Here is a 115930-nt window from a genome sequence, read left to right as displayed (position 1 = left end):
TGCCCGTCTCTCTGGCCCTGTGGCCCACATGCTCCTAGGAAGCCTGCCTCCTTTCCCAGGCCTGCTTCCCTGCCTCCCGCTGCCCTACAGGCCAGCAGGATACCTAAGGTGCCATGCTGGGCCCTCACCCCCTCCTTGCAGTCCTCTCCTGTGGGCCCATGCTGTCCACCATGCCACCCCGTCTTCTTGCCTTGCCCTGCTACGTCTGCCTCTGCCCACACCCAGGATCCCTTTCCTCCCAGAACCCTGTCCCGGATGTGCTTGGAGCTCCTTCCTGGCATCTCCTCTCTTCCTGGTCATGAGCAATGCCCACCTGCTCAATCCTGAGCCACATCTGACTTGGTAGCTCAGAGGCGCCTGCTGGCACAGAAAGACCTGGCAGGATGGTCACCCCACACGTCATCTCAGCTCGTTATTCAGGGAGACGAAATGGCGCCGTGGACCTGCTCTCCAGTGGACTGTGAGCCACTGAACAAAAAGAAAGGGACCGGCTTTATACCGGTCATTTTGAGGGGTGGTCTAGTGAGCACACGTCAGTTTTGCTTAGTCAGGAATGTGAGCCTTTGGGTCAAGGTCTGTGGCAGTGCCAGGAAGGATTCTGCTTTGGAGGAGATGACACCTCCTGCGGTGTTTCTTTTGGGGATGATGAAACGTCCCCCTGCCTGCAGGCAGCACCTGAAAACGCTCGTCTCGGGGATGAAGGCTGCCAACGCTCGGCCTTCATTTTACTCCCTTTTCTGTTTCTCAGGCCTCATTATTTTGGGAATTTCTTGTTCTCCACATCCACTAGTGCTGGCAGAGGCTCCCTCCATCCCCTCCAGACCCCTCTTTGTCTGGTTCCCTGGACACTAGGCCACCTCCTTGGTCCTGCCTAAGGAACACGCTTGCAATGCAATCAGCCTAGGACATGGGTGCCCTTCATGTCCCTGTTCTCTGAAGCGCATGGGGGCCAACACTGAGGCACAGAGTGGTTAAACCGTGGACCTGAGGACATAGAGCCAGAGCTGGAGCCCCGGTGGCCTCCCGGCAGCCTCCCCCGCACCTGTACCAAGGCTCCAGTCTCTGGACGGGTCCTGACTGGGCCCTGGTGCTGCTCTGCTCCAGGGATTCATCCAGGCCTCACTTCTAATCTCAACCTAGTGCCCAGGACACCAGCACATCCGTCTCCGTGGGACCTTGGTCCTGCCTTGAACCCGACTCCTGCCTGCTACCTGGCGCCTCCCCTCAGGGTCCTATGGGAGCCCAACATCATCATGCCACAACCCCTTCCCATCTCCCTACACCTGCCCGCATGTCCTCGCACCTGTCAGGCAGCTCTGACCTTCCCATCTCTCTCCTCTCAAGTCCCTCTGCTCCATCCATCTGCAAACCCTGTGGGCTCTGCAGAACTCTTCCCTCGCTGACCCAAGTCAGAGTCAGCCAGGACACCTCCCCGGTCTCCGCTTCTGCCCTGGCTCCCACCAGTCCGTTCCAGCACAGTAGCTCCAAACAGTGCAACTGAAGAGAAAACCCAAGCTTTCCAGCCACCCTGCAGGGCTGGCTGCACTGCCCCTCCTGGGTGTGACCTTCTCCACCCCTCCTGTACAGGCCTCCAGGCCGCCACACAGGCAAGTCCACCCCGGGTTCCCTCTGCCTGGTGCTGGAATCTGCCCTCCAGTGTCCTCTGGCTGGTGCTTAGGCAGCCCCTTCCCCAGCTCCCTGAGCCTTCTCCACCTCCTCCCCACCCTGGGCCCCCAACACTCCTCAGCTTTCATCCAGCTTGCTTGTGGCTCTTTGCTGAGCTCTCCCAGGAACATGAGGGGCACAAGGCCCATTTTGTACCCTGTCCCTACTGTTGTTCAGCGAGGTAACTGAGAGGTCATTGTCGGCCTCAAGGTAGAGGGCACAGGGAGCATTGGGTGGGTAGCCTCCTTCACCAGCCGGGGTGGGTGCCTGGTTTGCAAAGGTGTGAACAAAACCAAGTGAAAACTTGAGTAAACCATCCAGCTCCACTTGCTGTGTTAGTTTCTATCACTATGACAAAACACCTGAGAAAAATGGCTTCAAGGAGGAGATTTATTTCAGCTTGTTCTCAGAGGCTTCCCTGCATGTTTGGCTGAATTCAAAGCAGAAATATCATGGGGGGAGGGCATGCCAGAGGAAAGCTGTTCATCTCATGGCAGCCAGGAAACAGAGACAGGGCCAGGGACAAGATATACTCTTCCAGCCTGGTGTGGTGGTGCATGCCTGTAAGCCCAGGGACTAGGGAGGCTGAGGCAGGAAGATTTAAAGTTTGAAGCCAGCCTCAGCAATTTAGCAAGAACTTAAGCAATTTAAGTTTGAAGACCCTGTCTCAAAAAGCAAAGAGGGCTGGGCATATGGCTCAATGTAAAGCACCCCTCAGTGAAATATCTAGTACCAAATATATATTTACGTATGTGTACATGTGCCCTTCCAGGACATATCCTGCTCAACTACTTCCTCTGATTAGGTCCGGCCACCAACAGTTTCCACCCGCCTCAACACCCCATTCGGCTATAAATCCCTCCACGGATTAATCGGTTGAGGCATGATCTGATCACTTCCCAAAATCCCGCCTCTGGACACTGCTCACTGGGGACCGGCCCTCAACACCTGAGCCTCTGGAAACGCCGCAGTGGCACCATCATCTACAGGCAGCTGAGCTATGTGGAACCCTCTCCCCACTGTTGGTGGCTCTCCTCTGGGGGCGTGTCACCATGGCAGTGCTTGTTAGGTTGTTTTCAGGAACTTGTTGGAACCATTGACCTTCCTGTGGGTCTGTGCAGGTATGTGACCTTCACCTTCTGAAATCAGAAGGCCCAAACTCCACCCCTGGAGCGTGCTGGTCCCGCCACGGTCTGAACAGGCAGCCTATGAAAAGCGATGGCTTGTGTCTATTTTCGTTTTGTTGTGGTGCTGGGGACGGAACTCGGGGCCTGCAGCTCACAGGCTAGGAAGGTGCTCTACCAGGGAGCTACATCCCCGTCCCAGCCGTGAACCGTGGTCAGAGCGGAGACCACCCTTTACTTCACCTTTCCTTCCTCCAGTCCATCTGGACACCCCAGACCACCCTGCGTCTTCATTCTGTTCACACCCCTACCCCATCTCTGGGGAGGCACCTTTGGGGCTTGAGACTCCCGCCTTATGTTTGGGTGCCCTCCGAATAAACCCTTTTGCAAAACCCCTCAGTGATTGACATGCAGCGCCACGGGGAAACATGCCTTCGGAGCATGAAGAACTGGGGTCGAGGGCTCCCCGGGCTGGGCTTGCTCCAGGACGGGCCGAGGCGAGAGTACTTCATAAGCCCTGGAGTGACATCGGCTCTTCCCGGGCTGCTCGGTTCACCCCCTAAAACAGGGGCACCCTATTATTAACATCGCACAAAAAGAGAAACGGGGTGCCGACATCACCCGCGGCCGAGCGAGGAAACCCCGTGCAGTTCGGTGCACAGATCCTCAGCGAGCGCCCGCTAGCGTCCGAGCTGACCCTGGACCCTGCTCGGGCCTCGGCTTCCCGCCTGCTCCCGGCACACTAAGCCTCCGCCCCGGGCAGAAGTCGAGCGGAAACTCGCACTCCCGAGAGGCCTTGCGGCCAAAGCCACGCGAGAACTGCCGAGGCGGGATCTCGCGCTGCCCAGAGCCCCTCCCGAGGACTCGGCTGCCCTGCGCGCCGCCGGGCGCGTTGCTGCGTTCAGGCGTTCGCCGGGGACAGCCCCGCGCGGGGGCGGTCCGAAGGGGGCCCGCCCGGCGCCCAGCGCAGGCGCCGTGCGCGCGGGTCCGGTGCGGCGCGTGCGAGGTAGGAGCGCGCGGCGGCGCCATGGACGACGAGGAGGAGACGTACCGGCTCTGGAAGATCCGCAAGACCATCATGCAGGCGAGTAGCGCGAGGCGCCCGTCCCTCGGGGGCGCGCCCGCTGTGCCCGCAGGGGAGGAGGGCGCGGGCACGCGGCGCGGCGCGCCTGCGGGCTTTGCGGTCCCGGGGGCCGCGGCCGCGCGCTCGGCAGGCGCTGTCCCCGCGCCGCCCTCCGCCCGGCATTCCTCCCTGCTCCGGGGCAGCGGCGGAGCCGCGGCCGGGCGCGGAGGGCGGGCGTCGCTGGGTTGGCCCGACGGCCCCGGTTTGGAGACCGCGGGAAGACCTCGCGCCTGCCTCAGAAATCGGGGCTCCTCGCGGGGTCGCGGCTCCGCGGCGCAGAGCTTGCGTGGCGTCGGAGTAGGAAAGGAAGCCGGCGCCTGTGAGCCTTGTCCCCAGCCGTCGGCCTGAGGCCGCAGCTGCCTCCTGCCTGCCTCCCGAGGTGCGCGTCAGGACTCGCCGCACCTGCTGGGTCTGTCCCAGGCAGGCTCCTGCCTGGGGTCCAGCCTCGGGACTGCTCCTCTCGGGGTCCAGCCTCGGGACTGCTCGTCTCGGGCTCCTGCCTGGGGTCCAGCCTCGGGACTGCTCGTCTCAGGCTCCTGCCTCGGGGTCCAGCCTCGGGACTGCTCGTCTCGGGCTCCTGCCTCGGGGTCCAGCCTCGGGACTGCTTGTCTCGGGCTCCTGCCTGGGGTCCAGCCTCGGGACTGCTTGTCTCGGGCTCCTGCCTGGGGTCCAGCCTCGGGACTGCTCCTCTCGGGGTCCAGCCTCGGGACTGCTCGTCTCGGGCTCCTGCCTCGGGGTCCAGCCTCGGGACTGCTTGTCTCGGGCTCCTGCCTGGGGTCCAGCCTCGGGACTGCTCCTCTCGGGGTCCAGCCTTGGGACTGCTCATCTCGGGCTCCTGCCTCGGGGTCCAGCCTCGGGACTGCTCGTCTCGGGCTCCTGCCTCGGGGTCCAGCCTCGGGACTGCTCGTCTCGGGCTCCTGCCTCGGGGTCCAGCCTCGGGACTGCTCCTCTCGGGCTCCTGCCTCGGGGTCCACCCTCGGGACTGCTCGTCTCAGGCTCCTGCCTGGGGTCCAGCCTCGGGACTGCTCCTCTCGGGGTCCAGCCTCGGGACTGCTTGTCTCGGGCTCCTGCCTCGGGGTCCAGCCTCGGGACTGCTCGTCTCAGGCGGGCCGCATGGCGCAGCCGTGTGCTCAGCCGGCCTGTGTTGCCACCGTCTCCTGAGCGCCTCAAGGCTGTGTCCTCCCGAGCCGCGGGCTGCAGGGGCTTGTCCGCTCAGGTCGTGAGGCCCTTCTGCAGGGTCATCACCTGGCTCTTTCTCCTAGCAGCTGTGCCATGACCGTGGCTACCTGGTGACCCAGGATGAACTGGACCAGACATTGGAAGAGTTCAAAGCCCAGTTTGGGGACAAGCCGAGTGAAGGGCGGCCTCGGCGCACCGACCTCACAGTGCTGGTGGCCCACAACGATGACCCCACTGACCAGATGTTTGTCTTTTTCCCAGGTGAGGGCTTTTGCTGGTCCATGGCAACGGTGTCCCCAAGGGGGCATGGTTCTGGTGTAGTCACCGAGATGCCAACTCAGGCACTGGCTCACACCCCGTTTCCTTGCCTGGTCCCCATCTCTTCCTGAACTGTGTTCTCAACCCCGCGAGGCCCCCTGACCTCGGATCTGCATGTTTTCCCCTCTCCCCCCACCTGGGGAGTGAGTGCAGGCCTGGCCCCGGAGCCATGTGCCGCTTCTCTCTGATCCCCACAGGTGCTGCAGGCTCCTGCCCTGCCCTCCTTCCTACCAGTTCCCCTGTTCCCCTAGGACCCTTCCGACATCGCTTTGTTTTTATTTTTGATGGCACTGGACCTGTAGTACATTTTCAGGTTTCGTTGTTTTTAATTTTGAGGCAGGATCTCACTAAGTTACCCAGGCTTCCCTGGAGTGTGTGATCCTCTGGCCTCGGTCTCCCGAGTAGCTGGAGGCTGGGTGTGCCTCTGCCTGGCAGGGCGCCTCACAGGGCCTTCCCGCGCGGGTCTTCCTCTCTTCCTACATGTGAATCAGTACCCTCCCTGATGACTTCGTTGTGTCCTAACCACCTTAAAAACTTCATCTCTAAGTACAGATAAACTTTGAGGTTCTGGGATTGGGGCTTCAACATATGAAGGGGGTGTTGTCTAGCCCTACTGCTGTCATCAGTGGGTCAGGTGACAGCAGAGGCTGCGGCTGGGCAAAGCCTGGACAGTCCTGCAGTGTCCGAGGCTGACCCCTAGGCTGCAGGGCCTCTTCCCTCTCGGGTGGCAGGGCCCGTGCCCCGGCAGGTCGGCCTGCCTCATCTCACTACACGAACACCCACCTTCTGTCTCTGGGGCTCCCGGACTGAATGAACCAGTGAGTCGCGAGTCTCCAAACCTTAGAACTGTTTGGGGCACCTGAGCTCAAACTGCAGGAAAGGATCAGTCAGGTCCAGGTGGGACTTGGCTCCCTGGGGGTGTTGAGGCAGTCAGCCCACCCTGGATCCTGCTACTCAGATCTTGCCTTGCAAGTGGGGACCTGGAGGCCCCTAGAGCAGCAGCCACTGGACTAAAGCAGGGGAGACCGGGTGCCCTGGGCTGCTGAGGGCGGGCCCCCGTAGTGTGTCCCGGTACCTCTGTTTCCAGAGGAGCCCAAGGTGGGGATCAAGACCATCAAGGTGTACTGCCAGCGCATGCAGGAGGAGAACATCACCCGGGCCCTCATTGTCGTGCAGCAGGGCATGACACCCTCCGCCAAGCAGGTAGGGGTCCCACCCTTGTCCCACCCAGGGGCTGGGTCCATCAGGTCCCATGGAGGAAGTGGCTGCGTTTATGATAGGTCCTGACCTGTTTGGCCTGTGCAGCACCTCACTGTCCCTTCCTGCCACCTCTCACCCCTGCCAGTGGCAGGCCTCATCTGGGCCCCCTAACTAGCTGGTCTCTGTCCTCACCTCTGCTTCCTGGACGGGAGCCAGAGCAGTGTGTACTGCGCCTTCCATTCCTGTGTCTGGGGTGTCAGCCCCGAGTCCTGATATGGCTTTGGGAACCAGGTTCTGTGTCCTGCCTGGACAGGGGTGGGCATCACCTAGGAGGGGCTTGGGCCATGTGGCCTGTCCATCATCGTCTGTTGTTTGGGTGGCACTGAGATGAGTGGGTTCGTGGGGATCAGGTGACCAGCACCCTGCTTCTGTCCAGCCTGGGCCATGGGGTTCTCAGTCACATGGCGTGGCACCTCTTTGCTGGGGAGGAGTTACCTCTGCTGCTGCTCTGAAGGCACCCATGAGGCCGCTGGATGGGGTGGAAGGGCAAGCCCTGTGGCAGCTGTCACGGCTCTGGATGCCACCTAAGGGCAGCGTGCAGGCATGGGTAGACCTGCAGGCTGAGGCGTAGGGTCAGGGCAGGGGCCGTGTGTCTGCAGCTGTGCTGACAGCCCCGTCTCTCACAGTCTCTGGTGGACATGGCCCCCAAGTACATCCTGGAGCAGTTCTTGCAGCAGGAGCTGCTCATCAACATCACGGAGCACGAGGTGGGTCCGTGGGAGTTGGGGGCCGAAGGGGGCCTGGTGGCGGGAGTGGGAGAGGCAGAGTGGGCATCCCTCAGTGAGGCCTGTCCACAGCAGCCTCCACATCCGGCACCTGCTCATCTGGGTCTGCGGGATCAGGGTTGGGAGCAGGAGTCTCTGTCATCCCTGGGGTCCCTGGACCCCATGCTGCCCGCATGGCAGAGAGAACTATAACACAGTGTCCATTTCCCATGACCCACAGCTTCAGTGTGGGTTCTGCACCCCTCCCTGTGTGGTCAGGGTGGTGGGTTTGTCTGGGACCTTGACCAGCAGCACCCCATGAGCACCCGAGGGGATGGTGCTTGCCTGGACCCTGCAGTCTGGCAGCCCTGGTGGTGACTGGTGGGCTCCTCTCTCTGCAGCTGGTCCCGGAGCATGTGGTCATGACCAAGGAGGAGGTGACTGAACTGCTGGCCCGGTAGTATCCTTGTAGGCACCCCCTGAGTCCCACCTGGCTCCTGGAGTCCCACCCTAGCCCCAGATGGCCCTGCCTGGCCTTTTCCTTGACCTACTTCCCAGCAAACTCCGAGAGAACCAGCTGCCCAGAATCCAGGCAGGAGACCCCGTGGCACGCTACTTTGGAATAAAGCGAGGGCAGGTGAGAGGCCCCAAAAGAGTAGGACGGCCTCTGCTGCTGCTCTGAACCTGCCTGCCAGGGACACGGCTTGTCCCTTCCACAGTCCTGGACCCTGTGGCCTGGAAGGGCCTCAGAACCGCCCCTCCCCCCCCCCCCCCCCCCCCCCCCCCCCCCAGATAATTTTTTAGTTGTTGATGGAACTTTTATTTATCTGTTTATTTATCTATTTACTTATCTATTTATTTATTTATATGTGGTGCTGAGGATCGAACCCAGGGCCTCACAGATGCCAGGCAAGCACTCACCACTGAGCCTGGTCCCCAGCTCCCCATACCCCCTTTAAAGCCATGGCAACGGGCCCAGGAAAAGTGGCTCCCAGGCTTTTTGGCAGGCATTGCCCACTGCCCTGCCCTCCACCCAGTGCCACCCTGTGCAGCCATGGTGAGGCACTGTTGGTCCCCAGCTCCTGCCTGTGTTTCTGCAGGTGGTGAAGATCATTCGGCCCAGTGAGACAGCGGGCAGGTACATCACCTACCGGCTGGTGCAGTAGCCACGCAGCAGGTGAGATGGGTGGGAGGGGGTCAGAGGCAGGATGTTCTGCCCATGGAAGCCTCCAGGAAGACTGTGGCTCTGTCCTGGGACAAGCCCTGTCTATGCCCCAGTGCAGCCCCTCCTGGGCCGCCCGGTGCTCCCCAGGAGATGCCAGACCCCACCTGGGCCTGTGCACTGCTGCTCCTGCTGCCCTATATGTCCAGAATTCAGGGATGATATATCCCTTTCCTTCTGACCTGTTCACTGTAGGAACTGTTCACCCACAGGGCAGGTGAGAGACAGAGCTTTCCAGAAGGGGTTAGAGATCCCACCAGGAGGGTACTTCAGACCCACCCCTGAGTGCACCCTGGAGCTGGGAAGGCAGCGCTGGGGCAGGCAGAGGCCTCACTCGGCTTCCCATGGCTTCCTGTCCACGTGCTCGAGGGTCAGGCCCCACTGAGGCCCCTGTGCCTGCCCAGCAGTCTCTCTGTGCTGCCCTGTGCTCCCTCTCTGTTCTAGGTGCCTGGTTCAGTGATGCCCTGCTTCTTCCTGCCCAGACTCCAGAGATGGCACAGGTGAACGTGACCACTGTCAGATGGACAGCCTGCCTGCCTGCCTGCAGGAATCCACCTTCATCCTCCACTTTTGAGGGCAGCAGCCTCTACTTTGGTTTACCTTCTACTTTGGTGACCTGGGGCGAGGTCACCTCTGGCCTGGCCTGGCTGGCCTGTGGCTCAGGAGGGGTGTGACCCAGGTCCTTGTGCATCCTGGCACTGGCTCCCCTGCAGGAGGGGCTCAGGTTTCATCTCCCAGGCTCTGCCCTGTTGTGCAGCCCTCACCCCTGCCTGGGCCACCCTGGACCTCAGGACTGAGCCCCCACCTGGACGTCTCCTGACTCCATCACTGACTGCCAGTGCAAGGCTATAGCTAGCTCCTTGGGAGGTTTTGGTTGTCAGAGAATTCTGTGTGGTTTAAAAATAAATAATATTTTGAGTAAGTAAATTTGCTCTTTTGAAAAACCAAGGTGAATCACAAGGTTTGCATGGGCAGCCTTGCTCTGGGGGCAGAAGTCACCTGCCCCAACCCCTGTGCCCACTCTACACCTGGCCTTGGCTCGTGAGCAGTGTGAGCCTGCCTGCAGTGCCTGCACCTTGCCACGCTGCTTCTCTCACCTCGAAATGTGGGTCAGTCTCTGCTTTCCCTCTGACTTCAGGAGGACTCTGCCTACACAGGTGAAAAGCAGGCATTTGGAGATCTTCCTGCTTGGTCCTGGTCACTGTGTTTCTCTCAGTGCTAGGGATCAGACCCAGGGCCTGAAGCATGTGAAGCACAGGCCATGCTGCTGAGGTGCCCCAGGCTGCAGGCGGTGGATTTAGTACATTGTGGTGTGCCAACATCACCTGTGTCTAGTTTTGAAACGGTTGTTACTCCAAAAAGGAACACGTTCCCTCCCAGCCCTGCATGCACAGGTCCACATCCCAACTCTGGACTCTCCTTTCACTGGGTCGCACGCTGTGGTCTTGTGCACCTGTTTCTGAGCATGAGGTCCTCGGGTCCACCCATGCTGCAGCTGTGTCACCTTGCTCCTGCTGGAGGCTGAGGGATGCTCCGGTGGATGGACTAGATGGTGTGTCCCTTTGCCTGGAGACACTGACCTTGGGCTGCTGCAGCATTTGGCTGCAGTGAACAGAGCTGCCAAGGCCTCTGTCTCACCCCAGCCTGCACCAGGCTCTGCTTCCCAAGATGTACCTCTTGACTGCAGCTGTCAGGTGGTGTGAAGTGATGTCTTGGGGCTTTGAGTTTTTGTCAGTTTTAGTTCCTTACCAGATATAAGATTTGCAAAACCTTTTTTTCATGACCCCTAAATACCCATGGATGGTTCCATTGTTTATAAGAGGGGCTTCCTGGAACTCATTCCGGATGGGAAGGGGGTCAGGACCTGTCAGAGGCACCCTGAAGTGCCATTCGTGTGAAAACTCAAGACATGCGGGTCTGATTTGAGGTGTCCTCTCTTCCAGGGATCGGTTTAGGCTTTTAGCCTTGTAGTATGTCTTAACAGGTAGAACAAGCCCCCTCCCCCCAAGGTGGACACCCTGCTTTTTTCAAAATCATCTTGGCCAAAATGAGCTGTCACCACAGGAGGTCCCTGGAGCTGCCAGGTCCAGAGGCTGGAAGCAGCAGGCAGGTGGAGGTGCTGAGTCTGGGAAGGTGGAACACTCCAGGGGTGGATGGCCGGACATCTCTGCACTTAGACCAGCCCAGACGGTGCCAGTCACTGCTGGACGTGCCTTGATGCCATCAAGACAGGAGGGCAGGGCAGCTTGGTAGATGCTTCAGGCTGCATGAGGCTGTGGGGTCCTTTACCAGCTCAGCAGACTCCGTGAGGGCTACAGGAAATGCTTCTGGCCTTGTGGGCGAGTTGGTCCCTGTCACCCTCCCTCAACATGACTTGCAGCCTGGACCCCAGGCCTGCCGCCTGCCAAGGTGTCTCCTGTGCCAAGGCAGCTGGGTGAGCACTGTGGGTCCTGGCAGCTGGTGCTGGATGGGAAGGGAAGGCGGCTTCCCCACTAGCCACTGTGGGATGTGAATTCTGCCCAACTCCCGGCCTGGAGTCAAAGCTCACCTCCTGCCCAGGATCTTGGCCTTAGGTGAGGTGAGGAACAGGATCAAGAACGGGGTAGACAGTGGCCACTGCCCCACTGGCTCTGGCAGAGAACAGGCTTAGTGTGCATGAGCTCTGGGTTCAGTCCCCAAAGACCACAAGTGTAAGCTGCAGGTGCCAGTCTGCAGCATGGCCACGGCCTGGCCCCTGGCAGCCGTGTGGGGCTGGCCAAGGAACGTCCTCCACATGGGCATCTCTGCAGGCCATCCCTAAGCTGTGGGCTGCCTCCAGGACCTCCTCGCTTACCATACCACCAGGGCCGGCAGAGGGGACTTCCTCCCCATGACCCTCCTCAGCAAGGAAGCCAAGGACCCACAACCATGGGCCTGTGGCCCCCCTCTCCCCTTCCCCAGGGGCACAGCAAATATACCAGGTAAAATTTTATTTTAAGCAAAACAGGTGTACATTTCGAAGAACTACATGGTGACTGCGAGAGACTACACTGAGCCTAGATCTAGGTGTCCACCGCTTTCTGGAAAAGTGATCAAATCAAAGCCACAGCCTGGCCTCCGGACCCCAGTTCCATAGTGCCCACGAGCAGAACTGGGTACAGGGCCTACATCTCGAGGGTGACCAAGAGCTCTGGGGCAATGAGGGGACTCAGAGGCAGGGCTGCTCTCTCTACAGAGTCAGGTCCAACCAAAGGCCAGGTGGCTTCGCCTGAGCAAAGACCTCCAGTCCAGCTGAGCTGGGACCTGCCTGGTTGTGGAGGAGGCTGCCCCTGTGCCAGCCGGCAGTTCAGCCACTCTCACCCATGACCCCGACCTGCGTGGCTGGCTGAGCCCCGAGACCCAGGTGGCCCCAAGAGGCAAAGGCCAGGGGGAGAGAAGCTGGCAACGGTTCCTGCCCACTGCCCCAGCTCAGACAAACTCTGGCCACGACTCCCAGGTGCCTGCTGCCTCCCTCCAGCCACGGAGTCTTGTAGTGGGCAGCTGGGCTGGTGCAACGTTGTTGGACTGGTTGGTGTTGTAGGCTGAGAGCCGCTGCACCTGGTCCTCCTCGTCCTCCTCCCCCAGCTGGCCCTCACTGCCACTGCGGCTTCGGGGACCCTCCTCCAGGCTGGCTTCGCCCTCCTTGTCCAGGAAGCTGAGGCGGTGCAGGGCGCTAGCGTCCGATGACGACAAGGGGTCCGAGGCCTCCTCCAGCTCTGAGTCAGAATCGTTGGATGCAACTCGGGATTCTGGGAGAGCCAGACAGAAAGGGAGAGAGACAATGGTGTAGAGGGGCCTGGCCTAGTGGACACTGGGACATCCCCAACCTGAGTCAGTCCCTGGGCCCCCACCCTCGCCTGCTTCCTCTCCTGGACGCTACACTCCCTCAGGGGAGGCACTTAGCCTGGCCTGATGCTGGTGCCTCAAAGACTCAGGGCCTGTGGGCCTGTGGGCATGGATCGCTGTGGCCATTCCTTGGTGCAGTCGGCCACCTTGGAAGGGCACTGTTGGCTTGCTCAGAACACTTTAAAGGAAAGTGGCTGCATGCTGGATGAAGGTGGTGTCTGTGGCAGAGGACACCCGCAGAACCTGCAGTCTCAGAGACCCACACGCCGACCTGCTCCTGCGCACACCACGCTCAATCGCGGCCCCACGTCCCCACTGGCCCTGGGTCCTGACCCCACTGCGGCCCCACTCACCTCGGCTGCCGTCCTCCACCTCCTCCCGCAGGGCACAGGCAGACTCCTCTCCAGCTTCAAGGTAGGGCATGGGGACCACCACCTCAGCCCGCTGACTGGGAGGTCCATCCTGGGGGTTGGAGGGGGTCAAGAAGGCTGCAGCTCCAGCGGTTCCAGACCCAGAAACTATGGACTGCTGCTACTGAGGCTGTGGCTCCCAGTGGCTCCCACAGCTTGTGCAGACAGGCCTGGTCCTTCTGAAACAGCCACTGCACTCCTGTCCCCCAGTCCACTAAGGGGGGACAGCTCTGCCAGACATGCTGGCATCAGAGCCACAGAGCCCTGGCCCCAGTCCTGAGGCTGCAGTGCAGGCTGTGAACCTCGGGGTCCCTGGCTCTCAGTGGTCACTGAGGCTGGTGGGGCAGGAGAAAACTCAGGAACACAAGAGATACCGGGAGACAGGTAAGAAATACAAGGAGAATCCAAGAGAAGAAGGAGTAAGATGCTGTCAGCAAAGGGAACAAATGCCTAGAGACTGACACCAGGCAGTTGGAGGCAGCGGCCCCAGCTGCCCACACGCAGGATGTGGAGGCCAGCCGTGCCTTCGCCCCGGCACTCTGCCCCAAGGCTCAGACACACCTTGCGCTGGTTCTGTTCAAAAGACCCTGACTTCTGAGTCCCCAGCAAGGGCTTCCCAGCGTTGTCTTCCTCCTGCTCACCCCTCACACCCTCCTGTGCGAGGCTGGGGCTCCGACCCAGGCCTCACCTGGCACCCTGGTGCCTGCTCCTCGGTCTCCTCCTCGAAGACCAGGCTATAGTGGACAATGAGGGTCTCGATGACACGGGCCTGGTGGGGATAGTCCACCAGAGAGGAGAGGGAGATGGTGGCCTCTGTGGGTCTCGGTCGCAGCAGTGTTGGCCCAAACACAATGCCCAGGTTCCCTGGAGTCATCTTGTTGTCCTGTTCCACCTCCACTATCCTAGGGCAGGGAGTGGGCAGGGTGTGTGAGTGGCTTCTGGAGCCCCCCGCCCCCTGGGTCCCAGCCCTGCGTGCTACCTGCGCAGGTGTCTCAGCAGGTACTGCAGCGTGGCCCGGTTCTCCGGCGGCAGGTCCCGCAGGAGCTCCCGCATGCGGCCCACCATAACCGCAGCTGCCACCTCGCTCTCACACCCATCCTGCCGGCCCCGGGACGCCGCCTTGGCCTCTGCCTCCGCCTTCAGGCTGTCTTTGGCCAGCCCCACAAGCTCGTGGTACAGGCGGAAGGAGATGAGAGGCTCAGGCAGCTGCAAGAAGATGCGCCGGGACCAGAGTCAGGGGGCTGGTCTCCTCCGGCACGCTCCTGCCAGAACCACGCCCAATCACGCCAAGGCCCCACCCACTGCAACTGACTCCGCCCCCAGCCCCCACCAGAGCGCAACTGCGGCCACGCCCCTCTACACTCTGACCACACCCACCCCACTAGGGCCCCACCCACCGTAGCACCTGTGGGGTCTTGCCCCGCCCAATGCTACACCTCTGCATCTGTCTTTGCCCACCTCCAGTTCCCCTCACCTGGCGCAGGTAGAGCTTGAGGACGTTGCTGATGTCGTGGGGTAAGGCCTGTGACAGCTCCACCAGTTCCTTGCCGGTCTCGAAGGCCTGGCACAGCTTCTCCACGCGCGTCTTCACCCCATTGACCCGGTAGATGCCCTGCAGGGCCACGGTCAGCCTCTGCCCGCCCTCCCAGGACCCCAGAATCCCGCCAGACACCAGAGACACACCTTGGTGCGCAGCGCGCGCCTTTCGATCTCGCAGACGCACTTCTTGACGATGAAAGGCACACCATCCGGGGTGTGGCGGGATGCCTGGCCGAAGTCCTGGCCAAAGAGCTGCAGGCGGCCCTGCAGCTTCTTGTGGCCGCACTGGATGGCCAGGGTCTCCAGGCACTTCTTGTGGCAGGCGAGACAGCACTGGGGGTCGGCAAGTAGTGAGCCTCAGCCCTGCTGCACACCCACCCAGGGCAGGCCAGACTCCACCTGCACCCTTCTCCCTGGGCCCTCACGACCCCCATGACACCCTCTAAGGCACGAGCCAGACCTGCTCCTGACAGGCTGACGCCCCTCCTGGGTAGAAGCTGGTGCTGCCTGGGGTTTGAGTTTGGGTTTCTTCCTTCCTTCCTTTTTATTTTTGCAGTACTAGGGATTGAACCCAGGGGTGCTCTAGCCCTGTTTATTTTTAATTTTGAGATAGGGTCTGGCTACACTGCTGAGGCTGGCCTTGAACTTACCATCCTCCAGGCTCAGCCTCCTGAGATGCTGGGGTCTCAGGTGTGCACCACACTTGGTGGGAAAGTGGTTTCTGTGCCCACCTTCTGCCTCCTTCCAACCCCTTGGTTTACTGCCACAGCCCAGAGCTTCAACACTGGCTCTCACGACTTGGGACACCCTGTCCACGTCGGGCCTGTCCAACCCCTCTGCATTTCCTCCCAAACACCTGCCCAACCCTGCTGTGGCCCGCACACCTCCTCACACTCGGCTCCTTGGAAGTACACATAGCTGTTGCACTCTCTGCACTTGGCAGGTGTGCGGAGCTTCCGCAGCCGGTGGGTCCGGGCTGCCTTGGACAGCCCCACATTGCGAAAAGGCCCACTGGGCACAGCCACGGGCAACTCAGGAGCCATGCCATTGAGGTCAGCTGGGGGCGAGAGAGGGAGCCAGCGTCACAGAGGCTGGTGGGGCCAACCACAGACGGGGTCCGAGCGCTCTCTTCCACCCTCCCCTGCCCAGGCCACAGCTCCTCACCCTGCTCAAAGGCAGACGCCTCTGTGCCAGCCTCCTGGCCCACCAACTCCTCACTGGGTGACACGGTGCCACTGGATGACATCCGTTCAAACTTCTTAAAGTCCTCTAGGTGGGACAGAGGGCTGTCAGGCTTCCCGAGCCAGGATGGATGGGCAGCTCCCCACCCCAGTGCGCCGGGCAGTCCCCAGGCCTCACCTGAGCCAGGGCCAGAGTCCAAACTCCTGTCGGCGTCAGAGATGGAGATGGGCCAGGACTTGTGCACCTGGTGTCCCCGTGCCCCTGTGGAGGAAGGACGGTGTCTCCAGGGTCGGTCTCAGGAGCCTCAGGAGCCAGAGACCCTGGCTCTTGCAGGCACTCACCCCTGGGCTCCTTGGCAGGTGCCCCCTCACTGGAACCACCTTCTTCTGGGGGGCTGCTGGTGGCCTCTGCCCCCACTGCATCCCCCACATTGAAGCTGCCCTTCCGGGCACGCAGGATCGGAGACCTGTGGGGAAGTGTGAGGAGGAAGGGTCGGAAGGGGTCCACACAGCAGGCCCGCCCGCTCCAGGAGGGAAGCCTGGCCCCGGGCCGGCGCACTGCACCAGGAGCTGGAGGAGACGTGGGGCTCGAAGTCGTATCGCACGTCGGGCTCCTCGCCGCGCTGCAGCTGGCGCACGTGGGAGGCGTACTGCTGGCCGGGGTCGTAGAGCTTGCTGCTCTCGCACAGCATCTGGAAGTGCACGGGCAGCGGGGCGGTCTGCATGTGCATCATCTGGTAGTAGGAGATGGTGGCCTGCGGGCGGCACACGCGGCGGGTCAGGGCCGGGCTGCGGCCCCCGACAGCGCGGAGCCCACGCACGCACGCACGCACGCACCGACTTGATGGTCTGGTCGCTCTGCCGGATGACCTCCTGGATCTGCCGCAGAGCAGTCACCTTGGTGTCTTCCAGCTCCTGCTTCTGAGTCTTGGCGTCCGCCACGCAGGTGCGATAGGTGGCCATGGCCTCCTCCGCCTGGGGTGGAGAGCGGGCAGGTGGAGGATCAGCCCAGCCTCAGCCCTCGGAGGCCCCAGTCACTCGGGCCGAGGGAGGAGCCAGGCCGGAGTGGGGGGGTGCTCAGCCCCCAGAGGCCTGGAGGTGGAACTTCCGGCGAGTGTGGGAGCTGCCGGGGGTCTTCTCCTACCAGACCCTGTGCTGCCCCCCGGCCCTCACCTTGTTCTTGGCTTCCTCCTCCAGCCGCCGCCGCTTGTCCAGGGCCTTGGAAGCTGCACTGCCCGCCCCAGGCCCTGCGCTGGCCTGCTCCTCCTCCGCCTTGGCCACCAGGAAGCGGGCCTTGTCGTGGTCCTCACAGCGCTGCACATAGCCCTGCTTGGCCTTGCGTAGGTTGGCCTCCGCCTCCTGCTGTGGTGGGAGGGCCAGACGGGCCAGATCCCACCTCTCCTCCAGCACTGGCTGCTGCCCACCCTCTTCCCCACCCCATCTCTGGGGAACCCACTTCCCATCTGGCACACACTGGCCCCCGCCCAACGGCGGCAGAATCTGAGGCAATACCTGCAACCAGATCCCTCAAGGAAGGGGCACCAGGGCATGGTAGTCACTGAGCAGAAGCTCAGGCAGGACCCCGTCCCTGGAGCAGCAGCCTGGCAGGAAGCCAGACACCCTTGGGCAGCCAGGAGGCCGCTCAGAAGCGCCCCAGCCCAAACCACCAGCGGCCAAACATCCAGAAAAGAACCAGGGGCTAGGTGCAGCTCACTGGTAGAGCTCCTGCTCCATCCCCAGCACACACACACTCACACACACACACACACACACTCACACACACAAAAGGAAGAAGAGCCAGTGCAAGCCTGCAAGTTCTAAGAGAATATCAAAATAACCCCCGTGTGGGGAAACCCCTTTGACGGGTGACACAAACTCCTGTAAAAAGCCAGAACTGTGGATGCACATCTGTCACCCCAGCTGCTAGGGAGGCTGAGGCAGGAGAATCATGAGTTCCAGGCCAGCCTGGGCAACTCAGTGAGTCCCTGTCTCAAAATAAAATGAAAACAGGGCTAGGGACATGACTCAGTGGCACAGCACTCCCGGGTCCCAGGAAACACACACACAGACTACTGCAGTCAACAACCACCAGGGATTCTTCCTGCACAACAGGCACGGTAGGTCCAGTAAAGGAATAATGAGGGCCTGAGGGCGTGGCTCAGTGGTTAATGCGCGCCTGGCCCGTGAGGTCCTGGATTCCACAGCAACCGACAAAGGGATTAAAAGAAGAGACAATGTCAAGCCAGTGTGACAGCCACACTCATAACCCCAGTGACTCAGGAGGCTGAGCAGGATGCAAGTTCAGAGCCAGCTTTAGCAACCCAGCAAGACCCTCAGAAACCCAGCAAGACCCTCAGAAACCCAGCAAGACCCTCAGAAACCCAGCAAGACCCTCAGAAACCCAGCAAGACCCTCAGAAACCCAGCAAGACCCTCAGAAACCCAGCAAGACCCTGTCTGAAAAATCAACAATTAAAAGACTGGAGAAAAGTACCCACAGAAAGGTTAACTCGTGAGAGAAGAAACTGCTCTATTTTGGAAAATAAAGCAACAGGTATCAGCTAGGAGAAGAAAATATGCTGTGTTTTAAAGCTTTGGAAAACTGATTCATCTTTCTAATTGGTGGTTTTGAATTTACATGACTAATGAGTTTGAATTTTAGGCACTCTTTCAGTTCTCGCTAGTCTCTTTCTTTGGCGGGGCGGGGGGGGGGGGTCTCTGTTTCTTGATCACCATGATGTGAGCTGCTTCCCTCCGCCTCACTCTTTCACCATGATGTTCAGCCTCACCTTGAGCCTTGAGGAATGGAGCCTCTGAAACCTGCTCTGGGCCGTTTTGAGATAACAACCAGGCCCCGTAGGCCCCTGGCCAGATTGACTGAGCCCCATCTCCAGGGTCCCTCAGCCCGACTGATCGCTCCCTGCCTCTGGGGCTCTCACATCGTCTGACTGCTCCCTGCCACCAGGACCCCCAGATCAACTGATTGCACCCCTCCGCCAGGATCCCTGACCACACCCCACCTCCAGGACCCCTGCCTGACCAACTGCACCCCGCCTCCAGGACCTCCTGCTGACCACGTCCACACCCCAAGCTGCAGCTCCCCATTTGCCAACACATTTGGAAGCCAGAGCGGCCATCTTGGTTAATCCTGGAAGCCGGAGCTCCCATCTTTAGGTGGGGCAAACCCCATCCTGAGACGCCTGCTGGAGACTGGGAGCTCATTGTCAGTACCTCTCATGCATCAGGCTACTGGAGACTGGGAGGTCTGAATACTGTGTGACTGTTACAGTGCAGGTTTTCTTTCTCCTCCTTATTGAACAATTTTAAGTTTTTATTTCTTTACTTTTCTCACTCTCTTTTCCTTTTGTTTACCTGTTCCCTCAGAGTCTCTTTCTCCCTCTCCTCATGCTAACAACCAACTTCTTTTGATTACACTCTCACTCTTTCTATGACCTAGAACTTCTATATATTCCTTTCTTATCCCATTAACAGCTGCATCCTACATCCCTTCCCATCCTCTTTGTCCTCCATTAGAAACTGCAGACCTTATTGCAAATGTATTTGTTATACTATAGATAATAATTGAAATCATTCTGTTTATTATGACAATATTGTTAACGTCCTCATAGGGAGATTTGGTTTAGGACTGCATACTGTCTGAACTGGGCACTGCTAATATTGGTCTCCCCCTTAAAGAAGAGGTTTTGGAAACCTATGGGGCCATTATAAGCCTGTAGGGGGAAACTGCAATACCACAGATCTGCAGCACTAGAGGGGAAGAAACATGAACAACGTGAAAAAACAAGGGAAGAAAATGATCCAAAGAAACGTAGAGTCTATACTAATAGAACCCAGTGACAGCATGGTAGAAGGAATGTCAGAAAAGGACTTCAGATTATACATGATTAAGATGATTCGTGAACCAAAGCATGAGTTAAGAGAGCACATGCCGGCAATGAATGATCACTCCAATAAGCAGTTGAAAGACCAACTGCAGGAAGCAAAAGATCATTTCAAAGAGAGTCTCAAAAAGAAAAAAAAAAAAAAAAGGAAATCCTTGAATTGAAGGAAACAATAAACCAAATAAAAAACTCAATGGAAAGCATCACCAACAGTGTAGACCTTTTCAAGACAGAACCTCAGACAATGAAGACAAAGTATTTAATCTTGAAAATAAAGTTGCCCAAACAGAGAAGATGGTAAGAAGTCATGAGCAGAATCTCCAAAAACTATGGGACATCATGAAAAAACCGACTTTAAGTATTACTGGGATTGAGGAAGGCACAGAGATACAAACCAAAGGAATGAACAACCTATTCAATGAAATCATATCAGAAAATTTCCCAAACCTGAAGAATGAAATGGAAAATCAAATACAAGAGGCTTACAGAACACCAAATGCACAGAATCACAACAGGTCCACACCAAGGCACATTATAATGAAAATGCCTAATGTACAAAATAAAGATAGGATTTTGAAGGCTGCAAGAGAAAAGCATCAGATTACATATAGGGGGAAACCAATACAGTTAGCAGCAGACTTCTGAACCCAGACTCTAAAAGCTAGAAGGGCCTGGAACAACATATTTCAAGCTCTGAAAGAACATTGTTGCCAACCAAGAATCCTATACCCAGCAAAACTAACCTTCAGATTTGAAAATGAAATAAAATCCTTCCATGATAAACAAAAGTTAAAAGAATTTACAAATAGAAAGCCTGTGCTACAGAATATTCTCAGTAAAATATTCCATGAGGAGGAAATGAAAAACAACAATGTAGGTCAGCAAAGGGAGGAGCTACCCTAAAGATAAAACCAATCAAAGGAGAAACCAAGTCAAGTTAAAAACCAAAAATAAGCCCAAATGACTGGGAATACAAATCATATCTCAATAATAACCCTGAACGTTAATGGCCTAAACTCATCTATCAAAAGACATAGACTGGCAGATTGGATTAAAAAGAAAGACCCAACAGTATGCTGCCTGCAAGAGACTCATCTCATAGAAAAAGACATCCACAGACCAAAGGTGAAAGGATGGGAAAAACCTACCACGCACATGGACCCAGTAAAAAAGCAGGGGTTTCCATCCTTATATCAGATAAAGTGGACTTCAAGCCAAAATTAGTCAGAAGGGATAAAGAAGGACATTTCATACTGCTTACGGGATCCATAAATCAGGAAGACATGATGATACTAAATATTTATGCCCCAAACAATGGTGCATCCCTGTACATCAAACAAATCCTTCTCAATTTCAGGAATCACATAGACCACAACACATTAATTCTGGGTGACTTTAATGCACCGCTGTCACCACTAGATAGATCTTCCAAACAAAATCCAACCAAAGAAAACATAGAACTCAATAACACAATCAATAACCTAGACTTAATAGACATATATAGAATATTCCATCCATCAATGAGCAGATTCACTTTCTTCTCAGCAGCACATGGAACCTTCTCAAAAATAGACCATATGTTAAGCCACAAAGCAGCCCTTAGGAAATGCAAAAAAAATAGAGATACTGCCTTATGTTCTATCAGATCACAATGGAATGAAATTAGAAATTTATGACAAAATAAAAAACAGAAATTACTCCAATACCTGGAGACTAAATAATATGCTATTGAATGAAGCATGGATAACAGAAAACATCAGGGAGGAGATAAAAAAATTCTTAGAGGTAAATGAGAACAATAATACAACATATCAAAATCTCTGGGACAATGTGAAAGCGGTACTAAGAGCAAAATTCATTGCATGGAGTGCATTCAAGAAAAGAATGAAAAGTCAACAACTAAATGACCTAACCTTACAGCTGAAAGCCCTAGAAAAAGAAGAATGGAATAATAGCAAAAGTGGTAGAAGACAGGAAATAATTAAAATCAGAGAAATTGAAACAAAAGAAACAATTCAAAAAATTGACAAAACAAAAAGTTGGTTCTTTGGGAGGTGGGGTACTAAGAATTGGAACTCAGGGGCGCTCAACCACTAAGCCACATTCCCAATTTATAACGAAGGTCTCACTGAGTTGCTTAGCCCCTCACTTTTGCTGAGGCTGGCTTTGAACTCAGTCCTTCTGCCTCAGTCTCCTGAGCTGCTGAGATTACAGGTGTGGCCACCGCACCCAGCTCCAGTTAATCTTAAATAAGTTGTATAAATACTTTAAAATAAATAAATAAATAAATAAATAGGCTGGGGATGTAGTTCAGTGGTGAAGTACCCCTGGGTTCTATCCCCAGCACCAAAAAGAGATAAATAATAAAAAAAGGTCAAATGATAAAGTCAGGTAAGAGGAGTCTCTAACTCACATGTTGGGGTCTGAGTTCTTCCATATGTAAAGAGCTCTGTCAAACCAGTAAGAAATAAGCCTCTGTCTGATCCAGACCAAGAAAAGGACCTAACCTGAGGGTCCACAAAAGCTGAAAAGGATGGCCACGATGTAGCAGCGAAGCTACCTCAGGTGCCTCCCTCAACACAACATTCATCTGGGGCACTGATCTGAACAACAGCCTCACAAGCTCTGGAGGCGGGACCACAGGCTTGTCTTCACTGTGATGTTTGTTACAGCAACTGCCCATCCACAGACTGAGCAATAGAAGTGCTGAGTGCTGAGCAGCTGAGGAGGAGACAAGAATGCATCTCATGGACCACGTGGTGTGAGCCTCCAGTACAGGAGTCAGTGAAGAGGTGCCAAACGGGTCCCCCAGGAGCTACAGAGCTGCCAGGGTTGGCTGGTATGTGCGGGAAGCGGCCAGCACGGGGCTTCTCACCCCACACCTGCTAACTCAGCTAAAAAGGCAAACAGTCCAGGTGCCGCTGGAGCAACCCAAAAGGGAAGTGTGGAGACCACCAGGATCCGGAGCTGCGCCAGACCTGAGTGCCTGGGCCTCACCTCCTTCCCTCCTGGGGCAGCTCCCTGCAGCCTGGGACACACATTTTCTCCCCATTTCTGAACCACTGCAGTGGGCACAGGGGAGCTGGCGGCCTGAGTCCTGGGTGCGCAGTGGGAGCCAGAGGGCCAGAGGGTCCTGGAGCCAGCTGCGTTGGGCGCATGCGCAATAGGGCAGGGAGAGGGCGCGTGCAGCCCCCACGTGCGCAGCGCCAGCACGAACGCGAGGTCGCTCGCCTGCTGCCCCTACCAGCTTCCGCTGTGCACGATGCCAGGACTCCTTGATCTCCTTCCTGCGCCGCTCATGCTCCAGCCGCCGCAGGGTCAGGGGCTGGGGAGAGATGGGCCGTCAGTGGGAGACCTGGCGACGCCCCCACCCAGCCCACCCTGAAGGCGCAGCCCACCTGCATGAAGGTCTGGGTCTGTAGCGTGCCCACTGCCTGCACCATGCCGTGGCCGAACTCCAGATCCTGCTCCAGGGCCAGCGAGTAGATGGACAGGAGGGGCATATGGGGCTGTGGCGGGGGGTGGGTTGGGGGCGGTCACTGGGGTGGGGATCGCCCCATTTCCCGCAGCCTGTCGCCTCCCGTGGTCCTGCAGCCCCTGAGCTGCTGTGGCGCAGAGGGAAGCCCCGCCCGCCCGGGGGCCCACCTCATGCATGACGCTCTGTCTGCAGTGGTGCACAATCTTCTGCAGGCCCTTGGAAAACTCCATCTCTGCAGGGGTGTGAGGCGCCCAGTGTGAGGCCGGCGCGGGTGCGCGGGCCACGGGACCCTCTGGCCAGACCCCACCTCGCCGGGCCTCACCCAGAGCCGTGCGCTTCTCCAGGTAGCCCGTGAGGTCCTTCATGTACTTGGCCATGCTCTTGGCGTAGTGCAGCGCGGCGTCCACCCCGCCCTCACAGCGCTGCAGCAGCACGTCCACGTCCTCGGGCGGCGGGCAGCCTGCGGGGCCCCTGCTCAGCCTGGGACGCCACCACCCAGCCATACGGCACCCTGCCCTCCCCCCACACCCAGCAGCGCCTGCCCCTGTGGCTCTGGGCACCCACCTTCCTCACAGTCCTCAGCGCTGGGCTGGGGGCCCTCACTGCCCTGTCCATACAGGTTCTCCATGGACTGCACAGAGGGAGGCACAGGTGAGGCCCACCCTGGGGCCCGCCCTGGGAGAGCAGCACCCAGCTGGCCGCCAGCCGCCCCACCCAGCTCACCTGGCTGGGGTCCCCAGGGGGCACTGCCAGGAGCGTGCTGCTGTCCACTTCGCCCATGAGGAACTCGGACACGCTGCAGGGCCAGAGGGTCAGCACCCAGAGCCCCTGGGCACCCTGCCCCTTCCCCGCCCCACAGTTCCCGAGCTCACGTGCTGCTGAAGGACACGGCCATGGTCTCCAGGGCCTTCTCGAACTCCCTCTTGTCCGACTCACCATTGCATTCGTAATGGAAGGCTGGGACGCAGAGAGGACACGATTCCTTTATTTATTCATTTGCTTACATGTGGTGCTGAGGATGGAGCCCAGTGCCTCACATGTGCCTGGCAAGTGCTCCACCACTGAGCCCCAGGCACAGCCCCTGGCTGACTGACAGGAGCCTGCTGCCCGAGCATCAGGGAGCAGTTGTTTCTGTCAAACTCTTACTCATCCTTCAAAACCCACTTCAGATAGCCCATCCTCCAGGAAGCTCTTGCTGCCCTGTCATCTGCTGACCTTTGACCTTGGCGATGAGGGTGCCGGCAGCGGTGAGTGTCTCCACGGTGTTCAGCAGTGGGTACTTGGAGATGACCTGGCGCATCACACGTAGGGCCTCACCCAGGCACTCGTGGGCCAGCGGCCGGCGGGCCTCAAGGAGGTCTGCTGGTCAGAGTGGGTGTGAGCAGGAAAGGAGGGGCCCAGTCCCAAGAAGTCTGCCACTTCCAAACAGCTCCTATCCCCTGGTGGGGACATTGAGGCCCAGGGCAGCTGTAAGACCCAAGGAAGGCAACTGTCCCTCTCTGGGCTCCTGATCAGGTCAGCAGAGGCTCAACCTTGGCCTAGACACTCCCTTCTGCTCAAAACTCTCTTTTTAAAAAAAAATATTTTTAGTTGTAGGTGGACACAAGACCTTTATTTTATTGATTTATTTTCATCTGGTGCTGAGGATCGAACCCAGTGCCCCACATGTGCCAGGCAAGTGCTCCACCACTGAGCCCAGCCCAGTTCCTCAGGACTCTTTCTGACACTCCAGAAAACAAACACCTGGTGTCCAAGTCCAAGTCCCGGCCCCTCCTCCTCAAGAACCCCTGGCTCCTTCCTGCCCGCCTGCCTGCCTGGACGCAGGCCCAGCAACCCCATCACCTCCCACCGCGCTCATCCTGGCAGCTACTGCAGGGGGCGCCATCCTCATGGGGAAACCGAGGCCAAGCTCCCTGCCTGGCTTTACTTCCTGGGCACTCCGGAGCCAAGGGTGTGGGGAGCTCTTGTGGTGCGGTGGGACGTGACTTAAATGGCCTTCTCAAATGCTCCAAGTAGGAAGGTTGTAAAAATGGGGAGCTGGGGAATGTGGGTCCGTGGTGGACCCTTGCCTAGCTTGCCAGGCTTCCCTAGTTGGGTCCCATCCCCAGCACCCGCTCCCTCTCCCACCAGGAAAAGAAACAAAAGAAGGGTGGGCGCAAGCTGGCAGAGGTGAGGACGAAGCATGCTCTCAGAAACCAGGTCACAGGGATTCGTGGAAGGTCAAGAAGGACTGGACACTGGGATCCGGAGAGATGGCCCAGGGAGGGTGCCCAAAAGCCAAGCGAAGTCTGAAGCTGCCTGTCCCTTCTCAGCGCGAAGACCCCGCGGACCCCTGGTGGACGTCCTTCCGGGGAGACTGCTTGGTCCCTGGACCTGGAACCAAGCAAGTAGCAGTGGCCTACTCTAGTAGGGGTGAAGGGGCCTCAGAATGCAGGGAAGCCGGTGGGAAGGGCACGCCCCTTTCCCACGCACCTAGGCCACCAGGGTTCCCGCGGCACCCCCACCTGGGAAGCCGGCCGCAGGCAGAGGTGCCATGTTGGCACACCCAAGGCAAGTGCCTGGCAGCCGTGGGTCCCCGCCACTAGCCGGCCCAATGTTGGGAGCGCCACGTGAGGGGGCATTTCCCCCTCACCTCAGGTCGGGCCTGGCAGCCCACAGGCGTCCACCTACGCTGGGTGCGGGTCCGCACAGGCGCATCATGTGGCGGTCAGGGAACTGGGAGTGTGAGTGTGCACCTGCCCACTGGGGAGCAGGTGCCTGACTGGTGGGGGTCTCTGGTGACCGGCCAGTGGCCAGACCAGCCTGGCCTGCCTAAGGCCCCCTACGACCAGGAGAACCCCGCCCCCCTTTGTCAGGGTCCTTGGCTCCCAGCGAAGCACCGTGCAGGAGTCTAGGACGTGAGACCGTGTGGCTCTAAGAAGGGTTGTCCACCGAGGCGGGGAAACCAGGCTCAGAAGAAGCCCGAGGCCCCTCCGGTCAGGGGCAGGGTCTCCTGGGCTGTGTTGTGGGCCACACTACAGTCTCAGTGTGCGGAACCTACTCTGGCGACTGTCGCTGCCTGTTTCACAGACCCGGCACCTGAGCCCCAGACAGGGCAGTGGCCCCAGGATGCCGACCCCCATCCTTTGGGCGTGGTGAGCCCCTGAGGTGCAAGGCGCTCACAGTGAGTGGAGTCTGCAAGGCGGCCCCAGGCTGTGCCTGGCCCAGGCCCGACCTCCAAGGAAGCGCCAGGATCGGAAAGGAACCAAGATTAGGGTTTCCCCAGGAAACCGGGTCTGGCCTCCGCCCCTGGGACTAGATAACCCGTCCACTCCCACCCTTCCCAACAGGCCTCGCCACAGAACACGTTAGCGCCCAGAAAGAGCCGGCTGGAACCTCGATCTTCCCATCTGTGGGATGGGCCACGTGGGGGGGCAGGTCAGGGCGCGCGCACGGCCCTGGCACTGAGGTTCCATGCGGAGGCCGAAGATGGTGCACAAGGCGCTGTGCCCGCCCCAGGCTGAGGTGCCCGCCTGAGCTGCCAGGGACAAACAGGAAGCAGATGAAAATAACTCGGCAGGAAGCAGGGCTGTCAGCAGCCGCGTGGAGAAAACGGAACTGCTATCGTGCAGGCCTCTCCCCAGCACCTCCTGTTACCTTCACGCACCCCACAGCCTCTCCTCCCAGACCACAGCCCACTTTCAGTCCACAACCTTACGAAACGCAGATGGAACCTGTCGCTCCTCTTCATGAACACCCTCCGGAGCTCCCTGTGGCCTCTGGGATAATGTCCAGGGTCCTTCAGACCCATGCCCACGCCTTCACTCAGACACTGGGTGCGCTGGGCACCCCACGCCTTTGAAGGCGTTCTCTGTTTCCATGTTCCTAATCCTGTGCTCAGGATGTCCCCTCCACTGGAGTGCCCTTCTCTCCTGTTCGTCACCAAACCCCTACTCGTCCCTCTGAACCCTCATTGCCATGGCCTCCTCCAGGCAGCCCCGCCTGCTGATCCATTTGGAACCCCACCATGTCCCTCCCTGCCTCCTTTCCTGGCAGTTCCACGTTCGGCTCTGCCTGCCACCAGGCTTCCCTGTCCCTGCTGGCTCTCACCATCATGCAGGACACACTGCTTGAGTTTTTCAAGGCCCTCGGCGAAGCGGGCCACATCGGCCAGTAGGTTTGAGATGTCCTCCACTGCGTCAGAGCCAGGCCCCTCTGCAGGCAGCTCAGCAGGGCTGGCAGCTGTCAGAGGGCTTCGGTAGCCCCTGCCCAGCGTCCAGGAGGCAGCACCGGAGAGCGGGAAGCCAGCAGCACTGGCGTGGCGGCTCAGGCTGGTGGGCCGCTTGAGCGTGCCTGTGGCCTTGGCACCTGAGGACACAGCTGGGGGCTCCAGGCTCTGCCCAGGCACCGCCATGTCGGCCCCGTCCTTCTTGGGAAGCTCCTAGGAGGGTGGGACAGAGGGCAGAGGGGATGCTTCAGGCTTAACACTGTCTCAGTATCCCCAAAAATAAAGTAGGGTGCTGGAGAATCTTTAGCCTCAGTTTCACAGGGGTCAAAGGGCAGAGGTCGGGGGGGTGCTGAGATTTGGGACCTTGCCCCCCCCACCTGTTACCCAACATCCTCTTCCCTGGAGCTTTTCACAAACAACGGTCCCTGCCCAAACCACAGCCAGGGGCGGGGCCTGCTGAGGCACTTGGGGGAGGGGAACCCGCTTCCTGGTGGGGGCTGGGAGTGCCAGAGGCAGCCCCCAGTCGAGTAGCCCCTGCAGGCCCCTGCAGGTGTGCCTGCTTTCCAGAAAAGAGACCCCTGACTCTTCCTGAACCACAGGGTTCCTGCACCTCAGTTCCATGGATCCCCAGGCCTGCAGGCAGATGCCCCCAAGCCCCCGAACGTAGAGATAACTGCAAGCCCCGGACCCGCCCCCCCAGACCCCTGTGTGCATGGCTCCCCTGGAAGGTCTGCTGTGAACTGCGACCCAACCTGGTGCCGGGCCCTCCCCTCCTTGAACAGTTCCTGAAGCCCCAGATTGCTGAGCCCCATCCCGCAGCGCTCCAGACCCCCGCACTCTGGCACCATCTCTGAGGACTCAGCGCGCCCCACACCTCGCCCTTGAGGGGATGAGGAAAGGTGGCCGCCACCCGCTGCCCCCTGCCCTGAGCCCGATACCCAGTTCCTGGCCTGTTCTGGGTGACCTCTGCCGTCCAGCCCCGTGGTGGCCGAAGCTGGCCCGCAGGGTGCTGCCGGCGCTGCACCATGAGCAGGGGCCGCGCCCCCATGCCTTTCGCAGGTGTCGCTCTAGGTCCCCACCAGCTCTGCCAGGACTCACCCCGGAGGGCTGCGGGCTGGGGCTTCCCGCCCGGTTCTTTTTGGAGATGGAAGGGGTTTTCATGAGCTCGCGTTTCTTCCTGGAGAACATGGTGGGCCCACCGGGCGGCCTCAGGGCGCTGGCGGGGTCGGGCAGGCTGGGGGTCTTGCAGACGCCGCTCCTAGCGCCGGCCGCCTCAAGACCACATTGCCGCGGGCCACCCCCTCCCCAGCTGTCAGGCCCACGTGACAGGCGCGGCCCTCATTGGCGCGCGGTCGCGGCACAGGAAAGGCCTCCGGAGGCGGCACCGCAGACCCGCCCACTCCGCCGAGCCTCAGCCTGCCGCTCGGCAGAGTGGGCGCGAGCAGAGGTCGCAGCCGCCCCGCCCCTGGCTTCCTCTTTCAGGAGCCCCGCATCTGCACCCGCGCGGGAGGTGAGGCGCCCTCAGTGGGCACGGCGCGGGCGCCCCGGGGCAACCACAGGGACGCTGACCCTCAACTCGGACACACCCACTCAGATGTCAGTAGGAGCACACAGACCCGTGTGCACAGGACACGCTGGGGACTTCCACACACACCCGGGTGACCAGGCAGATGAGGTAGCGGGCTGGAGCCTCAGGCCCAGAGGCAGACAGGCACCGGCCCAAACTCACCTGCTCCGTCAGCAGGTGTACCCCTGCCCCACTTTTCTGGTCCCTGGCCTCAGCTCAGCTCTCCACCATGTCCCCCATCCTGCTTTGCAGGTACCCAGCCCACAGCTGGTGCCTCAGAACACCCAGGCCACCACTGGATACGCAGGGCGAGGTGTGCACCCACGGAGAGCTGGTCCCAGCCTGAACCAGGCATCCACAGGGTGGAAGTCCCCATACACTCCCAGGCCGGCCCTCCCAGTCTGCTCCCTTCTCTGGATTCTCCTGGTGATCCAAAGCCCCAAACCCTTTACCCGCCCGACCCCTACTCCCACTCCTCGGTGACCTCGGGTGGGAGGGGTGGCTCTCAGCACAGGCCAGGAAGGCCACAAGCCCCAGACCAAGTCCAGCTCTCTGGGCCCTGGAGCTGCGGGCCCAGCCAAGCAGCCCTTTGAGGGCCTTCTGCCCACCACTCGTGGCTGGGGTCTGGAAGAGCTGGTCCACTGGTTACGTAGGCTTTTGGTAGCAAAGGCTGGTACTCCAGCCTCCTCAAAGCTGCTGGGACATTCCCAAGCCCTGGCCTCATCTGCACTTCATGGTCAGGCACTAAGTTACCACCGTTAAGTGCTAGACCCACATAGGCAGCCTGGTACCTGTGACCAGGCTTCTAGAAGCCCATATGCATGCCTCACGCCCAGGATCACCAGAGGCACTGAGTGGGCTCAAGCAGTGTAATGTGCTCACAGACCTCACGAAAGCCGTGTTCACACACACCCCCGGCGGGGTCCGATCCAGAGTGCCTGTGCAGCCCGCCACAGGACACAGCTTCGCCACTCCTTTTCTCCAGTCTTCTCTTTATTTGCTCCAGGGCAGCAGGTGCTCTGGGGGCTCCTGGGGCCACCCCCCCTCCCCCAGGGCAGGCAGGCTCAGAGCACAGTCTCCACCACACGGGGGTCCTCCAGGGCCTGGCTGGTGCCTTCGGGGTGTCCCGCACTTCGTGCAGGCTCCACCCCCACTCCCTTCTGCGGTTCATCCTCCTCCTGCCCTTGGTCCTTGGAGAAGTGCAGGAAGACCTGGCAGGTGGGTGGCCCAGAGGGGATAGGAAGGGCCAGGAGGGGCTGTCAGTCCAGGGTGCTGGCCCAGCCCCTCCTCCAGCCCCAGCCCAGTGCTGTTGTCACCTCCTCCAGTGTGGTCTGGCTTACGGAGAAGTCCTCCACGCCGTGGTCTGAACCACGGGCAGCCAGCTCTCCAAAAACGTGTGCCAGGGTGCAGCGCCCTCCCTGTGGCAGCTGGAAGCGAAGGCGGCCTCCGTGCGCTTCCCGCAGCTCAGCCCCCGGGAATGCCGCCACCACAAAGGCCACCGCCCTCTCTCGCTGGTCCTCAGGCACCCTCAGGGTCAGTGTATGGCCAGCACCGAATCTGGAACGGACGCGACCAAAGCTACCAGACAGGCCACGACGCTGCCACACCAGCTAGTTTCCAGTCCCCCTTCCACCGGCCCCACCTGACGCTGTCCCGCACCCGCGGCTCCGCGCCGCCGCACGTCACGCTCTCGGCCCCGCCCTCTCGCAGCCCCACTAACCCACCACCCTTCCCACCTCCGCCCCTGGCCCGCACCGCAAGCCCTAGCCGTTCTCGACGCTCCCGCCGCCCCTGCCGAGGACCCTGCTCCCCCTCCCACCCGCTCTAGCCTGCAGCCCGCTTCCCGCACAGGCAGCGCCTCCTTCGCGTCGAGGTCACGCCCACCACCCGCCCTCCTCGGGCTCCCAAGGACCCAGCGGCCTCTGCGGGCGCCACCTCCACCGGCCCTTGATTGGCCCTTGTACTCCCCCCGGCAGCCCCGCGCTGACCAGTCTCCGCTCCTGCCCTGCAGCCCTCTGTAAACTCCTCCCGGCCCCTCCTCCCGCTTTCGGTCTGTAATCCTGGCCGCTCCACAGCCAAGGCCCTGGGCCTCGCTTAGCTCCAGGTCTGGTCTCCCCTAGCCTGTTCCCAGGCGCACACTCATCCCACCTGCCTGTCCTCACACCTGCCCAGAGGCCTCTGCACTCACCTGCGCTTGAGGTGCTGCGTGCTGCCCAGGCAGCGGAACCGCCCGTTCACCATGATCGCCAGGCGCGTGCAGAGCGCGTCGCACTCCTCCATGCTGTGGAGTCCGTGAGCTCCAATCGCGCTGCGCTGCGCTGGCCGCGACCCTCCCCTCCACCCTTTTCTGGACATTGTGATGGACCCAAACTGCTCTATTCCTGGGGCTGGGGGCCGCCGAGTGTCCTTAACCCCAGGCCCGCCACTCTCCCAGCTGTCCCGCCAGGGTCAGGGCCTCCCATCCGCTGTGCCCGGTGCTCTGGACAGCCTCTCCCAAGGACCTGGACCAATCACCTGTGCGAGGTGAGCACCACGGAGCGGCCCTCCCGCACCACGGCCAGAAGGCTGTTCCAAAGGAAGCGCCGCGCGCTGGGGTCCATGCCTGTGGTGGGCTCATCCTGGGAAAGCGGGAGATGCTCCAAGCCTGGTCCTGCTCAGTCCCAGACCCGGCCCCGCCCCACACCCTACCCCACGCACCAGAAAGACCACGGCGGGATCCCCGACCAGCGCCACAGCTGCTGCCAGCTTGCGTTTGTTGCCTCCGCTGTAGGTGCCCGCGAGCCTGTCTGCATACTGCGCGAGCCCCAGGCGCGTCAGGCCCCAACTGGCAGTCTGCAGAGCCCGGCAAGAGGGACGTTGAGGGAGACCCGGAGAGTGGGGTGGGGCCACAGCGGGTTCGGCACAGCAGCAGGGAGCACGGGGCAGGCCCAGAGCAAGGCTGGGATGGGGGCCCAGCGGAGGCAGGGTAGGGCAGCGGTCAGGGCACGTAGAGTGGATGTGGGGTGGGGCCACAGTGGACGGGAGCTGGAGCCAGGAGAGAAGAGCCAGGGACAGTGAAGTGCAGGGGTGAGTGTAACCTGGGAGTGGTCAGACACAACAGGGCCAAAGGCAAGAAGACCTCAGCCAGGGTCCCAGCATGAAATGTCAAGGAGGGAGGACGCTGGGCCGCAGGAATGGGTGGGAAAGGGCGTGAGCCAGGTGAGCACAGCAGCTGGAAGCTCAGGTGGTGGGGTGGACTCGGGCATTTGCACCTGAGCACTAGGACCTGAGGGCGGGGAATGGGGCAGAAAGAAGGGCGAGAGAGCAAGGGGTGGACCAGCCATGGGCGGGACCAAGGTAGGGGACCAAGGAGACCCCGGCAGGGTGCACTCACCTGGGCAACCTGGGCCGCAGGGACACCTCGCAGGCGCGCAAACAGCTCCAGGTGTTCACGGCCAGTCAGCAGCTCGAAGATGGCGTCTGACTGTGGGCAGTAGCCCATGCAGCGGTGAGCGGCAGCCGTCTCCTGGGTCACACTGCGAGTGGGGACAGAGGGCTCAGAACTGGCAAGTTGCAGGTCACACTGGAGACACACCCAGAGGTCTCAGGGCCACCACCCCGGGTCACTTCGGTAATGAGCAGGGTGTCCCAGGGCCTTGTCCATGAGCAGGGTGTGGGAGGCACAGCTGGTCATGGGGGAGGTCCACCCTGCCCCTGCCTGGAGCCCCTCACCTGTGACCTGCCAGCACGGCCTCACCCCTGCTGGGCAGTGTGTCCCCAGTCAGCATGCGGAACGTGGTCGTTTTCCCCGCTCCATTCACTCCGAGCAGCCCAAAACACTGCAGGGACACATCAACGGTGCCCAGGGAGGCCCAGACCCTGGGTCTTGCAGCTCAGGTGCCCAGGCGGTAGCCCTGCACTCCTGCGCAGAGCGCTGTGGGCACGCCGAGCCCTGAAGGAGACACGGGGCATGTGGAGAGACAGCACGTTCCTCGGCAGGGGATGTGTTTGTTTCTGGGTTATGGGCTAGGGTAGGTGTCCCATGGGCAGACACGAGTGTGGGGTCAACAGACTTTCAGATGTCTGCTGGCACAGGGCAAAGACCTAATGAAGAAGAGACTCTGGTGGTCAGGCTGCGTGTGCTGTCAGCCAGAAGTAGGGTTGGCTCACACACCCATGTTTGGTTCAGAGGTGTTGCAACTCACACTAACACTCACCTGTTTACAGAGGTACTGAACCCCAGCAGGGGAGCAGTAAATGGCCCATAGCAAACAAGTTAGCACATAGGTACTCAACTGTAAGCTGGTACAAACCAAACCTAGTAAGTGCTGGCTGTGAACAAGTGCTTGGCCCAGTGTATACAGTAGAGGCTCATTAAATGCTCTTGGTGCTTGATAAAAGCTGATTAACATAAAAGTGGTATTCTGTACACCTTTGGTAAGCACAGTGATACTCCATAAAAGTAAGCATGCAGTAGGTGCTTAATGAGGATATGTTGGCTCAAAACAGGAGTCAAATCTTGGCACCTGGTAAGTGCTTGGTAAACAGGAGCAGTGGGTCCCTAGAAGTGTGGTACACATTCCATTGCCCCACAACTGGTCCTTCACCCGTGCTTACCTCACCCCGGGGGATCCCCAGGCACAGGCGGTGGACAGCTGGCATCCTCTGCCCACGGTACACCTGGGAGGAGGCAGGTCCCTGAGAAAGGAGGGTGGTCAGTGGGAGCCCCACCCGGCACTGTGACCACACCTACCTTGGTCAGGTCCCTGAGAACCAGCACATCCCCCTGGGTGGCCCCTTTGGCCACCCGCTCCCGCTCACGGGCCACATCCTCATCCTCCTCTCCCAGGGGTGGCAGTGTCTTCAGCTTGGGTCTGAAGACAAAGACATGAGTGGGCCCCAGGTAGGTCTTTGGCCCCTGCCACCCTACCCTGCTCTTCACTGACCGTGGCAGGAGCCGGCCGCGGTGCTGCAGCAGGAGCGTGAGGAGGAGGAAGATGGGCCCCTGTACAAACATGGCCAGGAGGTTCTTGCCAACCACCTCCCAGCGTAGGGGTGACTGGAACTGCCTGTCTCCTGTGGGGATAGGAAGGAGAGACTGGGTCTTGTGGGGACTTAAAGTTGCATCCTCCCCATCCAGATCACTTGGATTCTCAAGGTAAAGGGCAAAGGAGACCTGGGTAGGTTACTCAGGTGGAGTCTCATGGGCATAGAAAATAGAGGTTCACCACCTCCCTCCCTTATTTAGGGCATTAAATCTCCAGTGATCTGTCCCAAGATAAAATTAACTTTTATGACTTCTTTTCTACACCTCGGATTTGGTCCAACCTTGAGGGCACCTAAGGGTTTCTCCCTGGAGACAGTGTCTCTCCACTCTGTGTAACTAAGTCTAGGATGGTACTTCCAAGGATGCTGACCAGTCTCACATGACAGGAATTTCTCACCCAAGCGTTCAAAAGCATCAGCCATGGCCTGGTTCCGCACCATGTCGATGAGACCCCGGCCCAGGCAGAAGTGGGGGAAGATCAGGAAGACCCGTTTCAAGACCTTGCTCACCTCCTGCAACTTCTGCTTGGGGGCAGGAAGAGATGGGCGAGTCAGACTGAAGCTGACACTGCAACCCAGCCCCAGCCCCTCCTTGCTGTGCCTCACCTGATCTGAGAAGAGCTCCAGCACAAAGGTGGCCATGCTGCCATTGATGCCAACAAAGAGGTTGATGCAGGTGAGCACCACATAAGCCGTGCTGGGCACGGAGAAGAAGAAGGAGGCCGGGTACATGAGTGGTGTGATTGACCAGCTGCAGGGCAACAGGAGCCTTGCTCAGCATCCCTGGGAGGAGCACAGCCTCCCACATCTTGCATGTGTTGGGCCTCTTTTCATGCAAATCAGGCTGAGCTGAGCTTTTAAGGCCACCATGGTATGTAACTGAATTAGAAGGCTCCAAGGTTCCCTCCAAACTCCATGTTTTCTCCTCAGGAGTTGCTGCAGGGCTCCATCTCCCTCAGTGGCAGTGGGTGAGGGCAGCAAGAACAGACTGTGAGGGAGTGGGGACCTCACCCATACAGTAGCAGCAGGAGCAGGAGGGCAGGCAGGTTGGCAGGGGCCACATATGCCTTCTGCTGGAAGGCCAGGAAGATGAGCACCACGATGCACACTGCCACCAAGTAGTTACCCTGCAGAGACGGATGTCGCCTTCCTCAGCAGGAGGAGTAGGACAGCCACCCTCAGCCAAACCCCTCTGCCTCCTACTATTTCTGCACGAGAACATGATGGGTCCCACAGTCCCCAAGACCTCACCCATGCATGGTAAGCCCCTGCCCATAAGGGGCCAGAGGGACGACAGCTGGCCTCCCACTTCCAGGCAGCCTCCGTACCATGTCCCAGAGAAAGTTGCCCAGCCAGTAGAGGGTGGGGGGCAGGCCCCCAATGAGCTGCAGGTGTTTGGCTCGAGTGACACGCTCCTCAATGAGGACAAGGGTGAAGCTGGCTGGGACAAAGGACATGGCGAAGACCACGCAGATGGAGACCAGCACGTCCACGGAGGAGGCCATCCTGGGGGTGGGGGCAGGAGGCTGCTCAGGGCAGGGCCATGCATGCTGTGCAGGGACAGGGTTCCTGGGGGCCATTGGGGAGGGGTGGTTGAGCTGTGTGGCAGGGGAGGTTGTGCAGGACAGTGGTTGGTGGGACAGGGACTCGTGGGGTGTTGGGGGAGCTGGAGCGTGAAGCCTGATGGTGCCCGTTATGCTGCCCCCACCATGGGGAGTGGCTCTGGCTGTCCTCCCTTTACACAGCCATTGTGTGCAGGGTTCAAACCCAGCCCACTGCCTAAAACCACAGATGCTGAGGTAGGAGGTGGGCAGACTCACAGAGCAGCCTCAGACAACTGCTCCTTGGTCAGGTTCAGGGGGTGGTTGAGCGTGGTGATGCTGTGGGCATGGCGGGCGGGGCCCTGGGGCAGGTGGGCATGTAGGAGTGCATTGTTGGCTCGGTTGACAAAGGCCACCATGGCGTGCCAGCCCTTGTTGTTGAACCAAATCTGTGGAGTGGAGGCCACAGGGTCAGGCAGCCCAGGCTGCACCCAGCTCCCAAGGCCAACCCACCGCCTCCCGAGGTCTCACCTTGAGGCTGCTGTGAGCATCCTGGTTGTGTGCCCACACGGTGAGGTTGCTGAGGACTCGGTGGAGTGCCCCGCCTGGCTGGGGGCTCAGCAGAGCCCTCAGCTGCTCCACGGAGCGGATCAGCTCGGTCCCTGAGGGCAGGTCTGGGTCTCGGCCCCCCAACGAGAAGCCCCCGTACCTGGGGGCAGGGATGAAGAACTGAGGGCCAGGAAGGGTGGGCGATGGGGCCAAGACCTCAGGTCCCTCCTTACCTGACCTCATCCACCCACTTCTTGGTCTTCAGGCTGTGGAAGAGACAGGGCCGGGAATGGCAGACAGAGGTTCAGGGTCCGGCTGGGCACCTGGCCCTGCCCCACCTCCCTTGAGACCAGGCCCCACCGGCACATGGCTGACTGCAGGGGGTGGAGTCCCAGGGTGGCGGCTCACCCCTTGCGCACCAGGCCCGGGTAGGTCTTCACAAGGAAGTCAGTCAGATTCCGGCCCGTAAGGTTCTGGACCACCTCCCCGGAGCTGGCCACTGCCTGGGGCGGAGGGAGGCCACCCGCCGCAGCTGGACAGTCGGGCAGCAGGCGGCGGGCACCTGGCCGGCTGCACTGGCAGGCTGGGGATGGAGACTCCGGGGTCCAGTTGCCACGGGCCATGACCCCAGCCACATCCGCAGCAACCTCAGGGGTGGAGAACAGGCAGGAGACGGCCCCTGTGCACTCAGACACCCTGTGGGTCAGGGTGCAGGGCTGTGGACACCCGCTGCCGGGCCTGGGAGCACCAAGGCTCCCAGCTCCCACGTGCCACAGGGGGTGCTCCACACCACAGCCCAGAGGGGATGTGGAGGCCAGAGGGGGAGGTCCAGGCTGGGGCCTCACCCGTGGGAGTTGTTCTGCAGGTAGGGCTCCTCCAGTCCTGCCTCGCCCAGCAGCGCCTCGAGCAGGTGGGTGTACCTGGGGTCCCCTTGAGTATCCTCGCTGTGTGTGTGTGCAGGGTCAGAGCTGTGTCCCCAGGCGGCCAGCCCTCCCTCCACCAGCCTCTCTCCTTTGCACCCACCTGAAAAAGGACACCTGGGGGCTGTACATGGCAGGACTGAGTCGCAGAGCTGGGTAGTGCCCGAACGGAGGTACGGTAAGGCTGAACACCAGAGCCAGGCCCACAAAGAGGGCGGGCAGCACAATCTAGAGGAACAACCCATTAGCTGCCACCTCCACCACCCTTCCCTGCTCCTGCTCTAGAACCACCCGGGGCTCCCTAGCATCCCCAATAGACATGCCTAGGATTAAGCTGCTGAAGTAAACTACGGAGGGAATGGCCAGAGGAGAGTCACCAGGGACTCCCTTATGCCCTCACCTGTGCAAACAAGCTCCGGTGGCTGCGGCAGGCGAGCAAACAGCGCTTGAGAAGGAGGGCCCGGAGCTGCTGCCAGGTCAGTGCCCAGCCCTGTATCTGGCCTGCAGTGGCTGGCCCAGAGCCCTGCCAGGCTGTCGGGATGAGAGGGTCAGTGCTCTGGTGGTGAGGACCTTGGGGACGACGTGTGAGGCAGGACTCACCCACATTCTCCAGGACTGATTCCTCTGGCACCATTGTGGCCCCTGGGCTCCCATCTGGGACAGCAAGGTGCACATGGGCACCCTGTGCTTGATGCTGCCCACAGCTGCCATCTGCAGGGCAAACAGGGGATGGGACAGGTGTTAGTGTCATCTGGGGCCAGGGTTAAGGGTCACGGGTAGAAAGGTCAGGGCTTGGGCTAAGCATTGGGGTAGGCTCAGTCAGGCATCCACTTGGCCTGAGATCAGGTCCTGCTCTAGACCGGGGTCAGGGGTCAAGGTCAGGAAGCTGCGGCCTCACCCTCTGGGTCGGTGTCCGAGGCGTTGCACTGCTCTACCACCTTCAGGAAGATCTGGGAAGAAAGCAGGGGTTCAGAGTGGGGGCCCAGCCCGCCTCCAGGGGCTCTGGGCAGGGTCTCGGGGAACGCCCCTCCCTTACGCAGGGAGCTCCTGCACCCGCCAGGTAGCCCTCCCGGGTCACCCTGCCCACCACCTGTACCTCCTCCAGGCTGGTATCCGAGATCCCATAGCCAGCAAGGCTCAGCGCCCCCAGCTGCTTGTCCAGCTCCCGGAAGAGCCCGGCAAAACTGCCGTCCAGTGCCCCCACGTAGGGCAGAGCCAGCACCAGCTCCTGGGGCAGCTCCTCCACCAGCTGGGCTCCAGGCACCCAGTGCCGCACCAGTGCCAGGAGCTCGGGGGCACCTGTGCAGATGGGGTGCTTCAGGGCCCCTGCAGACCTGGGAGCCCTGCTCCAGCTCCTGCCTGTGCCTCCCCGCTCCTCCTTGGGGAAGGGCCGTCCCTAGGGGCAGAGGTCAGGGCCAAGAACTTGAGGGCAGGTCTGGACTCAGTGTCACCCGTGAGGTGGGCCCAAGTCTGGCTGAAGCAGGACAGGTTAAAAACTAAGGGCCAGAGTCTGGGCATCTACTACAGTCCAGGCGGACGGGTCAGGGGCCCAGCTCGGGGTCTGGAGTCTTGTTGCCCACTGCCCCGCCCTGCCTGGGGGCCTCCGGCCCAGCCCTCACCTGCCGTGCTGCCCTGGCTGCGCGGCGCCCTCTCGGGGCCCATGCCCCTGCTGTCTGTCAGGCAGGTGTCCTCCTCATCCTGCAGGCAAAGGAGCAGCTGCTGACAGGGCCCTCAGGCTGGACAGGACTGTGGGGGTCAGCAGGGCCCAGCTCTGGTCCTCACCTCAGCAGCAGCCAGGGGCAGGGGACTCTTCACCAGTGTCAGGTAGTAGCCAGAACCCAAGTGGCTGCGCAGGAAGAGTGGGGACCCACAGCAGCACAAGCGGCCACCTGCCACCACCGCCACTCGGTCTCCCAGCAGCTCCGCCTCGTCCAGGTGGTGGGTGGAGAGGATCAGCGTGCGACCTGAGCACAGAGACCCGCGGGCCCCGGCCACAGGTGTTGCCCAAGCTGTGGTCTCTGCTGGGAATCTCCTACCCGCTGCAGCGGGCTCCCAGTCACCTCTCCAAGCCCCCCCGGCACCCCGCGTCACAAGGTTGGCCTGAAGCAGAGTCCAGGGGAACCCCAAGCCCCCCTCCTCGCTCACCTTCCCGGTACTTGAGCAGCAGCTCCCAGATGCCACGGCGGGACGCAGGGTCCACACCAGCCGTGGGCTCATCCAGGATCACAACCCGGGAGCCACCCATAAAGGCGATGGCCACGGAGAGCTTCCGCTGCATCCCGCCTGGTGGGGTGGGGGATCCCAGCATGACCACGTGGACCTCGAAGCCTGGCTCCCCCAGCCCCCCAGATCTGTCCCCTGGCTTCTCAAGACCCTCTCCCTGTGGAGAGTCTCCCCGTCTGGGCTCACCGGAGAGGTGGCGTGTCTGGGCGCATCGCTTGGGGACGAGCCCCACGTCCTGCACCAGTCGCTGCTGCTCAGAGGCCACTGCTGCCGCACGCAGGCCCTTGAGCCGCCCGTAGAACCATAGGTGCTCATCCACAGTCAGCCTGTGGCAAGGACCGTCAGGGCCATCTGTGGTCCCGGAGCTCGCCCAGCCCTCCCCAGGCACTCCAGGACATACATGTCAAACAGCACATTGTGCTGCGGGCAGACACCCAGGCTGGGCCGGATGGCTGCCATGCTGGACTGGACGTCATGGCCAAGGACAAGAGCTGAGCCGCCACTGGGTGGGAAGAGGCCACTCAGGATGGACCTGGGGGTGCAGGGACCTCAGAGCAGCAGCCTTTCGCCAGGAGAGGGCCACAAGCACAGGGCACCTGCTAGATGCTTAACCAAAGGCTGGTATGTTTGCATTTCACGGAGGAGGGAAATGGGCTCAGAGAAAACACCGCCTGCCTACCATGTGCCCGAGTGACCGGAAGTCCCGTCCCCCCATGCAGGCAGGAATCTTCTGACCCCAGATGTCTTCCCCACTGAACAGATAGGGAAGCTGAGGCCAGAGGGAGGGAGGGGAGGGGCCGGGGGCTCACAGTGTAGTGGTCTTGCCGGCCCCATTGTGGCCCAGGAACGCCGTGATGTGGTCCTGGTAGAAGTCCAAGTTGAGCCCGCGCAGGGCAGGCTGCGGGCAGCCGGGAAAGTGCTTCTCCAGTCCTCGAACAGAGACCCCAGGGCTCAGGCCGGGCGGCGCCTTCTCCACCAGCACTGCGGAGGGAGGCAGTCAGCCACGGGGGCCCAAGAAATCAGGGACCTGTGAGGCTGGGGTCGGTAGGAGTCAGGGCGGCCCTAGGGGGCTGCAGCATGTGCAGGGCTGGGGAGTTGGGGTGTCTGGGAACCTGGCTTTTTGAGGGGCAGAGTAGGGAGCCCAAATCAGGAAGCAGCTGTTTAGGCTTGCAGGGCCTCACCCTTTGGGTCCTGCGGGGCAGGGGCTGGGGCAGGACCCTTGGGGGGTCCAGGCCCACACCAGTAGCTCCTCCGAAAGGGAAAATTCCACGGTTCAGGAATCCCGTACCGGCCTGGGGGAGAGGAGCTAAGTCGTGCTTGCTATTCCCTGGAGTGCGCCAACTTCTGGCCACACACCTGGAATCCGGACAGCCAGGTAGGAGGTGGCTCTGCCCTTTAGAGGCAGCTACCTGTGCACAAGTGCCAGGAAACACCACCTTCTCACCACCAAGATCCACACCTCCAGGTACCAAGAGGCCGGGAGGCACCACCCCCCATGCAGTCTTGTGCGCAGGCGCGCCGCCCGAGACACCGCCCTCCGTCCCTCTGGGAGACCTAATCTGGCGTCTCCAGGTAGACCGCTCGGAGGCCCCGCCCCTAAGCTCAACCTCCCGTAGCACAAGCGCCAAGCCCGAAGCCCCGCTCACGTAGGCCCACCTGGGCACACAGCCTCCAGGTACCAGATGGCCAGGCCGTAGAGCGCGGCGTCCAGCAGCAGGAGGCCTGAGACCTGCGCCAGGCTGAAGACATCTGCCGCCGGCCCACGGCCCAGGTTGTGCCACTGTGCGCCCTCCCCCTGCTCCTCCAGCAGCGCCAGGCTCTCACACCCGAAGCCGAAGGCCACCGGCGACAGCAAGCTCTGTGGGGCAGCGGGCGGGGGGCAGCGTGCAGGTGGGAGGGCGCCCCGCCCCAGGGCCTCCCCCGCCCGCCCGCCGGTCCGCCCGGCTCACCGCAGCCACGCGCCCACCCGCGGGCAGCCTGTCCCTCCAGGCCACGCACAGCACGTAGGGCAGGTAGAGGGAGAAGTAGGCGAGCCCTCCACAGGCGGCCGCCAGGTTGGCGCGGGAGAAGAAGGTGCTCAGCAGAAAACTCTGGACCACGGTGGCCACCGCGAAGGCTGCCAAGAACAGGAAGACCACGGCCGGGTGGCTGTAGGGAAGGATGTCCCCCAACTGTGGAAGGCAAAGGATTGGGCCTCCGGACACGTGCCAAACACCGAGTGCCTCCTGCTTATAACCCTTGCGCGCGCCCGCTCTGCAACCGCGAAGGCCGAGGCGCCCACCTTAAGCACCAGAACCAGCAGCGCGGCGCTGAGTAGGAAGGGCCCCAGGCAGCTGAGAAACCAGCCGAGCCAGAGCACCGCGCGGCCCAGCCCCATGGCGCGCATGGTGTCGCGCAGCCGCGTCTCCTTCTCGCGCACCACGGCCTTGACGGTCAGCGCCACCGAATAGATCCAGGCCAGCGTCAAGAACAGCGGCAGCGACCGGCTCAGCACACGTAGGAAGCTGAGGAACGCGACATCGTGGTGGATCTGGACAACCTGCGGAGCTCCCTCCTGCATCTGGCAGGACCCTTCACCCGGACACTTAAGGCTCCGTCAGCTGCGCAGATTCCCCACCCCCATGTCGGGACCCCCACCCAGCCTTGGGGTTCCGGATCTCAGCACAGGTCACGTTCTCCCTGCACCGGGAGACTCCAGACCCTGGGGGACCCCTGCTCTCCCCATAGGGACCATGGGGCGGTCTCTCTAAACAGCGAAGCTCGTTCCAAACGGAGCTCTGGCCCCACTAAGCCCCGGGACCGCGCCTGGGGGATTGAGTGCGGAGGGGCGTGGCGCTCACATGTCGTCCACGTAGCACGGGTAGGGCATCTGCTGCAGGTAGAGGCCGGCGAGGGGGTCCGTGCCGCTGAGCACGCGTACAACAGCACGCTCCAGCAGGTCCTGCAGGTACACGAAGCCGCCCCACACATAGCGCAGGTCAGTGAGGGGGTCCGCGGCCGGGCCAGGGTCCCAAAACCTGAGAGAGGGGAGTGACGTTCAGTGCAGAGAATTGCTGGAAGCTCTCAGGGCCTGCCTTTCACAGCTTCAGCCCCCCCCCCAGCCCCCCATAGCTTCGTCCTCACTTCGCGGGTTCAATTAAGCACCAGCCACGCCCACCATTGCCCTCAACCTGGACCTACTCTGGTCTCATCCTAGCAGGAGCTACCTGACCTAACAAGTTCTGGGCTCCGCCTACTATGCACCCAGTCGGGCTTATCAAGATCTCCATAGGAGGAATGTCCTTGGTTGGCCCCCACCACCAAACTCTTGCTTCTGCTCACCTGTCCCGGATCTTATTGGTCCTGGTAACGTCATCGATGTCCATGCGGATCTTGACTCGCACGTGGCCGGGGCCCAGGTCTGGGGCTGGCATCTCTGCAGGGTCCCCAGGGTCCTCAGGTTCCAGGAAGACGATGCCAGCCCAGAAGCGGTGCTCAGCCAGCAGCTGCAGGGCCCGAGACACCAGGGCCGCCTCCGAGGGCACGGCCTCCAGCTTGTCCAGGGACACACACTAGGTGGCATGAATCCCAGGCGTTGGGGGCCCACCCGGGTCAAGGCAGACCCGTTGGCTCCTCCAGACTAGGCTCCCCTCAGACGTCTGTGAAGCCCGGGCTGTCTCTCTGATCAGGCTCTGTGGGATACAGCCCACCTCTCCCCAGGGCAAGGTGTACCTCCCCTCAATGACCAGACCCCCAAGCAGATGGCTCACTTCCATGATGTGAGCCAGTGTGCCCATCAGACGCCCCACATCAGCATGGGCGTCGCGCCAGCTGTAGCCACCCATGCTGGGGTCCAGAAAGGATTGCAGGGCCCCCACTGGGTCTGGGCCTCCAGGTGCTGGTTGCCTCCCTGCTTGATCCTGAATTCGCAGGAGCCTCTGTGGGGTGTCAGGGGAGGAGGGGTCTGTATCAGGTACCCCTTCCTGTCCGTGGGGGCCCATCTGCCCTCCCACCATGGGTTTCCATTTCCACCTCCATGCCCTGACCCAGCATGGGAGCCCCCCACCACCCTGAGCCTTCTCCCCAGCCCCACCTGCAGCATGGCTACGTTAGCACTGTTGTTCATGAAGTCAAAGAGTTGGGGTCCCAGCACCCCCCAGACCTCCTGGATGTCCCTCAGCAGAGCCAGCTCCTCGAAGGTCCGATTGACCTGCAGGGAGGCAGGCAGCACAAGACCCACCCAGGCCCTGCCCATTCAATACCTCGCAACCTCTGGGGACCCCTGCCGACCTCTGGCCCCTGGGCCCTGCTTCCATCTGTGCCTCTGAGACTGTGCCTGCTGGTCTCTCTTGACGGCTGGCAAACTCATACTTCTTCAAAATGCAATTTCTGAGACCCCACGGCCTGGCCCTGACATACCTAGCCTGGGGGTACCGGGTGGTGTCTGGCCATTTCCCTCCCACCCAGCATCCAGCACCCTGGGGGTACCGGGTGGTGTCTGGCCATTTCCCTCCCACCCAGCATCCAGCACCCTCACCTGGGCCATGAGCTGCCGGGTGAAATTCGTGTCAGGTGCAAATAGTACTTTTCCTAGGGTCAGTGGCTTCAGGCGCCTCCAGAGCAGGCGGGACAGCGGGTGGCCTCCCAGGGCCCCCATCAGCTCAGAGCAGGCAGGGCCTGGGGTGGGGTGCCATGAGGCCCTGCCTCATGCCCACCACCCCACTTCCCAGATGGGGACACAAGTCAGTCGCTTACTCAGGCCTTTGTCCAGCACGGTTGGTCCTGGATCCTGCCCCACCAGCTCCCTCAGGTCGCTGGCCTCGTACCAGTTGAGGGAGAGACCCCCTGGGCTGCTAGGCCCTTTAGCACTGCAGAGGACTTCTGACACCAGCTCCAGGGGGCCACCTGTCCCTGGGGGTCTCTGCAGCAGACCCCGAAGCTCCACCAGGCTGGGCAGCACCAGGAGCTAAGACAAGGTCAGCAGAGGGCGCTGGTCATCCTCCCACAACACTGTCCATCTCCAAGCCTTACCCAGGGCAAGGACCCTGCCAGAAGCACCTGGACCCTCAAGGAAAATGCCCCAGGCCACCCATCAGCTCCCCAACCAGGTGGCCTGCCCTACTGCTCATGGCTGGGGTCAAGGTGGGGTGAAGCCTCACCTCTTGGACCAGGTCCTTGACTGCTTCCACAAAGCTGGCCGTGGACTCCTGGGCGCGGCCCAGGGTGCCCCACAGGGATTCCTGTGGAGGAGATGGCCTCACCTTCCCATCCACTAGGTCTGCAGTGTTCAGCTGCCCCAGACTACCACTTTACAAACGGGGAAACTGAGGCTCTGAGAGGTGCAAAGACTTGCTCAGTCACACCCTGGCGCCTTTACCACCATGGCAGACAGGACAAGGAACAACTGCTGCCCCAGACAGCAGAGACGGCCCCTGCGTGGGAGACCCCCGCACGGCCAAGCGCTGGGGCACCCTGACAGCAATGCCCGGGAGTCAGCTGCTCCCATCCAGCCCTGCCTCACCCCTGGCAGCAGCATCCCCAGAAGCTTGGTGGCCAGTGAAGGGCGCTCCTGCAGCTGGTCAGTCCGTGGAGGCCCGGCTGGGGGAGGGATGCACAGAAGCACAGAGTTGGCGAACCTAGCCTGAAACACCCACCCCACCTGTGCCCAGCTGAGCCAGCTGGGGCTCGGAGCTCAGCCCTGTCAGGGGCCCTCCCTACCTGTGCCACTGACTGCCCTCAGCAGGGGCACCAGCTTTCCCAGGGCAGTCAGTGTCCTGTGGGCTCTGGGACCCCCCAGCACGGTGCGTGCATCAGCTAGGAGCCGGGAGACTCTGGGGACACAGAAGGGAAGGAGGTGGGGCTGCAGGGTCACTCGGCGCCCTAAGCCCACTGGGCAGCCATCCCCCACACTGCCTCTGACTCACAGGGAGTCCTTGAAGTTGCTCAGGAGCCCGGGCTTTTCACCAGGCGTTGGCTGCGGGAAGCAGGAGTTGTTCACGTTGCAGATGAGACCCTGGAGCCAGGGCACGGTGCCCGCTGACGGCAGTGGCTTGTTGGGGAAGTGGCCTGCAGGGAGGTGCCAGCCTGCCACCTCTGCATCACCCCCACCGACTGCACACCTCTAGCAACAGAGGCTCGGCGGCAGCGCCATGCAGTGGCTGCCACTCATGGGGATCCCTGCGGACGGGGTGGCCCGCCCTCCTCCCACAGCATCTGGCGGCTCCGGGGCTCACATTCCTGGTGCTCCAGTGGAGGGTGGGAATGGCGGACGGCCACCAGGATGAAGAAAAGGAAGAGAGGCCACAGCAACTCGACCAGGAGCTGGATCTGAGCGGAGAATGCGGGGGAGATGGTGGGGCCCTGGGAGACACCTGCCCACCCTGTCCTGCTCCGCACCTCAGGAGTTGCATACCGGCTGTCTCTTGCGATACACGAAATTCTTCCAAAGCAGCAGCATCAGCTGTGTCCAGAAAGCCATGGTGAAACTGGACAGGGCACGGGACCGAGGGGTCAGGACAAGGGTCAGAAGGGTCACCGTGAGGATGTGCTGTGTGGCTGCCGGCAACTGCCTGCCCGCCTCCGAACCCTGTCTCCCATCCTACCATGAAGGGCTCCCAGAAGCTCTGTTGGAGCAAGGCAAACAGCAGGTACTCTCCTCTACCAGATGGAGTAAACCAATGGGAACCCTGCCCGAAGCCGTCCTCGCAGCCGATTGGTTGCCAGGGCTGTCGCTCTTTGCGGGCTAAAGGATCTGGGCACACCCTCCTGAATCCTTAGGGGCCGGAGCCTCAGCTTAACGCTTTCACCGCCCCCCCCCCGGCCCCACCCCCAGGCCTCTTGCAAGGTCCTGGCTCGGCCTCATCCCGGACCTGGGCAAGGGTTTCCTTTGCCCCTGTCGTCGGGTGATAGCAGCAACGAATATTTTCTGTTGAGCATGTCACACGCCTGGCTGGCAGTACTAGATTCTCGATTCATTTTACAGAAGTGGACACTGAGGTCAAGTGGATACAGCAGGAGACCGGCCCAGCTCTCCACACTATCATGGATTACTGATCTCTCAGAAATACAGGATCCAGAGAAGGGACAGGGACAGACTCCTGGAACCAGCAGTTCCTGATCCTGTATTTTTCTAGGGACCGTACAGCTCTGGGCTACTTTCTTGTACAAATGGGGAAACTAAGGCTTCCAGAGAGGCAGGAAGTTGCCAAAAGGCAACCATCCACGGGGGACTAGACCCTAGGACCTCAACCTCCTCGCCAGTATTCTTTTGGCAAGTGGGTTTTAGGATCTCTGGGGACCAACTCATTTATAAAGGAGTGGTGTTGGGGATCTCTAAGTGAGAAAGGCACTGCAGGTGTATGTTGGTAACGACCTTCTCCAGTGACCCCCATGACCACCTCCTCCCATTGAGAATTAATGGTCAATTCAGTGTCCCCAACACTCAGGAAGGGCGGCGAGGGAATTTGCCTTCCCCCCACCCCACCCCCACCCCTGCGTTCTCAAGTGTCGCGCCCCTCCTCCCTCTCCGGGTCCCCCTCACCGTTTCGGGGCCCCGGGCTCTGGTCCGCCTTCCCTCCGCTGCCGGGGTACGAGGCCCCTTTAAGAGAAGCCCCCGGCGGGCGCTAAGCCCCCGAAGTTGACGGGCTTTTGCATCCCTGCGCTGACCACCGCGCCCTTAACGCCCCGCCCCCTTCCGCTACCATTGGCCGTTGTGCCCGCCAGTCACAGGCCGGCCCCACCGGAGCCCGGCGCGCGCCGAGGATTAGGGCGGGATTATAGCGGGGCGCGCCGAGCCGGCTTTCTTAAAGGGGCCGCGCGCCTCTTGCTGAATCACTTGGAGGCGGCAACGCGCCCAGCTCTTCCCACAGGGGCCAGGCTGGGGACATGCGGGCCAGACCGTCTCTGGGAAGCCTGGCTGTCTCCTCACGTCGCATAGTCCTCTGTAATACCAAAGCCCCCCCACTGCAGGAGACCCTTTTCCCCTCTCCTGGGGACCTAGGTCCTAGCTAGACTGGCTCAAGACCGGAACTCCATTTGCCCATCCGAAAAATGGGGAGATGGACCCGAGTCCCCATTTGTTCGTTCATTCATTCCCCAGACATTCCTGGATCCCTACGTTGGGCCAGACGATGGCAGAATGGGGAAGGGACGCCCAACATTCTAAGATTAGAGTCTTGGATCATAATGGTCATCCTGATTTTGAGGAAAACCTCCGAGTATTTCCCAAGATCCTGCTGGCTGAATGGAGGATGTGGATCCACAGCCCCGAAGGCACTGGGATGCCTGGTGCAGACAGGAGGTGGCCTTGGGCCAGCAGAGAGGCGGGTAGTTGCCAACCCGCTCCCTGCTCAGGCCCCTAGGGGGAAGCAGGAAATGACCCCTGCCACCAGGTGGTCCCAACTCCCTACACCCTCTTTTCTTCTAAACAGAGGTTTTTTATTGCTTTGGGTCCACACTGGCAATTCACATTGTCATAGGCCAGGGCCCTTGGGTGGGGGTCCAGTGAGCGCAGTACCTGGCGGGGGGGATACTAGCTGGTGGGGTCAGAAGGGCAAGAGCTGGGGGACCGGGGTCTTGAACACCTGCTGGGCCTCAGGGGTGAGGGGGACCTGGGGAGAGGGTCTGGCTTTACCCCAACCACTGAGCTCCAATGTCCTGTTGGGCCTCGGTTTCTCCGCTGGTCCCCTGGCAAGGACCCAGGGCTGTTGCTCTGGGGGGTTTTAAGAGAAATGTGGCCCCTCAATGTGCCTAAAAGATCTTAGGGCTGTGGCCAGGGTCTCTCCCAGGAGGCCCATTTCAGAGCACTCCCCTCTACCATCCCCACCCTCTTCTCCTGAAAAAAAGAAAAAACGTTGTTTTCTTTGTTAAAGTGCCTGAAAGTCCCGCCGGTACAAAACCACAAGCTGTTGGGAAGAGTGAGGAAACCGGACGCCATTTGGGGCCGGCTTCCCCACTGCCCTGGTCTCTGCCCCACAAAGCTAGGCCACCGCCAACCAGGAAATCTGCTTCCTGGTGTCCTGAGGACCCCCACCCACAATGCCCACACGTGCCTTCCTCCAGCTGGTAACTCAGTCCTGTGACAGATCGGGCAGGGTGCGAAGAGGCCTGGCCACGATCTGGCCCGCCAGCTGCTGGACCCCGACTGGCAACACTCAGAAAAAGAAAGCAGAGGAGCCCAAAGCCCAGGTGGGGGGCTGCTGTGGGCAGGGCCCAGCACACTGGCGCCTCAGCAGCCAGCCTCCTCCAGGCCGTAGGGGGGACGCTCCGGGGCCGCCTCAGGGTGGCTGCTGGCTCCCACTGCGGCGCCCTTGGCCGCAGGGCCTGGTGGGCAGTACTTGGGGTCGTATATCTGGTGGCCCAGGCCGCAGACTTGGCCACTCTGGCTGGCGCCCTGGGTGTGGCCCATCTGCAGAGACACAGAGGAGCTGTCCCACTTGTCGGTCCCCAGCTTGGTCCCCAGCTTGGCGTTGCAGATGTCCCTGGAGCAGTCATGCCCACCTGCAGAGGGAGGAGTGGGGCTCAGCGGGGAGGAGGGAGGGAGCCCCCACTCATTTCCCCTGCTCCCTGTCCAGGCCCAGGACCCCACAGGTCTGCCCAGCATCTGCTGACCCTTCTGACTACGAGAAGTGGGTCTCTGCCACCAGGGACCCTGTCCCCCTGCTCAGTCCTGGCCACTGAAACCAGGAAGGTCCGGCTTTTCCCCTGACCACCTCTGGCTGAGGCTCAGGCCTGCAGGGACCAGAGGGCTCCCCGCCTATTAGGCTGACATGTGCATCGGCGTGGCAGAGAACGAGCCCAACCTCCAAGTGTCAGAACTGGGGGGCCCTGGGGCACTCTGAGGAAGACAAGGAGCAGAGTGGGGCTGTTGCTTCCCCAGGCACACACAGCAAGGCGGAAACCAGGAGCTAAACAAGCCGAGATGGGGCAGGAGGGAGGCCAGGTGTGGCTGGCCGGCAGGACCCGGCTGATGCTGTGGGGCGGGCACCTGGCTGGCACGCTTGTTGGTGCCCCTCTGCAGGCTGATGGTGGTGTGGTCCATGGGTGGCAGGATGTGGGTCACAGAGATGCCTCCTGGTGCCGTACGCGGTCACTCCTGACTGGCTGGCGCATTTGTTGGTGACCATCTGCAGAAGTGGACGGAGAGGTCAGGTGGTCCCTGCCAGCCTCCAGACCCTTGGGAGGTCTCGGCTGAGCCAGGAGGCCTGGGGATGTGAGGCCCACCTGCCGCCCGATGACGCACTGGCCAGCCTTCATGGTGGCGGCGTGAAGCTCCGCAGCCGCCGCTCCATGTACCTCACTCCGATGTCCATGCTGTTCTGCAGCCCCTTTGTCTTGGCCTGGGGTGAGGGGCGCCGGGATCAAGGGAGCAGCGGCACAGGGACACGGGCACCCTCCCATGCCACCTCCCTCTGGCCTCCTCCCGGAGACTCCACGCCCCTTCCCATGCCAGACCCTGGCCCCAGGCTCAGGCTGAGGATGGCGGATTGTTCCTCCTCTGCCGCCAGCCTCGGCTGTGACTCCCGTCAAGGTGGACTCTGCCACGCGCAAACCCAGAAAGTAAAGGGCCTCCACACACAGACACCGTGCAGCGGTCCCCTGGACCTCACCTTCCCTGCCAGCGCCAGCAGAGACACCTGGACCAGGGTCATGTTCCCGCTCTCAAACAGTTGCTGGCCTGGAACAGGGTCCACGGGGCTCATGCCATAGCTGACCATGGCCTTGATGGAGCTGGAGAGGTTTTCTAGGGGAAAGGAGCCAGGGCAAGGGCAGTGAGTGGACCTGACCCTAGTGGTGTGGCACCCGCCAGGCCTCCTCCGCCAGCCAGCCCCTCACCTGGTGCCAGTTTTGCATGGACAGGTTGATCTTAGGGACAGAGCCTGGCTGCAGCTTGTTCATGAGTCTGGGAGGACAGACCGGGTGGGGCCGGAGAGGAGCCAGGTGAGTGGTGGGAAGCTCACTGGCCTCCGTCTCTGCTGACCCAACAGTGCCCACCCGCCCCGCAAGCACAGCAGCCAAGCGAGGGGTCCTAGGGACGCAGCCTATGACCGCGGAGTTTGGGGAGGGAGTCTGGGAACTGCTGGTACAATTTTTTATGTGCAAAGCTAGAAGATCTGAATGAGGGGAACAGGGTGCGGCAAGCAAAGCAGCCGCCCACCAGGGACGCGGGACGCACAGCCCACACGCCCAGACACAGAAGAGCGCGAAGGCCTGAGACAAAGCAGCGGGTGCAGGGGCCACGCCCAGCTGCCCGGGAGGCTGAGGCAGGGCACGCACGTCCTGCTCAGTGGTGGAGCGCCTGCCTGGGAGCCGAGGGCTGGGTTAAGACCGAGAGACTGAGAGACGTGGCTCCAAAATGAGAAAGAGAAGCAAGCCAGACTCGACCCTTAGGAGGGCAAGCCCGAGGCACAGCGGGGGCCACGGGCAGGCACCCACTCATGTGCATAAGATGACCCATCCTTCAGACCCTTCTGGAAGTCGGGGCCAACGGAGAGGCCCGTGAGACCCTCAATCCAGCTGCAAAGCTCAGCCTCCTTCTGAGGGTCGTACTTAGACAGGAGCTGGAGGAGCAGAGGATACCGGGCTCAGCCAGGCGAGGGCGCCCTAGAGAAGCCTCCAGATGGGGCGAGGCCAGAGGCTGCAGAGGCCCCACGCAGGCAGAGATGCTCCGCCTCCCGGGCTGCAGACTGGCCGGTCCAACCCCCACGCCCGGCTACCTCACACTTTCCAGTCACTAGGGATGCAGGTCAGCCCACTCGGGACGTGCACAGCCATCCCCACAGCTGACTCCCAAACACTCCGTCACCCAACGATAACCCTGTCCCCCCAGCCTGGCACCCACAAGTCTACTTCCTGTCTCTGGACTTTCCTGTCCTGGGAGGTCTCCTGTCACTGGGTCACACCCTGAGTGGCCTTGTGTCTGGCTCTCACTGAGCATGAAGACCTCAGGTCCATCTACACTTCAGTGTGCCACCTGGCTCTCGCTTATGACTGAGGACACTCCATGATGAATGGACCATCGTGTTTATCTGTCCAACTGCTGGTGGACATTTGGGCTGTGTGGATACAGCTGCTGGGGACCTTGTGTGATTCCTCTGGTCACCTGTCTTCATACGCTTGGGTGGACACCCAGGAGAGGAGCTGCATGCCTGTGTCTCACTTACTGAGGAACCGTCAGATTTTTGTTTCTGGAACCAGCTGTGCCAGCTCCTGCCCCAGGGCCTTTGCACAGACCGCCCGCTGACTCAGGTGCTTCCCTGGCCACCCCAGCTGACGTGCCCATGACCCTGCCTCCCCACCTGGCTTTGTGCCCTACCAGCCTTCATCTCCACCCTCAGGCCACACACCTCCTGGCTCTCTGTCCACCTCCAGCATGCTTGCTGCCAGCTCAGGGCTGGGTGGCTGCACAGTAATGCTACAGGTCCCCCATCACGCATACCACTCCCCATGGGCCCCCAGGCCCCACGGCAGTATCTCAGACCAGGAGAGAAGCTGCAGCATGAGGCCAGCAAGTCCTGGGCGGGTGTGTGGCAGGTGCTGGCCCTTGGTCAGGATAGGATTGTCCAGCTGGGTGGTTTGTGCTGCAGATGCCCGCCCTCCTTTCTCAAAAGAGAAAAGGGCCCCTTTCCTTCCTCTGCTCTTACATGCCCAGGGGCTAGGAGTACGGCAGAGCCAACTTCCAGGTGACCATGGACAGCTGTCCCCCCTCCAGCCTCAGCTCCCCTTCTTAGCTTGGGACAACCTGCATAGGGGTCTTCTGACCTGAGCCCCACCTCCTGGCTCCTGCCTTCAGCCCTGTGACTGGATCAGGATGCACAGGGCAGTTCAGAAGGGAGGCCCGTGAGCCCACCTGCACCCCCAGGTTCCCACACCCCGAGCAGCCTGTGGAAGCGGGTGGGGCACCAGGCACAGCCTGCCCAGCTGGGCCCTGTCCCTGACAGCTCCAGGGACCAGGGCTCCAGGCCCGGTCCCACCCACGTGGCCTCCTTACCCTGGCCATGGGCCTCCTACAGCACACATTCCTCCTCATCACAAATTGCAGGGAATGTGGCTGAGCCGCCCCTGCTAAATCGGGAGCAGCTGTTCCCAGTAGTCCAGGCCCCCTGGCCAGCTGGGAGCACATGGCACGGCTGCTGAGAGACACTGGATGTCTGCCTGCCCCAGCGCTGTCCAACCAGGGTAAACTGAGGCATGGAGACCGTCCCCTGGGAGGATGGTGTGTGCTGAAGCCCATGCTGAAGCCCCTGCCGCGCCCATCCTCCAGCCCAGCAAACTGAGGGCTGGTCACCTCGGGCCTGCGACCCCGCCCCTCCAGGGCAGCACTGACCCGCCCCCAGCCCCACCATCTCAGAGGTCTGTGGCTCCCCGCTTCCCGGCCTCTTGAGGCTGGGCCACTCTTAAGCTGTCTGGGCAGCGCAGGCAGCCTTTCTCAGCCCTGGCGCCAGCGGGCACCTTACCCTGCCTCTGGGCCCACAGGCTGCAAGGTGGGGACCCGAGTCGCACCGGGTGTGCGCGGAAGTCCGCGGGTTTCAGACTCCCTGCTGTAAAGGGCAGAGGAGGACCGGAGGTCCTGGATGCGGCTGGGGCAGGGTCCTGACTGCGGCCAGGTTCCCAGGTGCCGGGGGCGGGTGTGCGGGGATGGGCAGGGAGGACGGCACCCGGTGGGTGCGTGATCACCGCGCACCTCCTTCTCCGTCCCCAGGACGCCCTGCTGTGCGACCCTCTAGCCGCGTCTGCCCCCTCTGAGCCCAAGCCAGAGGGGTTCTTGACCGTGCCTCTCCCGGGCCACTCGCGATTCCGGGTGAGGACGCTCTCGCTCGGGCCGCGCGGCCAGGAGGCGCCCTCGGGCGCAGAGGCGCGCGGGCGGCCTGGGAATTCCTGGGGTCCCCGCCCTCCCCTCCCGAACCTGGGCGGCCCGAGGCGGAAGCGCAGCCCGGGCCAGGGGGCTGCCGGTGCCCCGCCGCCGGGCACCTCCCGCGCGGAGCCGGCGCGGGCCGGGCCGGGCCCCCGGTGGCTGGGACGCGGCCCGCCACTCACCCGGCTGCGGGCCGGCGGCGAACCGCGCGGAGCTCACGGCTGCGCCGCCGACCCTCGCGCGGGGCTGAGCGGGCCCGGCGCCGCCCCCGCCGCCCATGGGCCGCCGCGCTGGCCTTATAAGGCCGGGAGACGGCGGCCGCGCCCCGCCCCGCGCCCCCCAGCTGGACGGAGGTCGGAGGAGGCCCTCGGCGGCGTCTCGGAGGAAGCCGGCCCGGGGGCAGCGGGGGGCGTGCCGGACCTCGTGCTGTCCGCGGGGAGAGGACGCCCGACGGCGCGGGCGGGAAGCTCGTGGAGGCCAGCCGGGCGGGCGCCCTGGAGGGGCGGGGCCTCGACGGAGGGCCGAGGGCTGCAAGGGGCAGGGCAGGCGGCCAGTCACGGGGAAGCCGTGAGATCCCTTGCCCAGCGCGCAGGCCGGCAGGCCGATAACAGGATACACGGGCTGGTCCGTGACTCCTGACCACTTCCTCACTCACCCGTATGTTCACAGGAAGCCCCCTGTCCTCAGGGACAGTCCCTCAATAGCCCAGGACCAACCGGGCACAGAACCCACCGGCCCACCCTCTGCCTGGAGGAGAAGCCAGAGGGAAGGAAGGACCTAGGTCTGTCTGGAAGGAGAGTCGGGGCTGCCAGGCAAGGCCAGTGTGTGGCACAGTAGGCCTACCTCCCAGGTGTCCATGGGAACACGGATGCACTGAGTGTCCTCCTGCACTGTCCACCCTGTGGCTGCCCTGCACTGAGGGCAGGTGGGTCTGGCTGTGTCCCCCAGCAGTGTCCCCACAGGAGCCTCCCAGTGCCGGGGCCACAGGTGCCCCACCCAGCTGGATTTCCTCCCTTGATTCTCGTGTCAGTGAGGAGGACACTGTGTCCAGCTTCTGGAGAGGAGGACACTGCTTCCGGCTTCTGGAGAGGAGGACACTGCTTCCGGCTTCTGGAGAGGAGGACACTGCGTCCGGCTTCTGGAGAGGAGGACACTGCGTCCGGCTTCTGGAGAGGAGGACACTGCGTCAGGCTTCTGGAGAGGAGGACACTGTGTCCGGCTTCTGGAGAACTTCTGGGGCCAGTGGAACAAGCTGGCCCTCTGCGGCTTCCTCATCTGCGCGTCTTGCCAACCCTGGGTAGGCGTGAGACGGAGGAGGCTGGCCGATGCCCTGGGCTGTGCTGTGTGGGACTCGGAAGGCTGCGTTCGAAAGCTGCCTTGGACCCGCAGGAACAGTCTTCGTGCTGTTCCACGTGGACACCACCGGAGTTTGACGGTGAGGAGACACGTTCTTTTTGTGGTGCTGGGTCGGGACCCAGGGCCTGTCCGGTGCTGGGCGACACTGCCCCTGAGCCACGTGCAGTCCTGAAGTGGATCACTGGGGCCTCGCGCCTCCAGCCAGTCCTTCGAGTACGTCTCCCGAAGGCGCCGGGCCAGGTGCTGGCCTGCAGGTGGCCGGAAGGCCAGAGCCAGCCCCTGCTTGTCTTCCCAGGGCCTGTGAGCTAAGCACGGCTTTCCCATTTTTAAGTGGTTGGAAAAAAAATCGAAGGATGAGAACCTTCCAGGGGTGGAGTCTGGTCAGCACCCAGAGTCTGGCCAGCACCCGGCTGAACCGAGGCTACGCCACTCACGAGGCCGAAGACACCGCCTGGTGGGCGTTTTAGGGAAATAGCTCACCTGCTGCCCTGACCCCAGGCCTCAGCGTCCTCGACCCCCCCAGTCCAGACCCCGAGGTCCCAGAACTTGAAATTCTGGGACTCTGGCACTTCGGAATACTATGGTCCTAGAACCTGAGGCCTCAGATTTACAGGGTGACCTGATTCTGTGTGACATTCGGACTCCGAAGCTCCCTAGTCGCCCTGCAAAGCCTGGGTTCTGCTCCCTGCTCCCACCCTGACTGTGTGACTTTACGAAACCACTCCACCTCTCTGTGCCTCGTCTGCTGTAGAATGGGTGTGATGAAGCGGGGCTCCTGGGCTGCTCTCAACGAGTGAAGTGCTCAGGGGGCGCCTCGCATGGAGCGCAGGGCTTGTTGAGTCAATAGCCGTCCAGACCTCAGGACCTTGGGCCAGAGGAGCCTGACAGGGTCCAGGGGCTTCTCGGCTCTCTCTCTGGGGACTCTGCAGCCGCTCTGTCCTTAAACCCCAGTGTGTGCTGACACCGTGGGGCCAGCACTAATGCCTCCAGCAGGGCAGCAGTGTGGTGGCCCAGGGGCGGGGCAGCTGGGCCCGGTACCTCTGCCTCTGGTGGAGGGCCTCCGTCCTGATGGATGCTGAGGCCCTGAGAACACAGGCAGGAGAGCCCAATGCAGCCGGGGTAGCAGAGTTACAGGAAACGAGTCCCCGCCCAAGGCAGAGGTGGAGGCAGGACGGCCAGTTCAAGGCCAGCCTAGGCAAGTTAGAGAGCCCCTATCTCAAAGTAAGTAAAATCGGAAGGGCTGGGGGGCTGGGGGCGCAGGGTGCGGCTCAGTGGTGAGCGCTTGCCTGGTATGTGTGAGGCACTGGGTTTGATTGTCAGCACCGCATATACATAAAGGGTAATCAACAACTAATAAAAGTGCTTTAAAAAATAAATACAGAGTGCTGGGGAGGCACTCAGTGCTGTGAAGTGCCCTGGGTTCACCAAAAGAAACCCAGCTCTTTACCGGTTACTTTGTTACTATCTAGTAAGGAATCTCCTCGGGGAGCCTGCGCCAGGAGGGAGATTGCTTCCTCCCACACTGCCCTGGCTCTGCTTTGCCAGCCCCACCAACCTTTCCAAGCTTTCTGACGCTGTGCCTCAAGTTCTCAGACCCCGCCCTGCCTCAGGGCCTTTGCCCTGGTCGTGCCTTTGTCTGGAAGGCTGTTTCCCCCTGGCCCCTGCTCCAGAGCCACCACCTCAGTGGCCCGCCCCAGCACCATGTGCAGCCCAAACCAGGGTAAAGGACACCAGAGCCTCCTTAGCCAGTCCACCTTCATGTTCCCAGTCATTCCTTGGCTCTCTTGGGCGGTGGGATGCCCTTCACAGGTGGAGACACTTGCAGACTGTCCTGGTGTCCCTGCCAGTCCCTGCGGGGGCTCGAAAGGCCTGCAGTGGCCACAGTGTGTCCCCAGTACTAGTACAGGCTACAGGGCACGAAAATGCGTTCCCCCAGTCCTACAAGTGTTTCTGTTTGCCGCAGGCCTGGCTGGCTAGTTGTCCTACTGGAGACGAGTTCAAGAGGGCTTTTCCTCCTCCTGTGGTGACCAGTTCTGCCTGGCTTAGGAGTGTGGGGCGGAATAGCAGGCATACAGTAGGTACTCAATGAATGCTAGGTCCAAGGTGTTTCCAGGATGCCTGAGTCCTGGGATGCTGGGACGCTGGTCCTGGGGGCGCGGGAAGAACAGGTGTGCCCCAGAGGGCGCAGCAAAATGCCAGGCTCTGCAGCATGTCTAGGTCCTGGTTGGCGTTTGCAGCCTGGCCTTGGCCTGCTGAGCCCTGCCCGCCCGTGGCCCCCTGGGGCTGAGGTAGGATGTAAACCCTGCAAATGCACGCTGGGCACGCCTGACAGGAGGGAAAGGGCAAGGGATCTGCAAGTATCCACCACCTGCAAGTGGCCCAGTCACGAATCGGGAAAACGCAATACCTTTAGAACACCACTTTCCTCTCTGGCATGCAGCAGGCGCTAGATAAATGCCTCTGCCAAGCATTGTTGCGCCAAAGGAGAGGGCCCAAGAGGCTCATCCTAGTCACTGATGAAGACGGGTAGGCGGGGCAGAGCGAGGCCCTGTGACGCCCATACCCGGGCCCTATGACGTCACGTGGTCCTCGCGCTATTCTGAGCTCAAAAATATGGAACGCTTCACGAATTTGCGTGTCATCCTTGCGCAGGGGCCATGCTAATCTTCTCTGTATCGTTCCAATTTTAGTATATGTGCTGCCGAAGCGAGCACGAGCCGGGGGGCGGTACCTTAGTTATTTAAAGCCCCCAGGTCAAATCACTTTGCAGTTAGGTGACTTTCCCTATGGGTCACGCCTGCCACCACTTCTCAGAACGGCCCTTAGAAGGATGTTGCCCATGGTCGTGTTTCCTTTGCTATGTCTCTGATCACGTCCAAAAGTCCTCACCGGTGAACTAACCCTACCGCCGAGGGCGGCCTCAGGGCCGCGGAAGCTTCTGGGAAGGTCCATGCAAAAGAACCTGGCCTCCGCGGGCGGCCGCGGGTATCCCAGGGTGCCCCGCGACGCGGCGGCGCTCTGGCCGGCGCGCTCGTTAAGCGTCGCAGGCCCGGCGGACGCGCGGGCGAAGGCGAAGGCGGCGGCGGCCGTGGGCGGCGCGGCGAGGGCGGCGGCGGCCGGGACGCGCCTCGGGCACCCGCCGGCCGCTAGGGCGACGCGGGCGGCATGTCGGAGCACGCGGCGCCCGCGGCCCCGGGGCCCGGGCCCAACGGCGGCGGCGGCCCGGCCCCCGCGCGCGGTCCGCGCACCCCCAACCTGAACCCCAACCCCCTCATCAACGTGCGCGACCGGCTCTTCCACGCGCTCTTCTTCAAGATGGCTGTCACCTACTCGCGGCTCTTCCCGCCCGCCTTCCGCCGCCTCTTCGAGTTCTTCGTGCTGCTCAAGGTGATCGGCCCGACCCCGACCCCGACCCTTGACCCCGGCGGCCCGCGGGCGGCCTCCCGTACCCGAGGCCGAACGCCGCTGCCTGCGACCCCTGACCCCTGGCGCCTGCCGGGGCCTCCTGGGGCCTCGGTAGTACGCCGAGTGTCACCTCCTGGCGCCCCCAGGCCGGGAGCCCGCCCTGACCGCCGCGGCCCTCCTTCCGCCCTTTGACCCCTGATTCTGCATCTGGGGTCTTCAGCCCCAGGACCCCTGGCGTGTCCCGTGTCTCTCGTGGGCAGCCTGCTGGACGTCCGGTGCTCTCCCTCCTGGTGAGGGTCTCCCTCTCCTGGGACCTTCTAGGGTTAGCACCTGTCACAGCCACCACTCCTGGGGCCTGCTTAGGGAGCTTTGGGCTGGCCGATGGGACATGACCGCTCGTGTTCCTCAGGTGGCTGGAGACATGAGGGCCGTTGGGGAAGGATTGGCTGCAGCCCAGGCCCCTCTAGGAGGGAGCCTTGCCTGCGTGGCAGCACTTTGGTAGAGGATCCGGCCTGGCCACCCAGGTTCCAGGTTTCTGACTTGTCCTGGGAAATGGAGAAGTGGCTGGGCACACCGACGTAGCTCGGCCAGCAAGCTCTCCTTCCTGTCTGTTGAAATGGGCTGATGCTGTTGTCCTGATACTGTTGGACGGGGCAGGTGAGGTTGTGGGCTGGTTCCTGCCCAGCAGCAGACCTGCGGCAGCCCTCGGGAGTGCGGGAGCCTGCAGTCCCTGGTCTGCAGAGGGGCCGATGTGCCCAGGTGTCAAAAGCTGGCTTCCCCAGACTGGCACTCAACCCGACGTCCTTCGTACCTTTGTCCGAGCAGCACTCAGAAGGGCTTGGTCATGTGGGCATTGCTCCTTGAGCAGTCTCTGGAGGGCTACTGAATTTATCAGGCCTCCTGGAGTCCTTGGATGGCCTGAAACCGTGGAAAAACTCATCTTTAGGTGTGTGTTTTCCTTGGGACATGATAAAGTGACCAGTTCCTGGGAAGAACCACTGGCCCATAGGCAGTCTTGACACTGCAGATGTGTGTCCAATGCTTAGTCGTCTGTCAGCATGGGCCTGGTGGTGGCTCTGGTCCTTCCCTTTCTGGGTCTGTGTTTGGCCATCCTTGAAGACCCAGCACCCTTTCCAGGCAGTTGCTGCTCAGGTAGGCAATGGGACTGGGTCACAGCTGAGTCACCCTTCCCTGCCTAGTTAGAACACTAGAAGGTAAGAGCTCCTGGGGGAGGTCTCCTTGGCTAGGGATGCTGGGTCACATGACTTCTGGCAGAGCCACGTCTCAACCTGAATCCCAATCCCTGGTGGAGAAAAACCAGACCCGGCACCTTCTAATTTGCACAGCCAACCTGGGTCCAGCTGGTTTCTGAGGCTGCACTAGCTTCCGGGAACCTCCACTCCTTTGCTTCCTGTGCACCCTGCCTACCCTGCTTCGCCAGAGGTGCTTGCTTCAGAGGTGGGAGCCCTGCCTGGCTGCCTTCCTGTGCAACCTGTGCCTCTGAACATCCTGTCCCCGGTGCCTGAATCTGGGGTTGTTGTTGAAATGGCCCTGTAATGCCAGATTCTAGGGAGAGGTGGCAGTTGGACCATTGTTCAAGGGGGCTCCCTGGAAGATCACTCTGCTGGCCTTAGCATCCACCTCTGCTGGTTTCATGGCCCCAAAGGTAGAAGGGCAGAGACTGGGGAGCGGCAGGCACCAGGTTGCCCTTGCCTGTCCAGTTGGCTTCTAGCCCCAGCAACCTGACCCTGACAGGCAGTGAGTGGATACCTACAGGGTCAAGGTGCTCTGACATGTCCCTGTGGTCAGTAGGGGTCACTGAGGGTCCGGAGAACTGTGGAAGTTCAGGTCTCTGCTCTGACCTGGGGACCTGTCACATTGGCTGTCAGTGTAGAAGCAATACCCCTGGGATGGTGAGCAGGCCCTGTCTGAGTGGAAGGGAGACCTAGGGAGGGCTGGGACCCCCTTGAAGGTTTTCCTAACTCTGGCCGAGGTACTCTATGCACCCTCCCTGGTGAGGAAGTTATGACTTGTCTGGCATTTGGTCAACAGAGACATGGACTGGCAGCAGCCTGCCTGCTAGCAGTGTGTTGGGATTCCCTGAGAGCCCGGGTGGGGCATTGGGAAGGCTTCTTGGAGGAGATAACAGCATAGCCTTGGCAAGCCAAATGTCTCTGACCCTCATGCAGGGCTCCCGGGGCAGCACTGAGTGGACAAACCCAGGAGAGGGCAGGGCCAGGGGTGTGGGAAGAGGCAGTGGGCAGGATCTGCAGGTGAAGTGCAGGAGCACCTCCCCAAGGTGAGGAGCAGGGTGTCCAGGAAGCAGGGCTGAAGGGCACTGGGTGTGCTGGCTGGGAGCCTGGATAGTGTGGAGTGGCGGGGGCAGCTGTGGAGCAGAGGGTGACCTGGACCAGACAGGACTGCCTGGTGGGCAGCGCTGGAGTGAGGTGGCTGGGGATAGGTCCAGGGGGGTGGAATGAGTCCAGCTGGCTCTTACCTGTTCTTTACTCTGTAGTGGAGAAACTGAGGCCTGGATGGGAGGTGGGCACCATCAGGTGTAGCTGTGGAGAACACTGCTGGGGCCCAAGCTGGGAGCTCTCTAGGCATGGCCAGTGTGGAGCACCAGGGGTGTGGCCACTGCGAGGGTTGCTGGAAAGGGCACCAGGGTGACGTCTGAGTCATAGCATTTGGGACTTGGGGGCCACTCAGCTGAGTTCATGCACATTTGTGGGTAAATGCCCGCCTCATTCCCAGGTCATGCTCCCAGAGAGCTCATCACTAGAACCTGTGTTGGGTGAGGCAGGGCTCTTGTCCAGCAACCCTTGGCCACCCACATACACACTGATTGAGGTCCTCCCAAGGTCACTCATTTGCTCATGGTCAGAGGCCATATAAGGCCTCAGGAGTATGGCTCATGACTGCTCCCAGCTGCTCTTGCTGGCTGTGTGACATCAGCAGGTCTGTGACTTTTGTGCCTCAGTTTCCTCACTTGTAAGCAGTGAGGGAGGTCAAGAAGCGTGTCACATGGGAATTGCTGGGGAGCCCCTGGCTCTGGGCATGTGTCAGCGCTTTGTCTTTGTCATGTGCCAACCTAGCATCCGGTGCGTCCTGTGCCTAGAAGGGTATCCCAGGCAGAGCTTCTGAAGGTGTTTGAGCCTGGAGAGCAGAGTTGGCTACTAGGTGCCTCTCAAGGGCCAAGAAGACTCCCAAGGTCCAGCTCTGGCCAACCCTTCCTGTGCAGGAGACTAAGCAAAGAACGGGTCAGCTCCTCTGGCCACACCTGCTACCCGATCTTCCCAGCTCCCAGATGCCACGTGGGGGCAGAGGACTCCTCAGCAGAGGTCCCCGCCCTCTCCAGGCCTGCCCCAGGTTCAGTTCCAGAGACTAGGGCTGCTCCTGTTTGAGCCACAGTGTGCCAGCCTGTGTCCGTGGTGCCTGTGGCTGCAGGTGATGGCAGCTCTGTTCCCAGTTGGCCCAGAAGGAGATGATTATGCAGCTTGCTTGCACCCAGAGCCTCACTATCCAACTGTGTCCCTTTCAGGTCCCAGCCGCCGTGGCCAGCAGGAGGCTTTGCTGAGCCGGCCCTATGCCTGATCTGCAGAGGGCTGCAGATATCCTGCCTTTGGCAGTGTGGCAGCATGAGGCCCTCCACAGCCCTGGACCTCAGCGTTGTGGTGCCCGGGTGTCCCGTGCCCCAGGCCTCTTTGGGCTATGGTTTTGTCCAGTCAGCTCTTCCCTGAAGAATCTGGGGCTCTCTGGAGGAGTACCTAGGCATGAAAGGCATTGGAGCCTGTGTGGGCCCTGCTGGCAGGACACTGCAGGTGGACCCTGGCCACCTGGAGTAGAGCAGTGCTGAGTGGTTCTCACCAGGCCCTGCAGGGGTGCCAGGGTTGATGCCATGGCATAGCGACCAGGCTGGCAGTGTGCTGTGAGCAGAACTGTCAGGTATCGGGGGATCTCCCTGGAAGAGGGCCGCCCTAGACAGTCCTAAGGAGGACTTTGACATGCTTCCTGTGTGTCAGGGCTCTTTCCCCTCAGTGCCATGGATACTGAGGCCAGATTATCCTCTGGGGTGAAGTCCGGGTTCTGGGATATGTAGCAGTGTCCCTGGCCTCCACCCACTCTGTGCCAGTCATGACAACCACAAATGTCCCCAGACTTTGCCCAGCATCCCCTGGAATCCCCAAAAGGCTCTGCACCCTCAAATTGGCCCTGTGATGCTGCCCACGCAGAAATCCGCTCAGTGGGGAGGGGGAGATGGGACTAGTCCCAGACCCTCCACCCTCCCTGCTTGACATCAGGAGTGCATTCTGGTGTCTACCGTGAGCAGGAAGTGAACCTTTTTTTTTTTTTTTTTTTTTTTTTTGAGATGGGGGTTTCATTAAGTTGCTGAGGCTGTCCTCAAACCTGTAATTCTCCTGCCTCAGCCTCCTGCTTCCCTAGAATTAACCGGGGTGCATCACAGCACCAGGCCTTCCTCAAGTTTTCCACAGATATTGATGCACAGTTTCTTAGTGTCAGTACTTTGGACACTCAGGGTCAGATCATGCTCTAGACAGTCCTGGGCACTGCAGGATGCTGAGCAGCACTCCTGGCAGCCACCAGTGTCCCCTGGGGGCAGTCACTTGTGAGAGTGGCTGCTCCTGTTTTACAGAAGAGGAAGCTGTGTGTCCCAGGCAGAGCAGCCTGGCCCTGCCCACTCGCAGCTGTGTCCTCGGCAGCTGCCGCTGGCCCTGCCTGACCTGGGAGAGGTGCAGAGGGTGCTTAGCAGGGTGAAAGAGGCTATTTTTAGCTGGTGAGATCAAGGGGCTCTGAGGACATAGCAAAATGTGAGGCTGCTTGAGGCAAGAAGCAGCCTCAACCTGGGGGAGCCAAGTTGCTGGCTTCCTGGATGGTGGGCCCAACAGGTGGCCTGGGGGCTGAAGCACCTGGGCTGGGCCTTGAGTGTTGAGAACAGCTGGTCAGTGGTGCTGGTTGCTCTGTGTGGTGGCCTCAGCCCAGCCCAGCCTCTCCCAGTGGGGCCCTATAGACAGCCAAGAGGGCCCTTCCTTCTCACCCCCACCCCCCAGGGGCCCAGGCCGCCCAGCCTTTCCTGGGCTGCAGGGCGGGCGGGGCGGTCATGGCGTGGACAGTGATGTCTCCAACAGTTCTCGGTCACTCCAGTGCCTGGGGCTTGGCCAGGAGTGACAGCAAGGGCAGGGCCCAGGGTGGAGCCTGACCCAGCTGCTGGGCCCCGCCCCCAGGCCCTGCTGGTGCTCTTCGTGCTGGCCTACATCCACATCGTCTTCTCCCGCTCACCCATCAACTGCCTGGAGCACGTGCGGGACAAGTGGCCACGGGAGGGCATCCTGCGCGTGGAGGTGCGCCACAACTCCAGCAGGGCGCCCGTCTTCCTGCAGTTCTGTGAGGGCAGCCGGGGAAGCTTCCCAGGCCTGGCTGTGGAGCCAGGTGGCCTGGAGCTGGAGGAGGAGGAGGAGGAGCTGACCATGGAGATGTTCAGGAACAGCTCTGTCAAGGTGCGCTGCCCACACAGGGCTCAGCAGGCCCTGGGACTGCAGAGGTGGGGACGGTGGCTGCCTGGGAAGTCCTTGGGCCTCAAGGGCCTGGCACAGGCAACCTCTGCCTGCTTCAGCTGGAGTATCTCCTGGTGACCTTGCCTGTGTCCCTGGTGGAGGCAGGGCCAGGGCACTGGGTCCGAGGGTTTCCCGATGGTCATGTGGGGATAGCAGCCTAGTTCGGGGTGCTGAGGACAGGCAGAAGCTGAGCCAGGGCTCTGGCCTCACTGGAGGGCACAGCTGCTGTGGCGGTCCCTGTTCCCACACTTCAGCAGTTGGCTTAGGGCTTGGTGATCCTGTGCCCTGAGTCCTGCAATGCCCAGCTCTGCCTCTGCCCTACCCTGTCCCTAGCTTGAGTTCAGACCCCTCTTGGAGGTGACCACAGGGCAGGCTTGGTGTCAGGTGGGGGTCATCGGCACCCCCAAGCCCTGGAGGTGGTAGATGCCCCAGCAGGACCTGCTAACGCCTGGTCCCTGCTTGCCTGCAGTTTGAGCTGGACATTGAGCCCAAGGTTTTCAAGCCTCCAAGTGGCTCTGAGGCCTTGAACGACAGCCAGGAGTTCCCCTTCCCTGAGACGCCCACCAAAGGTACGCCCTGGCGGGCTGTGTGCAGGGTGGGTGCCGAGGCCCTCCCAACCCATCAGAGTGGGCCACCTGACCAGCTTCCCCACAGTGTGGCCCCAGGACGAGTACATCGTGGAGTACTCGCTGGAGTACGGCTTCCTGCGCCTGTCACAGGCCACCAGGCAGCGGCTGAGCATCCCGGTCATGGTGGTCACCCTGGGTAAGTTACTTCCCAGGGCGGGCCTTCATCCCCGTGGCCCCTCACAGGCCTGTGTGCCCTGACCCTGACCCTGACCCACCCACAGACCCTACTCGGGACCAGTGCTTCGGAGACCGCTTCAGCCGCCTCCTTCTGGATGAGTTCTTGGGCTATGACGACATCCTCATGTCCAGCGTGAAGGGCCTTGCAGAGAATGAGGAGAACAAGGGTGGGCCCTGTGGGGTATGGGGATGGCTGGAGGTGGGTTGGGCAGGACCTGCGCTCACTGCTGACCTCCCCAGGCTTCCTGCGGAACGTGGTGTCGGGGGAACACTACCGCTTCGTCAGTATGTGGATGGCTCGCACGTCCTACCTGGCAGCATTTGTCATCATGGTCATCTTCGTGAGTGCTGTGGGGCCTTGGGGGCGGGCGGGAGCCTGTGGACAGAACCGCAGGGACGCCCCCTGACGTGCGCGGGCCTCACTTGCAGACCCTCAGCGTCTCCATGCTGCTCCGCTACTCCCACCACCAGATCTTCGTCTTCATCGGTGAGTCTCAGCCGGCCGTGGGGGGCGGGGCGGGCTCGCCCCCAGGCCCTCACGGGTGGCCCCCGCGCCCTGTGCCCGCAGTGGACCTGCTGCAGATGCTGGAGATGAACATGGCCATCGCCTTCCCTGCAGCGCCCCTGCTGACTGTCATCCTGGCCCTCGTCGGTGAGGACCCCGCCCGGCCTCCCCCGCCCCACGCCCTGCCCCGCCCACTCCAACCCAGCGCCGCCTGTCCCCGCAGGGATGGAGGCTATCATGTCCGAGTTCTTCAACGACACCACCACGGCCTTCTACATCATCCTTATCGTGTGGCTGGCTGACCAGTACGATGCCATCTGTTGCCACACCAACACTAGCAAGCGTCACTGGCTGCGGTGAGCGGGGCCCTGGGCAGGCAGGGTCCTGGGGTCAGCACGGGCATTCACCGTGGCTCACGGCTTTCCCCGGCCTGCTTCCGCAACAGGTTCTTCTACCTGTACCACTTCGCCTTCTACGCCTACCACTACCGCTTCAACGGGCAGTACAGCAGCCTGGCCCTGGTCACGTCCTGGCTCTTCATCCAGGTGAGGCCTAGGTGCCAAGCTGTCCTCCTTTAAGGAGCGCTAAGCCTGGGCAGAGGGCAGTGCAGGTCCCCGTGCCACCTGGCCTCCCCCGCCTCGCCATCTTTTGGGTGGGCTCTTCCCAGAAGTTCATTTCTCCTCCCAGTGAGTTGGGTTGGCCAGTGGCAGTGTGGGCAGTGGTGGGGCCTTCCTGGCCCCGGAGGCAGTGCCGGACATGCACAGGTGATATGCACAGGGCCTCCCTTCTTCCGGTGTGGGCGGGCTCTTCGAGGCTTCGGTCTTGTGTGGGCGGTAGGTGGGGCCTCCCTGATTCTTCTGGACTCTAGATGGTGGGTAGCTGCCTGACCCCGCCCCTCCACCCCCAGCATTCCATGATCTACTTCTTCCACCACTACGAGTTGCCTGCCATCCTGCAGCAGATTCGAATCCAAGAGATGCTGCTGCAGGCGCCACCTCTGGGCCCAGGGACCCCCACCGCGCTGCCAGATGACCTGAACAACAACTCGGGCACCCAGGCTGCTGCCCCCGACCCTACAGGCCAGCCTCTCGCCCTGGGCCCTGGCTCTACTGGAGCTGGTGGGGGGCCTGGGCCGGGGGCTGCAGCGCCCAGCTCTCTGGGGGCTGTAGCTGCCTCCGTAGCTGCCGCGGCCGGGGGTGACCTGGGCTGGATGGCAGAGACGGCAGCCATCATCACGGACGCCTCTTTCCTGTCTGGCCTGAGTGCCTCGCTCTTGGAGCGAAGGCCCGCTGGACCCTTGAGCCCCAGTGGGGGACCCTCCCGTGTACCCCAGGACAGTGCTCTCCAGAGCAACCCCGTGGCACCTGACACGGCCTCGCCAGCAGACATGGGGCGGGAGCCCAGCCCTGCAACCACCGTCCCAGCAGAGGCGCCCTCTGAGGTCGGATCTTGAGCCCCCACCAACTGCTGAGCCGCCTGTCAGGGCTTCCCCAGGCCGGGAGCTATTGGGCATCTTGCGGCAGCCCCAGGGGGTGGGGCAGGCTGTCCCCATGGGGCACCAGGGCCCTCCCCCCTGATTGCCCTCCGCTAGAGTTGGTGTCGGGGTTTCATCAGGTTTGTGGAAGGTGGGTCCCTGTCCCCCAAGTGTGGGGCCTGGCCAAGGCTTGTCCTGGTAGTGAGCTTGTTTGTGGTGGTTTGCGATGAGAGGGGGGCAGGGGCTCTCGGGAAGCTCTGGAAGGGGCTTGGTGAGCGGTCTGGAGCGCACTGTTCGGGGCAGCGCAAGGCACCAATAGGGCAGGTCTGAACAAGGTAACTGGCAGGGAAGCGGGCAGGGCGCTTCACCCTCGGGCTTCCAGCAGAGGGGCTCGGCACAGCCCGGCCCTGCCTGGTGCTCCCTGTGCAGTGCCTTCTCCACGGCCGTCCCTCCCCCGTGTGCGCCAGGCCTGGGGTTTCCAGGAGGGCAGAGCTGCGTCTGCGGCACAGGTGCCAACATCAGTGCCTGGGGTGCCAGGGTCCGGCCGTGCTCAGGGCGGGAGTGGGCCAGATGGCCAAACCAATCACTCGGTGAGGAATGCAGAGCAGCGCTCATTCCATTCTATTTAATTGCAGTGTACAAAATTGTGTTTGTATATAGAATAAACTGTCCGTGGACAGGGCCGGGTCTGCACTTGCATGTGCGCATGGGGAGGGGTCTCCCGCCGGACCTTTATCCCAGGGTATCAGCTTCTCGGGTGTCAGGTGCATTCTGGATCACCGGGCATCCTCAGGTGCCGCTTGGACCTGCAGCAGGCGCAGTGGCCGGTGGCGAGCGCCATCCCCAAGTTGAGCTAGGAGCTCCCCGCGCCGCACCAGAGCTTGACGGAGCCTCTCGCGGACGCCCTCGATGTGCCGCTCCAGCTCCTCCAGCTCGCCGGCGCGCGGAGAGGCCACCGGCATCGCAGTGGGCGGGGGCCCGTTGGAACACATCCAGACTGGACCTTCAGGGGTTTCAGGCTCTGCCTCCGCCGCTTCTTGGGCGGCAGCCACCCCTGGCTCCAGGAGAAAGCGCACTCTGCGCTCCTTGCCCACAGCCCTGCGCACTCGTTTCCAACGCCCTGGGCCCTCATGGACCGCGGAAGTGTCCTGCTGCTGCTTCCCGGCACCACTGGGGATGGGACACGACTAGGTAATAACCCCGGGCAGCCGCGGCCCTCTGCCATCCCGGGGTCTGAGGACTTGTGGAGGGGGCCAGATGTCAAGCGAGCTGGGCTCACGTACAGGAAGGAGAGCCTGGGCGAAGCCTGAAGTGTGTGGGGAGCCCCTCCCACGTCAGGCCCCGCCCCCTCGCGTGCACAGCTGCTCTTTACCTGGGCTCTGGATCCAGCCTCTCTCTCTGCCCTTCCGGCCGTTCCGTATTGAGGGCCCGGTGAATTTTCTAAGATCCCAGACAAGCTGGGTTGGTGGTGGGGTCAGAGGCAGGCGCTGTCCCCGCCGTGCCCGCGCACCGACGGCCCTCACCTGGCTGGTGTGCAGCCAGTACTGCAGCCTACTGCCCCTGCGGATGCGCGGCAGCACCAGGCGGAAGAAGACGTGCTCGCACAGCGAGCTGAGCAGGGCGCTGCCCAGTCCCAGGCAGAGCAGCACAAAGAGACCCGAGAAGTGGTAGATTCCCATCTGGAGGGTCTGGAGCAGGACACAGGATTCCCTCACCTCCACAAAGCAAAGCCCTGGGGCGCCCCGGCCAAGAGAGACCGTTGGGCCACACAGGGGCGCCTGGGCCGTGTGGAGCCAGAGCCGGGTTGGATGCAAGTGTGGAGGAGGGAGGCTGAGGCTGGGGTTTTGCAGGAGGGGCAGAGGGGGGCGAGCAGAGGTCAGGCACTTCACACAAGACCCGGCGCGCTAAGCTGCCACGCGCGCTGGGGCCCTGCCTCACCTCTGTAACCGCGAACACCCGCTTCCCGCAAGGTACCATCTTGTACCACTTGGCATGGAGCAGGTCGATGAAGCCCGAGGACTTGTAGCGGCTGATGAACTCGGACAGGTTGGAGGTGAGCGGCGAGTTCTGGGGCAGTCCGATGCCGTAGCCTGGGGGAGCGGCCGGGACGCGGCCCAGGGACACTGCCCACGCACGTCGGACCGCCCCGACCCGCCCCGGTCCCTAGAGCCCCGGTGGCTCTCCACTGGTGCCCGGCCTCCCACCCGTCCTCACCCTCGATGGCAAAGGGTTTGCCCACGGTCAGCAGTTTGCAGTCCGCGTCGATGGAGACCTCGTAATCCAGGAGTGACTTGTCCATGATGAAGGCGTTGAGCTTGGGAGGCTCGCTCCTGCGGGGGCCGGTGGGGTCAGCTGGTCTGGGGCCGCCCCGCCCGCCCCGCCGCGCCCCGCCGCGCCCCGCCGCGCCCCGGCCTCACGTGAGCATGGCCACGCCGTCGGGCGTGGTGGGCGCGCCGTGGTGCCGCATGTGCGCGTGCATCTCGGGGAAGCTGGCCTTGATGTAGGCCTCGGCGCTGCTCTCCCACACCGTGCCGAAGCGGAAGCCCTGCGGCGGGTGGTGCAGCTGCGGGGAGGAGTTCGGCGCCGTCAGCCACCCGCCGCCCGGGGCTCCTGCCTCCCCGGAGTGCTGAGCGGCACCTGCCCTGCCCACTCCTCTCCGCGCTCCCGCAGCCTGACAGCCACAAATGCCCCCGGCCCCGCCCAGGTTGGGGGGCGGCATCCCACCCGTTGAGACCGTTTTGGACGCTTACACGTTTGTCTTCACACGCTTACACGCTTGTCTTCACTCTATCCCACGTGAAATTCCATGGGACCCCAAACACCCTCTCCGGATCAGCCCCCTGCACCTGCCCCTGGGCTTCCAGCCCAGGCTGCCTTTCCCCTCTCACACTGCCCTGTCCATCTGCAAACGCTGCCTGCTCGTCTTCAGAACACCTGCACCCGCCCCCACCCCCGGGGGCTCCAGCTCCATCTTCTGTGCCTCATCCCGCCCCTCACCCCTTCCGCCGTCCTCTCCATCCTCAGCCACCCTGTCATGCATGCCCATCATCCTCCCACCGACCCAGGGTCAGAGCCCCAGTCTTCCCTGCAGCCCACAGGACCCCACATGAGCTTCTGTGCCTCAGCCTCCCCTCCTCCCTTCCCCTGGTCTCCCTCCCTCCTGCCTCTGCTCCAGCCACTCTGGCTTCCGGCTCAGCTGAAGGCCGAGTGCTGCCCTAGGGCCTTTGCGTGGCTGTGCCCTCCAAGGGGAGCACAGACGTCCAGGAGGCCATTTTCTGGAGCAGGAGGGGTCAGGCAGACCTCCATGAGAGGGTGTCGTGTGAGGAACTCTGACCTGTCAGGACTCTGTTGTCCACAGAGCCTGGTACTCACTAGACACTGGACAGAGACGTCCCTTGGGCGTGGTCTGGCTCTGTGGCAGAGTGCTTACCCAGGTTCCACTCCCAGCCTCTGCCCTGAGACACACCCTGCCATGCCAGGACCCCCAGGGCAGCCCATCCCAGTGGAGCCCCGGGCCGCCGGCTGCCCACCTTGGGGTCGTGGATCCCTGACACCTCCTCAAAGGTCTTGTCCCCGACCATGACCGCAGCCAGGTTGGCCGTGTAGCTGGACAGCACGAGCAGGCAGAAGATGGCCCAGAGGTTCATGAGGAAGCGCCCCGTGGGGCACTTGGGGGTCTTGCTGGAGACAGTGCGTCCAAAAAGAATGGCGTAGCAGAGGTTGAGGGCAGAGGAGTAGGAGAACACCGTGCCCCGGTTGCGGCCGCGGGGTGTGAGTCCATAGGGGCTGCGCCACTCGTACAGGGTGAGAAAGAGTGCGGTGAGGTGCAGGGCCGCGAAGACCCCCAGCCACATGGACCAGTGCAGCGGCCACATGAAGGCCCCGATGGGCGAGGCTGTGTCCCGTGCCCGCACCATGATGCCCAGGCTGGTGGAGAAGAAGGGGCTGGTGAAGTCCATGACCTGTGAGCGGGCTGAGTTGATGCTGAAGCTGGTGACCGCCATGTGGGCCCTGCCGGCCCGCAGGTCGCCCACCAGGCCCGTCCAGCGGCCGTCCCGCAGGGCGCCGTATTTGCCGTCGCCCACGATGTACAGCTGGAAGTCGAAGGGCACGTCCTCGGCCAGCCGCTCCAGCAGGTCGACGCAGTAGCCATAGCAGCACTTGCGCAGGGCGCGGGGCACTGAGCCATTGGCCAGCGCGGCAAAAAGAGCGTCCAGGACAGCCGAGTCGTTGGTGCCAGGATCCAGGCACAGCTGCCCTGCTGGGCACTGCCCGTCTTCGTCGGGCTCCCGGGCAAACACAAAGGGGTGCTCCACCAGCGTCACCACGCGCAACTTGGGTCGGGCCTGGGAGCCTGTTGGGAGGAGGGGCCGAGGCACAGCGCCCCCTGGCTCCAAGTCCAGTTGCCCATCCTGCCAGCTGCCCACCGTGGCCCAGGCAGGGGCGCCCAGTGGGTCCCGGCGAAGGCTCCACACCTTGAAGGTCCGAGACAGGTGCACCTGCGATGTGCTGCTCACCCACACGGGCCCCGTGCGGCCCTGGAAAGACGTGTTGGCCAGGAACCTGGGGGAGGTGCCGAGAAGGTCGGCTTCTGCCCAGGAGGAGCCCACTCAGCAGAGCTCGACCTCTACCGCCGCGGGTTGGAGGGTGGTGTTCCGCCTTTCCTGGGCCTGAGGCCTGAACCCGGGCATGCTCTCCCGCTGAGCCACATCTACAGCCCTTTGTATTTTGCTTTGAGACAGGGTCTCTCTAAGTTGCTGAGCCTGGCTTTGAACTTGTGATCCTCCCTCCTCAGCCTCTGGAGCTGCTGGAAGTGTGTGTGCCACCATGCAGGGCCAAATCTCCATCAGTCTGGATGGAGGAGGAGCTGGGGCCATGGCGACAGGAAGCTGGCAGGTCTGAAGCCGGGTGCAGGGCTGCCCAGTGCCCCCGGCTGCCTGCACCTCCGGGCTGCTCCTGGGCTTTCTTGGGGTGACAGGCCTCCCAGACCTCCCGCAGCACCGCCCTCACAGCCGCCTGTCCCTAGTGAGTCCTTTCACCCCACCCGCTTCTCCGCCTCTTGCTCCCACCTAAGAGGAAACCTGCTCTCTTGTCGGTACTCACAGCAAACACACAATAATGGTGCTTCTTGTGATGGGCAGAGGAGGCTGGGCAGGGACAACGCTGTGGGGTGGACAGAACAGCCTTCCCAAAGCAGGGTCCCCACTCACCGAGCCAAGAAGCGCCCGGGGGACTCTGGTCCAGCCGGCTGCTGGTCCTTGCAGTTCACCTCGGCTGGGAGGAGTGCCCGCTCTGGCTGCTCAAGAGCTGCGCTGCCCAGCGCTCGGGCCACCAGCTCCACAGCATCATGGATGGTGGCCTCTAGTGAAGGCCGGGCCACCTCACCCAGTGCCAGCAGCCCAGGCGGCAGGCCAGCCGTGGGCAGTGCCTCGGCGGGCAGTGGAGTGCCCAGCAGCCAATGGGGCCCAGGCGGTGCGGCCTGCAGCACCTGAGGGGCATGGGTGGTATCACAGCCGAGGAGGACAGCCACCGGGACCGGGGACCCACCTCCCACAGGCACCCCCAACGGGGCCAGGCGTGTGCGCAGCCCCACATCCCCCACGTCTGGTCGGCTCAGGTCCAGCAGGAGCCTTGGTGCCCGGCCAGCCCGGCTTGTCCAGAGGGCCACCAGGCCAGTGGGGTCTCGGACACGGCAGAGCACCAGGCCAACATCCTCCCAGCTGTGCGCCTGCAGCAGGGACACCAGCACGTCCAGCAGTGTCTCCAGGGGGCTGGCCCAGTCCAGCTGCAGATGGAACGGGGTCTGGAAAGGGTGCTGCGGTCAGGCAGTGGCCGCCTGTCCCCACCTCTCCTTCCCTCACGACAGGCAGCTGCGCCTCCCCTACCCGTAACACCCCTGCCCCAGGCCCTCGGGTGCCCCTTCCGGGCTCTCCCTGGCCACCCCGAGGCAGGAGTCCCTGTCTCCCTTTAGGGATCGCTCACCCTCGCACATCCTTCAAGCCCAGGTTCCTCCCCCCCCCTCGGTGGCTCCCGCCCTCCAGGCAGAGGCCCCGCTCCCCCACGAACGCCCAGCCTTGGGCCCTCCTCTCTGCTCCTGGCTTGCCCTGCCCACCCCTGCCCAGGAGCTCCACAGGACAACCGCAGGCTGCCCCCCTGCTAGGAGCCAAGCTTCTGCTTAGGACCCCTCCTCACACATCATGGCTGGTGCCAGGAAAGCGGAGGGCTGAACACTGCCTGGTGCCAGCCAGAGAGTTCTCAGCACACCGAGGGCAGGACTGCTTACCAGACACCTAGGATGGGCAGGGCCCTGCCCGCGTGGGGCAAGGTGCTAATTGGCCAGGGTCCTACTAGGAGACCTGACTCAGCCCAAGCCCAGGGTCCCAGTGGCCACGACCGGGTGCAGTTTCTGGAAATGGCAGCAGAGGGCGCCACAGGCCTGAGTTTGGGACCTGTATCTCCTACCAGACCTGGGTTGGGGGTCGGGGCAAGAGGCCCATCCCCTGCATGCAGAGAGATGGGTAGTGACCTGCCTCTATCAGGGTCTCTCCTCCCACAGGAGAGGGAAGGCCTGCAAGTGGGTTTGGAAGGAGGGAGGAGGCCAGCTGGGAGCCAGTCCTGAGGTTGGCCCTTCCTGCTGGCCCCAAGAGGGGCTCTTCCTCTGGGTATAGTGGGCCCTTGTGGGGGCCTGGGGCCCTAACAGTCACCCTTCTCTCCTCCTAGAATCTCTGCTGGGATCAAGAAGAGAGTAAATCCAAGGAGGCGTGTGAAGGTTCAAAATGACCCCAGGGCAGCAGGAGCCTGTGGGGTAGGGGCTGCCTGGCCTCCATGGTCGCTGGAGGGAAGGATGAAGGACGGAGGGAGATCCCTGCCCTCCCAGCCTAGGGACAACAGGAGCCCTTGATCCAGGGTGCTGGGCCCAGCTGGCAGGAAAGGGGTAGGGGTCTGCTCCATCACCACCGCCCGGGAAGGATCTTCTCAGGAGCTCTGCACCCCACAGACAGGCGGTCCCATGGGGTCAGACGTCCAGGTCGGGTGCCCCAGAACTCCAGTCGCCTACCCAGTTCCTGCACTCTGGGGCACCCCGGGTCTTCCGTGTCTAAGTCCCCATCCCTGTGCCCTGGGGGATGCAGCGTCCAGGGCCTGGGTCCCCCGCGCCTTGGGCAGCCCTGGAGTCACCGCCCCCCGCCCCCCAGCTGGCAGTCTTCCGCGAGTACCGGGGCGCCAAGGGGCGCGCGCGCCTCCCGCCGCAGCACGCTGAGCACCGGGGTCTCGGTGGCAGCCGCCAGGAAGTGCAGCTGCAGCAGCTCGGGTCGCGCCTCGGGGAAAGCCAGCAAGGCCGACACGCCCGGCGAGGCCAGCGCCTGGCACAGGCCACGGGCCAGCGAGGCGGGGTCGCGGGCAGGGGGCGCGGCGGCCACCAGCTCCAGGCTGAGGTTGTGCGGCAGCGGCGGCGCCAGGGCAGCCCGGGCCAGCGCGGCGCGGACGCGGGCGCGGGCAACGGGCGCGCGGGGCAGGAGGGCGCCCAGGCGCGCGGAGCCCCCGAGGCGCGCCAGGACGCCACAGGGCTGTGGGTGGCCGCGGGCGGACCCGGTAGCCAGCCCCAGCGCCAGGACGAACCACAGCGCCTGCACAAACTCCATCGCAAAGTTGGTACCAGCAGCGGGTGGAGTCGGTGCCACCGCCGGGAGGGGACTGCCTGGCCGCCCGGCCCCAGGCTCCCACTCCTTACGGCGGGTAGGCACGCCCTTCCTGCCTCCACCGCCTGCGCCTGCCAGTGCCCAGCCCAGCCGTCCGCCAGTGAGCAGCGGCGCCGTGGCCAGGCTTGCAGATGACCGGTAGCCCGCTAGGGAGCGTGGACTGTGCTTGGCAGGGGCTGGGTACATTGAGCTCAGCCAGCCAGAAATTTCCAATTCTGTAGATGAGGACACACCGGGGAGGAAGTTTGGGTCTCAAAACTGACTCCCACACCCACCCGTTCTTCTCCAGGATCCCAGATCTCCCTGGTCTCCCAGCCTGGGATGTTTCACATTGCTTAGACGAAAACTGAGTCCCAAGAGGGGCCAGGTCTACCCTCTTCCCGAGAGCGTCTCTATCCAGACAAGCACCATTACCACTGTGTATCCTGGGGAGTGAGGCAGACATATGTGATGGAAATCTACAGGGTAGGTTTGCTCTCCAGCCCTGGGCAGGCAACTTGGACCAGAAAACTCCTCTTCATCCTTCAAAAGCCAGCACCAGATGTCCCACTGTGAAAGACATGCCCTCCTCCCACCCAGGAACCTGCAGCAGCGCCACCTGCACCCACGTCTCCTCTACCCCAGGCTGTCGTCCTGGTGCTCGCTGGACATTTGCTGCTGTATTTAGCGGCTTTCTCTTCCACTCAGCTCCGGGAGGGCATGGTGGGTCTGAGGGGTTGCTCCCGTCTCCAGCAGGCACTCCATAATTGCTTGCTAGGCTCACCCTCCTGCGCTGTTCCAGAAACGTCCTCAGCTCCCTGTTGTCTGCCAGCCCTCCCATTTCCCGTTTCCTCTGGCCTCCCCCCCGTCACTGGACCTGGGGTCCTTTGTTGGCAGTGCATCCAACAGGTGCTCGTGGGCAGAGGTGGAGACCCGGGCAAGGGACTCAGCCTGCCTGCAAGGTGCCCGCCCTTCCTCCGGTGGGGCAGGCAGAGGGGCAGGCTGGGGAGGAGTGGCACTCTCCAGGCCCCTCAGGCAGCGGGGCCCTGCAGCCCGGGTGGTCAGCCTCACCGAGCAGAGCTGCACTGGCCAGCCACACGCACCTCCCTTTGGAGCAGAAATTAAGGGAAAAGCTCCATTAAATGAATAAAAATGTCAGCCGTTTCCAGCCAGCAAACGAACTGAATTTTGAGATGACTCTAATGAGGGATGGTGGCTCTGTCTGAGTGTCCAGGGGTCACCTTGTCCAGCTGCCTGGGCAGGCATCCCAAGAGAGAAGTGGGGTCCTTGGACCCCTGGATCCACAGTCATGCCAGGGAGCCCCTCTGGCCCTCAGTGGGACCCCAGGCCACCTGTCTGCAGGCGCGGTGTGAGTGCCCAGGCGCGGCATCCCAGGGCCTCACCCCTCGAGCAGGAGTCCTCAGAGAGGGGGACACCAGCTGGTCTCAGGCTGGTGGACATTTCCGTGAGCTGCTTCTAGGAGGCAGGAGAACACAGGCCACGTCCAGCCTGCTTCCCTCCATTGCCGGAGCCCCAGGAGCGAACACTGGGTGTTTTGTGTAGAACACACGCGACAAGCTGCCGTTTCCAGGTTCTTAAGCACACAGCTCAGTAGTGGCAGGGCTGGCGCCGTCCCCACATCGACCTCCAGAACTCTCCATCTTCCACCCTGGGCTCCCGCCCGGCCCCTCCCGGCCCTGCGCCCACCATGCTGCCCGTCTCTGCAGCTGGGACTCCAGGGACCTCCTGGGTCTAGTGTGTCACAAGCCCTTGTCTTCAGGCCACGCAGGAGCCGCAGGGCCAGGGGCCCTTCCTCTCGGTGACCGAGTGTGCTCTGGGGGGCTCTGGGCCACCGCGTGCTGGTGCTCCACCTCAGGCGTCTGGCTGCCCTCGCTGTCCAGGACCCCACTTCAGCCATGGGGTGTGTGCCCAGGAGCCAGGCTGCTGGCCTGACGTCAGCTTCACCTAAGTCCATTCTGTAAGCGGCTGCATGGCCGCGTTGGGCTTTGGATGACAGCGTTCTGTCGGCTGCTGGGGGAGTGGTAGCTCCCTGGGTCTGCACGGGGAGCCTTACACCAGCCAGGCCCCAGGCCAGGGCCATCATCCCAGCCCCTGGGAGGCTGAGGTAGGAGGACTGCAAGTTCAAGGTTGGCCTCAGCAACTTAGGGAGACCCAGTCTCAAAATACAAAATAAAAAGGGCTGGGGCGTGGCTCAGTGCTCCTCCGCCACTCCGGATTATCCCTGGCCAGAGTCCTCCCAGGGACAGTGGCCTCGCCTTCCCCGGCCCAGCCACCTCTGCCCGTGCTGAGGAGCTGTACGTGCCCTGTGGTTCCCGAACCTGCAGGCAGCCTCCCAGGGCACCCAGGACAGGACTCCACCACTTGGCTCTCACCCAGCCTGAGGACCTTGACCTGAAGAAGGTACAGGAGAGCTGTCACTGCCCAGCGCTCTGGGCCAAGGGGCCTCTGGTCTGACTAGGCCTGGGCAGGGAGTGGGTACAGCAGAGCAGGGCATGCCCAAGGACCCTGTGGAGAGGGCCCTGCCCCACGCCTCCAGCTTCACACACCAGCCTGGCCCTGGACGGCTCCCTGAGGCCTACCAGGGGTGTTCCTCCTCAGAGGAACAGAGCCAGTGTGGTTTGTGAGGTCAGCTGCCATTCCATGGGGTCAGCTGGGTCCCACCTCGTGTGCCTGGACTCTCATCCCCACTGTGACTTGCAGAAGACAGCGTCCTTCCGGTCCAGTGTCTGCAGGCAGGAAGCCAAGGACAGCGTGGGCGTGAAAGCCACTGTCAATGCCAGGATCTTCAAAGGCCCTTGCTGCCAGAGGCAGCAGTGTCTGCCTGGGGTGGCCATCTGTCCACAGCTGCCCTCCACAGACCTGCCTCCACTGGTCCACCCTCAGCCCCAGTGAGCGGTAGGATGACCCCTTGGGGTGGGGGAGAATTCAGGCCCTGGGAGCCAGTCCTGGCCTCCAAGGAGCCTCAGCCGCTCAGCCCCACCCTGCGGCTCCAGGCCACCAGGGAGCCCTCGCCGGGGATCTTGGGGCTGGGCTCCACGGGTCCTCCGGGCCTCTCAGAGAAGCAGCCTGGGTGCTCTGGGGGGCAGGTGCTGGAGCCCCAGCTTGGTGTGGCTGGCTGTGGCACAGGCCTGCCTCTGGGGGGGTCACTAAAGGGGCAAATGGCTTGAGGGTCCCCCACCTCACCCTGCAGGATGGGGTGGGGGGATGGCAGGGGAGTGACCAGGCCAGTCTGCCAGCAGTGAGGACAGAGTCTCAGAGGGGTAGATGGCCCTAGTGCTGGCTCTTGGCTGCGGGTATGACAGCATCAGCTAAGTCACATGGATTTTCTGGACCATTAGGCAGAGATGTCAGTTGGGGTAGCCTCTGGAAGGTTCTTGAGGCATCTGGGCTGGGCTCCAGGTACTGGCCAGCAGCCAGTGGGGTGGGGAAGGCGGCCTCCCTCAGCCCTGATGCTGACCAGCATGTTGCTGTCAGTTGGCCAGAACAGGCCCGCGCCACTGCCTACTGCCTGGGGGCAAGGTCTGCCCCCTTCTGAGGCCTGCCCACAGCAGGCCTTCACCAGGCAGGGGACTGCAGCGTGCCCACGCCCTCTCCCAGGAGGAAGCAGTGCTGAGGGGCTCAGCCTGGTGCTGGGCGGCAGTGGGACACAGGGCAGGGTGTCAGCCTGAGCCTTGCCCCCGTGGCCCTCTCCCAGAAGGGGTCAAGCAACCGGCTGGGCCCCTGGGCCTGGCCCTGCTCCCCAAGGGTGTCTCAGGCCCCTGCAACCCTCCGGGGCCGAGCACGGCTCCCTGCACCCTGGGGTACCTCACCACTGGCAGCTGGCACTGGCTCTGCCCCAGTGTCACTGCAGCCAGCAGTGACCTCCTGACTGAGCTGCCAGCCCCTCCTGCAACTCCTGGGTCTCCAGACCTGCCGGACTGTCTGCACTGGGGCTGGGGCCCGCTGACTGTAGCCCCTCGGCTGCTGCACTGAGGGTCTCAAGGTCCCAGCTTGGTCACTGAGTCAGGCAGGGACACATGGCAGCAAAAAGTGGCTTTCAGATCATCTTTTGTTAAAAACAGAAGAGCACCATGGGACACAACCAATGCCAGTGGACAACACAGACAAAACGGCCCCAAAACAAGGGGTAAAACACCCAAACAGAACATAAAACTGGCCCAAGCGTGAGGGCCGCCTCCGGTTCGGCGGTCGCCGCAGCCCTCACTTGGCGGGTCGCGTGATGATGCGCGTGGAGAAGTCAAAGAGGTCACGGTTGACCTTGCGCAGATTGCGCACCTCGTCCTCCAGCTCCGTCACGCGCACGCGCAGCTGGTCCTGGCCGCCCAGCACGTTCTAGGGAGGGGCGGGGTCAGAGAGGAGGGAAGGAGGGCCCCTCCCACCCGGGCCCCGCCCCGCCCCGCCCCGCCCCGCCCACCTTCTCCAGGGTGCTGCACATGACTTTGTGCAGCTGCTCCATGCGGTCCAGGTAGCTGGGCTCCATACCCTGCAACACAGGGCGCAGTGATCCCGGGCCTGTGCCACCCCGCGTGGGGCCGGTCACCTGGAATACTGCCCGGGGCTCAGAGGATGGGTGGCCAGAGGCAAGGTGCTCTTGGTCACTGGGTCAGGCAGGGACACATGGCAGCAAAAAGTGGCTTTCAGATCATCTTTTGTTAAAAGCAGAAGAGCACCATGGGACACAAAGGCAAGGTGCTCTTTCCAGTCTGCACTGTCCAGGACTGCTGGGAGAGTGCTGGGGACAGCGTCAGGGATGGGGCCGGTCACACTGCAGAAGCAGCACCTGAGCAGGCAGGAAGGCTCTGGAAGGGGGCCCTGGAGTGGGATCAAGTTGCTGCCCAGGAAGGGGGCCAGTCAGCCTTGGGATCAGCTCCACCTGCAGAGCTCTGCAGCCCACAGCTGTCAGGCCTGCCCATGGGCAGGACAGCAGAGCCCTGCAGCGTGGACGGAGCAGGCCAAGTGCCGGGACACTGCCTGGGTCCTGGAAGGACACTCCCAGAACCATCTGGACCCACCACTGCCCCAGTAGAGGAGGCAGGAGGGTCAGCACCGTGCACTGTTGAGAGGTTCTGGTATTTACTGGCCACCAGGCCAGTCAGCTGGTGTCTTTCTGAGAAGCTGCTGAGGGGCACTTGGCCTTCTGGCAGGAGGGGGTGCTGATGGGCCTGGGCCTGTGCGAGTGGCCGTCTGCAGCTCAGGCGGACTTGCCAGGCACCCTGGAGGCACTGCGGAGCGGGCGGCACAGGCCTACCTGCTGGTGGCGGCCCAGGCGCAGGGGGAGGCCCCCTCCACGAGGCTCGTCCCCATGCTCGGCGCCCAGCAGGTGCTTATTGAAGCGGGGCAGCGGCAGGCTGGGCCTGAAGTCGGAGCTCAGCATGCCAACTGGCGCCAGCAGGATGGACGCGTTGGTCACCGGGCCTGTGGGACACCAGCGGTCAGCCTGCCCTCACTCAGAGCTCCTTAAACCCAGGGCCTGAATCGTGGGCTGGCCAGGCCCACAGGCCCAGGAGGCTACGCGTCCTCGCGTGTGCCCGTTCCTTCTGTGGATTCCCACTGCCCACCCCCTGGTGCACAGGCAGGGGACCCGCTGCCGCCCACCTCTGAGGGCCACGGTACGGATGCACTGCTTGCTCTGAACGTCCCAGAGACGCACCGTCTCGTCATGGGAGCCCGAGAGCAGCACACTGCCATCAGTGGACACCGACAGGCAGGTCACCTGGTTCCTGGGAGGTGGACACAGACAGGCGTAAGGAAGGACAGTGCACGCCCCTGCTCCAGGCTGTGCCTTGGTCCCCCTTCCCCATCCCTACCTGTGCCCTTTGAAGACCTTCCCAGGGTCCTGCTCTGGCTGGAAGCTCCTCTCCCTCTGTGTGGGCTGTGGAGGCCAAGACAGGCTGTGAGCACCAGGGAGCAGCTGCCTGCAGCCCTTGGGACCCACTGGAACCGTCGTCCACTCTCCTGTCAGCCACTCACCCGAGCACAGAGGTCCACTTGGAATATGGAGCCATCACTGCCACCACAGAACATGTGGTGTTCTGCCAGGTCCATGGTCACGGCCATGATGCCCACATCAAACAGGATGGACAGCAGCAGCTCACCAGAGGAGATCTCCCACAGCTGGGTGGGGCAGTGGGGGTGGGAGGCATGGGCACCCAATAGGCACAGGGCTCTGGGGTGGGGGCACCGTGAAGGGCAGGGGTTGCTGGCCCTCGGGACTAGGATCCTCAACCTGGACATGTTGGCCCCAGGGTCCTACTCGGTGGGAGCTGTCAGGTCCAAGAGACGCGGCCATTCCCGGCATGGAGCTCGGTTCTCCTGCCGGACAATCCCTGCCCCCACCAGCAGAGTCTCAAGGGCAGCGATGCCCTCAAACCTCCATAGGCTTGGCCCAGGGCCTTGGACAGGCACGGCTGGCTGAGCGGGAATTTCCAGGAGACAGAGGCTGGGACTGTCCAGCCTCTCTGGACGCCCTTGGGGCTTGGAGCATCAGGGGTCACGAGCTGCCTGGAGGCTGACAGCTGGGGCCGGTGGGGGTTGGCTTGCTCCTGCCACCAACACCCAGCCGCTCTGCTCGCGGGCCCGGCAGGGGCAGGGCTCTACCTTCACTGTCTGGTCCAGCGAGGCGGTGGCTACCCGGGCCAGCGGGCCCCCAAAGCCGCAGTGCAGGTCTGTGATGGGGAGTGTGTGCTGAGACCAGACATGCCGGGGGGCTGGGATTCTGGAGGGGTCCACCTGCAGCACGCTGTGTGGGGTGCAGGCCCCTGGAGTTGTGCTCACCACCCAGAACACCTGCCCGCCCACCCAGCCCCACCGCCAGCCCTTCCCGCCGGGGGCCCTGGGCACGTGGGTGGGCATACTACCTGCAGAGGCTCCAGGTTAGCACCAGGCAGTCCCTGCCCCCTGAGAGGAAGTGACTGCTGTCCCCCGTGAACTTCAGGCATGAGACGTCCTGGTAGTGGCGGTTCAGGATGACCAAGAGGTTCCCCGTGGAGACCTGGAGCGGACGGGAGCACCCAAGTCAGGAGGAAGCTGGGCTACTGCTCCCACTCCGAGCTGCCAAGATGCCAGCAGCACATGCAAGGAGTCCTATCCACCCTGCCTGGGACGAGGCCGGCCGTGCAGGGCCAGGTGGGTGGCTCTATGGCCCTGGGCATGGTGAGGCCCACCACGCTCCACGGGCAGCACTGCCGGTGCTCCCCTCACTCCCAGCTGCACGGCAGACACGGCGGGGTCACGTGCTGCCGGAGGGCATCTGCTTTACTGTCACCCTGGACTGGTGGTCAACCCTAGGGAAGGCATGGAGCTCCTGCCTGGGTTCCTTGAGGAAGGCTGGGCTTGGGACTTGACCAGCTTGAGACTTGGTCACAGCAGAAATCTCTCTGGAAATCTGCGGATGGGCACACAGGAGACCAGTCTCAAGGAGAGGAAGCAGAGGCAGCTGGCGACAGACATGCCCACTCGCTCACATGGCACGCGGGAAGGGCTGAGCTAAAATGTACCCTGCTGAAGTGTGTTCAAGCCCCGACCCGGCCGCAACCTGCAACTATGACCTTCTACAGAAACAGGGTCAAGCTGGGCAGCCCAGGGGCAGAGTGCTGGCCTGACACACACAGGGCCCCGACTCAATTGCCAGCACTGCAGGAAGGAGCAAAAAGAAGAAAAACAGGGCCTTTGCAGACGTGCGTGGTCGGCTGAGGCAGGGCACGGTGCAGCAGGACGGGCCCTCAGTCCAACAACTGGTATCCTCGGAACAACAGGAGCCGGGGAGGGTCGCCACCGGTGCTGGGCAGACAGGAGAACGTGGCCACACCAGGGGCACCTGCAGCCCGGGCAAGGGAAGCAGCAGGAAGGACCCTACCCACACCTGCACACCCGGAGCTTGCTCTGGGCTTCAGGGCTGAGAGGGGCCATTTCCTGCTGTTCTAAGCCGACTATGGTGCCTTTTTGGCAGCCTCAGGAGACTCGCCCAGCCTGGCAGGCCACGTCCCTTCTCTGGGCCTCCTCTCCCAACTCTCCCCCCACAAGCATTGCTGCCCAGGGCAGTGCAGGACTAAATGATGCCCTCTGCATCATCCAGCTCAGACCTGGAAGAGGGCAGCTCACACCAGGCTGGGCAGATGGGGCCACACTGCACTCCTGTCCCTGGGAGCCCGCACACAGGCAGACCCAGGCACCCTGAGCTGTCCCATTCTGCTCTACGGCTTCCGGTTCCCTCCTCACACCCTCAACCCCACCCCTCGGGCAGTCAGGCCACTGCTCAGAGAGGCTCCAAGAAGCTGCTGCAGCCCACCCTCAGCAAGAAGGGAGCCCTGATGCCTCCCCAGGGGAAGAGCCACAGACTTCCTGCCCTCATGCAGCCCACCCTGGGTTCCGGGCAAACAGGGCAAGGACTGCCACCCGGCGGGCAGCTGCAAGCCCATCCCTGTTGTCCTCTCTGTGCCCGAGCCGCTTTCCAGCACTGTGGGCTGAGGGCGACGTCCAGCACCTCTGGCCCTTTGAAGGCTCAGAGAACTCTCACACTCTGACCAGTGCTCTGGCCACTCTGAGAGGAGGGACAAGATCAGAGTGGGGGAGAGAGGCAAGTGTTTGGCCTCGAACCCTGTATCGCCTGCACCCCCTGCTCAAACTGGGTGCAGACCACCCTACACAACTGACAGCTCGTAACAGACCCAGGGCCAAATCCACCTGAGGCCTGACTCCACGTAGGCCTCCAGTGGACATCAGGAAACCACGCCCACGGTTACAGGTTACCTAGGACTGTTTCCCCGCCAGGCCAGAGCTGAGCACTTGGCCTAAACAAGTCCAAAACACTGACCCCCTGGCCCTCTGCAGAAGTGGACGAGTGGGTAGGGGCTAGATGGTGTGTGAAGGGGTGGGTGGGGCCATCACCTGGTTTTCCCAATGATAAGAAAAGAGAGGCTGAACATCACCTGACCCCTTTATGATTCAAAGCCAGGCGATGTCCACTGCTTGGAAGAGACACTGCCAATGCTGGGACAGCCCTGCAAGATGGCAGTGTGTCCAGGGCCTAGGCTACACTGTGCTCTACCCAGGAGGACTCAGGCTCTTTGGGGACTCGAGATTCTCCAGGGTACTGAGGAAGGAGGAAGCAGGACAAAGTGTGGGTGAGATCTGCACAACTGCCAGGCCCCAGGGTCACTCCGAAGCACCTTCTTACCTCCCATAGATATATACTTTCTGCAATTCCCGCCACAACGTAGAGGCCATTGGGTGATGTGGTCAGACAGGTGACAGGTCCGGGGCACATGATCTTTTGCTGGAGCTGATCCTGGGGACACACGACAGAACCCTGAGCTTCTGCTGAGAGGCAGGGGAGGGTGAGCAGAGGCAACTGGTAAGTTCAGAGTGCTAGAAACTGGCGCTGGGGAGGGCGGGGGGCGGGGAGTGAACCAACAGTTCAGCAAGGCGAAGGCCCTGGACCTGGAGCCCAGCGGCCACTCCAATCCTGCTCACCCTACTGTGACCCTGAGACAGGTAACACGGAGCAGCGTTTGCCCAGAGTGATCTCAGCAGGTCTGCGGGGCGGCAAGAAGCTTTGGGGGCTGCATTCTGGGGCTACTAATAGAGAAGACGTGGTGGGAAAGGCTCAGATAACGAAGGTGTCTTTTTGTGGGATAAATAAGCCTCTGGGGTTATCCTCCCAGGGGGCTCCCAGAGATTTCGGACCCTCTCCCTTTTCCTGCAAAATCACAAGATACAAAGGACCCTACTCTCCCCTTTAACCAAATTTAACCGCACTCGCGCTTGCACAATCCTCGCAAGAGAACTCTCCCCCCAGCTAAGCATGAGCAACGCCGGGCGCCCAGGACTCGACCCTCAGCCCCAGGCATGCGCAGAGAGCCCCGCCGGGCCCACCGTCCCGCGCATGCTTCCCTAACTCGACACCCCCCATCCATTCCCCACTAGGACTCCAGGCGCGCAACGCCCTCTGGCCTCCCCGCTCCTCTCCAGGCCCCACGCGTCGCCCTGGCCCCAAGCCCCGGTCCCGCGCGCCGCCCTGGCCCCAAGCCCCTGTCCCGCGCTTCGCACCTTCCGCTGCAGCTCCCAGGCGCTGATGTAGTTCTTGCCCAGCTGAGCCGCCAGGAGGTACTCGCCATTGAGCAACGCCAGGCCGCGAGGCCCAGCTTGGCCGCCGCGGTAGGTGAGCAGGTTGGCGCCCGAGTGCAGCTCCCACACCACGCAGCTCCACAGCTGCGCCGCCGAATCCGTACACACGGCCACCTCCATGGGCGCCGCCATCTTGCCACACCGCCACTGCCCCGGAAGCGTGTCACCCCCAGCGAGACGCGGACCTTGGCGCATCGCGGGCTAGAGCGGCACCTGCACTGTTCCGGGGCGGGGTGGGGGCGGTTTGGAGGACTCGCGCATGCGTACTTGCCTTAGGTGGCGCAGCCAAGGCGAGCGCTCCACCGAGAGTCGAGGGTCTCGGCTGGAGTTGTTGAATGGTCACCTCTTCCGAGGCCTTCTTGCAAGTTGTTAGTCTGATCTGGTCATTTCCTTCTGGCCAAATGACCAGTCTTCCACTTATTATTATTTTGGTACCAGAGGTTGAATCCAGGGCCCCTTAACCACTGAGCCACATCCCCAGCCCCCACCCCTCTTTTTTTGAGACAGAGGTTTAAGTTCCCGAGGTTGCTTTTGAGCTTGCGGTCCTTCTGCCTCAGCCTCCCGGGCCGCTGGGATTAGAGGCGTGGCCACCACGCCTGGCTTCGGATCAATTTTTTTTTTTTTTAATGTTCAAATATTTAAGTACTCACCTCCCAGGCCTCCACGAAGACAATGCAGGTAGAACAGACTACACAGCCAGCAACAGCGTGTCTAGGGCTGGGGCTCAGTGGTGGCGAGCTTGCCTAGCATGCAGGAGCTCCTTGGGTTCCATCCCAGCACCATCCAACCAACAAAACGACCCTCTCATAATAGACCTAGTTGGCACGTAGTCCACTGAGATTTAATGCTTACTTTATTGATCAGTGTTTACCTCCCCTTTGACCTTACCTCTGGGGCCTTAAAATTAAGTTTTCTACCTGGGCCAGTTGGTGCAAGCTCAACAAGTCACAGCTCCATCCGAGTAGCCACTAGCCTCAGGTCACAGCTGCCAACCTCAGGCCACGTCTATGAACGGAGGTTTTTACATTTGACTTTTTTTTTTTCTTTTGGTGCTGGGGATACAACCCAGCCTTCTGCATGCTGGGCAAGCGCTGGGCCACTAAGCCGCATCCAGACCCCCACCCGTAACAGTGTATAGCGTGGGATAGCGGCTCCGCGCGGAGAAGGGAGAATTCACGCGAAAACGAGTCTCCCGGCCGGGCCCCTGCGGCTAGGGGCCTGCGGTGCGGGCGGTGCGGGCGGCGACGCGCGGCGACGCGCGACCCAGCCGGGCGGGGAGAATTCTGTGCGCGCGGCGCGGGCGCCCCGGGGCGCGCTCGGCGCGGACGCCGGTCGCAGTGCGGTCGGCAGGGGGCAGGCGCGAGCCGCGGCGGGAGCGGGGCGGCGCACCTGGCCGGGCCTGCGGGCGGCCTTCGGGGAGGAGGCGTCCGTGGCGAGCCCGGCCCGAGCGCGGCGTGCCGGGGGAGGCGCGCGCGGAGGCCCTGCGGCAGCACCGAGGCGGGGCGCTGGGCGTACCGGACCGGGTGGCCAGTTTGGACTTTGTTTTCTACTGAGCGAGTCCGGCCCCAGGAGCGGCTCCTGTCTCCTTCCCCAGAATGTTGAGGGTTGGCGGGGGGTTGTTTGTTCTCCGGTGCTGGGGCGCTGTTCCACTGCGCTGCGGCCGCGGACCTCGTTGTTTTTTATTTCCCTCCTCTTAGAAGGTGCTGGATGCAGGCAGGGGTGGCCGACGTGGCCACCGTGTTTGGTTTTGGGTTCTGGGATGGTACTCAGGCCCTGTACCTGCTTTCTTAGTCACTGTAAGAAATAAGAAATAAGAAAAAGAAGGAGAAATCAGGGGCCCGGATGTGGCTCCATCTACACGCGCATCACACCCGAGACCCTGGGTTCCATGCAGAGCAGGCAATGGCAGGCTCACCTCCACTGTTAACTTTGTTCCAAGCACAGCTGGGGACCCTGGGCCGATTTTGCCTCCTCTGCACCTGAGCAGGTCACTGTCCAGCTCTGGGTCCCGGTTTCCCCACCTGTCTGGGAAGATGCTGCTGCTCTTCATGGGGTACTGCCTAGGGGATTCTGTAAGTGCTAATATTTGCCATGGGGGGAGTCTGGACTGGAAGCTTCCAAGTTCCTGGGTTCCAGAATCTTAGGCAGGCCCTGCGGGTGTCTAGCAGAGGTGTATGGACTCCAAGCCCAACAGAGGTGCTAGTGGTTGATGCTCCTGTAGGGTGGGCTGGGCAGCTGGACTGCGGTCATCCCCCACACAGGCCAGGCAAGTGTGGCCCTCCCTCCTCCCCTCGGGGAACTGCTGGCTGGGCCGCCTTGTGGGGGTCAGAGGTCACCCCACCCCCAGCCTGACTCCTGGAATGAGGACTGACCAGTTGTCAGAGCTGCTGGACAAAAGCCACACTTGGGGGCGTCCCCAGACCACCCACTTACTAGACCTCAGTGCCAGCTGGGCGCCTGTCCCACATCTGAGGCAGGGAGTGTGTGGGGGTGGGGCAGCAGCCAGGGACACTGGAGCACAGACCACCCCAGCAACCCCAGCCTCACTCAGGGCAGCCCCTGGTCCACACGGGGACTGGGGTGGGGGCGGAGGGAGGACAGGTGACTCTCAGCCACCAGCCCCGCCTTGCAACCAGCCCAGCCCCTGGGCTCTGCTGACCCATGTGGGCTGGACCCTGGCTGTATTCCCAGGGCTGTGTGGCCTCAGGGCCCCCCAGCCCCCTCCCTGAGGCACCTGGCTGAGGAATGAAGCTCCAGGACTGGACTGTCTACTTTGCTGGAAAAGGGCCTTTTTTCTTTTTTTGATCCCTGTCCTTATCTCCCTGGGGGTCTGGGGGCTGGTGGGAGTGGGAAATGCCATTTTTCCCTTTTGCAGGCTTTGGATAAAGGGCCACAGGTGAGCACTCGGGAGCCAGCCGGCTGTGGTGGGTGGAGAGGGAGTTGTTTTTCTCTCCATCACGGCAGCAGCCTTGGGGCAGCACCAGCCCAGGCCAGCCCTGGCCAGAACTTGTGGGCAGGGGAGCCAGGTGGCCACAGTTGGGGCCTGCCCACCTGGCCACGCTGCCCTTGAGTGTGAATAGTGAGGTCAGACAGGGAGGAAAGCCTCTTTCAGCTGGCTCCCAGGACACTGCTCCCGGTTTGGGAGCCCTGTTTCCTGGAGGCCATGCCATGTTGCTCCTGGACCCTGGGGTCAGGCAGGCGATGAGCCCTGGAGGGAAAGCAGACCCCAGGGGAGGCCCTGGGAGCAGGGAGCCCCAGGTGTGTCAGCAGGCTGCTGCTGGGCTGTCCCCAGGGGCAGAGGCAGGGAGTCACATGCTCGCACCCAGGGGACAGTGACGTCCTGGTGGCTGAGTAGGAGGAGACTCTGTGTTCGGGTCACACAGGATGAAGAGGAGATTTTCAGACCTGAGAAGAGCAGGACGGTTGCCTCAGTCGGCAGGAAGGGCACCTGCCAGGGCATAGAGGCAGGGGCAGGCCACCTGCCACAGAGCGCCGGTCACACAACCTGGAAGCTGCCCAGCACCCACAGCTGTGCAGCAGGGAGTCACCTCCGAGCCAGGGCTTAGACTGGGGCGCTGCAGCAGTGTGGACGCGTGGAGCCCAGTGGGCCCAGCAGGGGGCTGAGCATCCCCCTGGCCTGCACCCACCCAGCAGGGACGCCATGCACACTCCTGTCATGCCAGGGTCATTCCAGGTGGATGCCGCTGGACTGCCCAACCCACGTGGCACAGGCCAAGGGTGCTGAGCCCCAAAACAGCACAGGAGACATTTTTCTGTTAAAGTCAGAAGAGTTTGTCTTGTTTTAATATCTCATCAGCTTTACATGGTTACAATTGTCTTAAATATTTCTGAAGTTTAAATACAATCTGCATAATAATGTTATTATAAAATGTAAACTTTCAGTGTTCTTTTAAATTTCAAAATCACACTTTATTTTTTTGGTCTTTTTATCTTTTTTTTTTTTTTTTTTTTTTTCCTTTTAATACCTGAATATTCTGCAAAAACTGAGATGGATGCAGGCCACCCTGCCCTGGCCTCGGTGTGACAGGGGCCCAGCCAGAGGTAGACAGCAGTTTATACCTTTTTTTTTTTTTTTTTTTTTTTTTTTAAGTTTTTCCCCTTTACCTGAGTTCGGGCGTGATCTGCACGCCCTCTGACAAGCCCCAGAGAAGCTGAAATTTTGAACATGAAGAATGAAAGACTGAGTTCATGTTTGCCAAGGAAAAATGCAAAAGTCTAAAACTCAAGGGAAAGACATGAGGGAAGGCGGGCGAAACGGTGGGAGAGAGCCGACTGCACAGCGCAGCTCCAGCAGCAACCCAGCGTCCCCCACCCCACAGTGCTGAGGACAGCCCTGCCCAGCACTGCGCCTGCCCAAGACCCACAATGCCAGTGGGCAGTGCACACACCCAGGTCCCTCAGGCCTTGGATGGGTCGCTCTTTCCATCTGTTAGCACAGGGGGGGTGCTGAGCTGTGCCCCAGAAAGACACTCCTTGGAACTCCCACCAGCAGACTGGCCAGGAGACAGGCAGGCTGCTCTGGGCCCACAGCCTCTGCCTGTTGGGACATGGGGTCCCACAGACTACCATTTCCATGGCCAGCCAGGTCCCCGTGTCCTACAATCACTGAGCAGCCAAGGGCCAAGTCCCCTGAGTCAGGATCCAGCCCTGGTGCAAGGCTGGACCTCCACACACCACCGCAGTGGGTCCCCACATGCACACAATACGTGCACCATCAAGAGAGACCCCCATCTGAGGGGCTGGTGGAAGTGTCCCTGGCCCCTTCCTGAGCTGCCAGAGGCCAGAGCCAGGGCCAGGCTGGCATGCTGAGTACCTGGGAGATAGCCGGGCCAGTTTTTGGCATCAAAAGTCAGACCTGAGGTAGAAAGAAATGTGCAGTGGACACTCCCCGTACAGGACCCTAGTATAGGACAAGGGGTTGGAGCCCCCAAGGCAGCTGGCTGCACAGCCATGGCCAGGAGCCTGAGGGAGGCAGATTTTGGACAGAGTCCAGATGGTTCTTGGAGGGGGGCAAGATTGAGTCCTGGGACAAAAAGACCCCCACTCCCAGGAATGATTGTGCGGCAAAGACGCCTGCCTACCAGGCGCAGCAGGCAGAACCTTCCAGAAGAAAAGCGGAGAAAAGCTCTGGAGGCCCCACCCCTCCTGGAAGGGTGGGGGGTGTGTTGGAGGCCCTGAGACCTGGGAAGAAAGGGGTTCCCTCCCCAAAGACAGGAGAGGACTTGGGTGGGGCCAGGAGCCCCGTGGGCCAGCCTGGGAGGCCTCAGCTCCTCCCTGCCAATTAGGTCGGGTTGCCCCAGGCCCCAATTAACGATCCCAAGCTCACCTGGGCACAGCCTGGTTGCCCTGCTACGCTGGCCTCCAGGGATGATAGTGAGCTGAGCTCTGCTCAAGGGTGTTCCCCAAACCCAGGCTGGATGAGTTTCTGCCCCAGTGGCTATGGCGGAAATGAAGCCCAGCTCTGCCAACACCCACTGACCTGGGTAGGGGGCAGGGTCCTTCAGGGCCTCTGTTTAGTTACTGTGGCAGCAGAACCGCGGGGAACCCCAGCCCCTTGCAAAAGGGGGTGAAGAGAAGACAAAGGAAAGATGAGAATGTGGGGGTGGGGTGCTGGGGATCCGTGGCCCCAAATTCCTGACCCTGAGCTGGGCCCGGCTTTACCCCGTTCCCCCACATCGATAGTCCCCAAAAGTAGCCCTTCTAGGCAAGAGTCCAGCGTATTAGTCCCTGAGACAGGAGCCTGGGGGCTGCCACCGTGAAGCCCCCTCCCACGCTCCGGGCCCTTTCTACATCCTGGTTAAGATTCCCAGGTCCCTGAATTGAGGCCCGGCAGCTGAAGCCAGCACCAGAGAGGGTGTTGGGGGAACCCCAAGTGGGCCTCGAACAGCAGTGCGCCACAGGATGGGCGCAGCAGGAGGGTCCCTGGGAGATACAACGTCAGACGCGGTTGCTGTGTTTGCTTTCAAGTCCGTTTCCCTGAATGAACACAAATATATAGATATATAGATATATAGATATTCCTTTTCCTAAAGTTTGGCCCCCCCCAAGAATAAAACAGGATATTTACAAATCCGGAAACCTTTTAAAACCCTATAGTTTGAATGTTGCTATTTCTTAAAAAAAAAAAAAAAAAAAAAAAAAGTTTCCAAAGCAACAGGAAAAAAAAATCAGTGGCTATGGCTCGGGGGTCTCACAACGCAGGCGGGCGCGCAGGGCGCACAGGTCAGCGGGCTGCGGCGCGGCGGTCTCCTCCGTGGTCCTCGCGAGCCGTCTCGGTGTCTGAAACCTGAGACAGTCAGTGTTCCTTGGTTCTCCCTGTTTTATTAAATTCGCTTTATATATATATTTATATATGTATATATTTTCTTTCCTTTTTGGCGTCGCTGGCTTCCTGGGGGCCTCGCCCTCCCGCGCCGCTGCGCGCCCTCCTGGCGCTCGGCGGCGGTGGCGGCGGCTAAGGCGGCGAGGTGTCTGAGGTAGAGGTGGGGGGCGCGGGCAGTCCTGCAGGCCCCGCCTGGCCGCCCGCGCCAGCGCTGGTCCCGCCGCTTCCTCCCCGGCTGCCCGCGGTGCTGCCGCCGCCGCCCTTGCTGGGAGCGGAGGGCGGCGTGGGGGCCGGCGGCTGGGCAAACAGCACTCCTGACGCGGGGCAGAGGGAGAGACGTCACGCAGGTCCCCGCCACTCGGCCGGGCGCGCCTCCCACCCTCCCGGGCTGCGCTGCACCCGCCGCTCCCCACACCGCACTGCGGCCTCTGCGTGCGGCCAGCGTTGGCCAGAGGGGACTGGGGCTGAGGTGCAGCCCAGCAGCTGGCGGCCTCCATGGCAGGCCCTGGGTTCCCATCTCAAACACCAAAAGGGAAAAAAAGGAGGTTGGGAGCCAGCACAGTGGTAAGCACCTACTGTCCAGTTGCCCAGGAGGCTGAGGCAGGAAGATCACCCTGGCCCAGGAGTTTCAGACTCTCCCGGGCAACAAAGTGAGACGCCTGTCTCCAAAAGGGGCGAGAAATTTGAAGTGTCTCCCTCAGGGACCCAGTAACGCACGCTGTGCCTAGCACAGCACTAGGGACACCACCTTCAGGCCTCCCTTGGGGACCCTCCCTCTGGGGCAGCCTTTGGGGCAGCCACTGGGCCCACCTGGAGCTCCCGTGGCCCAGATAGGCAGTGGCCAGGTGGTGCAGGCTGGGACTCACCTGTGTACATGATGCCGTTGATCTCCACGGACATGCTAATACTGTTGCTGCCATTGGTGCCCGGCAGGTTCACCAGCCGATTCCTGGCGGCTCTCAGAGGCTGTGGGGAGAAGAAACCTGTCACGGGGACTGTAAGTACCTGGGCAGTGGTGTCCCCCGACCCCGTGAGCTTTCCAGAGCTGTGTGTGCATGCTTGAGCTCCCAATAAGACTGCATTTGTCAAGCAGAAACAAACAGGCAAGAACTGTCCACAGGCGGCCTTTCCCATGATTCCAAGTCTTAGAAGACTCCAAAAGACCCAACCAGCTCATTCTTTTACAAACAACTTGATGGATTAATCCATGCATGGACATAAAGTGGCTTCAGGGCCTCTTTAGGATGACCACAACCACAATGCACACCCCTAATATGCCACCGGCCCTCCGTGTCCATGGGTTCTGCACCTGCAGATTCAACAACTGTGGGTGGAAAACAATGGGAAGAAAAGCACATCTGAGCCAGGCACTTGGGAAGCAGGAAGACGGTGAATTTGAGGCCAACTTCTGCAATTTAGTGAGACCCTGTCTTAATTAATTTTGTTTTTTAAAGGCTGGGTATAGCTCAGTGGTCCCTGGATTCCATCTCCAGCGCTAAAAAAATTTTTTTGCCTGTACTGAACATAGACTTCTACACTCTGAGCAACACAGTGTAACAACTATGTACCCAGCATTTACATTGTATCCGGTGTTATAAGTCATCCAGAAACGTTCAGTCTCGGGTAGGAGGTGTGCAGGCTCTCTGCACACACTGTGCCTTTCGGACGTGGGGCCTGTGCAGTTCTGAATCTGGAGCCTGCAGTCTGGGAGCCAGCCCCGTGGGTGCTGTGCATTATTAGTGTGTGCACTTGCACAAGTCCTTGCTGTCAATGCCAGTGGGTGGCACTGGGTCACAGGGCAAGGACAGGGTCTGTTTTAACAGGGATTGCCAAATAGTCGTCTACGCACACTCCCACCAGCAGGACCAAGGGGGCCACGTCCCCTCATGCAAGTCCACATCGCTGTGTTAACCTGCAGATCCCCAGCAAGATGGACCGAACAGCTTTCCACGTGAGTTTACTGAATTTACTGAATCTATCTAGCGGCCCCTTTCTGCCACTGGTTTGCCTTTTTTTCTTTTTTCTTTGGTGCTGGGGATTGACCCCAGGGCCTTGTGCACGCGCGGCCAGCGCTCTACCAGCTGAGCTGTCTCCCCAGCCCTGCCTTTCTTATCATTAAACCGTAGACGCTCTACAGACACAGGCTCAGGGGCCCTGGCGGCACCGAGGTCTGGGTGCTGGGTTGGTACCTTGGCTGCTGATCCGGATGTTCATGGGCAGCTGTGCCGTCATGGCCAGGAAGTTCTGCTGCAGGGCTCGCTGCATGAGCCGCTGCTGCTCATCAGTTACCAGGGCCATCTTCTTCTCAGGAGGCTCCCCAGATTCCAGCTTCTCTCGAAGCTGCTCCAGGGCGGCTGCCTGGGCTTGCCACGGCTGCCTGGGCTGCTGCGGCTTGCACTGCTGCGGCTTGGGCGGCCACCACAGGATGACCTGCCAGGGACACGGGCAGGCGGCCAGGGACCGTGATGGGGATGGCCAAGTCTTCCTCTAGACAGACAGAAGAGGAGCGGGTGGTCAGAAGGGACCTGGCCTTGTGCTGCGCCCAAAGCAGGATGTGGACAGACCTCTACTGATGAGGCCCTCACTCCCTCTCCCAGGAAGACAGACTCGAAGGCAGATTGTCTGCAGGACACCCAGTTGGTGGCGCTGCCAGCAGGAACCACAGCAGCTGCTCTGTAGTTGCATTTGGCAACTTGGCATTCCCACCACACAGGCGGTGACAGTGACAACGAACAGCAAGAGCTTGCCGAGTGCCCTGAGCACCTCCCAACAACCCGAGGAGGAGGCCCAGCTCAGCGAGGACAGGGCTCTCCCACGGCCACGGGCCGGGAGGGACCCGCTTCAGAACCATCTGGTGGACGCCCCCTCTCCGTGGCTGAACCGGGGTCCCTGGAGTTCCACACAGGTTGCCACTCTGACCCTTGGCACCTCCTCTCTCAGTGGGTCTTCCCAGGCTCCACCTGGGGCTGCCTTTATCTGCTGGGTTCTCCACTCCAGACCTTTGTGGTCACTGTGTCTTCTGCCTCAGAAAGCTCTTCTGGTCTCATGAGATGCTGCCCGTCTCCACCCGACATCTGCAGGCCTCCTGCTGCACAGCTGCTGGCTCTGCCCTGGCTTCGCCAGGCCAGAACCTCCTATCTCGCTCACCTCAGTCTCCCCCATCCCAGGCACGGGGCCTGCACACAGATGCTCAGTAGCCACTGTGTGTCCCACTGGGACTGTGAGAGGCTGGGAGGCAGCCACAGCCTGCAGGAGGCTGAGTGAGCTAGGGTCAGCCAGTCCCTCACTCTCGGGTACTGTGAGGACCACGCTGATCCTCAGGGTGACCCAGGGCAGGAGGGGTCCCCAGCCTGTATGGCAGGTGGGAAGTGGGAAAGGTGCCCCAGGGCCCCTTGGCAGATGTGCTGTTGGCGCCTGTGAGGAAGGACTCAGGCTCGGCAGAAGAGACACCTGCGTACTAGGGGCACCTGCGTGCATGGGACCCGCCCTGGTATGAGCACTGCTCTGCGCCCAGCCCGACGACCCACAAAGACCAGCAATCTCCCTGTCTTTCCACGTGAGGAAAGCCAGTTCAGAAAGGCACAGTGACCTGCCCGGGGGCATCCAGCAGTAGCTTCGGGATGGCTGAAGGGTCAGACGACAGAGGTCGTGTCCCTTTGCATATGTCTGCAGGGACGGTGTTGAGGATGCCAAAGCTCAGGGAAGGACTACAGCCATCAGCTGGCAATATCTGTGATGGGCAAGGGACTGAGGCTACCGCTGATCGGCTGTGCCTGGATTAGGAGCGCGTGGTGCTCCTTGTCTGCCTCAGCGTGGGCGAGGAAGGCTACGCGCAGCTGGTAATGTCTGCCCTGGCAGATGTGAGAAACTTGTGCTTGATGAATAATGTCTGCTTTGGAGAGAACTGGGACGTAAGCATTGACTAGTGATGTCTGCGGGCTGGGGTGGGTTCTGGACAGTGGGACTGCGGCAGTGACTGTCCTGGGCACAGCATGGGGGGACGGGCAGCCATCATGGTTACCCAGAGACCAGAGACACCCCCACGTGGAGCTGGCAGAGCCCCAGGCCCCCTCGGCCCCTACCTTTCTTGATCTTGGGGGCTGGGGTGACAGAGCCGCCATTGGTGCTGGCTGCCAGACCCAGGGCGGGCACGGGTAGCTTGGGCGAGGACAGCGAGCCGTGGGCTCCGCCGGGTGAGTAGGTGAAGAGCGAGCCCCCGAAGGCCTGGCGCCGGCCCTCCCTGCGGTTGCTGTCGATGGCGGCCTGGAGCTCGCTGGGGCTGCTGAGGCCCCGCCTCTCGCACTCGTAGGGGTACAGGTACTTCATGTACCTGCGGGCAGAGCACAGGTGGCACTGCTGTGCGGGCACCCAGGACAGCCCGCCCGCGGCCTCCGCAGTGGCCCACTCACTGGGTCCGCAGGTGAATGGCGGCGCTGGTGATGGAGGTGGGCAGGTTGAGGCCCTTGGTGATTTCCCGCCAGAGCTCTTGTTGAGGACCTCGACCAGGCCGCCCTTCTCGGTCACCAGCACGTAGAGGCACGTGTGAACAGGTCCAGCACCTGCTTGGCCATGATGGGGATCCGGTTCACGGGCGTGCCTGTGGGCCGGGCGCGTGTGAGGCGTCAGGCCTGGCAGCTCAGCCTCTCCAGGCCAGCCCACCTCCCCGCCCTGCCGCCTCATCTCCAGCACGATGGCTTGCCCGGACAACGGGCCTGGGTCCCCAGGACCCGCCCCTTGATGGACAGCAGAGCTGCAGTCTGGGGCGGGCGGAGGAGGGCTGGGCCCGCTGGGTGGCCGTGGAGAGAGAGGAGAGGGCTGGCCCAGGGAGGGTCCGCCTGCAACCCAGCTCCTGCCCCCAACCTCCTCTGCCCCCGGCCGGCTGCAGACAGGCCACACGCCCTGCTGGAAGCCCTGGCCTCACGCTCGGCTTGGCCAGCTCCAGGGCAGGAAAGCCCCTTACACCTCCGGCCCGCTGTGGAACGGGCTGGGAGACTGTCGTCCCCTGCCGGGGCCTGTTGGCGGTCCTGCCTCACAGTCACTCAGCATGGCACCCAGCAGGCTCTCAGTGGACCAGCCAGCCCGCTGCAGGGCATGACCCCCTCTGAGTGAGGGGCCAGCCCACCCACCCCGGGCACACAGCAGGACTCCATCTTCTGGGCCCCCAGGCCTGGCAATCAGAGACCACCTCCCGCCACCCAGCCATTTCCAGGACTTTCTGAGTCGCAAGACCCCATGTGAGATGCTGCGCAGTGGTGCCTGGCTGCCAGCACAGCGACTCGCCAGGCGGAGGCAGGAGGACCCCAGGTGGAGGCCAGCCCGCGCAACTCAGCAAGACCCTGTATCAAGATAAAGAAAATCGTAAAAAGGGTCAGGGACTAGGCTGAGAGGTGGGTGCTCACCTGGCACCGGTGAGGCCCAGGTCCATTCCCAGCACCAAAAATACACCAGAAGCAGGGAACGGAGAGCCCCTGGGTGGAGGGGCGAACCCAGAGGCACCAGGCCACCCAAACTCCATCGTTCAGCCCAAGAGGGAAGCAGGAAGGCAGCCTGAGCCTCAGGACTGCGGGAAGGCCCTGGTAAAGATCGGGGCCTGCAAGGCTGCACCCGAGGCCCCCTGGCCTGGAGGTTCACGGAAACCCAGGAGCACGACGGGCCGGGGGAGGAGGGGCGGGGGAGGTCGCTGAGAGGCGGGGGTGCAGGCAGGACCCCCTTCAGTCCAGTCCCTACAGAATTCTGAGGGAAATCTGGTGCAGGAAAGACTCCTGGTCCTCGTGCAGTCAAGAGGAGGCTTGTGAGACACAGGGTGGGCGTCCAGGGCTTGACAGACCCCAGCCCCAGATCACAAGAGGGAGCGTCTAGGACCAGGACAGGGAGGGGACTTGAGGCAGGATCTGAGGGACGCACAGCAGGCTGCTGGGTTTTTGCCTCCAGAGTGCCCGCTTGGTGAGAGAGGGCACACAGCTGGATAAGACCCTCGTGTGGCCCCATGTGGCCAGGGCCCAACCAAAGCCTCTGGGGCCCCTCTCTCGGCCGGCTCACCTCCATTTCTACAAACCTTCAGGGACACCAGCACCACCCCGCACTGGGGACGGAGTGGTGACTCGGATCTGGAGACGGGAGCCCCTGCAGTTTGGGGGACACGGGCAGGTGTGAATGAGGTGATAAAGACAGTGGGGACATCTCTCCGGCACATGGGCAACAGGCCTGGCCTCAGAGGATAAGGCCAGGGCCCACCCAGGGACCACCCTGAGTTCCCCTGCTGGCACAGGAGGGGTTAACTCGAGGCCACTGGAGCGAGGTCTGAGGCTGAGCCCCCTTCTCCTGCCCTTCCGCAGCAGGGCCTGTCGGCCTGTGTTTACAGAGGCCGCGGTGGGCAGAGGCCCTGAGCTGGGGGCTGCTGGAACGCTGTGGGCCTGCCTCTTTCCCTGAAAAGCGGGGCAGTCTGGGGGCTTGGAGACAGTCCCACTCTGTCCAGCTGACCAGGGCTGAGGGCTGTGACAGGTCCTGCTGACCCGCTGGCCTCTCAGGCATGACGGTCAGGCTCTGGAGGCGGCTGCTGGAGACACCTGGCCTCCCCCCGTCCTGAGCTGGAGCGTGGGGAGCTGGGCCTGACTCTGGTAGGGTCTCGGCCCTCCCACTGGACGCCCTGCCCAGACCTGCCTTTGGCGGTCCCCTCCCAGGCCTGTCACCCTCTGTCCTCAGGGCATAGCTCATGAGGCATTCCCAGCGGTGTCCAGCCCCGGAGGAATCAGGCCGTGGCTACAGACATGCTCGGCTGGTACTCGGGAGTGAGCGAGGTCAGGGCTGCTGGTCATCGTGGGTCAGACCCCAGGCAGGACCTCTACCCCTCAGACCCTCCCGGTCTCTGCTCGCGCCCAGCCTCGCGCCCGGCCTCCCTGAGGGCATGCCTGCCTCCCACGGCCCAGGCAGGGACTCACCTCGCTTCTGCATGAACGTGAACAGGTCGTCCAGAAAACTCCTTCCTCTTGGGGTCCCCGTCAAGCTCATAGAGCTACGAGGGCAGAGGGGTCAGGTTAGTGGGCGCCCGACCGCGGGGAGCGGGACCACATCCCCCCGCAGCGTCTGTCCTGGAAGCCCAGGGTCCCTGGTTCTGGGGAGGGGATGGAGGCACAGGAGCCCATGGCCCCAGCTGCCTGGTGAAGCCCCCCAACCTGGGGCCTGGAACAAGAGGACTCCCAGTCCCCAGTCCTGCAGGCCGGCTCTGAGGCTCAGTCTCGTCCCCGTTGTCCCCGATTCCCCTCCTCTGGGGACCCCCACCCACTGGACCCAGGCCAGCTCACTTGTCTCTCCCCTAATTACTTCTGCAAAGACCCCATTCCCAACTGGGTCCCTTCCAGGCACCTCCGAGCTCATGGGGAGTCACCACAATGCCACACGGTGAGGGGCCCTTCTGGGGGTTGCCCGAGCGCCACGCACACCATTCCCCAGAGGCAGCTCTTGTTAGCAGATGGGAGAAACTGAGGCATGCACAACAGGTGAGGGCAGAGTCTGGGAACACCGGGCCTCCTGGCCTGGAGCCCTGCCCTGGGTCCTGCAGCTTCGGCAACCCAGACTGGGTCTGGTCCTGTGAAGTGAGCACCCCTGGCTCTACCTGCCACGGTCACGGTCAGGGAGGAAACCCACGCTGGGCATCCTCTGGGACATGTGGCCCCCAGCCCCACTGGCCACCAGCTGGGGTTTGTGGGTGAGCAGGGGTGTGTGCTGTGCAGGGGGAGCAGGTGGAGACGGCTAGAAAGGGGGAGTCTGGGGGGCCCGGTTTATGAGGGGCAGAAGCAAACACCAGGCTTCAAATGACGCTCAGGAACATGCCTGGGACTGTGGGGGGGGCCTTGAAACCACCAATTAGGCCAAGGCAGGAGAAGCTGTCATTAGGTCCCAAGAGCATGGCCAAAGCGCGGTGTTTGTCCCCAGGACACCCCTGGCCACCATTCTGCCAAGCTATACTCTCTGGGCCTCAGTTTCCCTATCTGTACCAGAGACGAGGGGGCCTCCTGGACAGGGGTGGGGGTGCCATGAGCGCAGACCTCTGCCCTGGGTGACCAAGGCCAAGCAGAGGGCCAGCTGCCGGGCCTTTGTCTGCGCCCCACCCCGGCCAGCGCCAGACTGGCCGGCCCACATTCCTGTGCTGATTTATGGTGGCCAGGGAGGCCCGTTTCCCTCCAACTGCCCGAGGGGTGCGGGGCCTGCAGGTAGGTCTGGCTGGCCACAGCTGGACGGTCCTGTGGACGTGCACAGGCCCACGTGTGGAAGCCTGGCTTCCTCCAGGCTGGCCCTGTGTCTGGGGTCCTGTCTGCCCTGGTCCCAGTCGAGGATGGGGCCCAGAACCCAGAAGTCGCCTAACAAACACTCCAGCCAACCTTGTTTCTTTCTGGCTGCAACGTTGCGGGCTGATCAGAGACTGCTTGAGAGGGCTGTACTGCGTCCCCCGAGAGTTCACAGGCCCCCGCAACCTCAAGGGCCTGATCCCGAAAAGGAGCGTCTACCGAAGCCACTGCATAAGATGGGGTCACGCTGGCTACCGTGCACTGACCCAGGCCACAGGCTGGGGCCCTGGGGCGCTGGGGGTTGGGAGAGGCAGGAAGGGGCCTCCCTGGAGCCTAGGAGGCAGCACACCCCACAGGGCCCTGGACCCCCAGACTGCAGCCTCCCAAAACTGAGAAGGAAGAAACCCCCGTCGCTTTAAGCCCCCGGTGTGTGGTCATTTGCCACAACAGCCCCAGCACACGAGAGGCCCAGCAGACCTCAGGCCCCTTCCTAGTCGGTGGGGGTCTGCCCAGCCCCCGTTGAGAGGCAAGGCCCCCTTCCTCAGTCTCCCCACTTTCCTTGGAAAGCAGTAAGAATCCATCAGCTGAGGTGAGCGGCCAAGAGGGCCGGCACACCCCCAGGACGGCAAAGGCCGGCGGACAAGTCCCCCTCCCGGGCTCCTGCACCCCAGAGACTGCCCGCCCCAGGTGTGGAGCGGAGGCTCAGGCCCGCCACACGGCTCTGGTTGGGCCCAGCAGTGGTGGGGGGCAGGGCCATCAGCCTCTGGGCCTCGTGTTGGGCAGGTGGTCAGTGGCAGGGCAGGCAGACCCCCAAGGAGCTGCGCATTGACTCAAGGCCCTAACGGGACCATGCAGGTCCCCAGCTGGCCCATGAGGGAGGCCTCTTCTAAAGGCCGTCGACACGCAGTGAGGCCGACCGGCCGTTAAGGGCTCTGGCCCCAGTTCCGCCAACCCTGGTGGGTGTGTCCTGCCCTGGCCAGCTGGCGGGGCCCCAGGGCCACACTGCTCAGGCACCTCTGGCTGAGGCAGGCCCTGCCCGCTCCAGAGCCCGAAGCCGGGAGGGGCCTGGGCAGAAAGCTGGAGCCCCTGGGGCTGAGGCCGGAGATAAGCAGCACCCGAGGCTGCAGCTGGACCCGGCGGGCCACACCCCAGGCTGCCGGCCATAGACAAGCCCAAGCTGTCCACGGAGACCCCTCAAGCCTGCCCTCTGCTGTCCCCCAGGCCACGGCAGGAGGGTGCGCGGGGCGAGGGTCCCTCCTCTGGCAGCCCCTTCCCGGTCCCTGACAAGCTCCCCGAACACCAGGAGCTTTGGTCTGTTTTCCCCCATCTAAAATCAGGTCACGTACACAGTGGTTGCCTTAATAAATGCTCACTAAATGAACTGGACTGCTCAGCAGTTGGAGTGCTTGCAGGTTCTAGGAGCTGGCAGGTAACCCTGGGCCTTCCTGCTCTGCCCCAGGAGGTCCAAAGCTGGAGGGCTAGGCAGAGGCATCCAGCAGGTGCTCCCTAACCACAGGGCGCCCTGCTCTACTGCCGCCTGGGGAGAGGGGGTGGCCCGCCCTCCTGTCTGGGGTGGCTCTTACTCCCTCCCCATGACATGGTGGGTCGCAATCATCAACAGTGTCCCCAGTGCCACCCACTTCACAGAAGGAGAAACTGAGGCACAGAGGGTAAGGCCTGAGCGATCACCCCCACTGTCAGACCCCTTCTCGACTCGGCACCTGGGGGCCCTTCCCTGCTCTACGGCCTTCCATGGCTCCCACCGGCCTCCCTTCTTGCTCCAGCCACATGGGCCTCTCCACTGCTTTTGAGCAAAAAATGCATGCTCTCAACCGCAGGATCTTGGCACTGGCTATCGCTACGGGCTGGAAATGAGGTCTCAGATCTCCAGGGTCCCTGCTCCTGCTCCTCAGAGGCAGGCCGCCCATCTCCTGGCCCCTCTGTGGTCTGACCCCTCCTTCTGGCACCTGCACAAGCTACTCAGACACAGAGTGAGTGGCTGTGAAGAGTGACCAGGTCTGCTCCATCCTGGGTCCCTCGCCCCTGGGTTGCAAGGGAAGGGGTCCAGGGTGGGTGCTGGAAGCTGGAAAGCAGCCCTGGGCCAGGTGTGGCCTGGGAGGGGCGGGAGAGGAACAGCCCTGCCTCGGCAACGCAGGAAGGGTGCTCAAGTTGTTGACCTGGCTGACCCTGGCCACCCCGAAGTGGGCAGGGGCAGGGGTTCAGCTGTCGCAGGAGGGAACCTCTAGGGAATCTCGATGTTCAGACCTGGCTTGGGGTCCCTAGGCCCCCAGGTCTGGGAGGCAGGAGGAAAGGCCAGGGAAGGCTCCTGAGACCTACAGAAAATCCACCAAGCAACCAGGGCCAGCAAGGGGCCAGCAGCCCAAGTGCCAGTTCAGTCCCCAGTGGGGCCCCACCTGGGTAGCGGTGCCAGTTCCCAGCCTCCAAGGGGCCCCAGTGGCTCCAAAGCCAGGGGGCCCACCTGTAAAGAAACTGCCCCACCCAGGGCCCCCAGGAGAACCTTTGCCCCCAGGCGGTGTCTGCTCAGCCCCCTTGCCGGCTCCCCAGAGGCTCAAAGTCCTTGGGGCCCCATCTTGGGGGCAAGGCCCTGGCTGGGTGGGGAGGACCCCAGGAAGGAGGACATTCAGGTGGGGCCGGTCTGGCTCCAAAGACCAATCCCTTCAGCCACCAGACTCAGAAGAACCAAGGAGCAGCCCAAACCACCGACCCGGGCTCAGCAGCTGACTGAGCCCCACCCCTGGTCTCTCAGAAAGAGGGCTATCTGCAAAGAGGCTAGTTCCGGGCCGGAGGCCCGGAGCGGAGGCCGGAGAGGGAAGATCTTTACACGTGGCTTGCGGGACAGCAAAGCTCGTTGCCCACTCAGGCCAGAGCCTGCTTGCGAAGGCTCAGGAAAAACGTGGACAAAAGTCAAATCAGATTTGACTCAGCAGCTGCGCCGGGCCGCGCCCAGGTGCCCCAGACACCCTCGGGCCAGGCCCTGGAGCCAGGCAGGAAGCTCGGCCGGCCCAGGGGCACCCGAACGAAGCAGAAAGTCTCTCTGCGGAGAGCCGCTTCACTTCTCAGGGAAAATGTACTGAAACCCACTAAATGAGACCTGCTGGCCTGGGCAGGCCCCTCGGTGGCCTCCATTCAGGGCAGCCCAGACCACAGTGAGAGGCGGCAGGCACTGCAGACAGCCCCCATGCCCTGGCACCCACTCCACTCAGGGAAACCGAGGCAAGGACTGTGCTGTCTGGCAGTTCCCGCACCCGTGGAGGATGTGGCCAGGGGACACTTCTTCACAGACCCTGAGGCCCACAAAAGGCAAAGCCAGAGGCCCAAGCCCAGCCAGGCAGATGCCCAGAGCAGCGGGGGCTTAGGTGGGCGCAGGGCCAGGGCCCCGGCTCCTCCCTGTCTGCTCTCTGGACCCCCGGAAGCGGCGCTGCAGCTCCCCCCAGCTCCGCAGAGCAAGAGGCCGCGGGTCCAGCTCCAGGCCTGGCCAGGACCCTGGGGATTTCGAGTCTGAGGGCTCCTTCCCGTTTCGGAAACTCCCAGGAGGAAGAGGGGGACCGTGGGAGCTGCAGCCGAGGGGCCGCTGGCCACCGGCTGTGCCAGGACCGTGAAGGGCCTGTCTGCAGTCACGTGGGAGCAGCTGTGTCGAGGCCAGTCTGACGCCGGGGACACAGCACGTCCGAGACAGACGCAGGGCCCTGTGGGGAGCCCGGGCCGCAGGGGAGCCCAGAGTCAAACCAGGGCCGCAGGGAACGCGGCTGGGGCCGGGGGCCTGCAGACAAACAGGACACCGAGGAACGGGGACAGCAGGGTCTCCCGCTGCCTGGCAAGCAGGGCCCCAACTGACGTCTGCGGGGTGGGCTCTGGGTCTGCCTGGCCACAGGTCTGCCTCTGGATGCACCTGCCCAGCAGGGGCGTCCCCGCCCCGGCCTGGGCCAAGCGCCCTCTGGCTTCCCGTCAGCTCTGCGTGCACCGGGGCCCTCCTCAGGCTTGCAGGAAATTGGGGGAACTGATTCTGGGCAGGGCAGAAACATCTGGCTGCCCACCACCCCCACCGGCCCTGCAGCCCCTGTAAATACACACGACGCCCCACCCACGAGCAGATATTAATAGAGCTCCTGAAATGACCAAGCTGCCCGACACGTGGAGACTGGATCTTGGGTCACACGGTCCTGGGGCAGTGTAACTGACCCCAGGCACCTCTCTCTCCTCTGGTCATCTTGCCTGTCTGTGATCAGAGGCCACCTTGGACCCTCAGTCTCCTCATCTGTGAAGGGGCAGAGTGTGCACCTGGGACACCCAAGTGGGAGATGAGGGATGGAGGAGGGAGCGGGACACTCTGGAAGAGTTGGGCAGGGACAGGGCGCACGGCCAGCTCACTCCACAGCGGGGGAGACAGGCCCACGGGCGGGTGGTGGCGGGGGCATCACTGAGGATGCAGCTGGAAGGCGGGGCTCCAGACGCTTCCAGGAAGACCTGCAGAGGAGGACGGCCGTTGTCCCCTGGCTGGTGCAGAATGACACGGAGCTGGGGGCCAGGGAAGCCCCGCGGCAGGCCCTGAGCAGCCCCGCGGCCCCAGGGCTCCCTTCTGCAGGTGCAGACGAGGCACAAGAACCTGAGACCCCTGCTCCCGGGGGGCTGCCACCCTGCCCGGCCACAGGGGGCCAGGTGGCTCAGGACAGGACACCCCACGCCTGCGGCGGCGCTGCGATGGGGTCGGAAAGACAAACCCCAGAACCTCCCTCTTGCCAGCTGCTTCTGGGACATCTGCACAGGGGTCCCGGCCCCAAGGCCTGCCACCCGACCCACACACCTCGGGCTGTCCCCAGCCTGCTTCCCCTGGGGAGTGGGCCCTGGGCCTTATGCGGGGTCCAAGCCGTTGCCTCCACATGCGTGAGGCCCAGGCCCCCACCAGCACCCCCAGAAGCCTGTCCAGAGGGACGCAGGTTTCCCTCAGACGAAACCTGGACAATCCCAGGAGACACCAGAAGGGACCGCCTTGTGGCTAGAGCTGTTCCCAAATGTGGCTCCTGGCCACTGCCAGGCCCCCACGCAGGCATGAGGCCGACAAGTGCTGACCCCAGGGCGGGAAGGAAGGGGCCTGAGGGCCTGGCCGGGGTCCCACGGGCACTGGACAGCTCTCCGCCAGATCCCAGGGGAAGGGAGCCACCCAGGGTGTTGCCCACCCACCCCCGGGGCGAGACACCACAGGGAGGCAGAGGACAGAAACAAGGCACAGTGGCCACTGGGCACGGGCTGGTGCCACTCCGCACTGCCCCGCTCTGCAAGGTAATGACATACGACAGCAGCCAGCAGTCCTCCTAATGCCACCCTGTTTTACAGATGGGGACACAGAGTCCCCAAAGGAGGACGCGATGGCCGGCTGGCCCAGACCAGGGCACAACTGGGATTGGTGCCTGGCTCAGCAGTCCACGCCTGACCATGGCTAGCATCTAAGAGGTGCATGGCCCCAGAGGTGCCCTCAGTCTGGCTTCTCTGTCCCCCTCATGTCACTGGGCACTAGGACAGGCCGAAGGGGACAAGGAAGACCAGCCCAGTGGCCAGGCAGGGCCCATGGAAGAGCAAGGAGACGGCGGGCCACCCACCCGCAGCTCCACCTGCCAAGAAAATGGCAGGGCAGAGGGACTGTGGGTGACGTGGGGCCTGCAAGGCCGTGGCCAGCCGTGCCCCGGACTCCCCAGGTTACCCCAGGGCCCAGTCTGAGACTCCAGAGAACTCCCCTGGAACGCCCAGGGACTGGGCAGAGCAGGGGAAGGGCGGCCGGGCCAGGGCTGGGCCAGGGAACCCGGCTGCTCAGAAGCCCAGGTGGAAGCTGGGCGCCCGGGCAGGGCCCCACAGCCCACAGAGGGCCAGCCAGAAAACACCGGCACAGCACGCGGCCACTCAGACGCCAGGGCCCCGCCGTCCACCCAGACAGAGGCACACCCAGGGAGGTGGCTGGCGGAGAACAGGCCACCCTCCGCCCGGCTGGACGTGGCCCTGTGGAGGCGGGTTCTCCTGCCTGGGCATTCACAGACGCTGTGGAAGGACGGTGCTCAGACACACACAGGTTGCCGGACGCAGTGCCCAGCAGCTCTGCACTAGCCCCTCCCGCGCCCACTGGCAGAGGCGGAGTTCCCCGCCCCCAAAAACGCAAGAGGGGTCTGCGGAGGCCTCCGGCGGCCGTGCCGAGGTGCGCAGGGCCCCACCTCACCCCCGGCCAGGCCCCTCCAAGCCTTCGTGACAAGTGACCACAACCGGGGCTCCTCTCCCATCCTGGGACAGCGCCAGACCTGGGGAGCTGAGTGTGGGCCCTCGCTCCCAGGAGGCCTCCTTTCTGCCTCCCCCGCATCGGGGACCCAGGGACCCCTGGCTGGTGGGCCACGTCACCCATCTGCTCCCTGGTCCCTCTCTCCTAAGGACCCTGCCACCCTGCAGCAGGACCACATCTGCATCTGCACCTTTCATGCACGTCCAAGAGAGCCTGTTTCCAGATGAGGCCCACTCTGAGGTTCCAGGAGGACGTCGATGTGGGGGACTGTCCACCTAGGACAACTTCCTCCTGTCTAGCATCTGTGAGAGTGGGAGGCAGAGGAGTGTCCACTGTGATTGGGCAGCATGGCCTGCAGGGGCAGAGGGAGGCCCAGCCCCACCTGCTCCCTGCCATCTCTTGCGGGAACACAGACCCTGGCCCAGCCCTGGACAGGGGACGAGGCCACAGCCCGGCGCCTTCAGTGCTCAGAGATTAGTTACCATTTAACCCTGTGACCCCGATTGTCCTGTTGCCTGCACAGCCGAGCAAGCAGAGGAGGGGCGGGCCGCCCCTGGCCCCGCGTGCCCACCCACCAGGCCGGCACCCCCCGGCCCCTGACAAGCTGGCGGCTGGACGGGGCCCGGCCAAGGCATCCCAGCCATAAATGGGGTCGCTGGGCAGCTGCAGGTTCAGGGATGACCCTCACAGTCCAGTGGCTGCTTTGGGTGGTTTCTAGGGCCATGTGGCCTGGGGTCCCAGACCGAGTCGGAGAATTTAGGGGCCAAAGGGTCTCAGAAATCTGTCTTCGAGGCGGAGGCAGCAGGACTGCGAGTTCAAAGCCAGCCTCGGCGACACGGAGGCCTGGCCTCCAAGTCAAAGGCAGGAAGGGCCGGAACAGGCTCAGATGTGTGCGCCAGCACCACAGAGAAAAGGAAGAAGCGAGCAGCAGCTTCGTGGCTGGGCGGACCAGCCCGCAGCCAGCCCGCAGCAGAGGGCAGTCCCAACAGGCCTGTCCACGCCCCAGGGGTCGCTGGAGCTGTGTCAGCAACAGGGGCTCCGACGTGCGCAGGCGGGGCAGCCGTGGACACACCTGTCCAGCCGGCCGGAACCCGGGCCGGGCCCAGCTGGACGCTCCATGTGGGCAGGAGCAGAAGGGCCACAGGCCCAGTGTGACTCCCGCTCCTCAGGCCATCGGTGGTGGGCACATGCATACCCAGACACACACACGGGCCCGAGCCATGCCAGGAGGCCACAGACTGCACCATCAGGGCAGGCGGGCCGGCAACCCGGAACCTGCGGGCAGGCTCCCGCGGGCTGGCACACGCCCAGGGGCGCACCACGCCCCGTGCCCCAGACCTCACAAAGCCAGCAACACTCAAGATTGTGGGGGACGGCCAAGGGGAGGCTCAGGTCGCCCGCCATGTCCCACTGCCCCGCCGGGCACCGCTCCCTCAGCGCCGCGTGTGTTATTAGAAAGCGTGGGGTGGGGTGGGGCCGGGCGCTTGGCAGCGGCCACAGCACAGGGAGCCAGACCTTGGCAGTGACCCTGTGGCGGTGATCCCCGGTGGCCGGGTGGTGGCTCAGGGGCAGATAAGGTGCTCTCCGGCTGAGTCAGTGCGGTTCCCAGGCTGGCACGGGCGGGGCATAGTGCCAGGGGCTGGCGGGCGGGCACCCTCCCAGTAACCCGCCACAGCAGCTGGCTGGCCCTGTGCCAGCAGCCACAGCAGCTTTGATGAGGCAGGCACTGCCCGCTGAGGGGCTCCCGCCCCCCGCACCCTGGGCTCCTGGAGCCTGGGAGACGTGGGCGCAGGGCTGGCTCAGTCTGCTGGGGAGCCACGCCCCAGTCACGCCAGACCCTGACCAGCACCCAGCCCGGCCCCCAGGCCTCTCCAGCAGTCCTCCCCTGGGAAACTCCCATGTCCCGCCCACATGCTGCTGCAGGGGGCCTCCCCTGCTGCTGCTGACCGTGGATTCCACTCTGTCCCCGCACAGGGCTCCGTGCCCTTTCCAGTGCGAATCCCACACAGAGGCCCCTGAGCCCGGCTCTGGTTTGCCCACCCCTTCCTCTCCACCTCACCTCCAGCCACTGGCCCCAGAAGCAGGCCCTGCCCTGCTCTGTCATGCTGGGAAGCTCCAACGCCCTGTCCTCCAGCCCAGCCCTAGCCCCCAGGCTGTGTCCAGCTCCTTCCATCCTGGGGTCTCCTGTCTGCCTGCCTCTCAGGTCCGTACCAACTGCCCTAGCAACTCTCCTGAGCCCAGAGAGGCTCATGCAATCCAGTCGGACAGCGATCAGCAGGGGCAGCATGCCCACGTGCTGGTGTCCAGTCCCACAAGAAGGTAGTTCACTGCAGCCAGCAGTTTGGGACCGGAGAGCAGCAGCAACCAGGCTCAGCATGGGTGGAGGTTTGGCCCCAGGTCCTGCCTCAGACACAGGTCGGCATCCGGGTGAGAGGGCAGCAGAGGCCCAGAAGGTCAGAGCCTCAAAAGAATGCTGTGGGGGCCAGGCACGGTGGTGCACACCTGTAATCCCAGTGGCTCGGGAGGCTGAGGCAGGAGCATGGGAAGTTCAAGGCCAGCCTCAGCAAAAGCGAGGCGCTAAGCAACTCAGCGAGACCCCGGCTCTAACGAAACCCCACGTGGGGCAGGGACACGGCCCAGTGGCAGGGCGCCTGGGTCCAGGCCCAGAACCAGTGCATGTTTCTTATCCACGAGCTGGGTGCCAGGTGCGACCACAGGGCTGCCTCTTGCTGAGGTCCCAGCCGCAGTTTCCGATCCCAGCTGCCCGGGCCCGTGGCCAAGCCAGGGTGTGGGGCAAAGGAGGTTAGGCTGGGAGTCACGGCACCCCTGGGGCCGGGCCCACCTGGCCGGTCCAGCTCTCTGCTCCAGGGGGAGTCCAGGGCCGGGTCCTGAGGCCTGGACATGAGGGTGACCTCTGCCCGGCTCACTGCCTCGAGTCAGAGAAAAACCAAGCGCAGGAGGCTGCTGGCCTCTGAGACCCACAGACGCTCCTGTGTACTGTTCTGCCAGCTGGAGCCACTCTGCTGGCCCCTGGCAAGCCCTCCCGGTGGACTGTGGACAAGTGCCAGGCTGGCCCTCCATGGAGCTCACTGCCATTCCTGAGATGGCAGCGAGGTGGCTCACGGCTACCTCGGGGCCAGAGCGCAGTGCTGGCATTTCCGAGTCCATCCGTATGGACGGCGAGCAGGCAAGAGAAGCCCGACACTTCCTGCAGATCCACATGGACATGCCACACCACCCTGCCAGGGTGGCCAGAACCCAAAGGCACGGGTGGCGAGCGCGCAAGGCCTGGGGCGCACGCTAGTGTGGGAGGCCCTGGGCACCTTCCCAGTGGGCGCCGCATCGCCGCCGCCCGACAGGGACGCACACGCATCCCCTCGAAAGCCCACAGGCACCACCAGGCCAAGGGGTGGACCAGCCCTGGTCCACTGGATGAAGGATACTGCCCATCCACACAGAGCGTCCTCGGCCAGGGCCACGTGTGTGACCCGGGGACAGGGGAGTCCAGAGGCACATGCGGACTCACGGGTGCAGGGCTGGGCGGCAGTGAGAGGGGACGAGGCCCATTCTGTGGGTAACGGAGCACATGGTGCACACGCAGGCGTGAGCTGCGTTTCCAACGAAGCTGTTCGTTTGGAACTGATTCAGTGCCCGCCGGGTTGCTGAGACAAGGTTCAATCCCTGAAGTGGCCAAGGATCTGGGCCAAGAGTCTGCCAGTGTAAAATGGCCACGAGGGTGACCGGAAGCCACCCCACGTGCGTCCAGTGCCGAGGGACTGAGACCCCACTCTCAGCCTGTGATGCAGCCTGATCCGCAGCAGCTCTAGGCCAGCCGGCCTCCCTCGGGCCCCGGTTCTCAAGGAACCCACCCTCCCAGCCGGCTGCCCCCGGCCCCCCGGCCCCCAGAGGACCTGCAGCTGTTGCGGATCCCAGCCGGAGTCAGCCCCGGGACCTGCCAAGATCAGGGGGAAGAGGCAGGGCTGGTGCCAAGCGGCAGCCGGCCGGCCAGGGCTGCCACGTGCCAGGAAGGCAGTGGGGCGAGCGCCAGAGTCAACACAGCCCGGCGGGGCCCTGACATCTGCCGGGCCGGCTGGGCCTTGGCCACTGTTGACTTCAGCTGTGCAGGTGCCCAGCAGCCAGAGCAGGAGGCAGTGCCAGCCCCTGGGCCTGCCACAGATGGGCAGAGGGTGAGGTCCCAAGACTGCAGGGCCACCCTGTCTGCCATCGCACCCTCCAATTCCATATCCCACAAGAGCGAGCCCGGCTGTGGCTCCTGGCCCTTAGTTCTACCTCGGGGCCTTTGCACAGCTGCCTCTGCCTGGGACCTCTCGTGCACACGCCCAGTTCCTCCTTGCCACCCAGCAGTGGCCGCCTGTCCCCCCTCCTTCCCTCACGACAGGCAGCTGCGCCTCCCCTACCCGTAACACCCCTGCCCCAGGCCCTCGGGTGCCCCTTCCGGGCTCTCCCTGGCCACCCCGAGGCAGGAGTCCCTGTCTCCCTTTAGGGATCGCTCACCCTCGCACATCCTTCAAGCCCAGGTTCCTCCCCCCCCCTCGGTGGCTCCCGCCCTCCAGGCAGAGGCCCCGCTCCCCCACGAACGCCCAGCCTTGGGCCCTCCTCTCTGCTCCTGGCTTGCCCTGCCCACCCCTGCCCAGGAGCTCCACAGGACAACCGCAGGCTGCCCCCCTGCTAGGAGCCAAGCTTCTGCTTAGGACCCCTCCTCACACATCATGGCTGGTGCCAGGAAAGCGGAGGGCTGAACACTGCCTGGTGCCAGCCAGAGAGTTCTCAGCACACCGAGGGCAGGACTGCTTACCAGACACCTAGGATGGGCAGGGCCCTGCCCGCGTGGGGCAAGGTGCTAATTGGCCAGGGTCCTACTAGGAGACCTGACTCAGCCCAAGCCCAGGGTCCCAGTGGCCACGACCGGGTGCAGTTTCTGGAAATGGCAGCAGAGGGCGCCACAGGCCTGAGTTTGGGACCTGTATCTCCTACCAGACCTGGGTTGGGGGTCGGGGCAAGAGGCCCATCCCCTGCATGCAGAGAGATGGGTAGTGACCTGCCTCTATCAGGGTCTCTCCTCCCACAGGAAGGGAAGGCCTGCAAGTGGGTTTGGAAGGAGGGAGGAGGCCAGCTGGGAGCCAGTCCTGAGGTTGGCCCTTCCTGCTGGCCCCAAGAGGGGCTCTTCCTCTGGGTATAGTGGGCCCTTGTGGGGGCCTGGGGCCCTAACAGTCACCCTTCTCTCCTCCTAGAATCTCTGCTGGGATCAAGAAGAGTAAATCCAAGGAGGCGTGTGAAGGTTCAAAATGACCCCAGGGCAGCAGGAGCCTGTGGGGTAGGGGCTGCCTGGCCTCCATGGTCGCTGGAGGGAAGGATGAAGGACGGAGGGAGATCCCTGCCCTCCCAGCCTAGGGACAACAGGAGCCCTTGATCCAGGGTGCTGGGCCCAGCTGGCAGGAAAGGGGTAGGGGTCTGCTCCATCACCACCGCCCGGGAAGGATCTTCTCAGGAGCTCTGCACCCCACAGACAGGCGGTCCCATGGGGTCAGACGTCCAGGTCGGGTGCCCCAGAACTCCAGTCGCCTACCCAGTTCCTGCACTCTGGGGCACCCCGGGTCTTCCGTGTCTAAGTCCCCATCCCTGTGCCCTGGGGGATGCAGCGTCCAGGGCCTGGGTCCCCCGCGCCTTGGGCAGCCCTGGAGTCACCGCCCCCCGCCCCCCAGCTGGCAGTCTTCCGCGAGTACCGGGGCGCCAAGGGGCGCGCGCGCCCCCGCCGCAGCACGCTGAGCACCGGGGTCTCGGTGGCAGCCGCCAGGAAGTGCAGCTGCAGCAGCTCGGGTCGCGCCTCGGGGAAAGCCAGCAAGGCCGACACGCCCGGCGAGGCCAGCGCCTGGCACAGGCCACGGGCCAGCGAGGCGGGGTCGCGGGCAGGGGGCGCGGCGGCCACCAGCTCAGGCTGAGGTTGTGCGGCAGCGGCGGCGCCAGGGCAGCCCGGGCCAGCGCGGCGCGGACGCGGGCGCGGGCAACGGCGCGCGGGGCAGGAGGGCGCCCAGGCGCGCGGAGCCCCCGAGGCGCGCCAGGACGCCACAGGGCTGTGGGTGGCCGCGGGCGGACCCGGTAGCCAGCCCCAGCGCCAGGACGAACCACAGCGCCTGCACAAACTCCATCGCAAAGTTGGTACCAGCAGCGGGTGGAGTCGGTGCCACCGCCGGGAGGGGACTGCCTGGCCGCCCGGCCCCAGGCTCCCACTCCTTACGGCGGGTAGGCACGCCCTTCCTGCCTCCACCGCCTGCGCCTGCCAGTGCCCAGCCCAGCCGTCCGCCAGTGAGCAGCGGCGCCGTGGCCAGGCTTGCAGATGACCGGTAGCCCGCTAGGGAGCGTGGACTGTGCTTGGCAGGGGCTGGGTACATTGAGCTCAGCCAGCCAGAAATTTCCAATTCTGTAGATGAGGACACACCGGGGAGGAAGTTTGGGTCTCAAAACTGACTCCCACACCCACCCGTTCTTCTCCAGGATCCCAGATCTCCCTGGTCTCCCAGCCTGGGATGTTTCACATTGCTTAGACGAAAACTGAGTCCCAAGAGGGGCCAGGTCTACCCTCTTCCCGAGAGCGTCTCTATCCAGACAAGCACCATTACCACTGTGTATCCTGGGGAGTGAGGCAGACATATGTGATGGAAATCTACAGGGTAGGTTTGCTCTCCAGCCCTGGGCAGGCAACTTGGACCAGAAAACTCCTCTTCATCCTTCAAAAGCCAGCACCAGATGTCCCACTGTGAAAGACATGCCCTCCTCCCACCCAGGAACCTGCAGCAGCGCCACCTGCACCCACGTCTCCTCTACCCCAGGCTGTCGTCCTGGTGCTCGCTGGACATTTGCTGCTGTATTTAGCGGCTTTCTCTTCCACTCAGCTCCGGGAGGGCATGGTGGGTCTGAGGGGTTGCTCCCGTCTCCAGCAGGCACTCCATAATTGCTTGCTAGGCTCACCCTCCTGCGCTGTTCCAGAAACGTCCTCAGCTCCCTGTTGTCTGCCAGCCCTCCCATTTCCCGTTTCCTCTGGCCTCCCCCCCGTCACTGGACCTGGGGTCCTTTGTTGGCAGTGCATCCAACAGGTGCTCGTGGGCAGAGGTGGAGACCCGGGCAAGGGACTCAGCCTGCCTGCAAGGTGCCCGCCCTTCCTCCGGTGGGGCAGGCAGAGGGGCAGGCTGGGGAGGAGTGGCACTCTCCAGGCCCCTCAGGCAGCGGGGCCCTGCAGCCCGGGTGGTCAGCCTCACCGAGCAGAGCTGCACTGGCCAGCCACACGCACCTCCCTTTGGAGCAGAAATTAAGGGAAAAGCTCCATTAAATGAATAAAATGTCAGCCGTTTCCAGCCAGCAAACGAACTGAATTTTGAGATGACTCTAATGAGGGATGGTGGCTCTGTCTGAGTGTCCAGGGGTCACCTTGTCCAGCTGCCTGGCAGGCATCCCAAGAGAGAAGTGGGGTCCTTGGACCCCTGGATCCACAGTCATGCCAGGGAGCCCCTCTGGCCCTCAGTGGGACCCCAGGCCACCTGTCTGCAGGCGCGGTGTGAGTGCCCAGGCGCGGCATCCCAGGGCCTCACCCCTCGAGCAGGAGTCCTCAGAGAGGGGGACACCAGCTGGTCTCAGGCTGGTGGACATTTCCGTGAGCTGCTTCTAGGAGGCAGGAGAACACAGGCCACGTCCAGCCTGCTTCCCTCCATTGCCGGAGCCCCAGGAGCGAACACTGGGTGTTTTGTGTAGAACACACGCGACAAGCTGCCGTTTCCAGGTTCTTAAGCACACAGCTCAGTAGTGGCAGGGCTGGCGCCGTCCCCACATCGACCTCCAGAACTCTCCATCTTCCACCCTGGGCTCCCGCCCGGCCCCTCCCGGCCCTGCGCCCACCATGCTGCCCGTCTCTGCAGCTGGGACTCCAGGGACCTCCTGGGTCTAGTGTGTCACAAGCCCTTGTCTTCAGGCCACGCAGGAGCCGCAGGGCCAGGGGCCCTTCCTCTCGGTGACCGAGTGTGCTCTGGGGGGCTCTGGGCCACCGCGTGCTGGTGCTCCCCCAGGCGTCTGGCTGCCCTCGCTGTCCAGGACCCCACTTCAGCCATGGGTGTGTGCCCAGGAGCCAGGCTGCTGGCCTGACGTCAGCTTCACCTAAGTCCATTCTGTAAGCGGCTGCATGGCCGCGTTGGGCTTTGGATGACAGCGTTCTGTCGGCTGCTGGGGGAGTGGTAGCTCCCTGGGTCTGCACGGGGAGCCTTACACCAGCCAGGCCCCAGGCCAGGGCCATCATCCCAGCCCCTGGGAGGCTGAGGTAGGAGGACTGCAAGTTCAAGGTTGGCCTCAGCAACTTAGGGAGACCCAGTCTCAAAATACAAAATAAAAAGGGCTGGGGCGTGGCTCAGTGCTCCTCCGCCACTCCGGATTATCCCTGGCCAGAGTCCTCCCAGGGACAGTGGCCTCGCCTTCCCCGGCCCAGCCACCTCTGCCCGTGCTGAGGAGCTGTACGTGCCCTGTGGTTCCCGAACCTGCAGGCAGCCTCCCAGGGCACCCAGGACAGGACTCCACCACTTGGCTCTCACCCAGCCTGAGGACCTTGACCTGAAGAAGGTACAGGAGAGCTGTCACTGCCCAGCGCTCTGGGCCAAGGGGCCTCTGGTCTGACTAGGCCTGGGCAGGGAGTGGGTACAGCAGAGCAGGGCATGCCCAAGGACCCTGTGGAGAGGGCCCTGCCCCACGCCTCCAGCTTCACACACCAGCCTGGCCCTGGACGGCTCCCTGAGGCCTACCAGGGGTGTTCCTCCTCAGAGGAACAGAGCCAGTGTGGTTTGTGAGGTCAGCTGCCATTCCATGGGGTCAGCTGGGTCCCACCTCGTGTGCCTGGACTCTCATCCCCACTGTGACTTGCAGAAGACAGCGTCCTTCCGGTCCAGTGTCTGCAGGCAGGAAGCCAAGGACAGCGTGGGCGTGAAAGCCACTGTCAATGCCAGGATCTTCAAAGGCCCTTGCTGCCAGAGGCAGCAGTGTCTGCCTGGGGTGGCCATCTGTCCACAGCTGCCCTCCACAGACCTGCCTCCACTGGTCCACCCTCAGCCCCAGTGAGCGGTAGGATGACCCCTTGGGGTGGGGGAGAATTCAGGCCCTGGGAGCCAGTCCTGGCCTCCAAGGAGCCTCAGCCGCTCAGCCCCACCCTGCGGCTCCAGGCCACCAGGGAGCCCTCGCCGGGGATCTTGGGGCTGGGCTCCACGGGTCCTCCGGGCCTCTCAGAGAAGCAGCCTGGGTGCTCTGGGGGGCAGGTGCTGGAGCCCCAGCTTGGTGTGGCTGGCTGTGGCACAGGCCTGCCTCTGGGGGGGTCACTAAAGGGGCAAATGGCTTGAGGGTCCCCCACCTCACCCTGCAGGATGGGGTGGGGGGATGGCAGGGGAGTGACCAGGCCAGTCTGCCAGCAGTGAGGACAGAGTCTCAGAGGGGTAGATGGCCCTAGTGCTGGCTCTTGGCTGCGGGTATGACAGCATCAGCTAAGTCACATGGATTTTCTGGACCATTAGGCAGAGATGTCAGTTGGGGTAGCCTCTGGAAGGTTCTTGAGGCATCTGGGCTGGGCTCCAGGTACTGGCCAGCAGCCAGTGGGGTGGGGAAGGCGGCCTCCCTCAGCCCTGATGCTGACCAGCATGTTGCTGTCAGTTGGCCAGAACAGGCCCGCGCCACTGCCTACTGCCTGGGGGCAAGGTCTGCCCCCTTCTGAGGCCTGCCCACAGCAGGCCTTCACCAGGCAGGGGACTGCAGCGTGCCCACGCCCTCTCCCAGGAGGAAGCAGTGCTGAGGGGCTCAGCCTGGTGCTGGGCGGCAGTGGGACACAGGGCAGGGTGTCAGCCTGAGCCTTGCCCCCGTGGCCCTCTCCCAGAAGGGGTCAAGCAACCGGCTGGGCCCCTGGGCCTGGCCCTGCTCCCCAAGGGTGTCTCAGGCCCCTGCAACCCTCCGGGGCCGAGCACGGCTCCCTGCACCCTGGGGTACCTCACCACTGGCAGCTGGCACTGGCTCTGCCCCAGTGTCACTGCAGCCAGCAGTGACCTCCTGACTGAGCTGCCAGCCCCTCCTGCAACTCCTGGGTCTCCAGACCTGCCGGACTGTCTGCACTGGGGCTGGGGCCCGCTGACTGTAGCCCCTCGGCTGCTGCACTGAGGGTCTCAAGGTCCCAGCTTGGTCACTGAGTCAGGCAGGGACACATGGCAGCAAAAAGTGGCTTTCAGATCATCTTTTGTTAAAAACAGAAGCACCATGGGACACAACCAATGCCAGTGGACAACACAGACAAAACGGCCCCAAACAAGGGGTAAAACCCCAAACAGAACATAAAACTGGCCCAAGCGTGAGGGCCGCCTCCGGTTCGGCGGTCGCCGCAGCCCTCACTTGGCGGGTCCGTGATGATGCGCGTGGAGAAGTCAAAGAGGTCACGGTTGACCTTGCGCAGATTGCGCACCTCGTCCTCCAGCTCCGTCACGCGCACGCGCAGCTGGTCCTGGCCGCCCAGCACGTTCTAGGGAGGGGCGGGGTCAGAGAGGAGGGAAGGAGGGCCCCTCCCACCCGGGCCCCGCCCCGCCCCGCCCCGCCCACCTTCTCCAGGGTGCTGCACATGACTTTGTGCAGCTGCTCCATGCGGTCCAGGTAGCTGGGCTCCATACCCTGCAACACAGGGCGCAGTGATCCCGGGCCTGTGCCACCCCGCGTGGGGCCGGTCACCTGGAATACTGCCCGGGCTCAGAGGATGGGTGGCCAGAGGCAAGGTGCTCTTGGTCACTGGGTCAGGCAGGGACACATGGCAGCAAAAAGTGGCTTTCAGATCATCTTTTGTTAAAAGCAGAAGAGCACCATGGGACACAAAGCAAGGTGCTCTTTCCAGTCTGCACTGTCCAGGACTGCTGGGAGAGTGCTGGGGACAGCGTCAGGGATGGGGCCGGTCACACTGCAGAAGCAGCACCTGAGCAGGCAGGAAGGCTCTGGAAGGGGGCCCTGGAGTGGGATCAAGTTGCTGCCCAGGAGGGGGCCAGTCAGCCTTGGGATCAGCTCCACCTGCAGAGCTCTGCAGCCCACAGCTGTCAGGCCTGCCCATGGGCAGGACAGCAGAGCCCTGCAGCGTGGACGGAGCAGGCCAAGTGCCGGGACAACTGCCTGGGTCCTGGAAGGACACTCCCAGAACCATCTGGACCCACCACTGCCCCAGTAGAGGAGGCAGGAGGGTCA

At 62.5% G+C, this 115930-nt stretch overlaps 7 protein-coding genes and 2 pseudogenes across 14 annotated transcripts in view; 2 read left to right on the top strand and 7 right to left on the bottom strand.

Moving 5' to 3' along the window:
- The first annotated feature begins 3715 nt into the window (after positions 1 to 3715).
- Positions 3716 to 9524, top strand: POLR2E (RNA polymerase II, I and III subunit E). Its single transcript, XM_079115809.1, has 8 exons — positions 3716 to 3873; positions 5178 to 5352; positions 6497 to 6612; positions 7296 to 7376; positions 7775 to 7833; positions 7932 to 8010; positions 8474 to 8550; positions 9040 to 9524. The coding sequence occupies exons 1-7, from the start codon at positions 3817 to 3819 to the stop codon at positions 8537 to 8539; spliced, it is 633 nt and encodes a 210-aa protein (XP_078971935.1). The 5' UTR covers positions 3716 to 3816; the 3' UTR covers positions 8540 to 8550; positions 9040 to 9524.
- A 2258-nt stretch (positions 9525 to 11782) lies between these two features.
- Positions 11783 to 28496, bottom strand: ARHGAP45 (Rho GTPase activating protein 45). Its single transcript, XM_079115275.1, has 23 exons — positions 28274 to 28496; positions 27058 to 27388; positions 24184 to 24327; positions 23841 to 23925; positions 23692 to 23764; positions 23533 to 23599; positions 23291 to 23428; positions 23136 to 23200; positions 22889 to 22999; positions 22735 to 22815; positions 16763 to 16951; positions 16427 to 16564; positions 16154 to 16344; positions 15932 to 16056; positions 15768 to 15851; positions 15573 to 15677; positions 15293 to 15465; positions 14553 to 14741; positions 14344 to 14481; positions 13849 to 14075; positions 13558 to 13771; positions 12813 to 12921; positions 11783 to 12362 (listed from the first exon to the last, which is right to left on the bottom strand). Exons 1-23 carry the CDS (start codon positions 28361 to 28363, stop codon positions 12043 to 12045), a joined length of 3387 nt encoding a protein of 1128 aa, XP_078971401.1. The 5' UTR covers positions 28364 to 28496; the 3' UTR covers positions 11783 to 12042.
- Positions 28497 to 29703: 1207 nt separating this feature from the next.
- Positions 29704 to 45594, bottom strand: ABCA7 (ATP binding cassette subfamily A member 7). Its single transcript, XM_079114482.1, has 44 exons — positions 45392 to 45594; positions 45213 to 45306; positions 44904 to 45045; positions 44698 to 44810; positions 44501 to 44577; positions 44139 to 44219; positions 43735 to 43945; positions 43517 to 43656; positions 43073 to 43189; positions 42750 to 42917; positions 42322 to 42551; positions 41841 to 42017; positions 41282 to 41504; positions 40950 to 41171; positions 40657 to 40858; positions 40182 to 40292; positions 39810 to 39981; positions 39401 to 39532; positions 39187 to 39326; positions 38923 to 39060; positions 38560 to 38741; positions 38397 to 38475; positions 37874 to 38076; positions 37676 to 37727; positions 37178 to 37488; positions 36881 to 37005; positions 36703 to 36801; positions 36266 to 36553; positions 36091 to 36123; positions 35840 to 36017; positions 35588 to 35757; positions 35096 to 35273; positions 34779 to 34894; positions 34374 to 34518; positions 34166 to 34289; positions 33475 to 33797; positions 33339 to 33401; positions 32454 to 32560; positions 32116 to 32257; positions 31440 to 31574; positions 31257 to 31360; positions 30931 to 31023; positions 30059 to 30299; positions 29704 to 29953 (listed from the first exon to the last, which is right to left on the bottom strand). Exons 1-44 carry the CDS (start codon positions 45455 to 45457, stop codon positions 29807 to 29809), a joined length of 6594 nt encoding a protein of 2197 aa, XP_078970608.1. The 5' UTR covers positions 45458 to 45594; the 3' UTR covers positions 29704 to 29806.
- A 1809-nt stretch (positions 45595 to 47403) lies between these two features.
- Positions 47404 to 53689, bottom strand: CNN2 (calponin 2; the record flags this gene model as incomplete). Its single annotated transcript, XM_079115072.1, is given in 12 exon segments — positions 47404 to 48448; positions 48451 to 48477; positions 48965 to 49028; positions 49030 to 49103; positions 49201 to 49241; positions 49244 to 49316; positions 49587 to 49724; positions 49813 to 49879; positions 50413 to 50537; positions 52434 to 52495; positions 52747 to 53359; positions 53675 to 53689. Coding segments are annotated over 12 exon segments (1542 nt in total). The 3' UTR covers positions 47404 to 48205.
- Positions 53690 to 57223: 3534 nt separating this feature from the next.
- TMEM259 (transmembrane protein 259) lies at positions 57224 to 66632 on the top strand. Of its 3 annotated transcripts, none has more exons than XM_079116528.1 (11): positions 57225 to 57574; positions 62836 to 63108; positions 63635 to 63734; positions 63820 to 63930; positions 64016 to 64138; positions 64212 to 64312; positions 64401 to 64458; positions 64591 to 64623; positions 64700 to 64832; positions 64922 to 65021; positions 65384 to 66632. In XM_079116528.1, the coding sequence occupies exons 1-11, from the start codon at positions 57353 to 57355 to the stop codon at positions 65927 to 65929; spliced, it is 1800 nt and encodes a 599-aa protein (XP_078972654.1). In that variant the 5' UTR covers positions 57225 to 57352; the 3' UTR covers positions 65930 to 66632. The 3 variants fall into 3 exon arrangements, with proteins under 3 accessions (XP_078972652.1, XP_078972654.1, XP_078972653.1); XM_079116527.1 differs by having other exon boundaries at positions 57226 to 57574; positions 64540 to 64623; XM_079116526.1 differs by having other exon boundaries at positions 57224 to 57574; positions 64401 to 64623.
- On the bottom strand, positions 66557 to 73724 carry GRIN3B (glutamate ionotropic receptor NMDA type subunit 3B). Of its 2 annotated transcripts, none has more exons than XM_079116525.1 (9): positions 73165 to 73724; positions 71161 to 71735; positions 69481 to 70513; positions 68368 to 68513; positions 68165 to 68280; positions 67889 to 68040; positions 67474 to 67638; positions 67323 to 67390; positions 66557 to 67120 (listed from the first exon to the last, which is right to left on the bottom strand). In XM_079116525.1, exons 1-9 carry the CDS (start codon positions 73588 to 73590, stop codon positions 66727 to 66729), a joined length of 3075 nt encoding a protein of 1024 aa, XP_078972651.1. In that variant the 5' UTR covers positions 73591 to 73724; the 3' UTR covers positions 66557 to 66726. The 2 variants fall into 2 exon arrangements, with proteins under 2 accessions (XP_078972651.1, XP_078972650.1); XM_079116524.1 differs by having other exon boundaries at positions 71161 to 71753; positions 73165 to 73723.
- A 3953-nt stretch (positions 73725 to 77677) lies between these two features.
- WDR18 (WD repeat domain 18) lies at positions 77678 to 85021 on the bottom strand. Of its 3 annotated transcripts, XM_079115516.1 has the most exons (12): positions 84690 to 85021; positions 84423 to 84587; positions 83695 to 84165; positions 82823 to 82933; positions 80505 to 80638; positions 80245 to 80386; positions 79618 to 79761; positions 79455 to 79519; positions 79243 to 79367; positions 78896 to 79062; positions 78062 to 78130; positions 77678 to 77979 (listed from the first exon to the last, which is right to left on the bottom strand). In XM_079115516.1, the coding sequence occupies exons 3-12, from the start codon at positions 83965 to 83967 to the stop codon at positions 77848 to 77850; spliced, it is 1362 nt and encodes a 453-aa protein (XP_078971642.1). In that variant the 5' UTR covers positions 83968 to 84165; positions 84423 to 84587; positions 84690 to 85021; the 3' UTR covers positions 77678 to 77847. The 3 variants fall into 3 exon arrangements, with proteins under 3 accessions (XP_078971642.1, XP_078971640.1, XP_078971641.1); XM_079115514.1 differs by having other exon boundaries at positions 84423 to 85021; XM_079115515.1 differs by having other exon boundaries at positions 83695 to 84162; positions 84423 to 85021.
- A 5214-nt stretch (positions 85022 to 90235) lies between these two features.
- On the bottom strand, positions 90236 to 107848 carry LOC306646471 (AT-rich interactive domain-containing protein 3A-like; annotated as a pseudogene). Its single transcript, XR_013766906.1, has 7 exons — positions 107771 to 107848; positions 97054 to 97127; positions 94525 to 94712; positions 94198 to 94445; positions 92305 to 92602; positions 90982 to 91081; positions 90236 to 90429 (listed from the first exon to the last, which is right to left on the bottom strand). The product of XR_013766906.1 is annotated as an AT-rich interactive domain-containing protein 3A-like (transcript).
- Positions 107849 to 114708: 6860 nt separating this feature from the next.
- LOC306646470 (WD repeat-containing protein 18-like) overlaps positions 114709 to 115930 on the bottom strand; it is a 6469-nt pseudogene continuing 5247 nt past the window's right edge. Inside the window, exons 9-10 of the transcript in view lie at positions 115304 to 115372; positions 114709 to 115226 (exon numbers count right to left, since the gene is read on the bottom strand). The product of the transcript in view is annotated as a WD repeat-containing protein 18-like (transcript). The remainder of the gene's footprint in view (positions 115227 to 115303; positions 115373 to 115930) is intronic.

This window comes from Sciurus vulgaris, assembly GCF_902686455.1.
Source record: "Sciurus vulgaris genome assembly, chromosome: 16".
NCBI classification, from domain to species: Eukaryota; Metazoa; Chordata; class Mammalia; order Rodentia; family Sciuridae; genus Sciurus; species Sciurus vulgaris.
The sequence above is the reverse complement of the archived record's forward strand: the minus strand, read 5'-3'. Positions and strand labels throughout refer to the sequence as shown.

Coding starts and splice junctions, on each gene's coding strand:
- ABCA7 (XM_079114482.1), bottom strand. CDS start 45,457: ATGGCTTTCTGGACACAGCTGATGCTGCTGCTTTGGAAGAATTTCGTG. Junction 41,505..41,840: donor CCGTGCTACGTGGACGACAT/GTGAGCGCCACG, acceptor CGCGTTCCTCAG/CTTCCTACGTGTGCTGAGCC. Junction 31,361..31,439: donor ATCCCGCCGTGGTCTTTCTG/GTGCGTGGGGTA, acceptor CCGCTTTCCCAG/GATGAGCCCACCACAGGCAT.
- WDR18 (XM_079115514.1), bottom strand. CDS start 83,967: ATGCGCCAAGGTCCGCGTCTCGCTGGGGGTGACACGCTTCCGGGGCAG. Junction 82,934..83,694: donor CCTGGGAGCTGCAGCGGAAG/GTGCGAAGCGCG, acceptor GTGTGTCCCCAG/GATCAGCTCCAGCAAAAGAT. Junction 79,368..79,454: donor AAGGTCTTCAAAGGGCACAG/GTAGGGATGGGG, acceptor TCCACCTCCCAG/GAACCAGGTGACCTGCCTGT.
- GRIN3B (XM_079116524.1), bottom strand. CDS start 73,590: ATGGAGTTTGTGCAGGCGCTGTGGTTCGTCCTGGCGCTGGGGCTGGCT. Junction 71,754..73,164: donor GCGCGCCCCTTGGCGCCCCG/GTACTCGCGGAA, acceptor CACCCTTTCCAG/ACCCCGTTCCATCTGCAGCT. Junction 70,514..71,160: donor CCCGGGCGCTTCTTGGCTCG/GTGAGTGGGGAC, acceptor CACCTCCCCCAG/GTTCCTGGCCAACACGTCTT.
- POLR2E (XM_079115809.1), top strand. CDS start 3,817: ATGGACGACGAGGAGGAGACGTACCGGCTCTGGAAGATCCGCAAGACC. Junction 5,353..6,496: donor GATGTTTGTCTTTTTCCCAG/GTGAGGGCTTTT, acceptor CTCTGTTTCCAG/AGGAGCCCAAGGTGGGGATC. Junction 6,613..7,295: donor TGACACCCTCCGCCAAGCAG/GTAGGGGTCCCA, acceptor CGTCTCTCACAG/TCTCTGGTGGACATGGCCCC.
- ARHGAP45 (XM_079115275.1), bottom strand. CDS start 28,363: ATGTTCTCCAGGAAGAAACGCGAGCTCATGAAAACCCCTTCCATCTCC. Junction 23,201..23,290: donor GGAGAAGCGCACGGCTCTGG/GTGAGGCCCGGC, acceptor ACACCCCTGCAG/AGATGGAGTTTTCCAAGGGC. Junction 16,952..22,734: donor ATCGTGCACAGCGGAAGCTG/GTAGGGGCAGCA, acceptor CTCCCACCACAG/CAGGAGGCGGAGGCCAACCT.
- TMEM259 (XM_079116526.1), top strand. CDS start 57,353: ATGTCGGAGCACGCGGCGCCCGCGGCCCCGGGGCCCGGGCCCAACGGC. Junction 63,109..63,634: donor TCAGGAACAGCTCTGTCAAG/GTGCGCTGCCCA, acceptor GCTTGCCTGCAG/TTTGAGCTGGACATTGAGCC. Junction 64,139..64,211: donor AGAGAATGAGGAGAACAAGG/GTGGGCCCTGTG, acceptor TGACCTCCCCAG/GCTTCCTGCGGAACGTGGTG.